The sequence below is a fragment of the Pinus tabuliformis genome, chromosome 3_1 (assembly GCF_031772625.1).
Source record: "Pinus tabuliformis cultivar Carrire ecotype Pingquan chromosome 3_1, CPIR1, whole genome shotgun sequence".
Lineage (NCBI taxonomy): Eukaryota > Viridiplantae > Streptophyta > Pinopsida > Pinales > Pinaceae > Pinus > Pinus tabuliformis.
In genome coordinates this window covers 842,396,794-842,540,972 of record NC_142301.1, presented here as the reverse complement: position 1 = coordinate 842,540,972, position 144,179 = coordinate 842,396,794, and the positions used below count along the sequence as shown (strand labels likewise).

At 39.2% G+C, this 144,179-nt stretch overlaps 1 protein-coding gene across 1 annotated transcript; it reads left to right on the top strand.

Moving 5' to 3' along the window:
- Positions 1-34,051: 34,051 nt before the first annotated feature.
- Positions 34,052-117,285, top strand: LOC149190153 (vacuolar protein sorting-associated protein 24 homolog 1-like). The gene is made up of 6 exons (XM_089412048.1): positions 34,052-34,351; positions 35,527-35,603; positions 85,668-85,770; positions 116,337-116,458; positions 116,604-116,798; positions 116,914-117,285. The coding sequence occupies exons 1-6, from the start codon at positions 34,240-34,242 to the stop codon at positions 116,992-116,994; spliced, it is 690 nt and encodes a 229-aa protein (XP_089268174.1). The 5' UTR covers positions 34,052-34,239; the 3' UTR covers positions 116,995-117,285.
- Positions 117,286-144,179: the final 26,894 nt, after the last annotated feature.

Here is a 144,179-nt window from a genome sequence, read left to right as displayed (position 1 = left end):
TCAGCTTGCCTCAATTTTTCAAACCTTTGTTTAAGATGATTTGTCAAACTGTCTTCCTTCCTTTTTGCTTTGTCCAATTGATTTTTCATGGATATGACTTCTTCATGATGTCTCATCTTGTTCTGCTGCAATTGTTCCTTAAGATTTTTTAATTCCTCATCCCTTTCTTGTATTTGATGCTTCAAATAGACAGTTTCCTTCTTTGTCTTGTCAAGATCTTGTATCTACTTCTTAAGTTCCTCATTTTCTTTATTCAATCTGCCAAGGGAAGTTGCAAGCTTTGTTTTGAGGTATGTTTCGAATTCAACTTCAGAAATTTCTTCATCATCATCTTCCTTTATGAAATTTGTGCCTTCATTTGTCTTCTTTGGTTCATCTTGATGCTCTTTTCCATCATCTTCTAGATCAAAGGCTATATTCCAGCAATCCTTTAGAGTGAAGATCTTGAAGCTTTTTCCAAATATATTTTGTTGATGAACATTTTTCCATTCTAACCTTTATATCAAAATTTCCTTCATTGATGTTGCATTATGCACTTTTGATTCTTCTTCTTCCATTGTGCTTCAAAAAACCACTGAATCCCAGACTTCAAAACCTTGAGCCATTAAAAAATTCTTCATTCTTACCTTCCATATTTCATATTTTGTTCAATTATAGATGGGAAATTTGCACAAATGATTGTCTTTTGATTTCTTGACTGAGGAAGAAACATTTTCAGAAGGTTTGGAGCATTTATTCCTTGTCTTTTCCATTTGTGTTATAATGATCTACCTTCTAGTTGTAAGGCTAAGATTGAAGGTACCGACTTTGAAACCAATTGTTGGAAATACTGAGAGGGAGGGGGGGAGTGAGTCAATATTTATTTTTACAATTATTATTTCAATCATGCTTATGGACACCTTTCATTATGCCACTAATAGAATTATGGACCTTACATTAGGGTTTTGTTCAACAATTATGTTTTAGAGTTGCCAACCAACCATTCTAGGGTTGTTATTTAAAGGGCTTCTTCAATAATGACATTAGTTAGGAATTATCATCATGCTCGGTCAAGCATAGTTAGGGTTTTCTTTTGGCACCTATAATGCCCTCGTATTGACATCAATGACAACTTTATCCAACATATTTTTCATTCACATGCATGTTGAAATTTGCAACAACAAATATTGAAAATGGCAACAAGAAGAGGCTTCTAATTTAATTTCCCCTTAATTAAATTAGAAGTAAAATGTAATTCCACATCACATGACAACTTGTACGAGTTAACTAAGTCAGGAAGACTTCGTTAGCTCAGTCAATTCGAGTTGAGGGTCAAACTAGAGGCATGTAGAGTCCTCCTTAAGTTTTATGGGGGTCTAGTTGCAGTTTATTTTGAGTTGTAATTATTTAACTTCATTATTTGAGTTAAAATCAGTTTAACTAGTTCTAACCGTTGGAGGAACTAGTGAGAGGTCAATTGGATTTAATTCACATGTAGTAATCAATCAGATAACTGATTATTCACTCATAAATAACTTATGCATGTCAGTTCTGAGGAAGGCCCAGTTGAGATTGGGGTTCAGGGACAATGTACTGTCGTTTGTATAATTTTCTAAGTTGTACAAATGGTGCATGCAATCAGTAGAAGGCCTATGATGGATTGTGCAGTTGTGGTGATGGATTTTCCAAATTAAATATGGGCTAATTCTCAGGAATTGCATAAGGAAGTAGGGGCTTGGCATGCAGCAGAATTGGCTAAGTGTTGGCTTCAGCTGGTTTGTGAAGCAGAGAGATAGATTGTACTTGTGCATGAATTGTTCGGGTTGAACAAGAATTGTATTTTCTTCTCATATCTTTTGGTTAATGGAATATAGATAGTCAGGGTTTTGAGCAGTTGCTTTCCCCATAAAAATATTAAGTTATGTGTGATTGAAATTCTTCTTTTTCTACTTAATGTTTTCATCGATCAATTTTTGCTTCTGCTGATGAGTAGAGTAGATTCAAGTCTTTTGTTTTAGAATATTACATAAGAAGTTTGAATCTACAAGTAAAAATATACATGGTATCGGAGTTCAAATCGCTATAGAATAGGAGAATAGGAGTTTGTTATGCAGGGGAAATCAAATTTGTAGTTTCATACTTCAGATCCAGCAGGGTGTCGTTCTACAGTTTGAGACTTTAGTATGCTCTTGAGGGAAACTCAAATTACATAGCTTGGAAGGACAGGATGGAAGCAGTGTTGGAAGACAACAGGTTGAAGAAATTAATAGATCATGATATCTTGAAGCCTCCAACATCTGATGCTAAAGATCTAGCTAAATGGAGAAAGTGTGTGGCAAAGGCGAGAATGATTATCCTAGAAGGAGTTTGAGATCATATTGTCTCGAATATCCATGACAAGGAAACTCCATTTGCAATGTGGAAGGCATTGACGGACCTGTTTCAAAACAACAATGACCACAGGAAGTTGGCACTGAAGGACAAGCTCAGAAAGATCAAGATGGAGAAGGGTGACTTAATTCTGAAGTACTTGACCAAGTTCACCCAATGTCAAGATGAACTTGGAAGTGTCGAGGTTACTGTTGCAAAAGACGATTTGGTGATCCTAGCACTTCTAGGACATCCCAAGAGTTGAGACAACTACCAGGACTCAGTTAATGGGAGGGAGAAGCTACCAGAGTGGGAGTGATTTTGGTCCAACTTGGTACAAGAAGAGATTCGGTGGAACACCAAAGATGGGACCTCATCCAAAGAAGTGGAAGAGGAATTTGCATTAGTCTCAAAGAAAAGAAATCCAAGGGAAAGAATTCCCAAGGCAAGGAGGGCGGCAAGAAGAAGGACTTGTCAAACATCAAGTGTTTTCACTGTCACGAGTTCGGGCACTATGCCATGAAATGCCCATAGAAGAAAGCAAGCAAGAAGGAGCCTGCAGTAGCAGCAGCAGGTGAAGCTCTAGCTTCACAATTCGAACTTGATTTCACTCTCATTGCATGCATGACCAACACTGTAATGGGAAGCATGTGGTATCTCGACAATGGTGCCTCGTTCCATATGATGGGGAATAGAGATCTCTTTAGTGACTTGGAGGAGAAAGACCTCAAGCAAAACATAGAGTTTGGAGATGATGGGAGGTATAGCGTGACTGACATCAGTACTGTTACTTTTCAAAGGGAGTCTGGCTCCCCTCTCAGACTCACATATGTGATGTATGTTCCAGGACTAAAGAAGAATCTTGTTTCTGTCGCGGTATTGGAAGACCATGGCTACGATGTGATTTTTAGCAAAGGAAAGGTTTTCCTTAAACACATCACCAGACAGGTGAAACAGATCAGTGTGCAAGTTAAGAACCTGTATGCACTTGAGGTACAAGATGCATGCAAAGCCTTGAGGAACAAGGAAAAGGTTAGAGACTTAGTGGTTGAGAGGGAGCATGAATTATCTCTCAACATGTAGCCTCAAAAAGTTGTGGAGCAACCACAATTAGAGAAGCAGAGAGGAGACTGAGTGAAGGCATCCACTAAAGTAGAGACCTCCAGTAGGGGGGGATTTCGAGCCAAGTGGGCAGAGGGAGCACATGCAACCATACCTCCAGGTGAGAGGTGGGGTGATGTGAAGCAATAGTCCCAAGAGTGCAGAAATTTGGGCAAGGTCCATTGAGATGTTTTGTCTCATGGATCATTACCTTGCTATGAGAGCCCAAATTAGTAGGATGGATCAGTGGCAGTTGATGTAGTCAGATGTCAAAGTGACAGATGAAGAGACTAACAACAGTTAGATATTGGGGAGCGCAAAGCAAAGTTGGTGTTGGGCCTCCAAAATGCCTTCAAAATGACATCCACTTTCACCTTTATTGCCACCATTTCACTCACATGTCGCAACTCCATAACCATATAACCTTTCATTAGCCACCATTTTCATAAATATATGGGTTAGGATCCTTATTTACCAAAGTTATTTATTTTATGTGTTTAAAGTGAATTTATGATTAAAAACTAGGAAATTAACATGGTTTCATGTATCTATATATGTGGATTGAGTTTCATGACATGTGTAGGTCATTTGGAAGCTTCCAAGGCACCCTTATGTGGCCTCCAATGCTCAAATTCGAATTCCCTTCAAAGGAGATTTGGATAAAGGTCAAAGAAGGATATGTGTCCTATTTGGATTGTAACTCTATGAGGTGTCTCATCATTTCCTATTTGGATTAGAACTCTATGAGATACTTAAGGGATATGTGTCTCATTATGAGCTATTTGGTTGTAACTATATGATATTTTAGTGGATCTTCATTAAATAGGGTAGCTTCTTATGTTTTTGTATAAATAGGAGAGCCTTCTCCTTTGAAAGGCATGTGTAAAGTTGGAGAAATGCTCATGTTTTTAATAGAGAATTTGGAGCTTATACTTGGAGATTTGAAGATTTAGTTTTGCTTGCATATGGAGCTTCTTCACTTGTCATCCTCATACACCTTTGGAATGGCCATCTAATGATTGTGAGATTTAATTGCTTTTCTAGATTAAAGTTCATTTGATTTCTTTGTATTAGTTTTAAAATGACTGTGTAATCTTTACTTTTCTAAAAACATTTCAATAGGGAAGATTTATGTATTTTCTAATTGGATTAAGTTTGAGGCAAGGGCTCATAGTTATTTAGTTTCCTTTTATGTTCTGTTATTTACTTTCTTAGATCAAACCATCAATTCATTGTATAATTGAATAAGGGATCAAGCCAAGAAGGTGACTTCAAATTGGGTGATTGAATGTTCAACCTATGCAATCATTGAGCTTTACTTTTTCATGTTTTTATATTTGCTTTTAAGATCCTCATTTAATTGCATTAACTGATATTCCTAAAAATCATTCTAAGAAATTGATTTAATCATATTTCAATATTGAATGGTTGAATATTTGATACATGCATTTACTGAGTTATTTTCTGCACACTTTACTTGCTTTTCTAGGACATTAGAAGTTAAAGTATAAATAGTTGCTTACACATCATCTCAAGAAGGTAACACTTCATAATTGAATGCTAGAGTAACTAAGCATACATTAGTTGTTTTTTATTTCACAGGTTAGTTGAATTTCATTTTCATTATTTGATTTCATAGATTAGATGAACTGATTTTCATTAGTTTGTAGTTAGATTGATCTAAACTGAAAGACAATTTCTAGCACATAAAGTGCACGCATGCTTCACAAGTTTATGAAACCCCCGGGTTGACAAATTAAATGACAGGCAATCACTTTGCCCCAACAGTTGGCAGCAGTGCAAAGTCAACAACAACGCAAATTTTTCAATAGACAGTGTAGTAGCTAGTAGCAGTTAGAGACTCTAGTGACAGATGCATCATATTGATTCAGTTTGGATGCTTTTTTAGTTTCAGAAGTTGCAGTAGCAACAACACTAGAGAGAAGTGTTGCATGCAGAACATTCCAAAGGTACCAGATCGAGATAGAGTTGAATTCCTTTCTTGTTGAGAGGGAGTGTTGAAATTTGCAACAAGAAATATTGAAAATGGCAACAAGAAGAGGCTTCTAATTTAATTTTCCCTTAATTAAATTAGAAGTAAATTGTAATTCCACATCACATGACAGCTTGTACAAGTTAACTAAGTCAGGAAGACTTAGTTAGCTCAGTCAATTTGAGTTGAGGGTCAAACTAGAGGCATGTAGAGTTCTCCCTAAGTTTTAAGGGGTCCAGTTGCAGTTTATTTTGAGTTGTAATTATTTAACTTAATTATTTGAGTTAAAATCAATTTAACTAGTTCTAACTGTTGGAGGAACTAGTGAGAGGTCAAGTGAATTAAATTGGATTTAATTCACATGTAGTGATCAATCAGATAACTGATAATTCACTCATAAATAACTCATGCATGTCAGTTCTAAGGAAGACCCAGTTGAGATTAGAGTTTAGGGACAATGTACTATCAGTTGTATAATTTTCTGAGTTGTACAGATGGTGCATGCAATCAGTAGAAGGCCTATGATGGATTGCGCAATTGTGGTGAGGGATTTTCCCAATTAAATATGGGCTAATTCTCTCAGGAATTGTGCAAGGAAGTAGGGGCTTGGCAAACAACAAAATTGGCTAAGTGTTGGCTTGAGCTGGTTTGTGAAGCAGAGAGATAGATTTTACTTGTGCAAGAATTATTCGGGTTGAACAAGCATTGTATTTTCTTCTCAGATCTTCTGGTTAATGCAATATAGATAGTCGAGGTTTTGAGAAGTTGCTTTCCCCATAAAAATATTGTGTTATGTGTGATTGAAATTCTTCCTTTTCTACTTTGTGTTTTCATTGATCAATTTTTGTTTTCGCTGATGAGTAGAGTAGATTCAAGTCTTTTGTTTTAGCATATTACATAAGAAATTTGAATCTACAAGTAGAATTCTACAATGCATGCACTATTAACAGTAAATCTACAGATCCAAAAATCTAATAAAAATGTAAAAATGTAGAATTTCATATTTTAAATATATTATTAGCAAATCTGTTGTGATGAACTGTTGAGTGGAATATCCATGATATTTTATGGATTAGAATGCATTATGGAAGAAACGACCCTTTTTTCCAAAATTAAGTTATTGTTGTTGAAATTGTAACTAGAGTCGGTCTTCATAATTGTCATTATACTCATGTCATTATGTATTTTACGTAAAATAAAAGAAGAAAAATCATTATCATTTTATAGCATGTTCTTCATGCTTTGTTTTAGTCAAAGAAAATGTAAAAGTGCACGTTCTTTGTGACCCTTGTAAAAGAAGAAAATTTGAATGTTTGACAGGGTCATTTTTCCCTCCAATTTGCCAAGTTGACTCACTCTTAGAGGCACATTTTCGGATGAGGCAACCATTATATATTAGCAACATTACTCCACCATTTGGCAAGCAATTCAAACTTCATATGTGGAAGAAAATTCAGATATATGTGACACGTTTCTCTATGGTACACGAGCTCCTTAAGGCACTACTTTCTCTGTGATAATTTAGGCTTCATGTGGCGCTTTCTATGTGATAATTCGGGCTTCTTGTGGCACTTTCAATGTGATAATTTGGGCTTCTTGTGGCACTTTCTCTGTGATATTTCAACCTTCTTGTGGCACTTTCTATGTGATAATTCAGGCTTCCTGTGGCACATTCCTTGTGATGATGTGAGCTTCATGTGGTACCTATCTCTATGGATATGCGAGATACTTATGGCACTACATATATGTGTATTGTGAGCTATACTCCTATGAACTGAAGTTGGTTTTACGATAGACAAATGACATCTTGTGAACAATGTTGTGGAGAGTTGGAGGGCTGACTTGGCACTTGGATTACTAGTTAGTTTGACTTGGATTTCTCTTGTTGGCTAAGATTCTCTAAGGAAAGGATTACTGGGTTTTCACCCTATGGGTTTTGCCCTGACCTTTTGCCTAATATCTGGTGTCTCTTGTCTTTTGTGCCTTGTACTTATATAATTGCTTGATGACTTGATAAATAAAGTAAATACTAAATGTAAAACATATATAAACAGTCCCAAGTAATTTTCATGTTAAGAAATTCTATCATGCATTTGAATTTCAACATGGTTCCAAAGCTAGTCATGGTCCAAGAGGAGCCTAGTTCGAGTTGGATAAAAAACAAGTTTGTATCTCTCTTAAAAGATCAGATTTAGATCGAGTTGGAGTTTTTGATCAAATTTTCAAAGAGTGTTATAAGAAATGTCTGGGCAATACTGGTATGAGTCTCTTGTTAAAGTTTTGGACATAGGGTTTAACACTTGTGTTGATATTGTCTTAAGGGCTTATTTGGAAGGTATGCAAAGGAATCAGGATAGTATTATGACAACCCCATAGTTGCAACAATAACCATAAAAGAAGCCCTATTGAAGACCTGTAGAAGCTCGTATTAACTTGATAGTTATCTGTAACATCAAATACATCTCTATGTATTGCTCAATGATCCGAGCTTCATATTTAAGCTCCTTGATGATTTGTGAGGTTTAGGCTTGTAGCATTGTTAAACAAGTTTCAAGCCTCCTCTTTCCTATGTATATTCTTGTGATAATTCCATGAAATTACGATGAGATCGAGGCTCTGTAAAAAGATCAATAATCCAAGATTTTGTGTTTAAAATCTAAATTGTGGAGGAGTGACAAGGATTTGTCATCACAAGTAAAAATTCCAAAGCATGTATCTAACCGAAGATTGAAGTAAGATCTGAAAAATCCAAGATACTATCTGAATTATGTTGGTTATGGTTTGAATTTTCTACCTCTGTGGAATTGTGATATGATCAAGCTATATCTTTGTGATCCATATAAGTGAAGTTTGAACCTCTGTAAGAACAATAACAAAGGAATTCCTTCTTCTCACATAAATGATAACATCTGATTTGAAGTCTGAGGTCTATATCTCTAAAGGAAAAGACCGAAGTCAGTGTTTAAGTTCAATCTGAAGAAGAAGTAGTTCGAACCTCTCCAAGATCTGTTGGAGGTTCTAGCTATGACATATGAGCTCTCTATATCATCCAAGTTGAGGTTTGAAGAAGACCAATAATTCAATTTGTGTATCTCTAAAGCATGATCCTAAAAGAAGTCTGAGTTTGATGTGAGCATATCTCTTTGAAGCATCCCAAGGAAGTTATAATATGACACCATACTCAAAGGCAAAAATGGAGAACAAGTAAGGTTGAAATAATACTTCTCAAGAGGTACGTATAAATTTTTGCTTTTATATTTCAAGAACTAGGCATAGATTTATGTTGTAAGTCCATTTCAATGTTCTCTTGCATCCTAAGGTGTATGCTCTTAGAAGACCTCATCAATCACATTGCTAGATCTACTATGAAGGAATCACATTTAGATATTGTTGGCATCTAATGTAGTAAGAGGGTTTGTATCCTCTCTCTTGAGGACAAAGACACAATCAAAATTATTAAGTGTTGCCATCATAAATATTAAGATACATGTATATGAAAATTAAAATTGTGTGATCATAACGATGCTTCAAGGCTTGGTAATGGCATTTATAGAATTTATAGCTAATTAGCATAAGTGTAGAACTTGCAATTTGGAAGTTGGTAGGTCTTGAGGATTTTAGCATCTAGGGTTTGTAAACCCTAACAAAAGTATGAACTAAGAAATCCCCAGGGGCAAAACCCTAGGACTAATCATTTCCGTCGGAAGAAGAAGCCCTAATGATAGAAATGACTTCATGCTAATGTGAGGAAAATGATGGCCATAATTACAATAAGTACAAGTTTAAGAGCCCCCGGATGCGGGTGATTAACTGTCCAAAGGACAATCAGGCGGCGCATCATATGGGCATCTGTCAGCTCACATACGCCACGAGTCAGATCGCTTGGGAAGGGAGATGGGCCTGCAAAACTTCTTTAATGCGGCCTTTATTGTGTTCACCCGTCGTCTCGCACGCCGCGTCCTGTCGCTCCTTAAACGCTCATAGCATACCAGCTTCAATGCATTCCGCTGTCGAGTTTTTACTTCCAGTTCTGGGCGCTTCTCTGAATCCCTCTGCAGGGGTTCACAGAACTGTTAATGTGTAGAGTTTGTATGGTTATTGGGAGGTTCTGTTGTTACTGATGAGCCCCAAAAAAGGATAATTATTTGGGCTCATTCAACCTCCTAATTTGACTTAATCCACCATTCTCATTAGTTTATTGCATGTTTTTTATTATATTTATGCTAATAGAGTGAATTTGGTTAGTCATTATGCCAACAAGTCTAATGGGTGCTTTGTGTAGCCTTTTTGGTCAACTTGGAGACAAAATTGAAGGTCTTAATGAGCACTTGGCAGCCAAATTCGTGGGAAGAACAAGAGAGAGGATTTGTAGGAAGGTGTCCCCTTCATTTATGGGCCCTTACCTTGAATTCTCCACCATCAGCTCGGAGTTCAAGGGCCACCAAATCAATCAGCACAAGGGCAGCCAAGCAAGTCAAGTAGGACTGCTGTTAACTACAAGTCTTGGGCAGCCGAGTCCCTAAAGTTTAGGAGGACTGTTGGGGTCCTCAATTTGTATAAATAAGAAGGCTTAGGGCCTCATTTTGGTTAGCTGGTAGTTAGTCATTTCATAGTCTTGTTGTAGTCATTTTGTAGTTCGATTTTTAGGCAATAGATTAGTTTTGCTGTCAGCTCATTTTCAAGTTCTCCTTGTGGACAGTTTTGATGTAACTCTTCATTTCTTGATCAATAAAGATGAATCCAGCTTTGCACCAGCTCTAAATCTCTCTTAGGAGGCTGTAGCTCTTGGGGTTGGGCCCATCTCAAGCGCCCAGTACCTCCTTTGTTTACCTTTATGTGTCTTTGCTGCATTCTTAGAGTAAAATCTGCTATTTAGATTTAAAACTTGTTGTGTTATTTAGGTTGCTTTTGATGATTAAAGTAGATTTTCATGTTCAGATTGATTTGGATAGATTAATAACATAAAGGATCCTTGGAAAAAGGGGCTCAAGCACCTCTGATCTTACCTCTCCCTCAGTGGGATCGTGAGTTGGGACAAAGGTGACCTTGCTGCCCACAAAAACACTGACTTTGCTTTGCCATGCAATCATTAGTGTTTGGTTTTCATTTGCAGAAGTTGGTTACATGTTCAGATCTTTGAATGCTTCATTGCATAGTTAATATACATGGTTTCCTTGCAAATAAAGCTGATGTCCATTCTTGTTACTGTTAGCTAGATCATATTAGGGCAGCATAACTAGATCTTTGTTTTCTTGCTTGTCTTTGTTGGTTCAGTTGGAAACACAAATTGCAGAGCACCTGTACCACTTCCCTGTCTACCCAGACTCCCTCAAACCCATCTTCTCCCTCTCCTAACTTGGTTTCTTGCCTCACGTTGCCATACTGCCCTCATAACCCTACCTTTTGTGCAACATTACTTCAGTCTTCTTGGAACAAGTCCAGCCATCCACACCTTCTCCTCAACTCCATCCTCCAAGTCCTAGACCTCTTCACACCCCTATTTCACCTCCATACTCATTCCTCCATCTTTTTCCCTCCATCCATGCTCCAAAATCCCATTTCGAAACATCCTGTAGAAGAATTACAGAACATCCTGTAGAAATCCTGAACATCCTGTAGAACCCCTGCAGACTTCCTGTAGAAGCTCATAAACACGGTTTCTTGGCAGCCAAACTTTGTGAGACTCTCTGGAAGGGTGTTAGGGACCCCTTAGACCCTCTCTGAACCTTCCCAACCTTTCCCAAGCATTTCTCCTCCTTGATCCACCTCTGCACAATCAAAAATAGTTAGAAGCACATGCATGATAATTCCAACAACTTAAACAAAAATACAAAAAGATGTTTTCTTCAGATAGAGGTAGTCTAGACACATGTATTTTACCTTCATAGAAGTAATGGCATCTCTTTTAGTAGTTTGCATGCTCTCCTTTGCGTCAGTAGGACTAGCTGGTAGAATTAGGGTTTGCTAGGGTTTGCGTTTCTTTTTGGCTTTCAGTTTCTTTTTGCAATTAGATTAGCTTCCTTCGAGTTAGCTTTCATCCATCAATTAAAAAGCTTCTTCTAAGAGCTCATAGAAGTTGGCTTAAGCTCCTAGTGGACTTGTGCCAGCTGACCAAGTGACAACTGCGGCAAGAGCTAGTACTTGTGCATACAGCACCGTTGCTTCCAAGTTTGTTACGAACTACCGGGTTGATAAAATTAAAGAAGGGAGTTCCACGAGTTGTAGCATTATTGCTACAATACTGGAGCTCACCAGTTACCCAGCTCAGAGCAAGCAAAAATGCAGCGTGAAAGAGTCAGGTTACTGAGCAGAAGAGGGGGCTCTGGTGGTCGAGCAGTCTCACAGCGTTCCTTCGACACTCTGGAACCTGAAAGGCGATGTCCTCCGGCAACGAGGAGCGGCAGAGGAAGGGGTCGTGGTAGATTTGGAGATGCAGTATGTGAACATGCTGCTCACCATACTGCACGGTATCATTTCCCTTGCTCGCTCGATAATGCTACTTTTATTATTTCCGTCTCTATTGAAAAGCTTGAAGGCAACAGTAATTTGGGAGCAGCCCAAGCTGAAGCACCTGCGGAACAGCGAATTGTAAATCCGGAGGAACATTTGCGCCCAGTCTCGGAGAATGCTTCGTCGCCGATTCTGGCAAACCCCGCTGGCCCAGGTGTGTCCATGCGTGGCGATCCCACCGGCTCGGTGGCCCCTCATTCGGACTCAGAGGACTCTCTTCGGTACGGGTGTCTGGTTGTTGAGGAGCCCTATACTACAGATGATGACTAGCCTAGCTTAATTCTGTTTTCGTTGCTATGATTTTGGCTCAGGATCCTGCATGTCAGTGCGTCGTTACTACATATATCAGCTGTTTCATGTTTCTATCCATGTTTCTGTCCGTCTCAGGGCGCTGTCTGTCAAATGTAATGGTTTTGTCACAGTTCAAAACTGTAATGTGTCGGAGGACTGTACTGATCTTATGCGTTTTTTGTAAAATGCCATCAACAGGCTGAACTCTCAAGGCCACGGCCTTGCTGTAAATTTTTTTGTATCAATAATAGAAGTAGTCATATTGAGAAAAAAAAAGTACAATTTTAAGAGGGAGTTGATTCTTTTCTTAAAAGATAAGTACTCTACATCTCCTTTCTGTGATTACTATTGTTGCTATTACCTTTGGATAGTCTTTTGTCTATACACTTTGCTTAATTATATTTTTTCTTCCATAGCCTCTCCTAATAAAGTTGGCAAGTCAATGAGAAGAGTTACCCAATCCTTAACAACCGATGTGTTGTGGCCACAACCACCACCCATTCAAAACTTGCCTTGGCAACAATTTTGGATGGGTCCCCTAGAAGTTAATCTTGCATCTCTCCGAATGATTTGTTTTACTTGAGGGATTTAGCTCTCTGGAGAGTCAAATCTTCCATTCACAAATGGTTAAAGCCCCTTAACAAATCCCTCACATATAACCTTGTTTAAGCCCTTCATTCATATGCTCATCGGGATTTATTTAACTCACAAAACCCTCCATCGCATCATTATTCCTGTCATAGCTCTTTATAGCGGAAATGCTCAAAAAACATGCGTAAAACCCCTTTTCCACCTATCGCAATTAACACTAAGACTTAGTGTTCATCGTTACCTTCCAGACCCGACGGTAGTATTAACCGTATTCTATATATTTCGGATCCGGAAGCTATATCGCTATATCGCTATCGGCGGGGTCCCGGGGGTTATACATATATGGCACACCACCATTATCGGACCCGATGGTTCTATTAAACACGATATATATATATATATATATATATATATATATATATATATATACATGTTGGGTCCAGAAGCCGCATCGCATATCGCAATCAGTAGGGTCTGGGGCCTATATATAAGGCACATCGTTATACCCCGGACTCGTCGATGATTATAAACCAGAGCGTATAACATTTTAGGTCCGGCCACGGGGTTTTCCCATACATTACTGTGTTTTCAAAAAACGTTAAGGTCGGGACTTTTCAAAGGTGAATCATACACGGCGGACCCGCCAGGACTATTAAAGGTCATATATATATATATATATCTATATATATATATATATATATATATATATATATATATATATATATATATATATATATATATATATATATATATATATATATATATATATCTCGGTTCCGCCAGCCCCACGTAGCATATCGCGATCGACGGAGCCCGGGGGTCATGCAGTTAGCAGAGGGGCGAGATCTGGACTCGGCGATGATTATATGCCCAATTACATAACATTTGAAGTCCGGCCTATGGCCGGCCACGGGTTTTGTCCATGTTTTCCCTTGTATTTTCGAAAAACGCTGGAGTCTGGGTTCTACGAAGGGGAGCCTTAGGCGCCAGACCTGAAGGAATTATGAACTCCAACATATATGCATGTCGGGTCCAGCCAACCGAAAGGCACAATCGGCATAGTCTTAAGCCCAAGCTCATGGCACGATGCGATGCGATGTGGCGGACCCGACAGGGTATGGGTTCCCGCCTATAGTTTTTCAGGTCCGGATTTTGGATGCAACCCTGTGTTTTGCGGGGACTTTCAGTGTAAATCGGATTTTCGCCTACAAGACCAAATCAATGCATAGATTAAAGACCAGGGGTTGATTCTTCCACGATTGTTGCTCTTGATGTTATAAATGCTTCATGAATGCAAAATTTGTGTTTTTTAAGCATTTTTTATCATATCTATATATGTGTAACTGATGTTGGCCATTTCTGCAGGTGAGGACCGAGAGAAGGCAAGCTAAGCCTAAGGATGGATGCATAAGCTTCAAGTTTGACTCCAAATAAAATATGCATGCACAGATCTAAAGAGTTTACCCATGCGGATATGTTTATTTGAAGATTGGGTTTTATGGCGTGGCGGTCATATGTCCAGGTGTTTCCTATATATTCTGAAAGCGAAACCGCCCCATGATTGCATCATGAAGAGATGACACACATTCATCCCCTCTAATCAATAACCATTCAGTTCTCTAGGAAACGAAGCGCTCTAATGACAGGAAACGCCCTCTACGTGTCAACGGTGACACTGATTGGCTTCCTCTGTCTATTCTGATTTGTATAGTGAAGGAAAAGAGAGGGAAGACGAAGTGTGAAAAGGAATACTGAGAGTCATTTCCAAGGGCATAAATATTCCCTTAGGAGAAGAAATTAGGGCTTTTTGTTTGAAGAAAAATAGTTATGATTTATTGTGAATAAAGAAAGACTGCTTGGTTCAATGAGGAGCCTATGTTTATATTGATTTTCCTCTTCTCTTATGTGTTTTGATCAGAAGGTTGTTGCTGGCATAAATGCAAATTTATACTTGTTTTTTTGCATACTGATAACTTACAGTTCATGGTTATGTTTGATTATTTGAATATGATTCAACATCATGGTTAGATCATGAAAGGTTGCTGATTCAAAACTCTGTTGGACACCAGTTGCAAGCTTTTCTTCCATAAAATGGAATGTGTATTCCTGTATGAATGATTGGATTGTGATTAGGATTTGATACAACCTTGTTCTTAAGTGGACCAGTAATTGATTCATTTGGACTTGGGATTTATGTATAGTGTTTAACCTCCTTTTGTTTTGCTCCTGCAGGATGGATTAGGACAATTAGGACTAGATTAGAGTAGCTAGAAGTAGTGTAGATAGGATTTAAAACATAGTGGTTAGTTGTTTTATTTTGTTGATTTAATTGAAGTCTTCTTCCCAGAAGCAATATTTCAACTCATTTAACAGTTTACGGGGTCCCTTAAAACCCGTTGGAACTAGCCAGTCCAAACGAAAGCAAGTCTAATCGAGGCTTGCGATCAGGTTAGTTCCCCTTGTTGGCATAGTGAAAATTCGCCATGTCAACAAATTGGCGCTAGAAGGAGGGCCTAAACCTCTGTCCACAGCTTTTCAAGATTTCATCTATAAGTGCCACGCATGGATTCAAAAAGATTAATGCATGGATTGTGAAGGTCGAAAAGACCCTTCCTCTCATTCAGAAAAGCCTCGTTTCGAAGAAGAGACATTATGGGAGTATCTTGTCACTCAGGAACAACCAGTCAGAAGACTTACTCAGGCTTACACTCGTTCCCTATCACAACTCCCTATCTTTCAGTCATTACCTCCAATAGCAAAAAGAAAGCCAAGGGTCTATCACATAAATGAAGAGACATCTGCAGCCCCTTCTCTTGAAGATATTGTGCTTGATTCTTTACAGAGTATCGACTCTCCTTGGGAAGAAATTCTTGAGGATTCCCCTTCTGAAGGCAATCCCTGGCCTGATTTGGAAAATCCTAATGGAAAAAACCTCCACTAGAACATCCCTATCCTTGATATGGCTAATATTCCTCAACCGGGTGGGAACCAACTCCCACCTCCGCCGGGAGCACTTCCTCCCTGGCTCACTCAGGATGTCGTAGTGATACCTGGGCAACAACATCCCTTACCCAAGAATGCAGAAAAGGTACTGCCTAAATTTGACCCTGAGCGGGGAGACACCACTGAAAACCATATCAATTCGTTTTTCTTAGCCATGCGCATGCTGGGGGTAGCTAATGAAGATATAGCTTGTCGTTATTCCCTTTTACCCTAACTAGTGCAGCTTCCACATGGTACTTTAGCTTGAGAACAGGATCAATCACTTCGTGGGCTGCCTTTCAACAGGCCTTTTTGGACAAGTATGGCGATGACAAAACCCCTGTTGCCTTAGTTCTAGAACTATCCCGTTTGAAAATGGAAACCAAGGAAAAGGTTAAGGATTTTAATATCCAGTTCAACACCTTGTTCAACAAAATCTCAGGCACCACTAGAGCTATTGAGGAGGTGCTCATGGAATTCTACATCACTGCTCTCCTTGTCCCTACTGCGATGTGGGTCAAAAGGAGTAACACACAAACCTTACAAGGTGCTATCGATGAAGCAGTAAAAGTTGAGAATGAAATGCTCAGTCTCACAGCATGCCACCATACAACCGGAGAAAAGAAAGCCTCTCAAGCATCCAAGAAAATTAATGGGAGTGATAACAAGGGGGCTGAAACCAAAGAAAGGGATACCACAGATGTAGAAGGTTTGCATCGGATCATTAAGAAGTTGACAAATACAGTTATCGATATGAAAAGGAATTCTGGAGAGAGTACAAGCGGGAGTGGAGGAGAGTATAACAACAGAAAACCTTTCAAACCTTTCTATTGTAAGAAGGCAGAAGGTGGTCATGGTCCACTTGCACTGCCTGCTCCACCTAACGAAGGGAATTTAAACACAGAAGAGCTAGCTCTTATCGGATCGCTCCTTAACCAAGAAGAACCTATAGTGGAGCTAGAGCCAGAGCAAGAAGATGAGGAAGAATACCAAGTAGAAGAGCCCTTGGAAGAAGAATATCAAATCAACGTACTGTGGGATTTCTATAAAAATGAGAATGATGATGACCAAGGAGACAGTATGGCAAAAATCCATACTAATGAAATCCACGCATGAAATAAAGGGCCACTTGCAAGTGTGATGAAGCCTGTGGATCAGATCAAGAAGGATGTCCGCCCTATGAAGGCACCTGCTCCCAAAGTTCCTGTTGAGAAGAGTAGACTTAGTGGTCAGTCCAAGAATACCCCTGTTGCGAACCATCCAGAGAAAGAAAATGCATCTCCCACTGCAACGAAGGCTACTCAAGATGGTAAACTCCCACCTAGGAATGGCAAAACTGGTATGTTTACTCTGCCCTATCCTGTTTATAACATTGATTACAATATTGTGGATGATCTTAAGAAATCTAGGGCTAATATCACATACTTTGATTTGCTGAAATTAACGCAGCAAAGAGATTTGCTCTTGAAAGCTATGAATGAGAGAAATTCCAAAACTCCCACCATCCCAAGCAGCCAAACCAAGAAGTCAGTGTCCAGACCTATCAACACCTCCATTGCAGCCCAAATGCCATTAGCTATGGAAGCCACTCTATCCAAAATGAATCGAAAACCCCAAGATGTTAGTGCAGCCATGATAGGGAGAAAATCAAAATCCATGACCCCACCTTTCCTTATCACATTTGAAATCCTCAACATGAATGTACACAATTGCCTGGTAGATTTCGGTGCCTCGTCCACTGTGATGCCTTATGCTGTTGCTAAAAGACTACATGCAATACCTAAGAAAACTGGGACTCGAATTATGCAATTGGATAGGACAAATGTGAAAGTAATTGGAGAATTGAAATATGTGTTGATTCGGATGGCTGCTAAACCACAGTACACACAAGTCATTGATATAGTGGTAGTTGATATACCCGAGGCCTATGGGATGCTGCTTAGTAGGGATTGGTTAGCAAAACTCAATGGATATTTCTCAACTAATTGGTCCCACCTCTTGCTACCTCAGAAGGGAAAGGGTGATATGCTGAGAGTTGATCGAGAAAGATACATGAAGTATGTGGTAATGGAACTAAATGGTCCCAATGAACCTGTAATGTTTACCAACTCCATCCTTGGAACTATAGTTTCAATGTTTATGCTACAGAAACCTGTTTTGGAGAATTCCATGCAGAAACAGTTGAAGAAACTTTGACATAAACACAGTTAGAAATACCCTACCATAATCCAACTGGTGAACTATCCTGTATTATAGTAGATGATAGGACTAATTTCTTAGATAGTAGTTCAATTGATGTAACATTAGATTCTATATTCTGGACACTCTATTTTGATGGCTCTAACTGCCTTGAAGGTGCAGGTGTTGGAAGTATTCTCATTGACCCACAAGGGAACCAACATTTGATGGCCAGCCGGTTGGAGTTTGCATGCACCAACAACACAACAGAATATGAAGGCTTGCTGCAGGGCCTGAAGAAAGCCATTGATATGAAGGTGAAAAATCTTAAAGTTTTTGGTGACTCACAGATAATTGTGGATCAAGTAAGGAAAAGGATACACTGTAATTCGCCACACCTGGTAAGGTACCAACATGAGGTATGGAACTTAATTGACAATTTTGATTCTTTTAATATCACATACATACCTCGAGGGCAAAACCAAGATGCTAATATGATGGCTAGTATAGCTGCTAAACTTTTGCCTAATTTTAGATTGAAGAAGAATAGATGTTATGTTGAATTGATTTCCAAACTGTTTGTGCCTGATAACATCTCAAATTGGCAGGTGTTCGAAGATGACAAGAAAATCCTTGAGTTCTTGCATTGCGAGGAGACATTCAAGAATGCAGTCATTGATGAGAAAGAACACGACAGGCTTATGAACGAGAGGGAAGATGAGGAAAAGGATCAGCCCAATGTGATTCCCAAATCAGTTGTTAAGATGGAGCACTTGTATGACTTGCATGATAAATTCAAGAAGTCGACTAACTGCAAAACGCATAGCTCATCCATGAAGTATGAAATGGTCAACCTTGGGACCAAGGAAGACCCAAAAAATGTCAATATGGGCTCTGGGTGCTCCCCACAAAAAAAGGCTGCATTCGTCAAGCTATTTAGACACTACAAGGACGTCTTCGCATGGACATATGAAGACCTAAAGACATTTGATACCAGTGTTATGCAGCATGTAATCCCTTTGGAAAAGGAGGCTAGGCCCTACCAACAAAAGCTGCGTAAGATGCATCCAAGCCTAGAACCATTGGTGAAGAAAGAATTAAACAAAATGTTGGATGCTAAAATCATTTTTCCTGTCAGACACACACGCTGGGTAGCCAATCTCATGCCAGTAAGGAAGAAAAATGGAGATATCAGGTTGTGTATCGATTTCAGAAACCTAAACAAAGCATCGCAAAAGGATAACTATCTTGTCCCCTCTATGGAACACATCCTTCAGTGCATTTCTGGGTCTGAAATGTTGTCCCTATTGGATGGGTTTTCATGATATAATCAAGTGTTGGTATCCAGTGGGGATCAACTGAAGACAACCTTCAACACTAAATGGGGCACCTACGCATATCGTAAAATGCCTTTTGGACTTATTAATGCGGGTGCCACATTCTAGAGAGCTATGGACATAGATTCCTGAGGGTTGACTAACAAATCAGTAGTGGTTTACATGGACGACATCACTTTGTATTCATATCACAGAGGGGATCATATTTATCACCTGAGACAGATTTTCGAAAGATGTCGAAGGTATGGAATATCACTGAATCCCAAGAAGAGTGTCTTTGTAGTCACAAAAGGGAAACTACTGGGTCATATCCTCTCTAAAGAAGGAATTGTTATTGATCCTGAAAGAATAGAGACCATCATGAGAATACAACCCCCTCCAAATAAGAAATCCATGCAATCTTTCTTCGGGAAGATCAATTTTGTTAGAAATTTTGTCTCGGGCTTCGTTGAAATAGTGCACCCCATGTAGCTGATGATGAAGAAAGACGTTGTGTATAAATGGAGCGATGAAGCTAGGAAATCGTTTCGACAAATCAAGGAAGCCATCGCAAAAGCTCCTACATTGGTCAGCCCTAATTTCGGTAAAGAATTCTTCTTATACACATTTGCTTCCGATCTTTCATATGCCGCAATTCTCACTCAAAAAAATGATGATGGTGATGAAGTCCCCATTTCTTACATGAGTTCAAATCTCCAAGGAGAGGAACTAAACTACCCAGACGTGGAGAAACAGGGCTATGCATTTTTCAAGGCTGTAAAACATTTCCGCCCTTCTTTACTATAGGCCAGGACCAAAGTAATCGTCCCCCATCCTGCTGTAAGAGGCCTCTTCGTGTAGAAGGAAATGGGTGAACGAAGAGGGAATTGGATAACCGCCCTTCAAGAATTCCACCTCGAGATAAAGTCAATGCAGATAGTTCGAGGGCAGGGACTTTGAAGGCTAGCAGCAGAAGCCTTGGTGGACAAAGAAGGGGCGTCCAAAGAACCAGAGACACCGAGCGTGCAATATGCACAAATGGAACTCAAGGAGGAGCTCTTATGGATTAACGAAGCGTTGATGTATGAGCTAGAAACGTCAGAAACCTTTTTGAACCTTGCGTCGTGGTACTACGACATACTTTTCTATCTAGTACGGGAATCATATCCTGAACACATGGATGCATCACAAAGGAGAGCACTCAGATTTAAATCCAATCAGTATCATTTGGCCAATAACATCTTATACAGAAAAAAAATCACAATGGAATCTGGCTGAGGTGTTTGGAAAAGGATGATGCCGACCATGTATTGAAAGAAATTCACGATGACTCAGCAGGTGGTCACTACGGCGGAGAGACCAGTGCTCACAAAATATTAAAAGCTGGGTATTATTGGCCCACAGTGTTCAAAGACTCACATACCTACACTCGCAAATGCAAGGTGTGTCAAGCCACCGCAGGACGAGAAAGAAAGCCTGTTGTTCACCTCAGGCCTGTTATGATTTATCGACCATTCCAGCAATGGTGCCTAGACGTCATAGGCGAGATCACTCCAAACTCTTCACAACAACATAAGTATATAATCACAGCGACTGACTACTTCACCAGATGGACCCAAGCCATCCTGCTTCGGAAGGTGAATGAAGATGAGGTAATATCGTTCATTGAGAAATTCATTATTAACAGGTATGGCATCCCTGACGCTCTCATATTTGATAACGCTTCTTACTTTTTGTCACTAAGATTGACTGAGTTTGCTATTGATAAATCAACCCACATAAGGTATGCAGCAAACTATTACCCCCAGGGAAACGGAGTTGTAAAGTCTTCAAATAAAAACCTTATCTACATAATCCGCAAGTTTGTCACTGACAACCAGAGGAACTGGCACAATGCCCTAACAAATGCCCTTTGGGCCGATAGGGTCAACCCTAAAGTGGCCTTAGGGAGCTCCCCATATTTCCTCGTTTATGGGCAGGAATCCATCTTGCCTCCAAACGTTACCCTTCCCTCCTTACAGCTCTCCCAAGCTTCAAGAGGAACCCCTTCAACCTTGCTTCAAGAAAGGATCAACCAATTGATGAGGCTGGAGGAATTAAGAGATAGAGCCACCATTAAATTCAAAAATCACCAAATGATTGTAAAAAGATGGTTTGATCATCATCTAGTAGGAGATAAAGACTTCCAAATAGGAGAGTTAGTCCTGAAATGGGACAAGTTAAATGAGCCAAAAGGTAAACACACGAAATTCCAACACTTATGGCTAGGCCCATTCCAAGTTGTGGAAAAAATTGGTCAAGGAACTTACAGGTTGAAAACTTTACAGGGAGAAATCGAAAACTCCCTGTTAATGGGCAACATCTGAAGAGATACTTCCAGTAGCCACCACAAGGTGGTTACCTCCTGAATAGGTTAGAATTCATTTTAGTTTCACTGTTAGTTTAGTTTCCTTTCTATATTTTCCTTTTGTTTCTTGCATAGTCTATTTTCCTGCTGTTTTGAATAATAGTCCTCGCAGCCAACTGACTTCGGCCCTCCCATCTTGTTCTTACTTTTCTCAGAGTTGCCCTCATTCACCGCCTTCAGCTTTTCCCTTCCTCATTAACCTGTTGGTGATTCCGTTGTTTGTAAATCCATCATTACCTTGCAAATCAAACAAACTTTCTATCAGCCCATGAGAACTTGAAAATCAGTTGTAGAATTCAAACCAAGCCACTCATTGGCATCTGTTGAGAACTGGGTAAGATCTGTTGATAACTTAGATATCTGGAGCATGTAGGGGCATCTTTATAAAACAAGAATGTGTAACTACAGTTGGACTAGCATGGAGGGACACCGCATTTTGAATAACTCCCACTCAGACCTAGCATATACTTGCCTATAAGGTTTATAGTCATTCTCCATTGGTCCCATCCACCACACTAAATTGTCCAATACCTATTATCCACAAGTAAACCTCCTTTCATGGGTTAAGCGCACTGTCATATACCCTGTGGCAAATCCAATTGTGCTCTAGTCCTTATGCCTGAAATTGGAAGGACTTATCTAAAAGAAAATGAAATGTCAAGTCCTTGTGCCAATCTGGAAGGACAGGTTGTTTGGGAAGCCGGTTAGAGTAAGGATTGTTGTTGGGCTCAGAGTACCGGTTGACACAGCAAGCCCAACCTTGCTTAAGCAGTTTAAAAATATGGCATGATCCATGACTGCGCCCCATTCAATCAATGAAAATATAGCACTAAAATTCTCATATAAAGTGCAAGATAAACATGTCTACATCAAGTTCGATGAGCAATAAAGAGCGAGGTACACACCTAAACAGGTATGGACAGACCAGTGATGGCCCCAAAAGGATTTTTGAAGGTGGGAAACAGGTAAAGGAAGGTAAATAAACCCCATAATACTTCCATTGGAGAATGCCTGTCAAAACCCTATTAGTAAGTAGAAGTTATTTGTCTTCATCCCACCTGAAGCAATTAATGTTGAAGTGGAACCCATGCCTTTTCATTTGTACAGTTTGCATTTCAAGTTTATCTTAACACCCTAATGTTTTATTGATCTGAGGTTTATTTGGAAACAGAGATAACTGGTTCGCCCAACGGTTCGCCATTTGTTGTGGCCACAACCACCACCCATTCAAAACTTGCCTTGGCAACAATTTTGGATGGGTCCCCTAGAAGTTAATCTTGCATCTCTCCAAATGATTTGTTTTACCTGAGGGATTTAGCTCTCTGGAGAGTCAAATATTCCATTCACAAATGGTTAAAGTCCCTTAACAAATCCCTCCCATATAACCTTGTTTAAGCCCTTCATTCATATGCTCATCTGGATTTATTTAACTCACAAAGCCCTCCATCACATCATTATTCCCGTCATAGCTCTTTATAGCGGAAATTCTCAAAAAACATGCGTAAAACCCCTTTTCCATCTATCGCAATTAACACTAAGACTTAGTGTTCACCATTACCTTCCGGACCCGACGGTAGTATTAACCGTATTCTATATATTTTGGATCTGGAAGCTATATCGCTATCAGCGGGGTCCCGGGGGTTATACATATATGGCACACCACCATTATCGAACCCAATGGTTCTATTAAACACCATATATGTATATATATATATATATATATATATATATATATATGTATATATATATATATATATATATACATATATATATATATATATATATATATATATATGTATATATATATATATATATATATATATATATATATATGTATATATATATATATATATATACATATATATATATATATATATATATATATATATATATATATGTATATATATATATATATATATACATATATATATATATATATATGTATATATATATGTATATATATATATATATGTATATATATATATATATATATATATATATATGTATATATATATATATATATATATATATGTATATATATATATATGTATATATATATATATATATATATATATATATATATATATATCGGGTCCGGAAGCCACATCGCATATCGCAATCGGCAGGGTCCGGGGCTTATATATAAGGCACATCGTTATACCCCGGACCCGCCGATGATTATAAACTAGAGCGTATAACATTTCAGGTCCGGCCTTTTGGCTGGACATGGGGTTTTCCCATACATTACTGTGTTTTCAAAAAACGTTAAGGTCGGGACCTTTCAAAGGTGAATCATACACAGTGAACCCGCCAGGACTATTAAAGGCCATATATATATATATATATATATTGGGTCCGCCAGCCCCACGTCGCATATCGCGATCGGTGGAGCCCAGGGGTCATGCAGTTAGCGGAGGGGCGAGAGCTAGACCCAGCAATGATTATATGCCCAATTACATAACATTTGAAGTCCGGCCTACAGCTGGCCACGAGTTTTGTCCATGTTTTCCCTTGTATTTTCGAATAACGCTAGAGTCTGGGTTTTACGAAGGGGAGCCTTAGGCGCCGGACCTGAAGGAATTATGAACTCCAACATATATGCATGTCAGGTCCGGCCAACCGAAAAGCACAATCAGCATGGTCTTAAGCCCAAGCTCGTGGCACGATGCGATGCGATGTGGCGGACCCAACAGGGTATAGGTTCCTGCCTATAGTTTTTCAGGTCCGGATTTTGGATGCAACCCTATGTTTTGCAGGGACTTTCAGTGTAAATTGGATTTTCGCCTACAAGACCAAATAAATGCGTAGATTAAAGACCAAGGGCCGATTCTTCCGCGATTGTTGCTCTTGATGTTATAAATGCTTCATGAATGCAAAATTTGTGTTTTTTAAGCATTTTTTATCATATCTATATATGTGTAACTAATGTTGGCCATTTCTGCAGGTGAGGACCGAGAGAAGGCAAGCTAAGCCTAAGGATGGATGCATAAGCTTCAAGTTTGACTCCAAATAAAAGATGCATGCACGGATCCGAAGAGTTTACCCATGCGGATATGTTTATTTGAAGATTGGGTTTTATGGTGTGGCGGTCATATGTCCAGGTGTTGCCTATGTATTCCGAAAGCAAAACCACCCCAGATTGCATCATGAAGAGATGACACATAGTCATCCCCTCTAATCAATAACCATTCAGTTCTCTAGGAAATGAAGTGCTCTAATGACAGGAAACGCCCTCTACGTGTCAACGGTGACACCGATTGGCTTCCTCTGTCTATTCTGATTTGTATAATGAAGGAAGAGAGAGGGAAGGCGAAGCGTGAAAAGGAAGACCAAGAGTTATTTCCAGGGGCATAAATATTCCCTCCGGAGAAGAAATTAGGGTTTTTTGTTTGAAGAAAAACAATTCTGATTTATTGTGAATAAAGAAACACTACTTGGTTCAATGAGGAACCTGTGTTTATATTGATTTTCCTCTTCTCTTATGTGTTTTGATTAGAAGGTTGTTGCTGGCATAAATGCAAATGTATACTTGTTTTTTGCATACTGATAACTTATAGTTCATGGTTATGTTTGATTATTTGAATATGATTCAACATCATGGTTAGATCATGAAAGGTTGTTGATTCAAAACTCTGTTGGACACCAATTGCAAGCTTTTCTTCCATAAAATGGAATGTGTATTCCTGTATGAATGATTGGATTGTGATTAGGATTTAATACAACCTTGTTCTTAAGTGGACCAGTAATTGATTCATTTGGACTTGGGATTTATGTATGGTGTTTAACCTCCTTTTGTTTTGCTCCTGCAGAATGGATTAGGATAATTAGGACTAGATTAGAGTAGCTAGAAGTAGTGTAGATAGGATTTAATACATAGTGGTTCGCTGTTTTATTTTGTTGATTTAATTGAAGTCTTCTTCCCAGAAGCAATCTTTCAACTCATTTAACAGTTTACAGGGTCCCTTAAAACCCGTTGGAACTAGCCAGTCCAAACAAAAGCAAGTCTAATCGGGGCTTGAGATCGGGTTAGTTCCCCTTGTTGGCATAGCGAAGCAAAGCACAAAGACTTTCCTGAAGAACACGAATGCAAAAAGAATTTGAAGTATGCAAAAATAATAACATGAAAGTAGGAAGGTTCTCCCAGTAAGAAGGAGAGGATCATGTTAAGATGATTGCCTCATTTAAAAAAGTTATCTCGTGATTTTGAAAAGAAGCCCCATTATTAAAGAAGACCTCGTACTTTGGGAAAGAAGGACTCATGAGTCCAAGGAAGAAATATTGACTTCAAAGGGAGATGGAAGCAAAATTTGACATGAAGCATATTGATTGATACACTACAATTTGGGACTTAAGGTTTGTTAGAAAAATTAGATACATCAATTGGGTTGACAATGCTGATGATGAATAGAGATACTACTAATGGTTGGGATCTAGTATGGTTTCTTGGAAGAGCATGAAGGAAGATTTTTTTGCAGTATAACAATTTGGCTTAGTAAAATGTTTGATGGACTATTTGATGGCGTGTTGAATTCAACATTAATACTTTGTAATAAGATATATGAAGATTGATAGAGAACCTGATTTTTCATGGAAGGTCGAAGCGCTTTATGATTCGAGAGTATGATGTAGATAAGAGTCGAGAAGCTACAACGGATCTCCACGGATGAACAGGTAGATGATGTAAGGAAAGTATGAATACTTTTGAGACAAGCTTGGGCTTGTGGATTACTCCTCCCAGATTGAAAGGGAGTGAGGATGGACACCTAGTTCTCTGTGTGTCATGTACTTTGGCCAGGACTAATAGTCGTAAGTCAAGTACATGAACACAAAAAGGGAGAATGGTAGATTGGATAAGCATAATGGACCAACATTCTTTAGTCATGTACTGTGACCAAGACTAACAGTCGTAAGTCAAGTATATTAACTTGATATAAGAATGGTATGGAGGACTGACATTTCCTTGTGTCAAGTATTGTGACACCGTGTTAGGAAATGGTCTTGTGGAGGACATAATTTGGTGAACCTAGGTGGAGTATGTGTGTTGGAGAGGTGGTTGTGTGGTGTCCTATTGAATTCCTCCCAACATTGTGATATGATCTAGTGGAGAGATAGAGATTACCTATCAAGGCCTTGGTAATTTGACAATGTTGGTCATGATGATGTTTATAACAATGCTTATCAATCTGGATCCTTTCTTATAAAAATATTCAACTTGAGAATATCCTGATGAGTCATTATGAATACCTCCCTAGTTAAGAGGGAGTGTTGAAATTGTAACTAGGGTCAATCTTCATAATTGTCATTGTACTTATATCAATATGTATTTTATGTAAAAACAAAAGAAGAAAAAATATTATTATTTTCTAGCATGTTCTTCATGCTCTGTTTTAGTCAAAAGAAAATGTAAAAGGGCATGTTCTTCGTGACCCTTGTAAAAGAAGAAAATTTGAATTTTTGACAGTCATTTGTCCCTCCAATTTGCCAATTTGGCCCTCCAAAGAACAAGACAACTCTTCTCTTAGAGGCACCTTTTCGGATGAGGCAACCACTATATATTAACAACATTACTCCACCATTTGGCAGACAATTCAAACTTCATTTGTGGAAGAAATTTCAGATATTTGTGGCACATTTCTATGTGGTATACGAGCTCCTTAAAGCACTACTTTCTCTATGATAATTCAGGCTTCCTATGGCACTTTCTCTATGATAATCCGGGCTTCCTATGACACTTTCTCTGTGATAATTCGAGCTTCTTGTGGCACTTTCTCTGTGAAAATTTAGGCTCCCTGTGGCACTTTCCTTGTGATGATGTGAGCTTCCTGTGGTACCTATCTCTTTTTATATGCGAACTACTTATGACACTACATCTCTGTGTATTTTGAGCTATACTCCTGCGAACTAAAGTTGGTTTGAGGACAAACAAATGACATCTTGTGAATAGTGTTGTGGAGAGTTGGAGGGTTGACTTAGCACTTGGATTACTGGTTAGTTTGACTTGGATTTCTCTTGTTGACTAAGATTCTATAAGGAAAGGATTGTTGGGTTTTCCCCTTGTGGGTTTTGCCCTAGCCTCTAGCCTAATCTCTAGTGTCTCTTGTCTTTTTGTGCATTTTACTTGTATAATTGCTTGATGACCTAATGAATAAAGTAAATACTAAATGGAAAACATACATAAATAGTCACAAGTAATTATCATGTTAAGAAATTCTATCATGCTTTTGAATTTCAGCAATTCTAAGGTGTTTGATGATTTTTGTAAAGTGAATAATACGTAAGACTATTAAATTAAAATTATGTTATGTGTATGCGGAGAAAAGTTTGTGCTCCTTGCTCCACACACTCATTCCCCTGCACACCCTTTCTCTCGCACTACAATTCAAGGTAGAAATTCCAATCTAAAGTTGTGAAGCTTTCTCATATGCGCTAGAGCTCGATTTGCAATCGAAGGGCCACACATATGAACACATACATTGTCAATTTTTATTTTGTAAAGAATCTATAAATTAAAATATTTTTTCTTGATACAAACAAAAAGTCTAAGATAATCAATCTCAATATAAATAAAAACTACGAACATATATGTTGTCAATTGTTCTTTTCCATAGTCTAAAAGATAAAATAAAAAAATTAGTGGGCACGAATAAAAAATCCAAGATATTTAACTAATCACAATATAATCAAAAAATAATTATTTGGTATATTGAAATAGGTTCACTCATTATGTGTGATTTCAATAATTTTCTGTTGGCATCATCCGATAATTAAATTGTAGGGATCTTTGATATGTGGACACTCAAACACAAACAAATTTAGAGGGCATGTTGGAAAGAGAAATTAAATTATATCTAACTTTGAATATATAAATGAAGAATTTCTCAAATGTTTTTGCATTATCTTTCCATCTTTTCTTAGTAAAGTGTGATAACCAAACATAAATAAAACAAGAGTGATAGTTGCATAACAACATATAAGATTGGAGCTCTATTTTGGTGTGTGAAGAAAGGGTGTGCGAGGAGTGTAGGAGAAAGGGTACGTGGGGGAGTTTGTGTTCCTTGCTCCGCACACGCATTCACACAACCAATTTCCTTGAAAAAAACTTTGTTAAATGTTATTGATTGAGTACGTTGCAAAAGTCTACCACTAGCAATGTCAAAACAACACACATGTGCTGGTCCCACGAAGAGGCATGTAGATGGCAACACTAAACACATAAGTGTCCATCATCTAGAATCTTTCGAAGCTTATGTGGAGGTTCGTAGAAACTGGCAAAGGTATTTGAAAGCAAGATACCAAAGATAGGAAATATAATTCCATATATAGTTATTGCAATGATCCCCATAAGAACACCGAGCTAAATACGTTGGACCTCAATGGCTAATTTTGAGCTTGTTCCCAACTGGAGTAGAGTTGTTATAATCTACAATGGAAATAGAATGATAAGTACATATTTCTACTTGTTTGTAATTTTCGAACAACTTTTTCATGACCTTGTCAAGATCATTGTCATCCAACGTTGAGATGTCTTGCGGAGAATTATGAATTTGCATTGTATGCACATTTGCAAGCAACAAAATTAAGTGCATAAACAATAAAACAATTTGAAAGCTTATACAATGAGTCAGTGTCTAATCACAATGCATAGGCTTTGAGGTGTTTCTACACATCACCGGTGTTGGGTAACGAACAATTCACATTTGTGAGATTTTGGTATTTAATTTGAAGGTGTGGGCTCATGCCAAAATTTCAGGCATAAATTTTCTTGTAGCGTGAGAACATATATGTATATTTTTTCTCACACTAAATAAACAAATGGAATCTTTTGGATCTTCACATTACCAAAGACAAAGTGTTGTAACATAAATAATCGATCTTTTGTTATATTTTCCAGAATTATTGTTATAAACAATAATCATGGATGAAACAATTCGATACAAATGTAAAGTGCAAATAATAATGAACATGCACCCTTTGGTCATAGTTTCAACTGCATTTGTTATCTTGTTCATCAGAGTGGAAATTTCTTTTGTCCTCCTCATTCTTTTCCTCGCATATCTCCTTCATCAATTCCAACGAATTGCCTCTAATATCCATCATGTGGACTATTTTTGTTACTGTAAAAGTAGTATAAATCATATGAACTAGTTCCAATGGCACTCACAACAAAGATTGGGGCTTGTGCAAAATATGAAGTACACCACAAAGAAAAAAATCACTTAGGGGGAGCTTCAGTGCTTTATAATCAATGGTTGTGTCTCACAATGGTGGGAAGGTCATGTCACTTGCCCAATAAAAACCAACCACATCGTCATGCGAAGAAAGGGTGTGTAGGGAGTGCGGGAGAAAGGGTGTGCAGAGAAAAGGTGTGTGGGGGAGTGTGGGAGAAAATGTGTGTAGGGAATGCTAATGAACATGCACCCTGTAGTCATAGTTTCAACCATATTTTGATAGCTTGTTCATCGGAGTGGAAATTTCCTTTGTCTTCCTCATTCATTTCCACACATTTTTCCTTCATTGATTCCAATGACTTACCTCCATCCACTAATTTTGCGTCTTCAACACCTATGCTATTTTTGTGACCGTAAAAGTAGTATAAAACTATCTGAACTAGTTCCAATGGCACTCCAACAAAGTTTGGTGCCTATGTAAAGTATGAAGTACACCACAAAGAAACAAATCATTTAACATGAGCTTTAGTGCTTTATAATCGATTGTTGTATCTTGCAATGATGGGAAGGTCATGTTGCTCGCCTAATAAAAACCAACCATATCAGTGTGCGGAGAGAGGGTGTGAAGGGAGTGCAGGAGAAAGGGTGTGTGGGGGAGTGTGGGAGAAAGTGCGTGCGACGGAGTGCAGGAGAAAATGTGTGGGAGAAAGTGCGTGTGAGGTAGTGCAAGAGAAAGTGTGTGTGGGGGAGTGTGGGAGAAAGTGTGTGTGGGGGAGTGCAAGAGAAAGTGTGTGTGAAGCAAGGGACATAATTTCTTCTGCACACATGAAACTATTTTAATTTAAAGGTTTACAAAAAGCGAGAGATGGAAAAGTCTTACGTATGTAAAATATACTCCACAAATTCGCAATGCAAGCCCCCATTGCCTTAATCATACTAACATATCGATAACTACCAAAAGGCAACGAGTATCTGTACTAGTAGATTGCATAAACAAGAGGTGCCACCACATATAAAATGAAGACCCCTAGCAAAAGAGACAGAGACTATGTTGCTATGCAACTATCACTCTTGTTTTATGGAAATTATCACCCAAATATAACTATGTAATTATTTTTTTAGCAGCTATCAACTTTCTAATTGTTTTGTCAAAAATATAACCACAATGGTTATGTAATTGCTTATTAGTAAGTATCATTAAATTTTCACAATATAATTGAATACTTAAATTATGCAATTTCAACAATTACAATTTACAATTTAAATAACCCTTCTAAATTTTTCTTAATTTTTGACTAAAATCTATTAAAATTATAAATTTAAATGGAAAAAAAACTCCTCATAAAAAAATATTTTATTAAATTCAAATAAAAAATATATATCGAAAATGTTTAAATATAAATTTTATTATTTCATAATATTTAATATTTGAAATAAAATTTATATTAAAATAATACTCTCTTGAATTTTAATACTACTCTAAATGTAGGTTTAATAAATTTTAATACTACTCTAAATGTAGGTTTAATAAATAGGTACTCTAAATGTTTTAGGTTTTTATTTTTCTTCCAGTTTAATAAATGGGTAGTAATTTTAATACTACTCTAAGGTTTTTATTTTTTTCCAATTTTAATAAATGGGTAGTTGAAACATTTTAGATAGTTTTTTTTTTTTTTTAATAAATGAGTAAATTAGTTTTTTACTTTTATTAATAAAAGATTAAAAAAATTATTAGAATGGTAAAGGAGAATGAAAAAAAATAAAAATTATTAGCTTAAATTTATTTTAATTCTAGATCTATCAAATGGAAGGATCAAATGTCTTGAGATAGGAGAGAACATTTTTTGTTTTTCATTCTAAAAGAGGTTTGCATCTCAAAATATTTGATCTCTTTTGGTGCTTGGTAGATCCAAAGTTAAGGTGGATCTAGGCGGGTTTAATTCCCCCTTTAAAGAGACTATATTCCAAATGACTACCATAAAACCCCTTTAAAGAGACTATATTCCAAATGACTACCATAGAACTCAAAAACCACGGCTATTTATCTTAATTACCCAGCAAAAATTAATTAAAAAAATATATAGAATTTTTATTTAAACATAGGGTTATTTTCATTTTCAAACTTTATGTTAACTACATAATAAAAATTGATAAAAAATATAAATAACATTTATTTATTTATTTTTATTTTTATTTTTATTTTTAACACAATTATTTTTATTTTATTTTTATCTAGACAAAATGTTTATAATATATGACATTACAACATCTTCTATATGCTAGACTATAAAAAGCGCCCATAAACATAAACACTGTAAAAAAAATAATTATTTAAATTTTAAATATTATATTATATATAATAAAAAACTATTTTTTTAAAAATAGATAAAAGGGATATTTATGTATAATAGTCCATCTACATCAGCCAATAGCAATAAGTGATATTGTCGCTAGTGATAGTTTGATTTTTAATTTACAATAAGTTTTATTGCTGTTTGAAAAAAAAAAGTATATAAAAAATTAGAAGCCGCAAAATACACCTTAAGAACAATACTCTTATTTACCATAATTCTAATACTCCACAAATCACCATTTTCTCAATAATTCTAAGGCGTTGTCTAACAATAATTATATAACACTATTTTGTAATTAACCAAGAAAGGAAGAAATTATTTTAATGTCCATGAGGCTAAAGGTAGCCTATGGGACACATTGCTTCTTCATTTGCTTCATGTACAAAATAAATGCTCTCAGCTTCTCGACAAACCCCTTGCTAAATAGATTATCCCAAGAGCGAGCTGCGAGCATATCTGCATAAATTTCCCTGTTGTCTTTGAAGGCCTCGCATTCTAAAATGAAATGTTTTTCTGTTTCCACTTTTCCAGAAGAACAAAAGATGCATACTCTTTCCTGGCCTTTTCCAGCGTCCTGTTTCACAACAGGGTTGATGAGAATTAGTCCTTAATTGAGCAATAAGAATTTTGGCTCTCCAAGAGATATTGAGCTCTATGTATGCTTTTGGTTGATGACCATGAGTGGGATTAATACTTCAATATAGTAATTTTTCTTTCTTCCTAGCTCCTTATCCCAAGTACACTCATGGAACTTTTCCATAACAAAATCTTTTATCTCTTTGCTGTTTATGGGACACACATTCAAGCAAATACCCCACTTACTAAACCATTTGTTATCTCGCTGCATCCAAGTTTTTTTGCTTTTGCACAATATGTCATTACAGACAACCTTAGGCCATCTACCCTCTTCCATTTGCTCATTTTTTTTTAAATACCTTATGACTTGCACCATAGCAATTGCTTCAATAGGAGCAGTGCCTATTTCACTTAACAAGATAGCATAAGGAACTGCACTTTTAATCTTAAATTTGTTTGTAATCAAATGATTCTGAATTTTCTCAATTTGTCTCCACTGCATGTCGGATGTACTGCTGGCCCATAGTTCACAACCATAGAGAAACATCGGAATCACTAGAAGTCCAAAAATAGTTTGAGTGGCTTTCCAGTCCCATAACTCTGCCTCTCTACACCTATTTTGAAAAGCATAAAATGCTTTCCAACCCCCCAAAGTTTTTTTCTTTCTACAACCATTCCAACTTAGATTTTTGTTGAAGTCAATTCCGAGGTATTTGTAATCCGCAACTTCTTCCAGAATGTTGCCTTCAAAGTAGAACTTATGCTGGTTATGTTTTCTTTTCTTTGCTGATACTGACTTGCATCCCCACACTTATACAAAAATGCTCAAGGGATCGTAAGTGCTATTGCAAACCAAGAGCCGATTTAGCAATCAGAATAAGGTCATCTGCATACAAAAGAAGCCTTATAACAAATTTGCCCAAATAGATACCCCCACCCCTTTACGAATTTAACCACTCTTCAAGCTTGTCGATATATAAATAAAAAAAAGTAAAAGACAATTGATAACCTAGCTTGACCTCAATATCGCTTCTAAAACTTTCAGAAATGACCCCGATATTATATAACGAAATTTCAATAATAATTCTTTAAAAAATAGTGGGATGAGTGATAATTTCAAATAAAACTTAAAATCAATTTAAAATAATAATAAAAAATAAACCAATAAATCTGAGAGTTAATTGTAAGTCATTGGTCGCTTCGTTCTGATCCCCATATATACCGTATAAGTATTCTTCATCAGCATCCAAGGCCCTGTCAGTCCCCACTAAGCCCGCGAATCAATACGCATTTCTTTTCCAACACTATACGACCCCTTTGCTTCAGAATTGTAATGCTATTATCCTCCCAGGAGCGGGTTCGATCCACGCAGAGTTCGGATCAGGGTCTCAGATAATTGTCTGGTATTTTTAAGAACACCACAATGGAGGCCGTCAAGGCAATCTTAAAGCCGAGGCCAACTCCACAGCAACAAATGCGCGAGTGGCAGAGACGCCTCAAACAGGAGTGTAGGAATATTGATCGCCATATTCGCGGTATCTATTCCTTTTTTCTGATTCAATTTCTCATTTTCTGGCGTTTATGCGGGAGATGAATGATATGTTTAAAATAGTAATTGTGTTTCTGGAAAGGGCTAAATGCTGTTCTAGATAATATAAATTTCTCTATAATCAATAAATTTTCTTCGTGGCAAAGGGTTAACAGCAGCCTTATGGCTGTCAAATTGGGTCAATTTTGCATAAAATTGATTGCGGATCATTGTATTTTTCCAATCAGCAAGTGCAGTTTCAAAGTCCAATTGGCATACCCTAAAGAGTGAGAAAACCATATTATCTATTTCAGGAATCAGGAATATCTAATTTGATTTCACAGTCTTCCGAGGTAAGGTGGGCTGTTTTTTTTAATTGGGTTTAACTTAGGTGGTTGGGAGAAATGCTTTTATCGTAGAACATCTATCAGCAGCCCATCTGGAATTTTATCCTAGAGGAAACATTTTTGAATTTGTTGATCCTGATGGGTTGTACCCATTTTCACATGTTTTTTTGGCTGGTCTTGTGTGTTTGTAACAATAGGAGTGTGAACTCTGAGAGCTATACAACAATTAGTTTAGGAGTGTGAACTCTGACAGCTATACTAGAATTAGTTTACTAGATGAGAATGTGATCACATGTTGAATTTATAATGAATATTTCTTATAATAATTTCAAATTATGTAAACTTCCCCAAAACATGTATATTCCTAAGTTATTTAAATATAAAAAATAACCTGCTTTCATGTTAGATGATACAATTTATCACTTCTACCTTCAGAACCTCGATGAGCATGAATTTATCATCTGATTGTTATATACATGTATATACATGTGGTTTTATTCTATTTATGGTTTTTGTTTGGTAATTGGCCCTTTGTTAACGGAGTGGGCTCTTCCTTCGGCTTAGATGACATTCTGCAAAATCCATCGTAAGAGTTGTACTTGGCCTTGTTAGTTGAGATTATGCCACATCCGTGGTTGCATATTGTTGGAATTCATGCTCAAACAGATTGCTTGAATTAGGTTTTTTTGATGGAAAGCTAAATGTTACAAGTTCAAGCCCTTGAGAAGTTGGCCTGCCTGAGTTTTTTCCGTTGATGGTTATATCTTTCTAATCGAAGATTTGCATTTCTGTCCACTTGTAGTTGATTATTTTGATGATTTGGGTTTCTTTTCAGATATTCAGCGTGAAGAAAAAAGAGTACAGAAAGAAGTCAAGGATGCAGCAAAGCGGAATGACATGACGTCGGCAAAGGTATTTAATTCTGTTTTAAAATTTAAAATTTTTTACTATTATCACCTCAAGTAGGTTTAGTGTACCCTAATATGGAAAAGGATGATTGAAATCAATCTCTTAATAGATAGGCAATTTGTGTTTAATGATGCCTCATCTCTGTTGTAGTGATAACCCCATATCCCTTTTAACCGGAAAATCTTGACATGAGGAAGATGGTGTTCTTCTCGATTAGACTTTTTTATATTTTTAGATTAAATATGTCCTACTTACATTATGTAGCAATATGATACAAAAATCAGATTACTTAAGGGTCACTTGGGAAATTAGGTCCCTCTAAGTTGTTCAGATTTAGCTGTTCTGTATGGCCTGCCTTTGTTAATTGAAATTAGAGATGGAAGGGTACCTTGCGCAAGGAGAGAGTTCTATTGAAAATGTAGCGAGCAAGGTCTTTTGGCTTGTGCCTTAGCTAGTGAAGACCTTGAATTGTTCTCGTGAGTTAGACTTCAGTTATGATGAGTTATTTCCAGTTTATTGGAATAATCATCAAGTTAGCATGCGTAGAGTTGGAGTTTCAGTTAAATAGGAGTCTTCATTAGTTTGACTAAATAACGAGGTGGCAGTTATAGTTCAGTTAGAGCGAGTTAGTCTCCAGTGTTGATTGGAGAAAGAATGAGTTTAGAACTCCAATGTTGATTGGATAAAGGATGAAAAGAACTCTAAGTTAACTCGTCAATCAAAACTCAAGTTCTAAATTTGAACTGGGCCTCCTTGCATGCTCGAATTGGGCATATAAAGAGGAGGACGAAGGCACAAGGACTTCATTATTGTTTTGTGCACAAAGCTTTGTGTGACAAGACAAAGCTCATTAACTTGTGAGAGGAGCCTTGTTTGTGGAGAGTGCAGGGATTGTTTCCTAAGAAATAGGAGGAGCAAGTGTGCAAGGATTTAGGAGTTGGTTGTGCATAGAGAAGAGGAGCTAGGGTCCTAAGAAATAGGAAATTGAAGTGCCCTAAGAAATAGGGCACAAGTGCTTTAGAAAATAAGACCTGTAGTGTGCTAGGAAATAGGGAATTTGCGCAAGGAATAAGGCTGCCAAGTGCGCATGGAAGGAGGAGCAAAATTGAGCAAGGAAGTAGGGTTTGCAGAGTAATTCAAGGAGGCAGCAGAGGATTGGTTGTGAGCTAGAGGGCTGAGATCAACTATATCGGCTGAGATTTGTGAGAGAAGTAGAACACTTTCTCAAGAGAGACATTGCTTTTTAATAGATTCAATTGCTTCTAGATGAACAATAAAATACCACATCAAGCAAGCAGGTTTTCCCTATTGGGTTTCCTGAGAAAATAGTGTGTCAATTTGTGTGCATGTGTGTTTTATCTCTGGTGTTTTATTTTGCTGGTTATGAATTGTTAAGAAATTCTATATCTTGATGGAAGTAAACTAGGTTTAGTTTTCAGTTATTCATCTAAGTAGTTGCAATTTTTCATGGAAATTTAACATGGTATCACAACAGAGATTAGTATAAAGACCAACACTAGATTGACTGGTTAGTGGACAACGCAAATCAAGTAGAAGGCTTGTGCTAGAGTTTGGAGGGCAAAGAAGTTCTTTGAATAGTAGTATGGCTTACCTCCAACACGTAGCTTCTAGATGTAAGAAGCATATAGGTGCAAGGAAGAAGAATTTGTACCTGCTATAGGTTGAGGTAGGCACAACCTTGAGCAACAAGGTAGGGAGTGCACAAAGTAGAGACATTAGGGGGAGGAGAGTAGAGCTCTGAGGGAGTCCTTAGAGCAAGAGCAAGTTAGAGCTCTCAAGAAGGAGCCTAAGCCAGTATCACAGTTTGAGTCTCGGCTAGTTGGTAAGTGGGTCGTCCGGCAAGATGATGAGGAGAAGAGACTAGGGCAAGTTGGTAAGTGGATCATCTAGCAAGATGATGAGGAGAAGAGACTAGGGCGAGTGGACGTGGTCACTCAGTCAGTGACTCCTAGTACAGGGAGAGTTCGAGCCAAGTGGGTAGACGAGTTGTTGAGGGGAGATTAGGAGAGAGTTGGATCTCCCAGTACCACATTTAGGTAGAGTAAATAACCACAAAGATACACAGGGTACATGGCACTTATGACTGAGGTGATAGACTCAGTTTGTAGGAGCATGGTTGGAAGGAACATGTCTTTAGATCAAATTCTGCAGTAGGAAGCAAGGAAGTTTTCTAATTCAGAGGGAGCAGTTGTAGTAGCGGATAATGTGGTAGTATTGAAGGCAAATCTAGGTGGAAGAGGTTCTTCCAGAAGTACCTTCCTCGCTAAGAGGGAGTGTTGAAAATGTAGCGAGCAAGGTCTTTTGGCTTGTGCCTTAGCCAGTGAAGAACTCAAATTCTCATCATGAGTTATGTTGAGAATTGTAGCCATGGGTGATATTTCCATCAATGAAAATAAAAGGAAGAAAAAGAAAATTAAATTTGAATTTATTGCACCCACAAGTGTCAAGCTGGATTCCTTCTTGGATCTAGTTGGCTAGGCCCCTTTGAGGCACCTTTTTGACCCCCTCTTGATGACTATATATATGAGACACTTGCTCCTCATTTGGGCACTCGATTTTGCTCAATAGATCTTTGTTCTAGCAAAGGAAGAAGAGTGTTTGGAGGTCGAATTTCTGAGGAACACTTGGCACTTGTGGGAGGACACTCTACTGGTCAGATCTTTCCTGTTACTTTGTTTTGATTGATGTACTTGATGAAATGAATACTCTCTCTTAAGGAAAGCTTTCTGGGTTTTCTCCCTGGTGGGGTTTTGTTGTGACCTTAGGCCTAATTTATGGTTTTTTGTCTTTTGTTACTACCATGATTTACTACTGCTCTTTCATGCTTAATATTTTCTCATGTATAATTGCTTGATGATGTAAAATGTTATATATTGCTTATAATTATTTGAAGTTGTTATTTGTTTAAAAAAATGTTCTAGCATTGCCCTAGTAAATTCAACATGAGATCATAGCTGGGGGGGCATTGAAGAGCAACATTGATCATCCTCCACCAATGCCAATTCGGATGACTCATAATAAGTATATCGCTGTGATCCAATGTGAAGGTGAACAAGAATGAAGAGACCGATTCTTTTCTGATGCAAAATGTGAAGTTCTGTGAAGATAAAGTCTGAATTTCTGTGGTTGTGTCGTGATCAGTCCAAATTTTTTGTGGCATTAAAAGAGGCTAAAGTTTTGCTCCTGTGAAATCTTGTCTGAGTTCTGTTGATGAGTGAAACTAGGCCAATACCTAGTACTATTCCTGAGATCTAAAGTCACTATTGATGACAAACTAGGCTGAGACCTAGTGACAACTCATTCTATTTCACATTTTCTGTGGATACCTCTTGACTAGGTTGAGGTATTAAACTTGTCTTTGTGGTGTGTTCAGAAGGACCGAAACTCCACTTTGTATACCTTAGCTAAGTCTGTGTTGGAAAATCCTATTTCTGAAGTCGATCCGAATTATGTAATGCAAGATCACTGTGGGAGGATCCAAGGCCGAGATCCTAGTGAGGCTGTCATCATTGATCTGAAGTCCTGAGGTTAGTCCTTGCTCGTGGCTAGAGTATTGATCTGATAACCTTGACCAAGATTTGAAGCTTGAAGGAAGGAGTTCCTTATCCGAGTTTTCCTGTGGTAAGAGGTCTGAGTTTGTGCATGAAGTTGTCTGAATTGTTGACTACATCAGATATCTGAATCTATTCTTATTGTTATAAGTTCTGGTCCTAGTTGGTGACTGATACCTTGTGTGATCTTAGTGTGACCTTGTGCATGAGATATTAGGTCAAGACCTAGTGGGCACTGTTAAGGATTGAAAGAACTAGCAAACTCTTGTTATGATTTTCATTTCATGGAAGGTTTTTAGGCTGAGTCCTAGAACACTACAAGACTACTCAAATTCTTATCTACTGTGGCACTAAAGTTGAGACTGTAACTGTTGTTGGATACTGAAGCTGACCAGAAGTTCTTGACTATGATGCTTGACCTATTCTGATCTGAGGTTTGAGCTTCTGGGATTTTGAAGTATGGATATATTGCAACTCTTATTGCATTAAGAATTTGTATAGATAAAGGAAGTCTGTCACATTGGAATCACAAGTTGTGTTTATACTTCATGATCAACATCATTCATTCTACAATAATGCTGTGCTTCCTTGGTATCATTCATATCTTGACCAATTACAGATTATGATAGAAAACATTGAAGAAAAATTCTTGGAAAGCTGAATAAAAGACTTTGTCAATAGAGGAAGAACCTAGGACGAGACCTAGTTGCCTAGTCTGAAACCTCTATTCCGAGCTTGATCAGGCCTGTGGAAGCTGAGATTTATCACTTGTCCAGTAGTCATTACTGTCAGTCCTCTGATGTGAAGACCGAGCATGGGAGAAGGACTAAGGCATACTCATCTGAGTTTATAATACGAAGTAAGTGAAGTTTTGATGATAACAAAGGAATTAAGGTCACTTTATTTCTGCATATCATCATATGAAGAAGAAGGCATACCATTTGAGGCTTGTATTTCTAGTGTTGGCTTTGCCTCCATATCTCTGTGACATTGATGAGAAGAAGGAAACTTGTTTCCATACAAGGAAACTGAGGATTGGAGCCGTTAGGAATGAGACTTATTATTTAAATTTCTCTGAAGTTCAAAAATTGCCTTCATATCTATGTTATGAAGTCAAGATATGAGCCATCTCTGAGCTATATTCTCATGATCGAGACTCAGTAAAGAACCTAATCATTCTTTGAGAACTTTGAGAGATATTATGTCATGGACTGATATATCTACTAAATCTTTTGGATGCACTGCAAGGAGCTGACCAAAGGAATGAGGAAGAGGCTTATGTTTCAAGCTGTAAAGATATTTGAAGAACTATGGATGGTCAATACTAAGATTGAACCAAATATGGGAACTGAATTCTCTCAAAAGTATATCTGATGTCAAGACTCTATTGTGGAGGAAGGATTGGTCCACAGATTTGATGAACATTGAGGTTCCACAGATTTGATAAAAATTGAGGTTGTATTAACCCTTGATAATCTTAGATCTTAATGAAAGACTTCTATATGTTATTGTAGACATAAATATGAATAATCCTCAAGGTTTGAGATGTAAGTAAATAATAAATGACCTATTCGGAAAGAAGAACATCACTGGCAAGAGTCTCGACTTCAATGAAGAGAAAGGCCAAGTCCCTGTGTTATTTCTATGGAAGGACAAAAGTTGCAAGATATTTAAGTCTGCCACAGTAAGCTAGCTACAAGTCTGAGACACATAATCATAAAGTCTTTAAAAGACATTGAGAAATGGTCAAAGTTGGAAGTCTGGTATATATCTTAAAATGAGAAGCCTTCACATAGGTGTGTAAAGCTGAATGTTGAAACTATCATCTGTTGTCGTGGAATTTGATGAAGTCATGTCTTCTAAAAAAAATTGTTTGAAGTCTTTACTATTACAAAAAGGGCCATATCCCCTCAGAATAAAGATCAAAGATCATTGATGCCATCTATTCCTATTTGAGATATTAAAAGACTGAAAGTCTTGGATTGTTTTGAAAACCCTAGCAAGGGTTTGATAAGTAAAACCCAAGGGTTCAAGGAAAAAAACCCTAGGACTGTTGGATACAAGAATGAATGTCTAGGGTTGGTACACTCTAGACCAATCTTGAAGAATTATCAATTTGCAAACTCTAGGGGTTGGATATAAAAGCATAGGGCTTAGGAATTAATTGCTTCCGCTTAAAAAGAAACCCTAGCTCCTAGAAGATTTGACATTTTGATGATTGGATGCAAGAAATCTAAAGATTAAGAAGGAGCTCAAAAGATAAGTATCTTGTATTTTTGAATGATGTGGACAAGGTCGATAAGGATTTCTTGTCGATGATATGGACTCCTTGATGTTGTGAATTCCTTGATGATGTGGACTTCCTGATGATGATAATATGGACGAGATTAACTCCTTGATGAGTTGAACGAAAGGGAGTTGACATATTCTCTAGAGATAAGTACTTTCTTGATTATTTTTGATATTATTCTTTTAATTATTATTAGTCTCTTGTATTTGTATATTTTGCTTGGATGGATTCGTTTTTCCTTTGCCTCCTAGTGAGGATTGTAGGTACATAATGAAGATTTCCAGGGCCGTGGCAACAAATGAAGAAGGATGGAAGAACAAAGACAAGAAGACCTATGATTGGATGAGCTTTTGGACTCAGAGGGAGCAGATAAGATTAACCTGATTGAAGCTTTGTTTTAATCTATGGAGAAAATAAGTTTGTTGTGACTTCCAAGATGAAGATGGCTGTAAGTTTTTGAAAACGTTGTTGATCTGGATTTGCTAAAGATGATATTACTATGTGCTGTTGATATGTTTCTTACAAAAGTTAAGGAGTCCTTAGTAAGGATCTCTATGCCCAGTGTAAGAGGGAGTTGAATGATGAATCGTGAAAGTGTGACATCCTTGTTGAAGATTTGGCATGATTTGAAGAAGCTGAAAGACTCTGTTGACTTGATGAATCCTTTTGTTTGACTCGTTGAATTATCTAATGCATGAATTTGTTGACTCGAAAAATGGAAGAGCACTTCTGAGTGTTGTGGTAGCCTGGATGGCATGGATGTTTCTGTTGCATAGCTGATTTGTGAAGCAATTGAAGTTGTTTGTTGGCTTGTGTAATCTGGTACTGGAATCAATCATGGACTAAGGTATGTCTTTGGTGATGATATGAGACTACATGGGTATACAGATGCAGATTGGGTGTTACAGAAAGAAAGAGCACATCAGGGTGTTTCTTTAACCCGAGATCTGCCATGATTTTTTTTGGATGAGCAGGAAGTAGAGATCTGTTGCTCTCAGTACAGGCTAGGCAGAGTATATTGCAACTAGTATGGCTGGTCGTGAGGCTGTGTGGTTGCAGAAGCTCCTTGCAAAGTTGTTTGATCAGGTGCCAAATACAAATGTAATATACTGTGACAATCAAAGTTGGAAATGTAGCTAATTTGTGACGCTGGTTGTTGATGTTTGCTTCTATAAGAAGCCACTTATTGTCTGCTGGATTCGACCGTGGTTGCTGATATTTTCTTTTGTGAGAAGCCGCTTGTTATCTATTGGATTGTTTTCTTTTATGAGAAGCCCCATTTGAAGCTGAATGAATAGCTAGATGTTGTTGTCTGCTGGAATGTTTGATAAAATGTTGAAGTTTGCCATGGCTACTTTTCTGTTGATGAGTTGGTTGTTGATGATTATGTGAATGGTTGAGAATCCCTCCTTAAGAGGGAACACAACAAGTTAAGAACACATTGATTATATGCTCATCCCCTAGTGTTTTGACTAGCCATGCACTTGGTGGTGGGGGTTGGGGGGGCTGAGTAGAGTAGTTCTTGGGTGTGAGCGTACTCCTTGGAGCCATGGACTTAGCTGAGTATATACCTCAATATGCATCCTACCTGCAAGTCACCTTTGTGTCATTATTGACCAAGGGCCATATTGAGATGGTTAATCTTGTTGGGATTGCCACCCATTTGGCCAGTGGGTGAGGAGACTTAGGTGTGTGTGATCTTTACCAAGGTTGGACGCGACTGCCATGGACTTGGTTGTGGTAAATTGATCTCCCCTAAGTGTTGGATGCAGGTGTTCTACCACTTGATTGTTGAGGATCAAGCTGGGTGAGAATCAGTCAGTGGACATAAGGCGTGTGTGATCTTTACCAAGGTCATATATCATTGGCATGGACTTGGTTGTGGTAAATCGATCTCCTGTATCGTTGGTTGTGGATCAATCTTCTTCTATGGATTGAGACATCATTGTTAAGCTAATATGCGATCTATGGTGCAGCGAAAAATTCCTCCATAGCTGAGAGGGAGTGTTGAAATTGAATTGTGATGTTATCTGCTTTCCTTAAGATGAGACATGTACATATGAGAGAGAATAAAAATACCTCCTTGGCTAAGAGGGAGTGTTGAAAATGGTAGCCATGGTCGATATTTCCATCAATGAAAATAAAAGGAAGAAAAAGAAAATTAAATTTGAATTTATTGCACCCACAAGTGTCAAGTCGCCTTCTCTCTTTGATCAAGTCGGCTAAGCCCCTTTGAGGCACCTATTCGACCCCCTCTTGATGACTATATGTTGATTTGGGGTAGCATCGAATGTGCTCTAGCCATGTAAATTGGTGAAGAGGCTAAAGCACATGAGATCTCCAAGACCCAGAAATGGTTTGGGCAGATTCTAACCGGTTTGGGAGATATTAAAATAATTAATATTTTTAATGGAGTTCCCAAGTCTAAACTTAGGAAAAATAAAATATTAATGGGTATTAATATAAAACTGGGTTAGAAGATTCCAAAAGTCATGGATCAAGCCAAATCTAATCTTAGCCGTTGATTAGAGATTTAATCTCGGCTGTTGATGGACCAACGAGAAAAGTATAAGAGGAGGCTTGAGGGTCAGTTGGAGAATACACCAGAGTGATCAGTCATTTGATTTTCTAGAGCGGGGTTTGCTAAGAGAAATCGAATAAGTGATTAGCAGTGAGGGGCAATGAATACATAGCAAAGAGGCAGAGTTAGTACCAGAAAGACAATGCAGAGCTTGGAGAGGTTGACGCAGAGGTAGCTGGGTGCTACACAGAGGCAGCTGGGAGCTGCGCAGAGCCAAGAGAGGCTAGCGTGGGTGACGTAGAGGGTCTAAGGGCTGATGCAGAGGCTTTAGTAGTTGCGCAGAGGCTAGCAGAGCTGACGCAGGGCCAAGAGGTAGTGCTGGGAGGATTTTCGTGGGGCAGACTGGGTGCTGGTGAGCCGGGAAGGGTGACGCAGTCCCTATCAGAGTGACGCAGAGCAGTGGAAGCTGCAATTGTTGCTGTGGGATTGTTCATCCGATGATTAATCAGCCGAAATATCTGTCTCCGAGGAGAGGTACTACTGTCGAGGGCATTCTCTGTTGGGTGAGCCATTTCTGGCACCCTAGTTGTATTCTGAAAACTGCATAATAATAAAACCCTCTGAATAGTTGCACCGGTTTTCCCGCATTGGGTTTTTCTGGGGACATTGGTCCAAAAATAATGGTGTCACTTGTGTGCTTGTTTTCTTTCAGTTGATGATTTGTAGATGTTGATACTGTACTTGTGTTTATTTTCAGTATTTACATGGTAAATAACTTGTTAAGTAATTAAACAAGTAGGAAGAAATAAACCAGATAGTACAGGAAGAATTTCTAACGGGTTAAACTTAGAAATTCCAACATGGTATTAGAGCATAGTTGCAGATCACAGGAAAGCTGAAGGCACCAGCTGAAGCAGAGCATTTGCAGCAGAAACAACTGTCTCGAGTGACAGAAGCTGTTCCTAGCAGAAAGCAGCAGAGAAGGGTTGACGCAGAGTGACTGCGTCATCAGTTCGAGCCAAAAAGAGGGTCAGCGCAAAGGCAGAGAGAAGCAGATTTGACCTACGCATTGCTCGATCATCTTTCTCAACCAGGAAGGATCGACGCTATGGCCAGGAGGAGCAGATTCATCCAACGTCGGGATTGCACAGAGCCTAGAGGCTCAGTTCTTCAGCTGTTGGGGCGTAGGAAGTTGTGGGCAAGTTGCGGGAGCAAAGTTGGTGGGGTACTGTGGGCAGAACAGTATCTAATAGGGCAAGACCAAGTAGAGGAAGTTGTTGCTAAGGCAAATTTCTAGCCAAGGAATCCGGATTAGTGTTGCAGTTGCATAGACGATCGGAGAGGGGAAACTTGATGGTTGGCAGAAGGATTTCTAGGAGGGAAATCGGGACTCAGGGGGAGTCCAGAAGAGAACTTCCAGACGGGAAGTAAAGAGACTCGAAGGAGTCGAGCCGAGAACTTCTAGACGAGAAGTAGAGAGACTCAGCAAGAGTAAAAAAGAGAACTTCTAGACGGGAAGTAGAGAGACTCAGAGGAGTCGAACCAAGAACTTCTAGACGGGAAGTAGAGAGACTCAACAGGAGTCGAACCGAGAACTTCCAGGCAGGAAGTAGAGATACTCGGACGAGTCGACAAAGAAGAGCAGAGAGATGGTCGTGATTGGGCTGAGGGATCAGGATAGGCTCGACGAGGCGTCCAACTTTGTGGTTTGGAAGGCCAGTATCTTGTCCATTCTAGACAGACATCGCATCAAGGCCTTCACCTTGAAGGATGATGATTGTGCCATGAGTGCTCGTGTGCCACTTGAGAAGAAGTGGGGAGACATCGTGCTGTAGTCAGACGGACTACAGGCAATGAGGGGCAGGATCCTTGAGGTACCCAACCTCTTGGATTATACCTTGCTACGGGAGCCCCGAAGAGGAGTAGCAGGATTGCCGAATGTCGGTATAGACGGATGCAGATGGAGCGACAGAGAGTGCTATTGTGCAGGAGTCCCGGGACAACGTGAGGCAACAGGCTGCAATAGTGCGAGAGGCATAGGAGTGTTGCACGAGTGCAGGATGGCACAGAGAGGTGTGCAACGGCGCGCGATGCAAGGAGTTGTTACAACAATGCAGAGGTCAATAGAGGGAGCACTTGTTAGTGGCAGAGGGAGCTTCAGTGTCGGGAGTGTTTCTAGCCTGACAGGGATGTCAGATGTTGGGTGGATCAGTTACTTACTTCTCAGTAGTTGAGTTGCAGTGCAGTAGCATGATGCAACATGATGAGAGGGGATGCAGTGCTGGGAGGATGGACCAGCAGCAGTATGGATGCAGAGGGAGTTGCCATGCAGATGCAGTAGTGGTAGTGGTAGGGCCATGTGTAGCAGTGCAGAGGATGTTGGGTGGGTAGGCCTAGCATCAGCACAGGGACCGGTGCCGGATGATCAGGGTAATGCTCAATGAGGAGTATTACTAGAGCACAGTCCTCGCTAAGAGGGAGTGTTGATTTGGGGTAGCATCAGATGTGCTCTAGCCATGAAAATTGGTGGAGAGGCTAAAGCACATGAGATTTCCAAGACCCAGAAATGGATTGGGCAGATTCCCAAATTAATATTTTTAATGGAGTTCCTAAGTCTAAACTTAGGAAAGATAAAATATTAATGGGTATTAATATAAAACTGGGTTAGAAGGTTCCAAAAGTCATGGATCAAGCCAAATCTAATCTTAGCCGTTGATTAGAGATTTAATCTCGGCCGTTGATGGACCAATGAGAAAAGCATAAGAGGAGGCTTGAGGGTCAGTTGGAGAATACACTAGAGTGATCAGTCATTTGATTTTCTAGAGTGGGGTTTGCTAAGAGAAATCAAATAAGTGATTAGCAATGAGGGGCAGTGAATACATAGCAGAGAGGCAGAGTTAGTACCAGAAAGATAGTGTAGAGCTCGGAGAGGTTGACGCAGAGGTAGCTGGGTGCTACATAGAGGCAGCTGGGAGCTGTGCGGAGCCAGGAGAGGTCAGCGTGGGAGACGCAGAGGGTCTAAGGGTTGACGTAGGGCCAAGAGGCAGTGCTAGGAGGAGTTTCGTGGGGCAGACTGGGTGCTGGTGAGCCGGGAAGGGTGACACAGTCCCTATCAAAGTGACGCAGAGCAGTGGAAGCTGCAATTGTTGCTGTGGGATCGTTCATTTGGTGATTAATCAACGAAAATATTTGTCTCCGAGGAGAGGTACTACTGTCGAGGGCATTCTCTGTTGGGTGAGCCATTTCTGGCACCCTAGTTGTATTTTGAAAACTGCATAATAATAAAACCCTCTGAATAGCTGCACCGGTTTTCCCGCATTGGGTTTTTTCGGGGACATTGGTCCAAAAATAACGGTGTCACTTGTGTGCTTGTTTTCTTTCAGTTGATGATCTGTAGATGTTGATACTGTACTTGTGTTTATTTTCAGTATTTACATGGTAAATAACTTGTTAAGTAATTAAACAAGTAGGAAGAAATAAACCAGATAGTACAGGAAGAATTTCTAATGGGTTAAACTTAGAAATTCCAACACTATATATTGGAGACACTTGCTCCTTATTTGGGCACTCGATTTTGCTTAAGAGATCTTTATTCTAGCAAAGTAAGAAGAGGCTTTGGAGGTCAAATTTTTGAGGAACACTTGGCACTTGTGGGAGGACACTTTATTGGTCATATTTTTCTTGTTACTCTATTTTTTGATTGATGTACCTGATAAACTGAATATTCTCTCTTAGGGAAAGCTTTTTGGGTTTCCCCCCTGGTGGGGTTTTGCCTTGGCCTCAGGCATAATTTCTGGTGTCTCTTGTCTTTTGTTACTACTGTGATTTACTACTGCTCTTTCATGCTTAATATTTTTTTATGTATAATTGCTTGATGATGTAAAATGTTATATATTGCTAATAATTATTTGAAGCTATTATTTGTTTAAGAAAATGTTATAGCATTGCCTATTAAATTCAACAAGTTAGACTTCAGTTAGGATGAGTTATTTCTAGTTTACTGGAATAATCATCAAGTTAGCATGTGTAGAGTTGGAGCTTTAGTTAAATAGGAGTCTTCATCAATTTGACTATAGAACGAGGTGGTAGTTACAGTTCAGTTAGAGCGAGTTAGTCTCCAATGTTGATTGGAGAGAGAACGAGTTTAGAACTCCAGTGTTGATTGGAGAAAGGACGAGAAGAACTCTTAGTTAACTTGTCATTTAGAACTCAAGCTCTAAAATTGAATTGGGCCTCCTTGCATGCTCGAATTGGGCCTATAAAGAGGAGGACAAAGGCACAAGGTATTCTTTTGTGCACAAAGGTTTGTGTGCCAAGACAGAGCTCACAAGTTTGTGAGAGGAGCCTTGTTTGTGTAGAGTGCATGAATTGTTTCCTAAGAAATAAGAGGAACAAGTGCACAAGGATTTAGGAGTGGGTTGTGTGCAGAGAAGAGGAGCCAGGGTCCTAAGAAATAGGAGGTTGAAGTGTGCTAAGAAATAGGGCACAAGTGCGCTAGAAAATGGGACTTGAAGTGTGCTGGGAAATAGGGAATCTGCGCAAGGAATAAGGATGCCAAATGCGCAAGGAAGGAGGAGCAGAATTGGGCAAGGAAGCAGGGTTTGCAGAGCAAGTCAATGAGGCAAGTTGCAACAGAGGATTGGTTGCGAGCTAGAGGGACGAGATCAACTATTACATCTAAGATTTGTGAGAGAAGCATAACACTTCTCAAGAGAGATAGATTGCTTTGCAATGGATTTAATTGCTCCAAGACAATCAATAAAATTCCACATCAAGCAAGCATGTTTTCCTTGTTGGGCTACCTGAGAAAAGTAGTGTGTCAATTTGTGTGCATGTGTTTTTTATCTCCAATGTTTTATTCTGTAGCTTATGAATTGTTAAGAAACTTTGTATTTTGGTGAAAGTAAACTATGTTCAATTGTTAGCTATTCATTTAAGTAGTTGCAGAGTTTCATGGAAATTTAACAAGTTCAACCTGTACAGTTGGTAGAGCTGCCAAGAGAGAGGTTGAATTGGTTTAGGGTGTGTGGAATATTGTGTCGAGGAACAAAGAGTAAGAGTGGATTTTTTCCCAAGTGATTTGTAATTAATCACTGAGATTTTTTTGAGCAAATTAATAAAAACACAAATTAGCAGGTTTTCCCCAGTTGGGGTTTCCTGGGTATTTTTGGTGTTTTGTTAATTGTATGCTTGTGTCTTTATGAATTTATTTTCCGTTGCAAATTTGTTAGAATACTCAGTATATTTGATCAGTGAATTTCACAGTTCAGTTTCTAGTTCTTGCATCTCAGAACACTGTTCAAATTAGCTGCTAGGTATTATAAAACTAACATGGTATCAGAGCTACAGACTGATTGAAGACCAAAAAGTAGTATATTTTCCTCAAAAGCAAGTGACAGTTACAATGCAGGGTGTGCAGCTTCTATAAGAGCGTAGTCTTTTCTTTAGTAGGCTTGCACACGGGTGTTCCTGAGCAGTTTGAGTTAGAGCATGGCATACTTGGGTCTGAGATTTGAGGACAACCTTGATGGGGCCTCAAATTTCTGCTCTTGGAAGGAGAGGATTGGTATATTATTGGAGGAGTAGGGAGATTGGGAATTTGCAGAGAGTTAATCAACCGCACCAACATATCCTCAACAACTAGCCCAACATAATAAGGACGCAAAGGTCAGAATAATAATCCTTGAAGGAGTCAAGGATCATATCATACCTCACCTTTCCAGTAAGAAGACAACTTAGGCGATGTGGACAACTCTCTTAGGGTTGTACCAGGGTTTGAGTGAGGCTAGGAAGATGGTACTCCGAGACAAGCTCATAAATCTCAAGATGAATAAGTTAGTCTCTGATTTCTTACCTGACCAGATTCACCCAAGTGAAGGATGAGTTAGTTGGGGTTGGGGAGACACTTTCAGACAGAGATGTTAGTTTTGCATTATTGGGCTTTCCCAAGTCATGGGAAAACTTTGTTGGACATTGGGTTCAACGCTTCCCGTGTGTTTTGCGACATGGACTAACCACCTCTCGTGGATCCTAACTCTAGTGATTGTAGCAAAGACTACTGCAGGTTTTGGTCTAACAACAATCATGATTCCAACAAGTGGTATCAGAGCGACAGGTCTTGAGTTCAAAACTACCCTGGCTCGCGCTAGGGGGGAGATTGTTGGACATTGGGTTCAATGCTCCTTGTGTGTTTTGCGACATGGACTAATTGCCTCTCGTGGATCCAAACTTAGGCGATTGTATGCATGCGGGATTTGGTCTAATGCCATGTTGTATTTCCACGATCTTGGGTCTAGGATAGTCTTAAAATCTCTAACGCTACCAAACCAAAAATTGCAATGATACTACTTTGCACAACGGAATATAAACAACAGTAAATCTACTAGTTCACAAAATATAGACAACTTTTTACAAATTTCAACCCAACTTTGTTATATTAATCAACATATAATACAATAGTCTAAGGATCCTGTACCAAGGATAATGGCCCTCATATATCCACTAGTACAAGAATACAAACTGGGGCTTAATGTCAATTCATCGACAACCAATCTGCCCTCAACAAGATACTTAGACCATTTGGTTGTCACATGGTCTCTCATCTCTTCTCGGTCGTACCCTATACTTGCCCGGTCCTGTGGCTCCCGATCTGCAGCTCCTGCCTCTATCAATGCCCCAAGTACATCTGGCCATTGAACCTCGACTATCGATCTGCTCACTAGTTGATAGTTCGTCCACCAATGCATCAACACATTGAGACTTTTGTCAAGTTGTTCAAATCCCCGTTTGTGAACAATTCTCAATCTGCCCACTGTTGCTTCTCAGCTACTCAGGGACTTCAACCCACTATGGCCTTCCTACGCAGCTCCAATGAAGACCAACATAGGGCATAGAGGGCTACCACCTATCACTGCAAGATGTCCATCTCCCACAATGAACACGGGCTAGGAGGACTACCCCTCTAGCAACAACCTAGGTCCATGAAGATGGTGCACATCGGGCTCCAACTTGTACACTATCACGCTCTCCTCCAACAGATCATAAATGCCCAATCATGTTCACACTCAGTCCACTCTCACGCTGCCCTCCAACAGACCACGAATGACCAATCCTCGCTATAACATCTGCTCCTAGTTAGGGCATCCAAACATCTAGGAGAACCTTACACATGGCTGCTAACAGACTCCTCAACTTGTCCTCTCCTAGCACACTACATCCTCTGGCAACCAATCATCAATCAAGATGACATCTGCAACTTCTTGTTGCTGCCACCTTGCCTTGGGATCTATGCATACTGTTGTAGCTTCCTGTTACTAGTTAGGGCATCCACCATTCTATTATGCCCCTCCAAAATTGCTACAACATACCTCTAATCACTGTGTTTCCCTTGTACAATCACTTGTCACCCTTCGCTGCCCTTCAAGCCCTTCCTTGACACTATTATAGGCCTTGGAACACTACACAAGGCACCCTACAACAGTATGCTTGCTACAGCAAGGAGAACGAGTTCCTTTCCAAGGGTTACACCCTCTGTCCACCTGCGTTGACTTCTTTAGAGGTTGTCCCTGGGTTAGAGACCCTTACTAGGCCTCTGGAACCTCTTAACAAACCTCCACACACAACTGTACCTCCATCTATTCCTGCGGCCCAGAACAGAGTACAAACATACCACAAAACAACACAAAACAGACCCCAAACTCACCTTAATCAAGCGGTTGCCTCCTGCTCAGAATTCAGACTTGTAAGGACACAATATGCCACACAAATCTAGCTCAGATTTGTCCCTAAGACAACAGTTGTCCTCTTGAAGCTTTTGGCATGCTGTTGATGTGAAACTCACCCAAAAACAATCCCTCACAACTTCGTCCTCCTCCTCCTAGAGCTTGTTTGCCTCAAACAAGTATTTCACATGAAAGGATGCACTTGGATGAGTGAAAATGACCTCTCCATTCACTTCTATTTATACAAAACTCATGTGGCATTAACACATAACTTGTGGCACTCTAACTCATCAAGCCGACCTCCATTAGGTGCCACATTAACCCACAATTACATTAGAAAATTCATATCTCAAGTTCTAGACCTCGGATTTGAGTGATTTTCGATGCTCCCGGTTACTCTTGGGATCCTCTATCACCTCAAATCACACATGTCCAAAAATAATCACGAATTCACACCCACCAACTTGGGTGCAAAAGCCACAAGCTTGGGTTTTATGCCCACAAGTGCTTTTGTGGCGCTCTAATCGCCAAACTCTCGATCCTCAAGGTTTGGAGTACCTCCCAAGCTACAAAAATCAACATGACAATCGTGATACCAACAAACGTCATTGATGTAGTGAGTGGCAGAGGAAAGCTTCCAGATTGGGAGCGACTATGGAGTGATTGTGTGCAAGAGGAGATCTAGAAGCAAGCAAAATCTGGGTCTCATACGAAGACTGAGGAAGAAGAAAACTTTGCCCTAGGTGGCAAAGGGGGCAAGGCTAAGGGCAAGAAAAAGCTAGGAGGGGCAGAGTCCAGTTCAAGAGGCAGGAAGAAAGATCTTAGTAAAGTGAAGTGCTTCTCTTGTCATCAGTTTGGGCACTATTCCACCAAGTGTCTAAGCAAGAAGAAAGAGTCCAAGAAGGAGGAGTTTTCGCTCATAGCTTGCATGGCAAGCTCAGTGGCCAACAATGTATGCTATATTGATAATGGAGCATCCTTTCATATGACCGAGAACAAGGGTTACTTCAGCAATTAATATAGAAGGATATGTAGTTTCATATAGGGATGGGAGATGATGGTAAGTACCTAGCGCATGGCATGGGTATAGTAAAGTTTGAGGAGTTTGGAAAACCTCTCCACCTTAGAGATGTCATTTATGTCCCAGGGTTGAAGAAAACCGGTTTTAGTCTCAACCATGGAGAGCAAAGGGTTTGGTCATCTTTAGCAGAGGGAAGGCCCTCATCAACCATCTTAACTCAGGAACAGTTAAACAGATTGGAGTTAGGGTGAAGAACCTCTACAGGCTATAGTTTGAGTAGAAGCGGCCTTGAGCAACAAAGAGATTAGTGCCCATAGATGTGAACTTGGGGAGCTTTGGCATAGGCGTATGGGTCACTTACACCATGGTGCATTGAAGATTTCGAGGCAGATTGCCATAAGGATACCACAATACAGTGTCGATTAGCATGACGTGTGTAAGGGTTGCACACTTGGCAAGTATGCCAAGACTTTTTTTTCCAGCAGAGATAGTAGGGCCAAGAGCATCTTGGAGCTGGTATATTCAGATGTATGCAGATCATTTTCCTCTCCATCCCTAGTGAGATACATATATTATGTCACCTTTATTGATGACCACCCGCGATAGACATGGGTCTTCTTCATGAAGAAGAAAGATCAAGTCTTCTTGAAGTTTGTGGAGTTCAAGGCCTTGGAGGAGAACTAGACTAGTAGGAGGATCAAGGTGCTGAGGTCAGATAAAATGCTTTTAGAGGCTTGTGTGCGAAGGAGGGCATCAAGAGAGAGCTCACCACACCTCATAACCCTTAGAGAATGGGGTGGCTAAGTGCAAGAACTGGAGCATTGTTGGAGCCTCCAGGGCTATGTTTCATGACCAAGGGTTACTCGTGTTTCTTTGAGTAGAGGCATTTAACACTGTAGTCTCTTTGTAGAACAGGGGTCCACGCAGGGTGTTAGGTAGAGTCACACTAGAGGAGGCTCTCACTTTTGGATTTTGGCAGTCTTGTTTACTGCCATGTGTCTTTAGATAGCTGGAAGAAGCTAGAGCCCGCCACAAAGAAGGGTATTTTCATGGGCTACAATGAGACATCTATGGCGTTCAGGGTGTATATTCCAGCACTCAAGAAGACGATTAAGCGTGATGTGAAGTTCGAGAAAGGAAGGGCTCTCAGGGAGTCCTTGGAGTGTGAACATGGTACAACACAAGAGGAGGAGTAGCAGGCTCCCAAGTAGGAGGCTTAGTCAGCGGCTCAGACTTCACCACAACGAAGTGTTGGACAGGCCGAGTAGTATGCAGATGAAAATAAAGCATAGGTATAGGATGAGAGCGCAGAGCGAGTGGACCCCACTCGGTCAGTGGCTCCCAATACCAGGAGAGTTTGAGCCAGGTGGGCAGACAAGTTGATTAGGGAGGATTAGGAGAGAGTTGGACCTCCCAATACCACATTCAGACAAAGTAAACAACTACAAAGATATATGGGGTACATGGCACTTATGATTGAGGTGATACACTCAGAACCTTCTTGTTACAAGGAGGCAAATTCTCAGCATGTTTGGCATGATGCTATGGTGGGAGAGTACTCTTCCATCATGCAGAATGATGTCTAGGAGATAGTGCTAAGATTGGATGGCAACTTAGTTGTTGGATCACGTTGGGTGTACAAGATCAAGCATGCAACTGATGGGAGTGTGGAGAAGTGTAAGGCTAGATTTGTGGCCAAAGGGTTCTCTCAAGTTGAAGGAATTGACTATGATGAGACATTTGCACCAGTGGCTCGATATTTGTCCATTAGGACTATTTTGGCGGTTGTAGCACAGATGCGGGGAGATCCACCAGATGGACGTGAAGACAACCTTCCATAACAAAGTTGTTGAGGAAGAGATATATGTTGAGCAGCCTAAGGGAGTTGAGACTTTTAGCAGAGGCACGCATGTTTGCAGGTTGAGGAAAGCTCTTTATGGGCTCAGGCAGGCACTGAGGGCATGGTATGCTCGGATAAACATCTACCTTCTCGGATTGGGCTTCACCAAGAGTGAAGCTGACCCTAACTTGTACTATATTGTGGTTGAGGGCCAGCCTCTCATTCTTGTGTTGTACGTTGATGATTTGATATTGACAGGGGATAAGGAGCTCATCTGTGACTGCAAGAGAGATCTTGCAGAGGAGTTTGAGATGAAAGATATAGGGTAATTGCACCGTTTCCTTGCGCTGGAGGTATGGCAGTGTGATGGACAAATATTCTTGGGACAAGGCATATACATGCAGGAGGTTCTCAAGAGGTTCCACTTGCAGGATAGTAGGCCCATGACCATGCCTCTAGTCACAAACTAGAGGAAGGTAGATGCTACCAGAGGTGAGCGAGTGGATGCCACTCTATATAGGCAGCTCATAGGGTTGTTGATGTATCTTGTGAACACACAACTAGACATTTGCTTTGTAGTTAACCAATTGAACTAGTTCATGGTTGAGCTGACTAGAGTGCATTGGGTTGTTGCCAAGACGTGTTGAAGTATCTTAGGGGCATAGTAGATTATGGATTGTTGTACAGGTAGGTTGATGGAGTGAATCTTATGGGATTCACAGATGCAGATTGGGCTAGGGGTTTAACAGACAAGAAGAGCACTTTAGGTTGTGCTTTCAATGTTGGGTCAATAGTTGTTTCCTAGTTTAGCAAGAAGCAGAGATCAGTGGCACCTAGCTCAACTGAGGCTGAGTACATGGCTGCCAGCTTGTAGCTCATTGGGTCATTGATGTATCTTGTGAACACACGACTAGACATTTGCTTTGTAGTTAACCGGTTGAGCTAGTTCGTGGTTGAGCTGACCATAGTGCATTGGGTCGCTCCCAAGCAAGTGTTGAGGTATCTCAAGGGCATAGTAGATTATGGATTGTTGTGCAAGTAGGTTGATGGAGTGAGTCTTCTAGGATTCACATATGAAGATTCGACAGGGGGTTTAGTAGGCAGGAAGAGCACTTCAGGTTGTGCTTTCAGTGTTGGGTCAACAATTGTTTCCTGGTTTTTTAGGAAGCAAAGATTAGTGGCACTAAGCTCAGCCGAGACTAAGTACATGGCTACCATCTTGGTAGCTTGCAAGGCTGTTTGGTTGAGGAAGCTACTTGTTGGGTTGTTTGGTCAGAGGTTGGAGTCAATAGTGATAAACTGTGATAATCAGAGCTGCATCAAGCTTTATGAAAATCCAGTGTTTCGTGACCGCTCCAAACACATTGAGATCAGGTACCACCATATCAGAGATTGTGTTTAGAGGGGTAAAGTTAGACCTTAGTATGCACCCACAAAGGAGTAGACAACAGATATCTTGACCAAGGCATTGACAAGGGGCAATTTTGTCTACTTCAGAGATAAATTGGGTGTTGTACATAACACCTTCCTCTCTAAGAGGGAGTGTTAATTGAAGTTAGATATGGAAGGGTTTTGCTAAATTTAGCAGTGCACTATATTTGGCAGAAGAACCCACATGTGAAGCTAAGTTGTTGTCTTACTTTCTCTTAGTGTTGACTTAGGAAAATTCTCTAATTTTCCAATAGTCGAAAATAGTAAATTGAACTGAGCATGCATGGAGATTTTGTCTCAGTTTGACTTCATTCAATGAGGCAATTTGAATCGAGTTCAAAAGGCTAGTTCGCTTGAGTTCTAGATGTCAGTTAGATTTGAGTTCAGTGAGGCAGTTCGACTTGGGTTCAAGGAGCCAGTTCGCTTGAGTTGAAGATCAGTTCGATCCTATAAAGAGAAGAGCACAAACTTGGTGAATACATCATTATGCACTAGCGAGAATTTGTATTTTGAGTGCAGGAAAATAGTTCCAGATCAATGTGTGAGGTCGGGAAGAGCGAATCACTTAAGGAGGCCGAGATACCTTGCGCAAGGAAGCGGTTCAACTTGTACAGTTGGTACAATTGCGCAAGAGAGGCCGAATTGGTCTAAGGTGTATGGGATATTGTGTTGAGGAATAGAGAGTAAGAAGGGAATCCCAAGTGATTTGTAATTAATTACTGGGAATTTTCTTAGTAGATCAGTAAAAAACAAATTAGCAGGTTTCCCCAGTGGGGGTTTCCTAGGTATTTTAAGTGTTTTGCTAATTGCATGCTTGTGTCTTTGTGATTTTTTTTTTCACTACAAATTCGTTAGAATACTCTATATATTTGATTAGTGAATTTCGCAATTCAGTTTTTAGTTCTTGCTTCTCAGAATACTGTTCAAATCAGTTGTTGGGTATTAGAAAATTAACAACCTTGATGGGAAAGTAGGCCATTTTAAGACGCCAAAGTACAACCATGTTTATACAACCATATACTGATTGATACCTATTACTGTCCGTAGACAGAGACTAGCCAACAAAACAAACAAAACCATGAGCCCGGGTTGCCCAATGCTCAACCTTCATTCTCAAAACTCCTATTGTGATGGCTCCAAACCAAAGCATAATAACAAACTAAAACACATAATCTAAAAGAAATTCAAAGAGTGGAACCTTTTCGAAGAGGAACTAGGCTACCTTCTTCCTTGATTGAGGGTGGGCGGGCTTTGGAGTGTCTGTGAGGCTAGATGATGGTGGTAGAAAATCTTCCCTCCCATTCACCATTGCCCAACTTTCCTCTTATAGTAATGAAGAGCAATGTTGCACGAAGTGGGGACGTTTTTTGGAAGCGGAACCGCGGAAGCGTCATTTCCCAAAAATCTAAGAAGCAAAGCGTCCACTATATATGTATTATATTTTCTTGCATTTATATTCAAAAAAGCATCCAAAATACCAAATTAGTTGTAGAAGACATGGAAAGATGCATATTTTTACATAAATCAAGATAGAAATGGCATCCATAGTACATCAATGATTAATTATTCGGGCATCAACCATCTAGATTTTAGCAATTACAAACATACATCAAATTTTTAAGCATATCATAAAGCATAAAGCATTTAGAAGATAAAATCATCAAACATTCAAGTAACTTATCTAGCAAGTTGTTGTCATCATGAGTCATGTCCAAAATTCAAATAATATGTTTACAAAATAAGCCACATGGCCACCACCAAGACTCAAGTACGCACTGAACTAGGAAGAGTAAGACAAAAAAATTTAAATTCACAACAAGACTACAAGTCTAATCTATGACAAAAGTAGTAAACTGTGAATATATCTAGATTTACTAATCTCTCCTTCCACCACGAACAATATGTGAGCCTCCACGTAGTGGCAATGAAGAAGATGGTGACAATGAAGAGGATGGTGGCTTTGGAAGTTGTGGCAGCGGAACTGACGTAGATGAATTCCCTGTTGTTGGTGTTGAAGCATGGAACCTGGGAACCATAGGACCAGATGGGGATGGCATATCAACTCGATCATCATCATCCTGGATAAGAGCATCTGCCAATTGCTTTAATTACAACACTCCATCCTCCAAATTGGGCACCTTTGGATTTTGTCCCAAACCTTAAGGTGTTTATTAGTCTTTGCATCATCACAATAATGGGACAACAATCACAAGTTGTAGTGAACATAAACCAAGCTCTCTGCCCAGTCTAAATTTAACTTATTCCTTTTAACACTGTGGATGAAAGAATAAGAGCTCCAACACCTCTCTGCAGAAGAAATGTTTACCACCTGTGATAACACTTGCAATGCCAAAGTTTGTAGAAGTGGAATAGCACCTCCATGCATGTTCCACTACTCAAGAGAAGATAAAGTCTCTCGATCTCTAATTGCATGCATGCTCCTAAATGGACCAATGCTAAGCGTATAGTTGCTCAAATGTTTCCGTAGCATAGCAGACTCTAATGATTTCATACAACTAGATAGAACCTCTGGATCTAGGTGTGGTTTTCTCCTGCTCCCCCCAGGATTGGTGTTGAAATCCATGATGGATGATAATATTTAGGTGTTAGAACATATGCTAAGGCATGCAATGGAATGTTTAGCATGTCCCATCGTTTTTGTTAAATTATGGTATGTTCTATGCGTATAGCAGTTTACTTATTTTTCTTCTTATTAGCCACAGATTAGCAATCACATATACATTAAGTAAAGTGCAGATAGAACATTAAATGATCAACAGAAAACAAGCCAAGACAAGAGACACAAGATGTGGCAGCTAGCCAGGGACAAACCCCAATGCGGGAAAACCCTTTGATCAAATCTTCATTTATCTTCAATAGTTCAATAGAGAGAAATAGTACAAAATCTGAATTCTGTAATTTTATATCAGCAGCAGCAAACCCTAGATCAGCAAAGTCAAACTTGGTCAAACTAGCTGAAATTGACCTCTAAAATACTTGGTCAATTTCCGGTCAACTTGTCCTCGAACAGCCTGAAAAAACAACCCTTGAACAGCACCAAAAGTTCAGTCAATTTGCATATTTCTGAAGTCAACTTGCAGCCCTAAACTAGGGCAGTCAACATCGGTCAAACCAGAGGTCAGATCACCTCGATTTTCGTGCCAAAAATTGCGGCCTGCCTAGGAGAGGCAACCACACCCAATCCGCACTTCTGGAAGGTCAACGCTGGTCAAAGAGATGACCTGCTGCCCTAGCGTCCTTCTTTCTGTGTCTTCCTTGCCCTAGGACGTCTTCCTTTCAGCCACACGTGTGTGAGAGAGAGAGGCTCCTTTTATGCGTAGGAGAGAGAGAGAGAGAAGATGAGTGAATTGAATTGTCCAAATGAGGAGAATGCTCCTTGTATTTATATGCAAACGTTGAGGTTGAATAGACATCACTGTTGGGCTTTTGAGCCTACATAAGTTTGTTGGCCGACCTTGACAATTTGTCCATAATCAAAATAAATTCATATCTCCATAAATACTTATCGGAATCGGATGATCTTTAGATCAATCCTACACCTCTCGATGAGAGGAATCTAGGAAAAATATCAGAAGCCATAAATAAGGTGATCCACATGGAGTTTGGCCCTAGTTTCCAATTTTAACACTCCCTCTCAACTAGGGAGAACTTCATCTGCAATCCGTCAGACCGTCGTTGCTATCCATCCATCAAATGCACTGTCCTGTATAGCTTGACCCCACTCTTCTCTGCTCTGCTCTGCTCGAACTATGAAGAAGAAGAAATGATCGAGGATGTATCATACCATCCTCCACTGACTCGAAGTCAGTCTCAGAGTGTGAACCACTCTCACTGATCCCAGATTAGTATCATTGATCCCAGATCAATGGAGGTCATCCTAGCATAGGGAGTACGGTAGATATAGCGATGCGTCCATCGATAGTATTACTATGTTCCCTATCCTCATTTCCCTGCTCATTGATCAGATGAGAGGTACTTCTCATGAGTCCCAGACTGCATGGGTAGGATGCCTTGAGAGGAGAACTAATCATCATGTCCACTGGAGAACGAATCGTCCTGTCCAATGGATGCCACGGAGAACTAATCATCCTGGCCTACAGGAGAACTAATCATCCTGCTCCATAGTCGCCACAGAGAACAAATCATCGTGGCGCACAAGAGAACTAATCATCCTGTTCCACAGTTGCCACGGGGTGTCACAGGGGAAGGTTGAACCTTTACCTTGTACATAGTGCACCACCAGGGGATGGTGAGTCGCCCTGTGGTCACATGTCGCTCTAAGAAGTACCCTGTGCCCCCTTGGAGCTCCCAGAGCTCGATACATCATACTTGACCCTCATAAGAGGGTCTCTGAACGACACCAAGTCGTTCTCAGAAAGTCGGGAATTTGACCTTTCCTAGGGGCTTTGTCAAAATGTCGGCGACCTGGTCATCTGTACCGATATGTTGGAGCCTTATTGCTCCTCGCTGCACCATATCTCGAATATAGTGGTACTTGATATCTATATGCTTGGAGCAATCATGAAATATGAGATTCTTTGTTAAACGAATCCCGCTCTGGTTGTCACACAGAATCACGGTGGTATCCAATGTAAATCCAAATAGCTCATTGAAGAGCTTTCACAACCAGACTGCCTCACAGGAGGCCATGCTAGCAGCAATGTACTTTGCCTCGGCGGTGCTCAAAGCCATCGACTTTTGCTTCCTGCTCATCCAGGGTATCGAGGCAGATCCCAAAGAGACAACACCTGAAAGTGATCTTTCGGTCCACCACACTGCCTGCCCAATCAACATCAATATACCCAAGTAGTCTCACATCTCTGGCAGTGTATCTCAACCCATGAGTGATTATGCCACGAAGATATCTCAACAAATTCTTGGCACCAATCCAATGTGAGTGGTGAGGCTCAACCATATGTTGACTCAATGTGTTGATTGCAAAGCATATATCCGGACGGGAGTTCACCAAGAACATTAATGCTTCGACGAGTTGACGATACTCGGTAGCATTTCGTAAAACAGGTCCGGCAACACTACTGCTTAACTTTTTGAAGTCAAGCTCCATCATCGGGGTAGTTACGGGCTTGCAGTCCACCATGTCGAATCTCTCCAATACCTTCACCACATATTTTCCTTGAGATAGGAAAATCTCCCCTGGTTGCTGCCAGACTTCCAGTCCTAGGAAATAGTGCATAAGTTCTAGGTCTTTCATTTTGAACTCAGAAGCCAGCTCCCTCTTACATTTGTGAATGAGAGGGTCTGCACCTGTTAGAAAGAGGTCGTCAACATATAGCACCAGTATGAGAGGCTTGTTATCTTAAAGTAAAGGTTAGGGTCGGTTTCACTCCTAGTGAATCCCAGCTTCATCAAGTAGCTATTGATCCTCTCATACCATGCTCGGGGTGCTTGCTTTAGCCCATAGAGGGCCTTCTTCAACCTGCACACATGAGATTCTCGATCATAAATCTCAAATCCTTCGGGTTGCTCCACATAGACCTCCTCTTTGATCGAACCATGTAAGAACACAGTCTTGATCAAGCGGATGGTGGTATATTGGGCAATAGGTGCAAATATCTCATCATAGTCTATACTTTCCTTCTGGGAGAAGCCACGAGCGACAAAACGAGCCTTATACTTTTCCGCACTTCCATCAACTGCATGCTTTATCTTGTAAAGCCATTTTGAAGTGACCATTGCTTTGTCCTGGGGTCTGGGGACCACATCCCAAACATCGTTTTTCATAATGGACTCATATTCCTCGGTCATAGCATCCTTCCATACTTGATGCTTGACGACATCTGTGAATGACGAAGGTTCATTTTGGATGATCGTGCTCATGATGGTCAGGTATCCCTGATACCTGTTCGGCTTCTTATTTTCACGGAAGGTTCCTTGGGGTGCAATGTGTCCTTCAGCATCATCAAGTGTTCCCCTAAGCCATGAAGGCCTCTTCCTAAAAGAGGAAGGCTCTTGCAGAGGAGGATCAATAGGATCCATAGGTTCCTCCACATCAAGCATCGTCTCATCTTCTTTTTCTTTCGGTTCCCCAGTGTCAGCTTCTTTAGATCTCCTTAAAGTAGGAAGATTGTCTACCTTGCTAAGAGCCATATCTTAGTCAAAGGTGACATCATGACTAATCTCGACTTCCCTTTGACTAGCTACATAGGTTCTATAGCCCTTAGTATTTTCGCTATAGCCCACGAAGATTCCTTTCTTTCCAGATGCACCCAATTTATTCATTTTTTCTTTAGGCACATGAAAATATACAAGGCTTCCAAAAATTCTAAAATGAGATACGTCAGGTTTCTTACTGGTGAACATTTCTTCGGGAGTCTTGGAACCCAATGCTTGATGAGGGAATCGGTTTTGTACATATACGACGGTATTTGCAGCTTCGGCCCATAGAAACTTTGGAAGTCTTTAATCATGGAGCATAACACGGCCAACTTCCACAATTGACGATTCTTCCTTTCCGCCACACCATTCTGTTCAAGAGTGTATGGTGTAGTAGTCTCCCTCTTAATGCCAGCCTCTTTGCAAAATTCATGAAACTCATTGGATTCATATTCAGTCCCATTATCAGTCCTTAATATCTTGATCTTCTTTTTGGTTTGATTCTCGATCAAGGCTTTGAAGTGCCGAAACCAGGAGAACACTTCATCCTTCTTTTTCAAGAAGTATATCCAAGTTTTGCGAGAATAATCATCTGTAAAAGTGAGGTAATATAAATATCCTCCCAAGGAGTTCACAGGCATCATACCGGATATGTCTGAGTGAACCAACTGTAATATATCGGAGGTCTTGCTTTGGCTTGAGGGGAATGGTCCCCTTTTGAGCTTCCCTTCGGCACATCTTGGACATACACCTTCTTGCTCTAATCTGAACTCGGGCATCTCGGTCACCATTTTTCTTACATCGAGTAGAGCTTTATAATGAAGGTGAGCAAACCTCCGATGCCATAGTTTGGACTCAAGAGATGTGTCACAAGACATGACACCTAGCGGACTTCTACTGACCTGATATAATGAATCAACTCAAAACCCAAGAGTAAAAGCATCTTTAAAGTTCTTTTTCCATACATGTACCTTGCCATTGCTGAAGACCACCTTGTAGACTTTGTCTTCCATTGTCGAAATGGACACTAGGTTCTTTTTGAGATCAGGTACATATAATACATCTTGTAAGTGGATGGTATTTTACCCTGATTCAATTGAAGAGTGACATTTCCTATGCCATTCATGGGATATTTTGAATTATCTCCAAGAACAATTTCCAGGTTGGTTTCCTTCTCTATCAGATTATAGCGAGCTTCTTTGTAACCAGTGAAGTGCCTTGAGGCACCACTATCAATAAGCCAATTTCCCAGCGAGTCCAGGGCAGCAGTGGTAGATAGAGCTGCTGGTAGTTAATATTCATCTTGCTTATTGTTAACAGTGTTAGATTCATACTTGGAATTTCTTGCCTTCTTGAATGGTTGTTCTCTTCCTTGATTTCTGCACTCCTTTTATCTCTGCCATTTGACCTGCCATTCCTTTGATTGCCTTGAGAGGGATTTTGATCATCGTCTCGGTGTGAGTCCCTTTTATCAGGGCACTCCCTTGCATAGTGACCCGTTTTATTGCAATTGTAACATCGTCCTTTTCTTCCACCCTTTGGTCTAGCCTTTCCTTTGGATTTAGCCCCGTAATTGTTTCTTCTTTTAGTATGAAAAGAAAAGGCAGAGGGATGACCTTTAAGTATGGGCATTTCTTGCTCTTCCATCCTCGTTTCTTCTTGAATGTATCTGGCCATTAATTCCTCAAATCCAAGAGTTGTGAGTGTCATTTTCCTGTCAGGAATTACTTCCCCAATAGATAGGAGATCGTTCTTGATCTCGGTGATCCTTAAGAAATATGCTTGCATACTCTCATCTTTGCCCTTTTTAATTTCCTTCAGCTTATTTCTAAGAAACAAGACTTGATTTGCATCATTAACTTTAAATAAACTCACCAGTCTATTGTAGATTTCCTTGGAGGTGTTCAGCTCGGAAACATAGGCCACCAAGCGCTTGTCGATAGAGTCCCGAATGATCTTCCTTGCTTTGACTTCTCCCTTGGTCCATTTGTTCCTAGCAGCAGCGGATGCATTTGATGGAGGCTCAACAATCCCGCCTCTCACATGGTCCAACACTTCCTGCTCTTCTAATGTTAGATCGAGAGACATCTTCCATCCGTGATAGTCAGACTTCTCACGGAGTTTGTCTTCAGCAGGGAAGTGTGTTGAGGACCCCATGATTTCTTTTTAAGATAGCCTTGCCAACCTTCTCTTCGGTGATTGCTCGTGCTGTTGCTCTTGCTTGGGCTTTGTCTTCACCTCAGCTCCGATACCATGTTAAATTATGGTATGTTCTATGCTTAGAGCGGTTTACTTATTTTTCTTCTTATTAGCCACAGATTAACAATCGCATATACATTAAGTAAAGTGCGGATAGAACATTAAATGATCAACAGAAAACAAGCCAAGACAAGAGACGCAAGATGTGGCGGCTAGCGAGGGACAAACCCCAATGCGGGGAAACCCTTTGATCAAATCTTTTTTTATCTTCAATAGTTTAGCAGAGAGAAATAGTACAAAATCTGAATTTTGTAATTTTATATCAGCAGCAGCAAACCCTAGATTAACAAAGTCAAACTTGGTCAAACTAGCTAAAATTGACCTCTAAAATACTTGGTCAATTTCCGGTCAACTTGTCCTCGAATAGCCCGAAGAAACAGCGCTTGAACAACTCCAAAAGTTCAGTCAATTTGCAGATTTCTGAAGTCAACTTGCAGCCCTAAACTAGGGCAGCCAACATCGGTCAAACTAGAGGTCAGATCACCTCGATTTTCGTGCCAAAAATTGCGGCCTGCCTAGGAGAGGCAACCACACCCAATCCGCAATTCTAGAAGGTCAACACTTGGTCAACGTTGGTCAAAGAGATGACTTGTTGCCCTAGCGTCCTTTCTGCGTCTTCCTTGCCCTAGGACGTCATCCTTTCAGCCACACACGTGAGAGAGAGAGAGAGAGGCTCCTTTTATGCGTAGGAGAGAGAGAGAGAGAGAAGATGAGTGAATTGAATTGTCCAAATGAGGAGAATGCTCCTTGTATTTATATGCAAACGTTGAGGTTGAATAGACATGACTGTTGGGCTTTTGAGCCTACATAAGTTTGTTGGCCGACCTCGACAATTTGTCCATAATCAAAATAAATTCGTATCTCCAAAAATACTTATTGGAATCGGATGATCTTTAGATCAATCCTACACCTCTCGATGAGAGGAATCTAGGAAAAATATCAGAAGCCATAAATAAGGTGATCCACATGGAGTTTGGTCCTAGTTGCCAATTTTAACATTTTTCCACCTCTACACGAATATAATTGTATAAGGTGATATCTCTAGGCTCAATTATGTCTTTAATTTGCCCCAACATGTTATCCATCTTGTTCATATACCTCCCCAATTATTGGTCGATCTAAATCTGCTAACTTGATCATGTAATAAATTGGTTTGGTGAATTGCAAATCATATTTAATCTGTGACCAGAAGTAACTGTCAAGAATAGTGTCCTTGGATACATTAGCACCATCTCTATCAGTGTTAATGTCATCCCATGATTTAGAGGTCACAATATTATTTAAAGCTTGTCTCACCTTCATGGGCTGCCTAAAGGTGAGGAAATAACTTGCAAATCTTGTTTTTGCAAGTTTAAGCAACTACAACTTGGAGTAAGTGCCATAAAAGTAGTTTACCCTTGTATGCCCTGTGATAAATTTAATGAATTGCTTCCCTCTCTTGTAAAGCTCATTAATCCATCCACATTCTTTATGCTTTACAATATCATGCATCAAAAGGTTCAATGTGTGCACCAAGCATTCGGACCAAAGGGTGTGTGGATGAGTACACACAATAATTGTTCCTCTTGCCTTACAATTTGCTGCATTATCAGTGATCACTTGAACCACATTATTAGGACCAACATCTTTGATTGATTTCAATAGGAGATCTGCAATGTTTTGGGAAGTTGCACTAATGGAGGAGGAGTCATGACTTGCAATAAACACCGCACCACTAGCAGAGACATCAAGAACATTTGTCAAATGTTGGTTTCTAACATTTGTCCACCCATCTGATACAATGGATACCCCACAATCCACCCACTCATTTGTAAAATGTGTCAAAGCTCTTTGAACCTTTTCTTTTTCTCTTTCTAATAACACAGTTTTAGCTTTCTCATAGTTGGGGCTCTTGTATCCTTTTGGGGCTTCATTGATGCCCTTAACCATATCATGCCAATAGGGAGAGCAAAGCACATTGAATGGTACACCGCAAGCACAAAGAAATCGGACTATTCATCCCTTCCAGCAACATTCAGGAAATCCCCTATTGTTCTACTTTCAAAGGTTGCAAAAATACCATGAGGAGATGATCTACCAAATCTAGAGGTTGCACTTGATTCATAATGAGTTTTTTGTTTCTTGTTTTTTCTGTTGTGCAATGTCCCCTATTTGGATGTATTTTCTTCTTTGTTCCATTGAAACCTTAGGGCAAATTGCTATCCCCACTGCACCCTTTTTCTCATCACTGTCCATCACCCGAAAAAGATGATTCCTCAAATGGGTATATGAACCACTATATGGTTTTCCTCCATGACAACCAAGAGGGCACAAAAACTTGTAGCTTCCACCACGTTTTCCCCCTTCAAGTTTGAGCACATAATTCCACAAGGGTGTTAATACAACTTTCCCCTCTTGCATTTCAGTGTCCTCTTCATCCCCTTCCTTTTCAAACCCTTCCTCCTCATCATACATTGGGTGACTCATATGGGGACCACTATCCTCTTGTTCTTCTTCCCTTCTATTCCTACCCCCCTTTACCATCATGAAAACATAAAGTGGAATGATATATAGAAGCCAAAAGAACACCATTTTGGAATATGAATATAGATGGACAACCTGTAATGAAATGAGCAAGAAGAAAGAATGGGAAAGAGTAGGAGAGGGAGGAGAAAAATACAAACAACAATAACAGAAAAATGAGGGAGTTAGGGGTTTACACTTACTTCTTTAGCTCTTGTAGATGGAAGCCCTTCTTTACTCCTCCAAGCTCTCCTCAAGCCTCTCTTCTCCTCTCTTCTCTAAGTTCTACAAAGATGTAAGAGTGAGGAAAAGAGGGGGAAATGAGTTTTATCCCCATTTATTCTATCCCTAACTCACCTTAAAACCACCCCAACTCAAGTTAAAGCCACAAAAAAAGAGTCGGCCTTCGCTGAACCACCCGTTGGCCCTTGGATCCATTGTGGATCTGAGGTGGATCCCTGTCCGTAATTGCGGATTAGGCCATGGCGGTTCTGAATTTGCAGGAACTAGCCCATTTCGGCGGAACCGTGGATTCGCTGGGGGATCCCCCACGGATTCGTACGGGATGCGGTTCCCCCCTTGCAACCTTGGGTGGGTGGTAGGGAAAGAGGATAGTGCAACACTGATGGAGAGTCCAAAGACCCCTTCGATGAAGCCTCAAATTTGCCATTGAAGAGAGACTAGTGTCACCTCAATGTTGCTAGCTCCTTTCATTCTAGTGCCATCACTTGTGGCACATGGCTTTTGTATGCTAGTACATCTTAGCCATTAAGAGGAAACGAGTTTCCCTTGTACGAGAATTGCTTGGGTTGCTGTTGAACACCCATCATTGGGTTTCAATTAGTAGTCTCTCCGAATCCATTGACTCCCAAAGTTTTTGGACGACCACATCACTGTCGTCCATTATTGCGTTCCCCTTACCGAACACTGATACAGGAACTTGTTACGTGCGCTTTCCATATCTTGTTCCACTATGGTTACATGTTGCTGACCGAAATCTCAACCGCGATATCCCCCTCAAGATGTTTCTTGGGGTTTTTCCCCTTGTTTTGTCCCTTGTGTTTCAGAGCCATGGCTTCGAATTCTCTCCTCCACCTTGTGAAATGAGAACATCCTTCCTCTCAAGACACAAGTGTGTGGGAAATTGTAGGCTAAGTTGGGGAATTGAGGGAAACAAAATTCGTTGAATACATGGCACCAATGGACTATTAATTGCTCACGCACCTCCCACTTGACATTCTACCTCATCATATTGTGGTTTGGGGAGCATACCTTCTGACAATAATAGATAGAGCTTTGTTCGTCACTTGTAAAATGCTCAACTTTCACATTGCATGTACTTGGCATCTTGTTGCCGTCCTTCCCCTTTCCTCGGGCCATCCTTTCATTTATCTTGCATTTCGCTTGTCCAAAGATCGAGCCTTTGCTTGTGTTCCCACCATTATGCTCATTCATGGTGACGTTAATTGCAGAGGATGGCACCATATTGAAAGGTTAATGACTTCACTCTGCTTTGGCTTTTCAACTCTGTCTTTTCCTCTCCATTTTTGTGTTTTCCTCCATGCCGACACTCATATTTTTCTTGGGAGCTTCTGTAGTAGACTTGTTGCTAATAATCTTAGTTTCAAAGTGGACATTACAATTAATGTTGTTTTGGAATTATTACATGCCAAATATAAAATTCTTACCCTTTGTTGCTTATAGAATGTTGATTACACCAACTATAATCTAGGACAAGTTGAATAGGAAATGAAATGCTAACTCTAATTTGTCTACTTGGTTGGTCATAATCAATAGGATTTCGCAAGCTCCAATCAAACCCAAAGAGGCTTCCTTTGACTGCCTAGTTTCTTATTTTTTAGCATTGGCCCATGGACCTTGGCTAGCCAAACTGGCATTATGCCCCCCATCTATCCTTTATATAATAAAGGGGGGACATCTCTCGACACAATAGAAGGGTGAGATTTCGGGTCTCTTCTCAGCGTTCCCCTCAGAGAGAGCAACAGATACCATTGAGACCTGTTTGACGATGTTGAACCATACATCAGTTTGCAAGTTCTTAGAGCACCAGAGGGACTAGCTCTAGACAGTTCTAGAGCACAGCGCTCGTGACACGTCCGACTACCTCCCAGTCCCATAGGAGTAGCTAGAGACATATTCAGAGTTTCTTCCTTTCAACCTCAGATGCTAGGAGTATCCCTTGCTCATACATCCTCCCCATGATCATACAATTGGATCCACTGTTGGCCTTAGTGGACTTCAACATCGAACCTATACCCAGTTTGCCTCCCTCTCCATCAGTCATTACACATGAGCCTCTAACATCTCTAGTTCTATTGCCAGACCTTACCATCTCTTTCACTCATTCCTTTTTAGCAGGGCATTATTATTTTGTATCATGCCATAGACCAATGTTATCAGAACCTAACCGATCATCGAACCAAAAAACCTTGTGGATCGGGAATTGGTCAGATTCAGAAAAAAACTAGTTTACCAAAAACACATAAAATATTCATATTTTAAAGAAAAAACAGATATATTCATGTGCATCCATATGAATCCAAACCATTTATACACAAATATGCAAAATTTCTCATTTATATAGCAAGTAATAGTGCATATAACCAAAATAACACTTAGTGCAAAACATCACTGAACCAAAAATGTTACAGACATCAAGAAGCAGGCTCTAAAAGGCCTTTATAGTCCAAAATAACATGATAGATCATAGTATTATGCTACAACCTACAATACTACAAGCTACAACTACAACAAATCAATGATCAAATCATTAATCATCATCCGATTGTTGATCATACTCCTCATGCTCATTTGAAGAATGAGTAGCATCCAAGTCTGCAAGGGGATTATGGCTTGATTCCCCTGGCCCTGAAGTTGCCACTGGTGCTTCTGATATATCTGCCTCTGCATCCTGTGGAGCTGGGTCCAAGTCCAACCAAGAAAGGTCTTCATTATCAAATTCTAGTGCTTGAATCTCCACAACCCATTTTGATGTTGGATCAAAGTCACCCAAGACAATGTTGCTTGATTTAGGGGTTTTATTCAGTGAGTGGTTGCGCCTCAACGTTAGGTTGTATTGGAAAAAAAGCCATGTCATTTAACCGCTTTTGCTTCAAATGGTTCCTCTTCTTAGTGTGTATACGCTCAAACACTTTCCAATTCCGTTCACACCCTGAAGCTCAAAATTCAAATTGAAAATTTTTGCAATTGAGGGCATTCACTACCAAATTGTTGCCACCAATAGGCTGCAAAATGGGTGGAAGGAAAAAAAGTATTAGCAAATGAATTTGAAAGTTGAAACTTGGACTCAACAATTGTAAAATTCAAATTGAAATGAGTAAATTATTAATATACAAATTTGCAAATTTTGACAGTTCTTACCCGGGGGACTCTTTGCTCTGTTTCTTACAGCTATAGAAATTCCAAAGGTACCAATACTCTCATTGAATTCAAGAGCTTGTTATGAATTTGAAATTGAGTCTTGGAATCTGGGACCATGTGCTTAATGCATTTATACAATCCCCCTAAAACCTCCCCATCAACCTCAAAATTTGTAGTGTAATGGTACCTTCAAAATTCAGAAAACAAAAACATATTCATCAAGTCAACAAAACTAAAAGTTAAAAGTTAAAACTTATAACTTATAAGCAATGAGCATTGAAATCCAAAATTACATACCTTGGATTTAAGTAGTAGCCGACTGCATGTAAAGGTCTATGGAGTTGTTTGTTCCATATTTCATCAACGATTCTCCATAGAGGAATGTACTTTTGTCTTTTATCCCCGTATGCTTCCTTTACTCCTTGCCCTGATCCATAGGCTCATAAACAAAACCCATGGCAGGTTTATCATTATTCACCATCCACAAAACTCTGACAAGAGGCTCATAAAATAACACAATCTCTTTTGCTTTGACCAATTTTTTTTATCAAATACTTGGTCAACCATCTGTTTCCCTTCAACCTTTTTGCTCCACTGAGATGAATTCCATTCATCACATGAAAACATCTTCCTCAAGTTCGATTTTTGTTGAACAAGGGATTGCAACGAAAGGAAGTTGGTTGCAAATCGTGTGATGACTGTTCGAACAAACTCTTTACCCCCTATGTGCTTTCTCATAAGGTTCAAAACCCATGAGTGGTTGTAGATGTACCTGGTTATGGATTTTGCATCTTCCACACACTTCTTCACCCACTCAATTTTGCCAATATCCTCAAGCATGAGGTCTAAACAATGGGTTGCACATGGAGACCACCAAATGGTGGGGTGTTTTTCCTCCAACATCTTTCCCACTGCAACATAGTTAGAGGCATTATCTGTGATAACTTGTACAACATTTTCAACCCCTACTTCCATAACTACTTCATCCAAAAGATGAAATAGTAATTATGCATCCTTCACATGATTAGATGCGTCAATAGATTTGAGAAACATAGTACCTTTTGAACAAACAATTAAGAAATTTAGTATGGTGCGAGATCTACCATCAGCCCATCCATCAGACATAATTGTGCATCTTGTTTTGGTCCATGATTGCTTGAACTCTGTAAGGTACTCTTGTATTCTTTGGACCTCATTTTGTAAAAGTGGCTCCCTGATATCATGAAAGCTAGGGCCTTTGAAGCTTGCTCCACATGAAGCTATAACATCAATCATGGGTTGATAATATGCAGAATTAGTATTATTAAAATGTATGTCTGCATCATACCACCATCTAGCAATGCATTCATATGCAACCTCCTTCTCTATCTTCTTCCATTTAGCATCAAGGGTTGGTTGAGAACCAGGGGTGGTGTGAGTTACAAAGGAGTCAATACATTTACGAGCTGCTGTCCTCTTCAAGTTAAAAGCACTTGAACTACCCTCTCCAACTCTAGCAGGGAAACTAGAAGAATCTTCAAAACTGGGCACATATTCTTCAAAATGAGGGTCACCAAGTATGGCATCACCCTTTTGAATTTTGCCTATATATTTTTTAATTCTTTTGTTTTCCCCTTTTCTTCATTGTAGGCTTCAATTAAATGATCATTAGAAACATTTTTACAAGGTTTTACTTTCCCTCTCTAATGTGCTAGGTGTTCTTTAATTCTATGGTTCCCCCCACCCTTAACTTTTTTTCTACAATAGTTGCAGACTTTTATCCCTTGTTCGTTTAAATGGTAGTGAACCCACGGTGGATCATTCTTGGTTTTGGTGGCCATGAGGAAGAAATGAAAGATTTGCATAGAAAACCTTAAGGTTTCTAGAATTCTATGGCATTTTTTTTAGAGAAAAATAAAAGAAGAGTAGAGGCAATGAAATACCTGGAAAAGCTCTGTAAATTTTGAGAAGAGAAGCAGTTGCTGTCCTCTTCAAGTTAAAAGCACTTGAACTACCCTCTCCAATTCTAGCAGGGAAATTAGAAGAATCTTCAAAACTAGGCACATATTCTTCAAAATGAGGGTCACCAAGTATGGCATCACCCTTTTGAATTTTGCCTATATATTTTTTAATTCTTTTGTTTTCCCCTTTTCTTCATTGTAGGCTTCAATTAAACGATCATTAGAAACATTTTTACAAGGTTTTACTTTCCCTCTCTAATGTGCTAGGTGTTCTTTAATTCTATGGTTCCCCCCACCCTTAACTTTTTTTCTACAATAGTTGCAGACTTTTATCCCTTGTTCGTTTAAATGGTAGTGAACCTACGATGGATCATTCTTGGTTTTGGTGGCCATGAGGAAGAGATGAAAGATTTGCATAGAAAACCCTAAGGTTTCTAGAATTCTATGGCATTTTTTTAGAGAAAAATAAAAGAAGAGTAGAGGCAATGAAATACCTGGAAAAGCTCTGTAAATTTTAAGAAGAGAAGCAGCTGCAACCAATCTGAAAATAAACCTTCAATTAGCTCCAAAATCTCCTTTAGAAATTTGCCAACGAAATCCCTCAAAATAACCTTGCAAATTTCAATAATTGTTGAGAAAAAAGAAGAAGAAAATAATGACCACAATTTTTTTTCCAACAAAAAATTACAAATTTGAATTTTGCATAAAAACACTAAGGTTTTAAAATTTTTAGGGAAAAAAATAGATTTTTGAAGAAAAATAGAACATTAATGGTTGAAAAAAATACCTTGAATTTCCCTCTTAATTTTCTAAAGAAAATTAGCTCCAAAATCCTCCAAAATCAGCTTTGGAGCAGTCCCAACAAATCTAGATAAAAAATGGGGTTTTTAATCTTTTTGAGAGAAAAAATTTGATTTTTGGAGAAAAATGGAACAAAAAAAAGGGCAAAAATTTCCTTGATTTACCCTCTAAATTTTTTGGAGAAAATCAACTCCAAAATCCTTTGAAATCAGCTATGTAGCAGCCCAAAAAAATATAAAAAAAATTCTTCCACTAGCTCCAAAAACCACTGAAGAAAACCCAAAGATCTCTGGGAAAAAAATCTTTGAAGTCGCTGAAAATCTGCCAACAACTCTCCAAGACTCCAATCAACTCTTCTGTTAGAATTGGCAACTAGGGCCAACTTCCACCTTAGGACAACTAATATGATGGAGATGATTATTCCATTGGATTCCTCTTTCGGAGAGGTAGAATTTTGATATAAAGATCATCTCATTTTGACAAGCAGAAATGGAATTATGAATTTATTTCTCTTATGAACAAATTGTCAAGGTTGGCCATTGTAAAATGTAGGCTCATGAAGCCCAATAGATGGGTCTCCTCATCCTCAATGAATTGTATAAATAGAGGTGGCCTTTTCCTCATTTGGACATCATCTCATCACATCATCTTCTCTCTTGGTTCGTACAACTTGGAGGTATCTCTCTCTCTCTGCTTTGCATGTGTGGCAGAAGGCCGAGTTCTTCTGGGTCAAGCAGGCCGAATTTCAGAAGCGTTGACCAGTGTTGACCATGTTTTTTGGGCTAGGAAATCGATTTTGGGAGGCTGCATTTATTGGTACAGAAATCGAGATATTTGGGACAGTTTTACCAGTGTTGACTGTAGAAACTTGCAACAATATTTTCTCTCTCCTTTGACTAGTTTTGATCGAAGAATTTGGGTTGACCTTTGACTCTCCTAGAAGGCTGAATTGGACTGCTATTTGGAGGATGTTTTGGGGCAACTTTGACCACCATTGACTTTTTGGTTAGGGCTGATTTGATAGATCTATTTTGGGCTTGTATTTATGATATTTTTACTCTTTTATTTTTTTATTTTTATTTTTCTGCTGAACCATTGAAGAATAATAAGAAGATTTGATCAAAGGGTTTCCCCACATTGGGGTTTGTCCCTGGCATCCGCCACATCTTGTGTCCTCTTGTCTTGGCTTGTTTTCTGCATATGATTTTATGTTCTATTTGCATTTACTGTCAATGTTTATAAGTTAATGTGATTGCTACTGGATATAATTGGAATTTGTCATTGGGTTGCTAAAGGAACATTGAAGTAAATTGTCTTAAGCATAGAACATACCATTGTTATCTAAAATTAACATGGTATTAGAGCTGAGGTGAAGACAAAGCCCAAGCAAGAGTGAAGCAAAGCAATCACTAAGGGAAGCTGTTGGACAAGGACTTGGAACTAGTCCCAATGACGACTACATCTTTCTTCAAATCCAAGGACAAGCTTAAGGACAAGTCCGACTATCATGCATGGAAGATGACTTTGGATTTGACTTTGGAAGAGAATGATGCCATGGACTATGTCAAAGGAAGAATAACAGAGCCTCCTTCAAATGCATCCATTGCTGCTCAAACCAAGTACAAGAAAGGTGAGGTAAAAGCTAAGAAGATTATTGTTGATTCTATTCATAAGCCTTTGGTTGCATATATTTATGATTTGGAAACATCTAAGGAGATGTATGAAAGGCTGGTTGGGATGTTCAAAGTGAACAATGCAAATCAAATTCTCTTTCTCAAGAACAAGTTGAAAGATATCAAGATGGATAGAGGAGAATCGATCCAATCCTACTTCAGGGGGATCACCGAGATCAAGAATGATCTCTTATCTATTGGAGAAGTCATTGGTGACAAGGAGCCCACTCTTATTGCACTTGGAGGCCTTGCAAGAGGATGGGTTGTGTTCAACACTACCATACTCAACAATGATAGGATTCTGGGATTTGAAGAACTATTGGCCAGATGCACTCAAGAAGAAATAAGGATGATGGAAAGAGGCAAGACCTCAAATAGAAATAATCCTACTGCCTTCCCCGCTCATTCTAGAAGAAGGAATTATGCTGGTCCTAGGAATTAAGGACAAGGGTTCAAGTAGGGGTTCAAGGAAGGAAGAAAAGGAAGGTGTTTCAATTGTAACAAGTTTGGCCACTTCTCTAGAGAGTGTCCTGACATGAAGGATACTCCCAGAGATGATGACAACAATAATAACAACAACTTCAAGGGCAATGGCAATCGAAGGAACAACAAGTTCAATAATAAAGGGAATAAAAATGCTCCTGCCGCTTGAAATGGAGGTGGTCGTCCTCCCAAGAAGTTGAGAAACTCCAGGTAAAGCAAAATGAATTTTATCTTATTTCTGCCCTCTCCACCGCCTCTCCTCCGAATACATTGGACCATTGATTGATTAATAGTGGTGCCTCAAGGCACTTCACTGGGTACAAAGAAGCTCTCTCAAACTTGGTTGAAAAGAAGACAAATATGGAGGTTATACCTGTGGATAATGCCACTTATCTCGCAAAAGGAATTGGGACCGTTACTCTTCATTTAAATCAAGTTCAAACTCTTCATATACAAGAAGTGCTATATGTACTTGACTTGAAAAAGCACTTGGTTTCTATTTCTGCAATGGAAGACAAAGGTTTTAAGGTGTCATTCATTGATGGGAAGGTTCGTCTTTGGCAAAGGAATCCAAGAGATGCATTTGCTCTAAGATTCAGGGTAGAAAGTGTCTATTAGGTTGGAGGAAGTCCATTGGGAGAAATGATTTGTGACACCTCTCTTCAATCCGAATTATGGCACCGAAGATTTACTCACCTTCATTTCAAAGCCTTACTCGATCCAATGTAAGGAAGATGGTCACAGGGATGCCCTAATTCAACTTAAATTATGAAGGTGTTTGTCAGGGATGTGAAGCTGGAAAACATACAAGGGGACCATTCCCCTCAAGTGAAACTCAAACCACTGATATTCTTCAATTGGTCCATTCTTATCTATCAGGTATGTTGCCTGTGACATCTTTGGGTGGATATTTGTACTATTCTATTTTTGTGGATGACTTCTCTCGCAAGACATGGATCTATTTCTTAAAGAAGAAGAATGAAGTATTTACATGGTTCCTCTCCTTCAAAGCCTTGGTCGAGAATCAAGCAGGGAAGAAGATCAAAATATCGAGAAGCGATAATGGGACCAAATATGAGTCTAATGAATTCAAAGACTATTGTAGCGAAGCTAACATTAAGAGGGAGACTACCACCGCATATACTCTTGAACAAAATGGTGTTGTCGAAAGGAAGAATTGTACTATCATTGAAGCCACACAGGCTATGCTTCATGATCAAGGTCTTTCGAAGTTCTTATGGGGAGACGTTGCCAATACCATGTGTATGTCCAAAACCGATGCCCACATCAAGCTTTGGACTTCAAGACACCCGTAGAAGTATTCATCGGTAAGAAACCTGATGTTTCTCATTTTAGAATTTTTGGTTGTCCCGTATATTTTCATGTGCCGAAAGAGAAAAGAAACAAACTAGATGCATTTGGGAAGAAAGGAACATTCATGGGCTACAATGAAACTTCGAAGGCATATAGAATCTATGTGCCTGGTCAAAGGGAAGTGGAATTAAGTCATGATGTCACTTTCGATGAAGATTTTGCACTTAGAAAGATTCAAGATCTTCCTATTCCTAGGAAGGCCAATGATGATGTTGATGCAGAAAAGCAGGATGAATCTTTGTTCGATGAACTGATGCCCGATGTTGAAGGTTTGATGGATCCCATTGATCCACCTCCTAGTGAGCCCTCTACTACAAGAAAGAGGCCTTTGTGGCTTAAAAATACTCTTGAAGATGCCGAGAAACACATTGCACCGAGGAGGACATTTCGTGAAAGCAAGAAAGGAAATAGTTGTGAAGGGTACCTAGCAGCCATGAGTACCATTGTACAATCTGAGCCTTGTACATTCGAAGAAGTCGTGAAGCATCAAGTTTGGAAGGATGCAATGAACGAAGAGTATGAATCAGTCATGAAGAATGATGTCTGGTTGTGGTTCCTAGACCCAAGGATAAGTCTGTGGTCACTTCGAAATGGCTCTACAAGATCAAACATGGAGCTGATGGGAGTGTTGAGAAATTCAAGGCCAGATTTGTAGCTTGAGGCTTCTCTCAAAAGGAAGGAGTAGACTATGATGAGATATTTGCACCATTTACTCGATATATCAAAATCTGTTCGATCATAGCTCTTGCTACCTCGCAAGGATGGAACCTTCATTAGATGGATGTCAAAATTGCCTTCTTGCATGGTTCACTTAAGGAGGAATTATATGTGGAACAACCCAAGGGGTTTGAGGTTCAAGATCGTGAGACACATGTATGCAGGTTGAAGAAATCCCTCTATGGGTTGAAGCAAGCCCCTAGGGCTTGGTATGAGAGGATCGATAGCTATCTTATGAAGTTGGGATTTACGAGAAGTGATGCTGACCCGAACCTTTACTTCAAGGTTGAAAAGGACAAACCTCTCATTCTGGTCCTTTATGTGGATGATCTCTTTCTGACAGGTGATGATCCTCTCATTCATCAATGCAAGAGGGAGTTGGCGTCTGAGTTCGAGATGAAGTACCTAGGACTGATGCATTATTTCCTAGGGTTGGAGGTCTAGCAAAAGCCAGGTGAGATTTTCCTTTCTTAGGGAAAATATATTGTGAAGCTACTTGAGAGATGTGGGATGGTGGACTGCAAGTCTGTGACTACTCCAATGGAACTCAACTTTAAAAAGTTATGTGGAAGTGCTGCCGGGCCCGAATTGGCAAACCCTGCCGAGTATCATCAACTTGTGGGGGCAATGATGTTCTTGGTCAACTCCCGTCCTGACATATGATTTGCTGTGAACACGTTGATTCAATATATGGTCGAGCCTCATCACATTCATTGGATCGATGCCAAGAATCTCTTGAGATATCTCCGGGGCATAATCCACTATGGACTGAGATACACTACCGGGGATTTGAGACTACATGGATATACAGATGTTAACTGGGCTGGCAGTGTGGTGGATCGTAAGAGCATGTCTGGGTGTTGCTTCTATATCTTGCATGAGTAGGAAGCAGAAATTGGTTACACTAAGCACCGTCGAGGCCGAATACATTGCTGCGAGTATGGTCTGTTGTGAAGCAGTTTGGTTGAGGAAGCTCTTCAGTGAGCTGTTTGAGCACGTGCTAGATACCACCGTGATCTTTTGCGACAGTCAGAGTGGGATTTGTCTATCAGAGAATTCCGTGTTCCACGACCGCTCCAAGCACATTGATATCAGGTACCACTTTATTCGAGATATGGTACAACGGGGAGCAATTAGGCTCCAACACATCAGGACAGATGAGTAGGTTGCAGATATTCTCACAAAGCCTCTCGGGAAGGTCAAATTCTTAACATTTCGAGAGAGACATGGACTCATGGAACGACCCTCTTATGAGGGTCCCGTATGAGTTGAACATAGAGCTCTGGGAGCTCCTAGGGGCGTGGGGTACTTCTTGGAGCTAGCTATGAGCGACCATAAGGTGAGTGGTTCACCTTCCCCTAGTGGTGCGCTGGATACAGGGTGAGTGGTTCACCTTCCCCTGTGATACCCCATTATGGTTGACGTGTGTAGGGTGAGTGGTTCACCTTCCCCTACTCGGACACATGTATGTAGGGTGAGTGGTTCACCTTCCCCTACAATTGACATATGCATAGGATGAGTGGTTCACCTTCTCCTATGGCATATGAGCAGGATGAGTGGTTCACCTTCTCCTGCTGTTGCCCCGACACACATCCTACCCATAGAGTCCGAGACTCATGGGAAGTACCTCTCATCTGGCCAATGAGTTGGGAAAAGCTGGTTAGGGACCATAACACTACCGATGGATGCATCGTGTATTGCTGTACTCCCTATGACTAGGATGCATGGTGTTCAACAACTTGATCTGGGATCAAGGACTGACTTTAGTCAGTGGAGAGTGGTATGATACACTCTCGATCACTTCTTCATTATTACTTCATGGTTCAGCAGAGCAGAGCAGGGCATTGATGGCAACGATGGTTCAAGATGACAGGTTGGCATGATGATGGATTGGCAGGTGGAATTCTCCCTAGTTGAGAGGGAGTGTTAAAATTGGAAACTAGGGCCAACTTCCACCTTAGGACAACTCATATGATGGAGATGATTATTGCATTGGATTCCTCTTTCGGAGAGGTACAATTTTGATATAATGATCATCTCATTCTGACAAGCAGAAATGGAATTATGAATTTATTTCTCTTATGGACAAATTGTCAAGGTCGGCCACAGTGAAATGTAGGCTCATGAAGCCCAATAGATGGGTCTCTTCACCCTCAACGAATTGTATAAATAGAGGTGACCTCATTTGGACATCATCTCATCACATCATCTTCTCTCTCTTGGTTCGTACAACTTGGGGGCATCTATCTCTTTCTTTGCATGTGTGGCTGATCTCTCTCTCTCTCTGCCCCCCTCTCTCTCTCCTTCGCACATGTGGCAGAAGGCCGAGTTCTTTTGGGTCAAACAGGCTGAATTTCAGAAGCGTTGACCAGGGGTGATTTGACCAGCGTTGACCACAGTTTTTGGGCCATAAATTCAATTTTTGGAGGCCGCATTTATTGGCACATAAATCGAGAATTTTGGGACAATTTTACCAGTGTTGACTGCAGAAAATTGCAACAATATTTTCTCTCTCCTTTGACTAGGTTTGACTGAAGAATTTGGGTTGACTTTGACTCTCTTGGAAGGCCGAATTGGACTGTTGTTTGGAGGATGTTTTGGGGCAGCTTTGACCGTCGTTGACTTTCTGATTAGGGTTGATTTGATAGATCTGTTTTGGGCTTGTATTTATGATATTTGTACTCTCTCTCTGCGGAACTATTGAAGAATAATAAGAAGATTTGATCAAAGGGTTTCCCCACATTAGGGTTTGTCCTTGGCATCTGCCATATCTTGTGTCTTCTTGTCTTGGCTTATTTTCTGCATATGATTTTATGTTCTATCTGCATTTACTATCAATGTTTATAAGTTAATGTGATCTTTGTCTTAAAAAATAGCTGAGCCGACTCTGAAATGGCCGAGCCAGTCTGAGCGAACCCTCGGCCGATTCGGCTCGGTGAAAAAATTGGTCTGACAGTCGGTTTGTTACTGAACCTGCCAAGTAGGTCGCCTACTCGGCCGGTTTGGTAACAAACCGGTTGGCTCGGCCGACCCCGAGAAAACTCTGTCAGTTTAGCTAGTCACACTGACGCATGACCAATTTGGCTTTTTTTTGGGGGGGGGGAAATAGACCCCTCACTGCATTCTAATTGGGTTTTAGGTTTGTTTGAGGTCCATTTACCTCTCCCAAGCCTATAAAAGCTACCCAACCCCCTCACATTTCCTCACAACTATCTCATTGCATTTGTGTGAGAATTTGTGAGGAGTTTGTGAAGAGTTGTGGAGTTTGTTTTTGGAGCAGCAGTGAGGAGTCTTGGGCAATCATTGGAGCAGTAGTGAGGAGCTTCTTGGGTAGCCAATGGAGCAGCATTGAGGAGTTGGTTTGCTGGAGTAGCATTGAGGAGTTGGTATGTTGGAGCAGCATTGAGGAGGTAGTTTGTGCCTAGAGGTATTTTTTCTTCTTCTTCCAAAATCTGTTTTTGCTTTTTTTTCGTTGTGCAAATCTGGAAATTGAAAAGAGTCTTTTTTGTAAAAGAAATGAACATTGAAGCAATGCTATTTTTTTGTTTTCATTTTTAGATTTTTTCCTTTCATTTCCAAGTCCAAAAATGGCTCCTAGAGTGAAAGATGTTGCTTGGGCATATGCTGAAATGATTGATAATCAAATGCATTGCAAATTTTGTCATAAAAAAATTAAGGAGGGTGGAGGGGGCATTCATAGGTTGAAACAACACTTGGTTGGTATTAGAGGCCAAATTACTCCATGTGAAGCACCATCAAAACTAATTGGGGAGATTAGGAAGGAGTTGCTAAATAACTTTGAGAAGTTTGAGCAAGAAAAATCTAGGAATAAAGAAATAAAGGTTGAAATTGGGAGGAAGAGGAGTGTACAACAAATGATGGCTGCCACCCCCAATTTTGATTATGAGGGCCCTTCATCTATCCCTTGAACTAATGCATCCAACCCCTTTCACTATGTTCCTCCCTCTTTGGAGTCTATGCAAGAAAATGGTAAGGGTAAAATGAAAAAGAGGGGTGATATCAAAAGTTATTTCACACCCTCCTCTCCATCATATGCACATGGTCCTCAAGCTAGTAAATGTCATATGCAACCCACTTTAGATGACCATTGGAAGAAAGAATTGAGAGAGACTGACTGTGACTACATAGCTAGATGGTATTATGATCTTGATATCCCCTTCAATGCTTCTCGTTCTCCATATTATGAACCTACGTTTGATGCCATATTTGCTGCTAGAAAGGGCTTCAAAGACCCTACTTTACATGAGTTAAGGGGATCTCTTTTACGAAAAGAAGTTTCCTCCATTGATGAATATTTGAAATATTTCAAAAGCTCATGGGCAAAAACAGGATGTACCACCATGTCAGATGGATGGACTGATCAAAGGAATCGTACCATCATAAACTTTCTTATCTTTTGCTTTTATCTTTTGCCCACGGGGAACCATGTTTCTAAAATCAGTGGATGCATCTAATAGGGTGAAAGATGCACACTTGTTTCAACTTTTGGATGAGGTTGTTGAAGAGGTGGGGGTGGGTAATGTTGTTCAAATCATCACAGATAAGGCCTCTAACTATGTTTTTGCTGGTAAAATGTTAGAGGAAAAACACAAAACAATCTTTTCGACCCCATGTGCTGCACATTGCATAGACCTCATGCTTGAGGATACTGGAAAAATAGATTGGGTCAAGAACACTGTAGAGCATGCCAAAAGCATAACAAAATATATCTACAACCACTCATGGATTTTGAGCCTGATGAGGAAAGACACAGGGGGCAAGGATATTATTAGGCCCGCTATCACTAGATTTGCAACTCATTTTTTGACATTGCAATCTATGCTTTCCCAACATAGAAACTTGTAAAGGGTGTTTTCCAGTGATGAATGGAATGAATGCCAATGGTCTCGCAAACAACATGGCAAAGATGTGAAAAAGAAAGTTAATGAAGAAATATTTTGGAAAAAGGCAGCAGAGATTGTGAAGGTTGCTGAGCCACTGGTTAAGGTGTTGTGGTTGGTGGATGGGGAAAGATTGGCTATGGGCTTCATTTATGAGGCTATGGATCAAGCAAAGGAGAAAATAAAGGCAGTATACAAGGATAGAGTGGCTAAGTATGGGCCCATTTGGGAAATCACTGATGAAAGATGGAACTATCAACTCCATCGCTCTATACATGCAACTGGGTATTTTCTGAACCCAAGGTATCATTATAAAGCTCTGGAGGCAGACACTTTGACTAGGGAGGTTAGAGATGTGTTGATTGACTGCATTGACCGCATGATCCCCAAGGAGACTGATTAGCTAGAGATACAGCGATAGATCACTTGTTTCAATAGAGCCACAAATACCTTTGGCAAGAACCTAGCAAGGATTGCAAGGGAAGCAGGTGAGCCAGGTAAACAAAAATTTCAATTTTCTAATTCTTATTTTGTTAAATTGTTTATAATTTGAAAGTTGGATATAATTTGTTGAGTTAACTTATTACACTACTATGTTTTTTTGCAGCGCAATAGTGGGAGGCTTCTGGTAGCCATTGTCCTCAATTGCAAAAGTTTGCAATCCGTATTTTGAGTCAAACTTGCAGTGCTACTAGGTGTGAGTGCAATTGGTCTGTCTTTGAGAGGATTCACACGAAGAAGAGAAACCGTTTTGAACAAAAATAGTTAAATGATCTAGTCTATGTCCAATACAACCTCTGACTAAGACGCAACCAATTGTTGAACAAAAGACTTGATACGGATCCCATTGTGTTGGAAGATATTGATCCAACATCAGATTGGGTAGTGGAGAGTCATCCAACAGAGTTTGATTCTGATGAGGATATTGGTATTTGTTTGGATTTACATATGGAGGCATTAGTTGAACATAATGTTTTGTTGAATGCAAATCCACTTGTACTAGGCCCAGCCCCAAGTCCTCTAGTTGCAGGCACTTCGTCTACTAAGCCACGACAAAATCGCATATCTCGTCTATCTCAGCGTGCAATTGATGCGCCTGCTAGTGCTACTACTTCTACAATTGCAGTTGGAGATGGTGGTGAGGAGGAGAAGGAGCCATGGGTTTCCCTATCTGACTCTGATTCAGAGTCTGAGCCAGATGATGTTGGCTTCTCTAGGACTAACCAGTAGTATTGGTGACTAGTGATGTTTTACAGTTTACTTTTGTTGTAGAGGCCATTTAGAGCCTCCTTGGTTATGTGTTTTTGTTTTGATCTCTATATCATATATGTATTGGATAGTGCACTGGGTGCCATTTTGATATAATGGATATATTCATGAGCCTAATTTGATCATGTGTTGTCTTCTCTCTTTATTCTAATGCTTTGTGTTTGGAAACATAAATGAAAATCTTTAAAATTATGTTTTTTCATAAAAAATTAAATATTTAATGTATTTTTTACAGCGACCGAGTCATTGGAATCAAACCGGTTGAGTCGATACCGAGTCAGAGTTGGAGTTGGAGCCGACCCTCTGCTGTTTCCGAACCCGAGTCCGTTTTTTAAAACATTGAATGAGATTGCTATTGGATATAATTGGAATTTGTCATTGGGCTGCTAAAGGAACATTGAAGTAAATTGTCTTAGGCATAAGAACATACCATTGTTATCTAAAATTAACATCTTCAAATCTGCAAAAAATCTCCCTTAGAACAACCCTGCAAAAAACTCTCCGAATTCTCCTCACCGAACTCAGCTCAAGAATTGCAAGAGACTCGAATGAATAGTGTGAGTGAAATAGAGGGGGTGGGGGTGTTTAAATAGCTTTGGCGGGGAGGGGGCGGGTTGAGTAGCGTTAGAAACTAGGAAAAAAATAATAATAAAAAAATTAAAAAAATGGTTTTTTTTTTTCTTTGTTTATGCCCAGGCGTGCGGCTGCGGGCCTTGCGGACTGGCGGAACTGGTCTAGACCAGCCGGTTTGGTGACAAAACCGGCCGATTTGGTACCGGCCGGTTCGGTGACAAAACCGGCTGATTTGGTACTGGCCAGTTCGGTGACAAAACTGGCCGATTTGGTACCAGCCGGTTTGGTGACAAAACCGGCCGATTCAGTACCGAACTGGTCTTTTCCGGTTCAGACTGGTTTTGCCTCCAAACCGGTCAGACCAGCTGGTTATGATAACATTGCTGTAGACTATTGAGTTTTTTGTATTATACCATGGTCTCTTATATATGTGTTGTGGCAGGACTACCACTAGTTTCTTTCTCTCTATATGTTATTTTTAGCATATTTTAAGAGATGCACTTGCATTTCCACATTGTAGTCATACTAACTGTGCTCTTCTTCAGTCCCATTGACCTACTTTTGTGGTCATCAATTGGACATTAATAAATTTACATTTTCCTTACATTTACTGTTCTCTTTTGGTCCAAATAGTGCTTGATGGTGGAGCTGCAAACCTCTAAGTAAGTTTTCCCCACTAATAGTTCAAATGTCATTTTAGCAGATGAATACAGATTTTTCTTCAATTTCCAGGCTACATTCTAACCTTTTCTTATACATGGTGGTTATTAAATTCAGAAGCTTTTTCATATGTCCAGTATTGTATTTTCATGTCCAATTATGCTGTGGAGATCCAAAACTAGGCTGAGAAGGTGGCCACTGAACCAGCAGACTTGCACAAAGTTATTTTTCATTGGGGTATACTGTAATAGGATTCCACAATAGTCAGAGAGAATTAGAGCCAGTCTCTTCATAGCCCACATCATAGGCTGTATATTGAAGCCCACTCAGAAGCTCCAATCACCTTCAGAGGCAGGGATGGATTGGCATGAGTTTTACCAAGACAACGAGCTCAACATGACTACCAGCTGTATTCTTGGCCACTCAAGTGTCTGGTCGCCTAGATTAGAAGATGGAGGTCAATGGATGGGATTTTTTGCTCAAGGCACCCAATAAACTTGGCTGCACTCAAGATGATGAGAAAAAAGATCGTCTGGGTAGTGGGTAGTCTGATAGGGCAGGGGCCAAAAGCTTTGTAGGTGTGTCCCCAGTTTTTTATGGTGCATGCTTGTGTTTCAAATCTTTAGATTCTCTATTACTGTGACATTATAGCTTTAATTTTTGCAATTATGATTTTATTGTCTATATGAGTAATCGTTTGCCTGGCTTCATTTTTATTGACATCACATGGCATCCAATGCTATAGATTTGGTATTGATCTTGTGAGGTGTGTTTGCACTGAATGCTGGCTGATGTACTGCTTTCCATCATTTTTGATGTATCTTGGGTTGAACCTCCAGTAACAATTCTTGTTATATTTCTCTCTATTACAATTTCTAAATTTAATGATATCATGTTTGTGACCAAAGAACATCAGCAAGGTTGCTAGTACTCGAAACAAGCTTTGCTTTTATCTTTGATGAGTTAAAATTTTCTTGGGCAGAATTTGGCAAAAGAAATTGTAAGATCGAGGCAAGCTGTCCAGCGCCTTTATGAGAACAGGGCACAGCTGAATTCGATATCTATGCACCTTGGAGAAAGTGTTGGTAATTTTTTCTTTACCACTCGTTGTCAGATCATCTTGCATGCAGTTTAATCTCTGTTCTGTTATTGAATTTGCAGTTGTTTCTCACTACCTTTATCTGACAATAGCCATTTTTTACTATATAGCAAGCAGTTGCAAGCTAAATATGATATTAACTAATTTGCAGTTGCTGTTTTTATTTTCCTTTTTAAAATAGTTGTATACTAAGTTAACGCTATCAGGATACATCTATGGGTCGTCCCAGAAACAAGGGGGTCTCGTAAATCTCAGATTTGATGTCTGGCTAGGTCATGACCTAAAATTAGATTATATATATATATATATATAATATGTCAATTTTAGAAGATCCGGAGAGTATACAACTTGATAGGGGTAATGACATATACAGTATACTAAATATATGTAAAAAAAATCTATGCAAAACAAATGCCATGGAGATTAGAAAATACTAACTCAATAGTTTGGATTCTGTTAATATAAAGATGCCAGTACAAAATGAGTGGCTTATCAACGTTACAAATTATCAGTCACTCCACAAACTGATATATTATCAAACAGATGTTCACCTTCAGAACAGCGTAATTTAACAGCAGTTTACATTTTCCAATTAGAAATTTCTTCACCGTGGTCAGCCCACCCTCCAGCAAAGTGTAAAAAAATCCAGCTAAAGATGAAAATTATGAAAACCCTGTTCAGAAAACAAAAATTCCTGATGGCCTGGGTTCCACATCATATACAAGTGTGTTCCATTTGGGTTTTGGTCCTGATGGCCTGTCTATATTTGTGGTATCCGTTTCACTTTCCACTACCACATTACTTTTATCTAGTGGGATTTTACATTTCTTTGGCTGTTTTTGAAAATGAATTCTTCCTTATCGAAACATCTGGTTCTTCTCGTTGCATATATTCAAGATCTTCCAAGCAATGCCCAATAAGCTTTTCTAGGTAATCTAAGGACTTCAAATGTTTTATGAGGAGTGATCTCATAGCACTCTGTTCTTACTGCTATCAATTTACCTATGGTCTTGCAAATAATGTGATTGGCCACCCTTATAGGGATCTTATCATCTTTCTTGGTTTTAGAGGTGGTTTTCTGAATACCTCTTCCCGACAGAGATTAGAGATGATGCTCATCTCTGCTTGTGTCTACTACTGCATCAAAATTTCTCTTGCCCATTGTTAATGTAGGTACCTGTAAGCCTTTATGAAAGAATGTATTGTTTTTGCATATATTTGTTCTATTGTGAATTTATGATCACTATGTTCATCTTCATTGGCATTTAGTAGGGGTTCAAGGAATCCATATACCATTTTCACGGAATGCTTGTCTTAAGCAAGACTTGGCCCCTTTACTTTTAAGTTTTCTGTGCCTTGAGTTTCTATCACTTAGGTCAAGGCTTGTATCTTTTTGAGGCCTCTTCCTTGCCAGTGAATTGGAACCCCACCCAGGTATATGCTGTAGCGATCTCGATTCTCTACTTCATCCCCTACTTCATTCCCTGTAGATATGAAATGGAAGTATAATTGTTCTTAGAAGTACTGAAGATCATAACCTTAGTCTTGTTAATGTTTACAATGATAAGTCTATGTTTACCATTTTCACGGAATGCTTGTCTTGAGCAAGACTTGGCCCCTTTACTTTTAAGTTTTCTGTCCCTTGAGTTTCTATCACTTAGGTCAAGGCTTGTATCTTTTTGAGGCCTCTTCCTTGCCAGTGAATTGGAACCCCACACAGGTATATGCTGTAGCGATCTCGATTCTCTAGTTCATCCCCTACTTCATCCCCTGTAGATATGAAATGGAAGTATAATTGTTCTTAGAAGTACTGAAGATCATAACCTTAGTCTTGTTAATGTTTACAATGATAAGTCTATGTTTGGTATTGAAGATCATAACCTTAGTCTTGTTAGGGTTCACTGTCATAATCTATTTTTGGTATTGAAGATTGTAACCTTAGTCTTGTTAAGGTTCAATGTGATAAGTCTATGTTTAAGATCAAGGATCATAACCTTCGTCTTTTTCAGGTTCACTGCCATTAATCTATGTTTGCAAAAAGCTACAGACAACATCCAAGGTCCAACTGCCTCTGAAGGCTTTGAGAAGAGATTTGGTTCTTTATGTGGGAATTGTGCCTTCAATACTATCACCTTATTTCTATCCACCAAAGTTAGAAATTTATGCAGTGATCTGTGCTATATTAGATGTATTCAGACATGGAAACTCCTTTTCTTTTTTAAATAAAATACTTCCTTTGATTATTAGCATACAAATATGTACAAGGAAAGCTATACAAAAGCAATGGGCTGCATTAAACAACCACCACGAGCTAAAGGCCTAAAAGACATGTCCCATCTCTGTCTCTCCCTCTCTATTTTAGTATTTTGTGTGTCTTCTAAAATCAAACAAAATCTCACCATTGAAAGGATGGGTGTTAATACATGTAAGTTTATGAAAGAACAATTCGATAGGCTGAACCATGCTTGAATAGGAGAAGTTGGAAGACTGTAAGATTAGGCAAATATGGAGAACATCATTAAGAAAGCCTCCTCCATGGGAAATAAGTTTATTAAAAAGAAAAGTAAGGATTTGTAATTTTCACAAGTCGGAATGATGATTAAATGTAAATGGGCATGCGACAGAATTTAATAGGTAAAGTTTTTCTTTCATATTTTACAAACAATTGGGATAATGGATGGGGGTATCATCTAATTATATTTTAACAATAAGGAGTTAATCTTAAAGAAAACCACACATCTTTTAAGGAAGAATTAACATTTGTTTGCCTCTCTGAATGAAGTGAGGTTTTGTAGTGAGCTAGGGTAATTTGTCCTAGGTTTTCCCACACAGTCAGGTTTTATACAGCAATTTTCTCGTAACACTTCACGAGGTAACAGCTTTAATATCAAACATCCACAGTCCACACTTTATAAAATTTAATGAACGATACCATCCAAACCAAACAGTTACAACCAGATAACTCAATATATATATATATATATCTATATATATATAACATTAAACAGTATACCACTGTCCTGCCAAGCAATTATAGACTAATTGCAATTGCTGTCAAATAATTTAATCCAGTCTGTGACAGAATTACTAATTAAAGTCCCAAGTCTGGAGTTCAACAGAGAATTTTAGCGTCTACAACAGATAAAAAAACAGTCTGCGGTATGAACTCAGTGTTCTTGCTTGCTTCTAATATTCTGTTCTGTCAGCTCACGGCATGGTTAGGGTTTATTTGTAGTTTAGAACTCACGTGTTTTCCTAGGCTCCGGACAAGAGGTCTGTGCATCGGGGTCCCCCTTTGTTCTTAGCGGGAATCTCAGCATCCACAGTGAGGGTTTTTTTTTCTTAAATTTCGTTCGTATGGGCTTTTAAGATATGCCCCAGCCCTTTCGCATCACCCAGACGGAACCTCAATAGACCATTCTTTTGGTTAGCCCCATGGAAAACACAACGTCAGCTACAGAATGCACTTGCACAGGAGTCCCCCAATTTCAGACTAAACAAATATTGTAATCGAGTTGTCACTGAGAGCCGCTAATCTCAGAAGCTCAGGTTTGGCTGCTTTACAGTGGTTTATTCCAGAATTGTGCGATGTTGTTCTTTCTTCAATAGTAACCTCCTGTACCACGCAGTCAGAGATTTTCCATTTCCTCCAAGAGATACTCCCGTATCCACACGATGATCAATTCCACAAGATCGCTGTCTTAGATGGAGTCTTTATGCCGGACAGAGATCATTTGCTGCCTTAGGTAGAGTCCCTTCTACCAAACAGAGTCTTGCTGTCAAAAAAGATCGATCATCACAGGATCCTGCTGCCAAACTAAAGATCAAACATCACAGACTTGCTGCACCCAAACAGAGATTTACCATCACAGAACCTCGCTGCCAACAGAAATTATCATCACAGAATTTCGCTCCCAAAAAACAGAGATCAATCCTCAAAGAACTCTGTGCCCTCAGATGAGCATTTTCTTTGCCAAAAACAGAAGTCAACTCCACAGAATTTCGATGCCAAACAAGGATCAAGGCATCATAGAATTCGCTGCACAAACAAAGATTGTCACAACAGAACATGTGCCCACAGAGATTGATTATCACAGAGCCTGCTGCCCTTCTAGAGAGTTTCCCTGTGCCAGAACCTAAGAAGAAAAATAGAAAATGTGTCAACTAGGGTGGAATCTTTCACCACCAAAATTGACAAGGAGAAAGGGGTCTTAAAACTCTCAGAGCTAATGCTCAAGAAACAAATGAGATAATCCACATTGATGCTTCAAAATGATTTCATCCCTCTCATAATTATAGATTTCCTAGAGGGGCTCTTCTGTTTGAAATGATTGAGTAATCTTCACTCCAAGCCCCAATTTTGGGTTTCTTAGCTCAACTGCCCCAAAACTTGCCCAACAGTGGAAATTTTTGGGGTTTTCCCCTTTGTTCAGGACTATGGCCTACAGGGATTGATAGGCTACTTCATCTCTTAGGTAATTAATTTGCTGGGGACATTACAGTACCCCCTTCCTGACATTGCTTGTCCTCAAGCAATGACAAATCCTGCTGGTGCCCACTTTGTCCCTAGCCCTTTTTATCCACCGGGTTGCTCTCAAAAATTGCATTTACTGCAAGACGAAGAATCTTCAATTTTGCACTCCATCAAAACAGGTTGTTGCACTTCATCAAAAAAACTTGGCTCCTCTTCTAGAATACCTCCCAGATATGGAATTCCATTGTCCCATATCCAAAGTACTTGTTGGTGACCATGTACAGCTCGGAAATAAAAGGTACTTGCAGTAAATAGAAGCCAATCAAGGACAATTTTCTCATTTGACCACTGGGACAATGCAGCACAACGCTGCATCTCCTTCTTTGCTGCCATACACTGCCATCCAAGAGCCTGGTATTTACATACCAACAGGACAGGTGTCACTGCATTAAGGCATTCTATGACATTAAGTGTTGGATCACAATGCTGATCTCTGTAATCATTTAGTGTTCTCTGTAGTAGCTTTTCCCCATCTGCTATAGAACTGACATAATTCCCCTTGGAGATAGTGGGAATGGAATCAATGTGTGTATATACGTTTAATATTGTACCGCATTGTAAACCTTTGACCATGTTTGGAGCGAATTGACCTCTTCCTTCAGATGCACTATGATATAAATTAAAGAAAGCAACCGGGTCAACTTGAATCGTTTTATAGTTGTTACGATCTGTACCACAGAGTTTGAAGAGTGCAAAAGATCCTCCCATATTTGTCTTATTCAGCATTGGTTTGTTCTCTATATTGTCCTTTATCTTGCCGATATTCATCTTACCATTTAGAGCAATAAACTTTGCTAGCTCTTTACCTTGAACAAGACGTCCCTGTACGGGTCTGTTTTTCTAGGAAACAACTATTGAGTTCATCAGTTGAGCTTCTGTTGTTTTATTATCCTGTGTATTCTTCTGCCCTAGCCCTAAGCATAGGAAATGATCCTCTTGTTGGTCTCCCCCTGTATGGCATGTATATAAAATGATATAGCAGTCTCGACTATAGAATTTTCCAACTTCCCTTTTTGAAACAGGAACCTTAGTATGGTTGTTTACCAGCTTTCTTCTAGCAAAGGTGGATCTTCATCTTTCCCTGGAGTTACCTTCAAGATGCCTTTCATATCGACTTCTTGCTTCTTAAATAAGCAAGCAACCTTTCCTTTCCCTTCCTTTTAGTTAGCACTTCCAGGATCATGTGGCCAGGATTCAGAATTAATCTTAAAGGACAGGTTCTCAAACCGTCGAATGACTCTTGTATACTTGGGTCTTTTCTGGCTCGAGATGAATTCCTCTGCAGCTAAACTTGCTGTTTTGCTATCTTTCAATTGAGTTACTAGACCAACCCAAATATACCTCTTTGATCCACAGTCAAGTAAATAGCATTTATTTAACTCCATCATTCCCGTAGATAAGGAACCTTCAATGCTCTTAAGTTTTCCATCAATAACAATGTAAAATATTCCAAAAATTGGCTTCAACTGTAGATCATCTTCATTCTTACACTTACCAATTGGAACAAAACCACCGAAGAAGGCCCAAAACTCCCTCAAGTCAACTTCTGATCCGAGCTTTTCATCCTTAATCATTGTAACTTCACATTTTCCTTCATGACACTTATATTTGATGTACTGGACCACATCCAAGGCTTTTGCCCTTTCTTGAATATTAGATGTTGCCTCATTGAACTGGAAAATCTTTGGCTCAGTATCAACTATCAAGTATAAAAACATCACCATGGTTCAGCAAAGAACAAGAAAAAGGGACATGCTTCATAAGTACAACCCACCTACCTTTACATAAGTTTAGACTTGGATGAAGCTTTGGGGTGTCTGTCTTTGTATCTCCAGAAGCCATAGATCCTTCCAAAGGTATAAAGCATGGCTGGAAATATGACAAAAATTTAACTGTCTCCTGCCTGTGCAATTCCCTATATTGCGCTGTACATCCTCCCAGTGCTGTATCCAGCTTAATAGACTTTATTGAGACTGCTCCAGTGCCATTCTACTTCCTAGCTGGTGTCATAGCCAATCCAGAAGTGTATGTCATAGTGACGAGTCCCACTTATTGTTGGACTTGTCTGCAAAATTATGTAAGAAATTCTGGAATAAAGTTTCCCATGTTCAGATTTTGGCACAACAATGAGAGGCAAAACACGCTGTATCTCTATCCCAGCTTTCTGACTAACTCTTTGAAATACAGGACCTGCATTTTTCATAGACAACTATTGCTGGTTTCTTTAATTTCTGCTTCCATTGAGGTGAAAAACATATTTCTTGCTTCATCTTCAAGGCTTATTCAGGTTTAGAATAGTCCTTTTGTAAAGAATCTTCACTTTCCAGATAGAGGTGTCTGGTATCAACGCTGGTAATCCACTCCTTCCCGCATCTTATATTGGATTATTCGTATGAGAAAGCCATTCGTTGGTTGTAAAACTGAAAACTAGGACCTCTGATTGCCTTATGATATTCCAACTTATCTATTTCTTCATCTGATAAAATATCGTATGGTTCCATACTTGGATCACGTTCATAATCACGATGTGCTCTGTCCATTCCCAATTCAGCAAGATCTTCATGACCAGGAGGATCATTGTTATCTATACCTGAACTCTCCTTGTGGCTGTTGTTAATATTGTTGAAATCAGTCGAGTCTCACTAGCACAATTGGTTGAGGACGGGCCTCATTAGCAAGGCGACCCAGGATCAAACCTCACGGAGGTTGTTGTGCCCATGCTAGGGGGAGGAGACATGCTAAAATCCAGTCAGCTTAGGGTTGGTGTGGCCCAGGCTGGGTGCGATCCCTGAGTGACTTTGACGGCTTAGATGCCCCTGGGTCGTGGTTTCTCAAGCCACAGGTCAAGCCTGGAGGAACACAGACAACTTGACAAAGAAAAAAAATATTGTTAAAATCAATCCCGACAGTTTGTCCATTTGTGTCTATTGCCATATTTGTACCATTTTCATAATCAAGAATTTTCCCCAAATTCAGGTCATATTCATAATCAAGGTGTACACTAGCCGTGGCAATTGAAGTTGGTATTCCATCTTCCAATTGACGATTGGACAATCCATCACAGTCACTATCTTCATTTCTTTCGAATAATCTTGATTGATTGCTTACTTCCTCTTTAGGGGGGATACAACCATGTCCATGCTTTTGTCTTTGCTTCAACTTTTCTTACAACCCCGTCCTTCATGCTCGGGCCTATGATCAACATTGTTTGATTTGTTTTTCTTGCCACTATTCTAGAAATCATCCCAACTTTTCTTTCATATATTCTAGGGTGTTTTGTTATATTCTTCTAGTGTTATCTTCCATTCTTGAATCCTATTGATATTTTTTGCTTGCTGCTCTTCCATCTTCCTCAAAATCTCTGCGTGTTGCTTGTCCAACTTTCTCCAAGATTCTGCATACCTATGCCAAAAATCCACTTATGGTGGTTCCAGTTTTAAATACCATCCAGGCTGGTGAGATCTCTGCTCTGATACCAATATAGTGAGCTAGGGTAATTTTTCCCAGGTTTTCTAAATTCCCAAACAGTCAAGTGTTATACAAAAATTTTCTCTTAACACTTCGCAAGGTAACAACTTTAATATCAAACATACACAATCCACAATTTATAAGATTTAATGAACAATACTGTCCGAACCAAACAATTACAACAAAATAACACACACTCTCTCTCTCTCTATATATATATATATATCATTGTAACAATTAAACAATATACCACAGTCCCGCCAATCAATTATAGACTAATTGAAATTGTCATCAAATTATTTAATCCAGTTCGACACCGAATTACTAATTAAAGTCCCAAGTCTAGACTTAAACAGAGAATTTTAGTGTACAACAGAAAAAAAACAGTTTATGATATGAACTTAGTGTCCTCACTTGCTTCTAATATTCTGTTTTGTCAGCTCACGACAGGGTTAGGGTTTATTTCTAGTTTAGAACTCACACATTTTCCCAGTAGTCTCTGGACAAGAGTTCTATCGCTCCAAGCCCAGGTGTCGGGGTACCCCTTTATCCTTAGCGGGAATCTCAACATCCACAATGAGGTTTTTTGTTTTGTTTTGTTTATAAGAGGGTTAAATTTCATTCATATGGGCTTTTAAGATATGCCCTAGCCCTTTCGCATCACCCAAACGGAACCTCAACAGACCATTCTTTTGGAAAGTCAGTTCTTGGTTAGCCCCACGGAAACACAAACTCAGCTACAGAACGCCCTTGCCAAGGAGTCCTCCAATTTCAGACTTCACAAATCTTGTAATCGAGTTGTCACTAAGAGCCGCTAATCTCAGAAGCTCGGATTTCGCTGTTTTACAGTGGTTTATTCTAGAATTGTGCGATGTTGTTCTTTCTTCAATAGTAACCTCCTGTGCCATGCAGTCAAAGATTTTTTGCTGTCCTCCAAGAGATACCCCCGTATCCACACGATGATCAATTCCACAAACTCACTATCTTAGATGGAGTATTTATGCCAGACAAAGATCATTTGCTGCCTTAGGTAGAGTCCCTTGTACCAAACATAGTCTTGTTGTCAAACATAGATCAATCGTCACAGGATCCTTCTGCCAAGCTAAAGATCAAACATCACAGATTCGTTGCCCCCAAACAAAGATATACCATCACAGATCCTCGCTGTCAACAGAAATCAATCATCACAGAATTTCGCTCCCAAAAACCAGAGATGAATCCTCAAAGAACTCGCTGCCTAAGACGAGCATTTTCTGTGCCAAAAACATAAGTCAACTCCATAGAATTTCGATGCCAAACAAGGATCAAGGCATCATAGAATTCGTTGCCCAAACAAAGATTGTCACCACAGAACTTGTGCCCACAGAGATTGATTATCAGAGAGCCTGCTGCCCTTCTAGAGAGTTTCTTTGTGCGAGAACCTAAAAATAGAAAATGTGTCAACTAGGGTGAAATCTTTCACCACCGAAATTGACAAGGAGAAATGGGTCTTAAAATCCTCAGAGCTAATGCTCAAGAAACAAATTAGATGATCCACAATGATTCAATTGAAGAGTTGAGGCTTCTGTGATCCATAACAAGTTTATGATAGATTTTTCGGCGAAAATCACATGAGAAACCATTTGTCGACGCGTTTCGAACCAACATTTCCTGACGATGAACCACACTGGTTGGTTCGAAACGCGTCGACAAATGGTTTCTCATGTGATTTTCGCCGAAAAATCTATCATAAACTAGATCCACAATGATGTTTCAAAATGATTTCATGCCTCTCATATTTATAGATTTCCTAGAGGGGCTATTTTTAAAATGACTGAGTAATCTTTACTCCAAGCCCCAATTTTGGGTTTCTTTGCTCAGCTGCCCCAAAACTTGCCCAACAGTAGGAATTTTTGGGGTTTCCCCCTTTATTCAAAACTATAGCCTACAGGGATCAATAGGCTAATTCGTCTCTTAGGTAATTAATTTGTTGGGGACATTACAAGTTTTGTTGGAAGGAAGACAACAATTTTGTTGGGAGGAGAGCAACAACACAATGGTAGACTATAATTTATGCACACATACAATCTATGAGAGAGAGAGAGAGAGAGACGATCATATGTTATTCCATATTAAAATGAGATACAAAGCTCATAAGCTATGTTCCACCAAGTTTCTGGGATGAGGGAGTGTGGGAGAGGAGAGATGTGCAAGGGGGACGTGTGGGATTACACCCCAAATTTTAGGAAAATCCAAGGGGGACGGGGGGACGTTGAGGTCTCTGGTATAGGGGTCCCCGTCTCTAAAATTATAAAATATAAAAGTAATAATGATAAAATCCCAACAATAACAATTCATCCTATGAAAATTCATCGTTTTTACAATTCAATGAAAATGCTATAAACCTACCAAACCTGAAATCTTGAAAATTGTTAAGTCTGTTGAATTTTGAATGGTATATGAAATTCTACTTTTTGGATATGAAGTTTGATGAGGTTGGAACTACTCTCAAACATCTTAAAACAATAAATGGTGATGTTAAAAAAAGTAAAATGATATTCTATCCTTTTACTTTTTAAGAATTTAATGTTACCATTGATTATCAAGGTCCTAGACTTCTCAAATCCCCTTTTTATCCCATCTTCATAAGTTGTTAGACCAATATTTTAAAAACGGGAACCAGTGACCGGATCGGTCCACCTAATGAACCAGGTTTTGAAACGGAATCGGTCAAACCGAGATTGGATAGGTCCAAAAGAACCAGTTTTAAATAAATACATTAAATAATTAATTTTTAATGAAAAAACTAATTTTGAGATCTAAAACCATGATTCGAAGCCAATAGAGACAAAATATGCAAATATTGCTCATTTATATACAATGTAAAGGTGAATATATCAAAATGGCAACGAGTGCAATACATATCATCGACAAAATACATAAGAAATGGCGCTCTAAATGGCCTCTAGAGTGCAAAAACAAAGCCTACAAATTATGGGGCCATTGGCCTACTACAAGTCTACATATATGATAATAGTGATCAACATTATCACTTGAAAATTTTCATGAGTCATCATGATCAAACTCAGTTGGTTGAGTCTCGACTCCCAAACTTTGCAACTTCTTGAGTCACAAACTGCTCTATTGGTTCAATGACTTGAGTCTCAAACTTCTAAATGTATTCGGCCCTAATATGCCCTATTGAGTCATTTGGTGCTTCACATGGCTTTACATGGCCTCCTATCCTAGCCAAGTGTTAATATCCCCTCCAATAGATTTTTGGCAATATTTGCAGATCATTTTGCCATCAATCATATCACAATGAGCCCATGCAGTATCCTTGGCTTTCGGAGGCATGATGACTACTACTTAGCTCAAACTCTCTGTTGTTCCGCTATTCTAGCAAAAACTTAACACTCTCCAAGCTCCCAATCAAACTCACAAAAACTCCAAATGAGATGTGTAAGGAAAATGAGGGGGTTGAGCTCTTTTTAAAGGCTTGGAGAGGGTGTTTTTGGACGGAAAGAACCCTGATTTTCCCTCCAAAACACCCTACAAACTTGGAAAACTGCACTGCGTGGGTCCTTCGTGGCCTTGGCAGCTAACCGGACGGTTTGACCACAAACCGACTGGTGTCATCCTAAACCGGCCGGTTAGCACTGGTTTTTCCCTCTTTCGGGCGAAATGAAGGGTCAAACTGTGTTTTTATGTTGGTTTGACCTGGTGGGCTAGCTAACCGGTCGGTTTGACCAGTTATCAGTTCAAACTGACCGGTTTTTAAAACACTGTGTTAGACAAGTTTTTTTTGGGGGGGCGGGTCGCTCAAACATCTCTCTTGTGGGGAAATGTGTCCCCCCACATTGGGGAAACGTTTCCTCATGTCTCCCTTTTGAGTTTCCTCATAGGGAAATGTGTGCCCCCACATTGGGGAAACGTTTCCTCATGTCTCCCTTTTGAGTTTCCTCATAGGGAAATGTTTGCCAAGTGTGCGAGATGCGTTTTCCTAGAAGGGAGACATTTGAGCATCTCCCCTCCCCCAAAAGGGGGACACTTGCCCCTCACCCTCCCTAAAAAAATTGTCTAACAATTGATGAAGATAGGAAAAAAAGGATAGATCTTTGAGGAGCCTAGGACCTTGGTAATCAATGGTAACATTAAATTCCCTAGGAGTCTCCCACTCCCCAGAGTGTGGAAAACGTGGGAGGTGTGCTCCCAATCTTGGGTGAGATGTCCCAGTGGATCATTGTTCATAAGTTCATTTCTCTTTAACCGTAAATTTTCCTTCTTGTATTAAGTTGAAGCAGTAAATAGTATTGTTTGCTTGTTAAATAGGAATGTAGTGCAAGATATTACCCTTAAAGAGGCTTGATTGGGAAAGAAATCACAAGTCATTTGAGAGCACACGGGGGGTTGCTCAAACGTCTCCCTTGTGGGGAAATGTGCCCCCCCACATTGGGGAAATGTTTCCTCATGTGTCCCTTTGAGTTTCCTCATAGGGAAATGTTTTCCAAGTGTGGGGGATGCGTTTCCCTAGAAGGGAGCCATTTGAGCATCTCCCCTCCCCCAAAAGGGGGACACTTGCCCCCCACCCTCCCTAAAAAAATTGTCTAACAACTGATGAAGATAGGAAAAAAAGGATAGATCTTTGAGGAGCCTAGGACCTTGGTAATCAATGGTAACATTAAATTCCCTAGGAGTCTCCCACTCCCCAGAGTGTGGAAAACGTTGGAGGTGTGCTCCCAATCTTGGGGGAGATGTCCCAGTGGATCATTGTTCATAAGTTCATTTCTCTTTAACCGTAAATTTTTCTTCTTGTTCTAAATATTAAGTTGAAGCAATAAATATTATTTTTTACTTGTTAAATAGGAATGCAGTGCAAGATGTTACCCCTAAAGAGGCTTGACTGGGAAAGAAATCACAAGTCATTTGAGAGATTTTGGTTTGCAATATCAGATGAGAAGAGGGTAAATTAAATCCAAAACGCAAGAAGTTGTTAGTGATCACTGAGAGGCTTACAAGTTGTTGGATGTTCAAACTAAAAAGGTAACTATAGTAAGGTGGTCGTGTGGATGGAAAATCATCTTTATTTCAGTCTTATTCAGATCTAAAACCCAATGATTATTGCTGCCTTCAGGTCGAAAAAATGGCCAAGTTGCAAGTGGAACAAGTGTATGCCAATTTTCCAACACTGGGAGTTGGTGTGCTAGGAGCAAAGTAATGATTTGACAGAGGGATTTGGTGTGCTAGGAGCAAAGTAATGATTTGACATAGGAAGTTGGTGTGCAAGGAACAAATGAAGATGATGAGGTTGAATTTGCTCCAAAAGAAGCAAGAACATGGATGGTTTAGAGGAGAGAATGGCAAAGCATAGGTTAAAATGGTGCTACACCACTTTGACTAAGTGGGACCCATTGGGCTTCCTCAACATAGAGAGAAAAAGATGTGCAGTTTGAGCATGTTAATTTGGTTTCAATGTTTTCTATCTTAAATTCATGTGAACTCCAGAATTAGGATGAAGCAATAGGTAGTGGGGAAAAGGAGAAGGGCACAAATGCTATATATGATGCACTTATAAAAATATTGCTAAGTCGTTGGTAGAGTTTCCTCCAAATTGAATGAAAAAAACATTTGTTGCAAATAGGTTTACAAGATAAAATACAAAGATGATGATCCATTAGATGAGTACAAGGGCAAGGTTGGTTGCAAAGAGATTTGCAGAGCAAGAAGACCTAGGGTAGGAGGAAACTTTCACCCCCATAGTAAAGGTTCTCACAATTACGTGATATCTAGCCGTGGTTGCTCAATTTGGCTAGAAATTGCAACAAATGGGCATAAGGAGCGCCTTCCTTGATGGAGATTTGGAGAAGTACACATATATTAGTGACTAGGGTTTTAAGTTGCAACTTGCAAGAAAGGGCATCTGGTGTGCTAAATGGTGAAGGCTCTTTACAAATTGAAGCAACATCAAAGGGCATGGCATATCAAAATGAACAAACATGTTACATGATCTAGATTCAAAACAACCTTTTTTGATCCAAATCTATATGTCAAAAGTATAGGGGATGATTTGGTGATTTGGGTGATGTATATGAACAAAATAATTATCACAGGTAGTGGCATCAAAAAAATTCAAGCAATAACATTGATTTGCTTACAACACAAATAAAAAAGCTTAAGAGTGATAAGAAGTCACTAAAAGACAAGTTAGAATAACTTATTCAAGAAGAAGCATCAAAATCTTTAGATGTGCAAATTCAAGTTGAAGAAAAGGGAACAAACACTCATCTAGATAATATCACAATTCAGAAAGATCCCAATCCAATTGAAGTGAAGACGTACTCAAATGTTACAGTTCAAATGACGAAAATTTCAAGTGAAGATCCAACAATTAACCAATCAATTTTTGTACCTAAAGTAAATTAGATATCTCAACCAATCTGCATATCCTTACCACTCAAAACAGAAACAAGTGACTTATGTTCCCAAGAACGTCAATGTCGCCATAATCCAATCATATGATAACAATTCATCCCAAGTTTCCAGGTTTCGCAAGATTCCACGGAAAATTAATCTGGGATGGTTAGATCATTTCACAGTACGACGAGTCTATACCACTCTTAGAAGTTTCATATCGTCTTGTATCGTTGAAGATGTCATTTCTGAGAATTGAGAAAGACGAGAAGACATTACGAGACAAAAAAATATATCAAGCATTGCCATCAAGAAGCCTTGAGGACAAAACTTTTCTAAAGGGGAAGACAATGTTATGAATATAAATAATTAATAGTTAATAATAATTAGCATACTGAAGAGGCATGCCCCAAAGGACATGACTGTTCATGAAAGGGTACCTACCTAGGTATATAAGCGGAACCTCATTCATAATCTATCATCTCATATCTTTTGTACATTCAACATTTACATATATATTAATATTTAATCTACTATGGATATTTACATATTCTAGATATTCTGAATATTCCGCTGCATATATGAACCTTGTAAATTACACATTCCTTCCTTTTGCAAAGGAAACTTTGTGTAGTTTTTCAGCCAAACAAGTTGTACACATATCTTTCTTTTCTTGGATTGTTGGCAATCCATGAAAAAAAAGATATCTTGAACATATTCAATAGAGAAAGATCACTAAAAATTAATGTTCATAACTCTGATGCCATAACAAATATAGCTGGTATTGATATTGATCACTAAAGCATGTGATTCTACCACATTGTCCTCCACAAATCCGTAAAATCCATGTACTATAAACCCAGATGTAATCATCTTACCATTCCTTTTATCTTTCAGAAAACATTTATGAGCTCTAAATAACACATCCAAATGTGGATCCTACCTCATTATTTCATCGTTTGTAGGATATTTTTATTCAAACCTAGTATGTAAAGGACATTCTGAAAGATAAATGTCTTTCCAGCGAACAATTTGATCTGAACATTCCCACAACCTTCAATTAAATGCCCTTTTCCATCATCAAATCTTCATAGATTGTGTGTTTGATTTGTCTTCAGCAAAGGTAACAATCCAACTCCTCTTGTTCATCATACTTTTAGAAGCTCCAAAATAATTAAAAAAACAAACAGACTTACCTCTTCCTTGATAAGGAACAACAAATGCATACAATTCTTCTTCTTATGCCCTGCTATGTTAGCACGCATTTTGCTATGCTGACCTATATTGTGTTCTAAATTCCACAACTTCTTTCTGTAATCTTTTTTAAATGTCCCAACTTACCATGGTAATAACACCTTAAATTTTTGAAAATAGTCTTACCATTGGTAGTTGTGTTGCCTGCACCACGCATCCTCCATCCTATCATTGTTTACCTTTACCTTTCTGTTTGGCAGCAAAAGCGCTTTTAGAAGCTTTGCTACCTCTTCTGAACTGCTTCTTCTGGCACTTGTTCTGCAACAACTGACTTGAGAACCTATCAAAATTTATCTTTTAATAGTTTTGGAAGTTAAGATTTAACATCTCAACAATGTGTTCAAAGAACCAGACAATTTCGTTAAAGCGACAACCAACATATTGTTAATTTTTAGGGCTAGATTGTATTTTGCTGTAGATAATTACATTTATAAACTTTTTCAACATTTTCACATTACATTCACCCCATAACATCATATCATCATTAGCAATTATGTAGAGAGAAAAATAACATCAACAAAGCAGTGAAATAGTAAAGAATAGAAAAAGAAAAGCATGCTCAATAGAGACACTAGGATTTAGGTCAAAGACCAGGGGAAAACCCCACAAGAGGGAAAACCCAACCAAATTCTTCTTCTATTAGATATTCATCAAATGTTCAGCTGAGATACAAAGTACAATAAGAATGAGATACAACAATCACATTAGGCCTCCTAGAGCCAACCCAAATCAGTTCACAACAGGGTTGCGGGGGAGCGCCCCCCCCTCCCTCCCACTCCCAATTCACGCTCCTAGCGGGAGCGGCTCCAGAGCACCTCGAGCGCGTTCCCTAAAAAAAAACGCTCCCTACTTTTTCGTGAGCGTTTAGCCTTTTTTGCAGTAATGTTCCAAATGCAATTTTTTTTCAAAGAAACAAATAAGTTTTGAGTGGAGCAGCTTAATGATCAAGCCTATGGCCTTAGTATTGATATGCGATTCATGGTATCCTTTTACTTAAATTTTTAACATTACCATGAAATGACTCGGGATGTTTGAGAGTGGTTCCGACCTCATTGGATTTCATATGGAGAGTAGAACTTTAGATTTCATTCAAAATCCAGCAGAGTTACCAGTTTTTCAGGATTTCAGGATTGGGGGATTGCAATGTTTCCATTGAATTTTGTCATGTATTAGGGTATAGAACTCGTATTTAATCAAAAGCAGCAATCCCTCTATGTACCTTGATGTTAGTGACATTGGTTGTTGAACTCCTCTATCATGAACCTCCTAAAAATGTACGCATCACTCAAACAAAATCTTGACTTGACATGCTATGCTTTTTCTATCTTACGTTAATACTTAGAGGGTGATATTAATGACAAAGATCCCTATACATATACAGAGGTAATGACAAAGATACCTCTGGATCTTAATGCTTAGAGGGTGATATTAATGACAAAGATCCTTATTTTCCAACAAGACTAAAAATTAGACATTTCTCGTGGTGGCAAGAGGCCCAAGCATAAGCAATAGATAATAGATTTACTTGTCTTTTCTAGTTTCTAGTAGTTTTTATAACTATTGACTCTTTCATATTTATTATGATATTTTTTTTAAACAATATATGACAATTTAAGTTTAAAGTTGGCAATTAAAACTCATTAGTAATGAATTATGAATATGATGCTTCATGAAAGTTGTTTCATTCCATTTCATTTCATGTTAGATATTATTTGTTGTAATGGTTACACTTAGCTTACAAGTACAACTTTGGTGATCAATGATAATAAATGTTATATATTGGATTTTGAAAGCTTGAAACTTTAAGATTGATGAATCATGAGACTCAATATGTTGTATGTTACTATGTTACTAACTTGTGGACGTGGTTGATAAAGATTATAACTTCTAGATGATTGTTGTTATACAGTTTTTTTGGGTTTTTTATATCTAATTCATCATTTTACATGTTTTTGTTGACATATATGTATCAAAATATAAAAAATATATATATTATATAAAAAACGCTCCAGGATTCACTCCCAAACCGGGAGTTTCTAAAAATGTCGCTCTCGCACCCATTTTCGCTCCTGCTCCCAAGTAACAATAGTTCACAACTTTGTTTGTGAACTAAATGATCTTTTCTCTGATAATCAAACAAGTCCAAGAGAGCTGCTATCATATCACTGTCTCATATCCATATCACTGTCATCATATCCATGTCACTGTCATCATATATTTCACTGTCATCATATATCATAATAGAAAAGTCACTGGCATCATGGAGTAAGGTCACTGTTTCATATGTATTATAAGAGAGATTACTGTCACACGTATCATTGACATTGCCATATAAGAGGTCACTGTCACTGTCAATCATCCACAGTGTCGCTGTCACAGCCAGACCAGGTTACTGTCTAGATCATTGCCATCCATTCACTGCTATACCAAAGTTACTGCCACATTAAAGTTCATTGTCATATACATTTAAGGTCATCAAGGCTATCACTCTTGTCAAGAGTACTGTAGACATACTGTCATCAGGATGTCATATAGGTCACTGCCATCATCCTCCATTGTCATAGGCACAGATGTCATGGTAACAAAAGTCATTGAACAAGGGTTATAAACAGGGATCACAATGATTCATTTCGCTGTACGGTCAAGTCATCATTCTTAAGGATCACAAGTACTATTGTTCTGAAGTTGTAGGAACAGTCCTCATCATCAATGCGAATTACAAAGACATATTACGAGTCACATAAAAATATCAATGCAAACTTAGAGATAATAATATTTGCCACAAAACTATAATACCAACCACCAATAATGTGAGTATCATAACATTGCAAGCCACTGTAATTAATTCGAGCCACAATATAAGTAAGCCAGAGCAACTGTGAATTAATGCGAGCCGTGAGATTGTGTATCAAAGGGCCATGACAAAAGCGAACCACAAAGATATAGAACTGACCCACTGTTGTATAATGTGAGCTACAACAAATGTGAGCCACTGTACGAGCCACTTTAATGAATATGAGTCACTTACGTATACGGGCCATAGTAATAGAAGAGTGATCCACTATAATGAGGATCGAGACAGAACTATCATGCGAACCATAGTAATGGAAGAACAATTCAATGTAATGAGGATCAATCTAGAACTTTCATGCAAGCCATAGTAATAGAAGAGTGATTCACGGTGATGAGGATCGAGCCAGAACTGTTATGCGAGCCATAGTAATAGAAGAGCAATTCACTGTGATGAGGATCGAGCCAGAACTGTCATGCGAGTGATAGTAATAGAAGAGCGATTCACTATGATGAGGATTGAGCCAGAATTGTCATGCGAGCCATAGTAATAGAAAAGCAATTCATTGTGATGAGGATCGAGCCAGAACTTTCATGTGAGCTATAGGATAACGTATGCGATCACATCAAACAATGCGAGCCTCAGATGGGTGAGCCACGGTAGTCACTAGTGTAGGTGTGATCCACTGTTGAATATAATACGAGGCATCGAAAACACAAAGTGAGCGACCACAAAATTTATGCAATCCCCAGAATAATGTGAGCCTCTGATATTCGTTTTCCAAAAATGCCTTAGGAAGTGCGAGCCATTTCTTCACCAATAATATTCAAAAAGCAAAATGATAGGTAATGATGTTTGAACGAACGTTTGAGAAGTCCTTAATTTATACAATGTTCAGGTGCAATGAAAACCCAAATTCAATTGCTTCTTAAATATATTTTCCAAATAATTTCTTTCCCAAATTGTTATCAAATTAATAACAATAATATTTCCCTTTTATACAAATGAATTTTCCTTTTGACCAAATATAAATCCTCTTTAGGGCACGATGGGCTTTCCTTTGGGGCAGGAGGGTTTCTCATGGGAAATTTGTCCCATAGCTGCCCTGACTTTCAACACATATCTTCGTCATTAACCCTCTTCCAATAGCAATTGGGCTCTAATGTTCTTTAATTTCAGCAAATGGTCTGAAACGAATCTCCTTCATCTACCTTCATAGAGAAACAAATTCTCAAGGTAAAGAGCCTTACCTTTGTGTGAAGTACTATACAGACCCATCAAAATCCACCGCAGACATTGCATTGGGAGCAACATCCTGTATCTAGTGAAGCATATTGTTTGTAATAGATAACTTGATCAACATCACATCCTCTCAGTTTTTGGAATATTCATTTTGTTTCTCCTCATCATTTGGATCTCCCGTTACCTCACATGTCATAATCAATAACTCTTTATATTCAAAGATTGCTATCATCCTCTGTTTCCATGCATTATTGTTATTCCCATTGAATTTCTGGGAGTTTGAAAACATATAAAAGAATCAAACTCCACAAACCAATATATATATATATATATATATATATATCGGAAGTTTCAATCCAAAACAACGAAAAGTATTTTTTTAATATACTTTTAAGGTTAGAAATGTGAAATTTTTTGAATCTTTACAAACAGAAATCCTACTGCAATCACTAGTTTAGCATCTCCTACTTGTTATTACATTCAACAAGTTATTTAATTTATAAATAGTGATGAAAAACACTACTGCAGTCTACACTGACATACAGATCATAAACTGAAGCAATATATGAGACAAAAGCACAAGGGACACCATTATTTTTGGACAACATGTCCCTAGAAAAACCCAATTCGGGAAAACTGGTGCAACAGATAGAGGGTTTGTATTATTAAGAAAGCAAAATCTAAGTACAACATGTTGCCTCTCACATCGGCTAACCTTTCAGAGAAATCTTGGCAGCAAGAATTACATACGAGGGTTTACCTCATTCCTCAAGTCATAGTTGATCCAATGAGTGATCTAGCTCCTCCCGGCAAACACTATGAAGTCCCTATGCAATTATTGCATGGGCCAGCGTCTTGCCTCTAGAAAATTGTGTCGCCCCTCCTGCTGGATCGATTTGCTGGATGAAGGCTGCTATTCAGTTCCCCCGGCTCAGAACCTTGCTTCTCCAGCAAAATCTCGGACTTTTGACGAATACTCTGCACTGCCACTGCAAGAGACCCTCCTAGCCTGCGTCAACTCTGTGTGAGCCCCTCCTGGGCTGCATAGGCCTCTGCGTTGCCTCTCTGCCACGTACTCTTTGGCTTGGAACTCCTTTCCAATCCAAATCTCTGCTTCTGCCCCTCTCACTGCAACTCAGATCACTTGTTCGATTTTCTCAGCAAACCTCGCCCCAGAAAAATCGAACTGACTGATCACTTGGTGTGTCTCCAACTGACCCTCAAGCCTCCTCTTATACTTTTCCTGTTGATGAATCAACGACCGAGATTAAGTCTCTAATCAACGGCTAAGATTAAATTAGACTTGATCCTCGTCTCTTAGAAGATTCTCACCCATATTTTCATTAATACTTATTAATATTTTTATTTCCTAAGTTTAAAATTAGGAACCCCATTAAAAATATTAATTATTTTAATAAAATACAATCTAGGTACGATTTCACCAAACAATTTTTGGGTCTTGGAGATCTCATGTGTTCTAGCCCCTCCACAAAATTTTGGAGCTAGAGCACATCTGATGCTACCCAAAATCAACACTCCCTCTTAGCGAGGAATGTGCTCTAGCAATACTTCCCAGTAGAAGTATCACACTGATCCACTGCATCGGTCCTTTGCGCTGTTGATGCTTGGCCTGCTGCCCCTCATCCACTGCGCTGCTGCAACCTGTACTGTTGCCCATGACATTGCCATTGTCACTGCTACATCTATATTGCAGCTCCCTCTCAATATGCTGCATTATGCCGCCCATAGCATTGCCACTGTTAACTGCTGCATTGCAACTCAGTTGTTGAGAAGTAAACCACTGAAAAGTCACCCAAAAGCTGACATGTTGGTCAGTCTGGATGCCCGGTGATGATGAAGCTACCTTTGTTGCTAATCTATGTTGAACCTCTGATGCTACTGCGCTGTTGTTGTATCTGCTATGTGCCTCCTACACTGCTGCAACACTCTACTGTACTGCTTCAGACTTTGGCACTCTAGCTCTACCACTGTCGCTCCATCATTCCTCTTACCAACCGACTCCTGTCATTTTGCTACTGCCATTAAGGGCTCCCGTAGCGGTATGTGATCCAAGAGTTTGGGCACCTCAAGGATCCTGTCCCTTTTTGTGTAGTCCTCCCGACTACGACTCAATGTTGCCCCACCTCTTCTCTAGAGGTGCATGAGCACTCATTGCGCAATTGTCATCCTTGCCTTCTCCGTCAACTTTCGTTGGAGCAGCCTTTGTATTAGACTTCTCTTCCTTGCCCTTCTTCCGAGGACACTGTGTGGCGAAATGTCCCAGTTTCCCACACTTGAAGCATCTGACTTTGATTATATCCTTTTTCTTCCTCTTTTGCTGCCCTTGTTGTCCCGATGATGCGAGAGTTGCATCCTCCTCCTCCTCCTCCTTCTTGGCTCTGACTCCTTTGCCACTACTTCCTGCCTTTGTTAACTGTTTGATCTCTTCCTGTCGAAGAGCTACCCACATTTCCTCCCAACTAGGAAGAGAAGCCCTGCCCAAAATGCTCTGGACAAAGGTCTCCCAGTCTTCAGTGACTACATTCAGGGTAGTCCTAACCATGAACTCAGGATCTGGTGTAGACCCCACGGAAGTCAGCTGGTCTCGAATCCCTTGCAACCTAAGAAGGAAGGGATTGATTTCTTCTCCCTTCTGCATCTGATACTGTCTCAACTGGTTCTCAAGCAACATCTTCCGTTGAACGAAAGTTCCCTCATACAAGGTGGTCAAGGCCTCCCACATCTCCCTTGTTGTGTCCTTTTCAACAATATGTGGGACCACATGATCCTTGACCCTGTCCAAAATCATGCACTTTGCCTTCGCTTGAGCCTCCTCGTATTTCTTGAGAGGATCAACATCGACCGAAACAACAACCACTTTCAAGGCATAATCCTTGATGCGATTCTTGTCCAAGACTGCTAGGATCCTGGCCTTCCAGATGACAAAGTTGGATGCTCCATCCAATCTGTCCTGATCCCTTAGTCCATTAACTGCCATCTCTGCTCAAACAAGTATAAAACAGGTTCTCTTCTCCCTCTCTCGCTGCTGCCCCAACAAGACTCAAATCTGGATTTCTTTGGTGCTAGAAATCCTCTAAGGAACAAGTTCCTTCTAGACTCCCTCTGAGTCTTGATTTCCTTCATGGAAATCCTCTCGCCAAATAATGTCGAATCACCCCTTCTCCAATCCTCCTTTGCTGCTGCTCAGCAACCTGGACCTAGATTTCTTTGGCAAGAAATCCGTTAAGGCAGTGACTCCCTCTACCTCGGTTTCGTCTCCACAAACACTGTTATGCAACAACAACAATAGCGTCCCACCAGCACCACAGATCGAATCTGCACTGCTCCTACTGCCCCGAAAACTGACTGATATGAGCCCCTCAGGCTTTGCGCTGGCCCAGAGAGCTGACGCAGTCATTGCGTGAGCTCCTCTCAGCTACTACGTCTCCTCCTCTTGGCTCACAAAGCTGACGTAAGCACTGCGTGAGCTTTTGCATCACTCCTTCAACTGCTCCTCTGGTTTTGAAACAACATTGCCTCTTGGGACAGCTGCCTCTCTGCAACAGATTTGCTGGATCTCCCGGCTGATGGCTTCAGTGTCCTATGATCTGCAATCGCTCTGATACCATGTGAAAATTTCTGAATCTTTACAAACAGAAATCCTACTGCAGTCACTGGTTTAGCATCTCCTACTTGTTATTACATTCAACAAGTTATTTAATTTATAAACAATGATGAAAAGCACTACTGTAGACTACACTGACATATAGATCATAAACTGAAACAATATATGAGACAAACACACAAGGGACACCGTTATTTTTGGACAACACGTCCCAGAAAAACCCAATGCGGGAAAATCGGTGCTGCAGATAGAGAGTTCGTATTATTAAGCAAGCAGAATTTGAGTACAACATGTTGCCTCTCACACCGGCTAACCTTTCAGAGAAATCTTGGCATCAAGAAATACATACAAGGGTTTACCTCGTTCCTCAAGTCACAACTGATCCAATGAGCGATCTAGCTCCTCCTGGCAAACACTACGAAGTCCCTACGCAATCACTGCGTGGGTCAATGCCTTGCCTCTAGAAAACTGCATCACTCCTTTTGCTGGATCGATTTGTTGGATGAACACTGTTGTTTAGTCGTCCTGGCTCAGAACCTTGCCTCCCCAACAAAATCTTAGACTTCTGACGAATACTTTGCATTGCCACTCCAAGAGACCCTCTTGGCCTGCATTAGTTCTGCGTGAGCCCCTCCTGGGCTGCGTAGGCCTCTGCGCTGCCTCTTTGATGCTACTGCTGCCTCTCTGCCACGCACTCTTTGGCTTAGAACTCCTTTCCAATTCAAATCTCTGCTTCTGCCCCTCACTGCAACTCAAATCATTTGTTCGATTTTCTCAGCAAACCTCGCCCCCAAAAAACCGAACTAATTGATCACCTGGTGTGTCTCCAACTGACCCTCAAGCCTCCTCTTATATTTTTCCTGTTGATGAATCAACGATCGATATTAAGTCTCTAATCAACGGCTAAAATTAAATAAGACTTGATCCTCGTCTCTTAGAAGCTTCTCATCCATATTTTCATTAATACTTGTTAATATTTTTATTTTCCTAATTTTAGACTTAGGAACCCCATTAAAAATATGAATTATTTTAATAAAATACAATCCAGGTGGAATTTCATCAAACGATTTTTGGGTCTTGGAGATCTCATGTGTTCTAGCCCTTTCACAAAATTTCGGAGCTAGAGCACATCTGATGCTACCCAAAATCAACAATAGCAATAATATTTCCCTTTTATCCGAATGAATTTTCCTTTCGACCAATAGAAATCCTCTTTAGGGCACGATGAGTTTCCTTTGGGGCAGTAGGGTTTCTCATGGGAAATTTGTCCCATAGCTGCCCCAACTTTCAACACATATCTTCGTCTTTAACCCTCTTCCAATAGCAACTGGGCTCTAATGTTCTTCAATTTCAGCAAATGGTCTGAAACGAATCTCCTTCATCTACCTTCATAGAGAAACAAATTCTCAAGGTAAAGAGCCTTACCTTTGTGAAGTACTATATAGACCCATCAAACTGCACTGCAGACATTGCATTGCGAGCAACACCCTGTTTGTAACTGATAACTTGATCAACATCACATCCTCTCAGTTTTTGGAATATTCTTTTTGTTTCTTCTCATCATTTGGATCTCTTGTTACCTCACATCTAATAATCAATAACTATTTATATTCAAAGATTGCTATCATCCTCTGCTTCCATGCATTATTGTTATTCCCATTGAATTTCTGGGAGTTCGAAAGCATAACATTGTAATAGGTATAGACTTGCCATTGTTTAAAAGAATCAAACTCCACAAACCAATCAATATATATATATATATATATATATATATATATATATATAATCAGAACTCTCAATTCCAAACAACGAAAAGTATTTTTTTAATATACTTTTAAGGTCATAAATTACCTCCTCGCTTCTTGTAAATTCTTCGTTGCCTATATCTCTTGTCCAATAATGAATTTGTTGTTTAAGATCTATCCATTTGTCTCCACAGTATAGCTTCCCGTCATTCACCTGTGCAGCGTATCATTGGTGCAATCATGTGCCTTCCACGTCTTTTTCTTGTTGATGTTCTATACTCTGCCATTACTGTTTGCCACCCAAAATGGTTTTCCGATTGCGTCATATTTGAGCAAGAAGATGCTCATTGTTTGATGTCCTCCCATGAGTAATTCAGAATCCCTGAGTGCTCGTGAATGATACCTTTCAATGTGTAAAATACCAATGTGCAAAATTTCACTATCCTATGACTTTTGTTTGTGACTTGCTTGACTATTGTCTCACAAAGCCTTGGACAAAAAGTTAAATTAAATTTTTCCAAGTTTAGAAATTAGGCTAATTAATTTTATTTTTTCCTCTAACCTATTGTCTCTCTTTTTGGCCTTCGTGTGTCATTTTTCAGCCTCATTTGGTCTGTTGATTTTCTATAACGTTTCATCTGTCATCTTGTTGTGTGTCTTGCAATGTCCTATTGCCTGCTGTGTGGTCATGACTCGTGTCTGGTTGCAATCAAACAACTGGATGTGTTTGTGCCCCTCATCGCCATCCAATCCTTGTCTGCCAGTTGTACATGGTTCCCATCCAATTCACATTTGGAGTGATTGTTTTATGCTTCTTGTATGGCTTATGTTAGTTTGTGTCAATGTTATCAAAACTGAACCAATCATCGAACTAGAAAACCTTGTGGACCGGGAACCAGACCGAAACCGGGAAAAATCCGGTTTACCAAAAACACATAAAATATTCATATTTTAAAGAAAAAACAGATATACTCATGTGCATCCATATGATTCCAAACCATTTATACACATATGCAAAAGTTCTCATTTATATAGCAAGTAATAGTGCATATAACCAAAATAGCACTTAGTGCAAAACCTCGATGAACCAAAAATGTTATAAACATCAAGAAGGAGGTTCTAAAAGGCCTTTATAGTCCAAAATAACATGATAGATCATATTATTATACTACAACCTACAATACTACAAGCTACAACTACAACAAATCAATGATCAAATCATCAATCATCATCAGAATCATCATCTGATCCCTGATCATCCTCCTCATCCTCATTTGAAGAATGAGTAGCATCCAAGTTTGCAATGAGATTATGGCTTGATTCCCCTAGCCTTGAAGCTGCCACTTGTGCTTTTGATCTATCTGCCTCTGCATCTTGTGGAGGTGGGTCCAAGTCCAACCAAGAAAGGTCTTCATTGTCAAATGTTGGCGCTTGACTCTCCACAACCCATTCTGATTTTGGATCAAAGTCACCCAAGACAATGTTGCTTGATTCAAGGGTTTTATTCAACAATTGGTTGTGCCTCAACCTAAGGTTGTACTGAACAAAAACCATGTCATTTAACCGCTTTTGCTCCAAACGATTCCTCTTCTTAGTGTGTATACGCTCAAACACACTCTCCAACAACTCTCTAAGACTCCAATCAACTCTTCAAATCTGCAAAAAATCTCCCTTAGAACAACCTTACAAAAAACTCTCTGAATTCTCCTCACCGAACTCAGCTCAAGAATTGCAAGAGACTCGAATGAATAGTGTGAATGAAATAGAGGGGGTGGGGGTGTTTAAATAACTTTGGGGGGGGAGTGGGGGAGGTAGAGTAGCATGGCTGGGCGGTTGCGGACCTTGTGAACTGGTGGAACCGATCTCCGAACTGGTTCGGTACTGAATTGGTCTTTTCTGGTTCGGACCGGTTTTGCCCCCAAACTGGTCGGACCGACCGGTTTCGTCGAAACCGGTTCAGTTCTGATAACACTGGTTTGTGTAGCATCTTATTGGTGTTCTAGTCTCATATGATGCTAAGAGGCTAAGGAACATTACATCTCGAAAACCCAGAAAATGTATCGCGAGATAAGCTTGAGAAACACCTTAATTAAATTAATTTTCCATAATTAAATTATTCCCAAGTCTAACTTAGGAAAAGTGGTAAATTAAAGTTAATTAATTAAGGATGTTCGAGATTGCTCTAGAGGCTTCTATTGATGAAGTCTAATTGATCTTAGCTGTCGATGGAGATTAAATCGTGGTCATTGAAGACTCAACAAGAGATTATAAGAGTAGGTCGAAGGGCTTGGAGATAGTATTAGAGAGATCACCGTTATTGACTTGAGAGGTAGATCAAGCTTCCTAGTTTGCAGTCTTCAGCAAGGGCGTAGTTCGAGCCAGAGGGAGAGCATCGGAAAGAGGGAGCAACAGATAATTTGGGAGCAGGATTCCAGAGAGTTTCCCAGTAATTTTCCAATGCCGAAGTGGCAGGAAAAGAGGGCCGAATTCATCTGCAGGAAGGTTGTACCAGTTGGTACAAATTCTCAAGTGCATAAATCTGGGCAATAGATCGTTTTCCAATTGTCATGAATCAGTTCTAGAAGGAAGAACAAGTTTGTCTAGTCTGAGTGCAGGATCACCAAAGGGGTGCAAGATCAGTTAGCTGGAGATCCAGTTAGCCAATGTGCATTTCCTGCAACCAGTGATCAGAGCAGAAGGGAGTGTGAATTATTGGAGGAGGCCGAGTTGGGTTTTGCAGTGGAAGCAATGAGTTTCCGGGTTGATCTCTGCCAATTGGGGTAGTGGAGAAAATTTTCCAGAGATTTGCCACTGTTTGGCAAGCAGATCGTTGTACTCTCTAATTTTTCTGAAGAATAACAAAATAAACCTTCATTTGCTGCACCGGTTTTCTCTTTGGAGTTTTCCAGGGACATTTAGTCCAAAAATATTGGTGTCAATTTTATTGTGTGTGTGCATCTATTTCTCAGTTCTTATTTTATTTCTGCAGCATACTTTAATTGGTGAAGAATTGCGGTGTGGTTTATTTGATATTTGTTGTAATAATAATTATAGAAGACAAATAAACTGTTAAGTTCGGAGAATAATACTCAGTTACTGCAGTTCAAGGAATTTTCACAGCTTATGACCTGGTTTGTAAGCCCACTGTTAAAAATAAGCTGCGTTCGTCGTTGCTGTCCACGCCATTACATTAAACAAAAGAATTTAATACTACAATTTCGTGAAGGTTATAATTACGGAAACTTCTAAAATGTTTAATCCCCTATTGTTGTATTTATTACAATTTACAACCTCCCATCAATTTGGTATTCTTCTGTGAGCCATAATTTTTTGGTTACAATCTCCTGTCCATGTGCCCATAGTGCCTTTGCTATTCATTGTGACTTCATAGATGCAGTAAAACTGGCCTTCGATACTCTTAGATACCAATGAACCTTGACTGTAATACCATATAAGATTATCCACATACAAAATGTATGTTCATTTTGCCACGCACATACACACAGAATCACAGTATCCCATATGAAAATGAGCTGCATACTTCACAAGTCTTAAGAGAGATGAACCGTGATGATGACCAACATAACGTAACAAAATAACTTGTGTTTAAATCGCTTCATTAACCCTTATGTTAACTAATCATTAAGTATTACTAACTCAAAATTACTAAGCTATATACGTAGAAGTACATTATGAATATGACCATTACAATGCATACATTATAGCATCACCAACGAGAATGACATTGCATTTCCTAATATCAGGACGCTTCTCTTCTTCTTGAAGTTCATCGGAGATTTTTTGTTCAAGAGAATCATGTTATTAATATTAGGATTTTTAACTAAGTCGTACTTTGTACCCAGTTCCAAGGGATTATTATTATTATTATTTTATTTTATTTTATTGAATTGTTAGTGCATGATGAATCTCGTCAAACTTGGCGAGCTTATAAGCCGGGTCTCTATGCCTGTCTGGGGTTGAACGTAGGTCATTTGGTGAGGTTGTAGATATTCTAAGTACAAATTAACAATATGAAAGACCAATAATCTTCTTTAATGATTATAATTGAATGTTTTCTGCAAAGAATCAGATGGAATTCCATCGGGTTGATCTTTGTCTATTCTTGATAAGTGCAATTTCACATTCAATTACATGTTAAATATTTCATTATGTTTGGAAGCTTTTTGTTCAAGAGAATTGTGTTATTAATATTAGGATTTGAAGCTAAGTTGTACTTTGTGTCCAGTTCCAAGGGATTAGTATTGTTATTTTATTTTATTGAATTGTTAGTGCATGATTAATCTCGTCAATCTTGGCCAGCTTATAACCCAGGTCTCTTTGCCTGTCTGGACTCTAGGGTTGAACCTATATGTCATTTGGTGAGGTTGTTGATGTTCTAAGCTCAAAATAACAAAAATGAAAGACCGATAATCTTCCTTAATGATTTTAATCGAATGTTTTCTGCAAAGAATCAGATGGAATTCCATAGGGTCGATCTTTGTCTATTCTTGATAAGTGCAATTTCACTTTCATTTACATGTTAAATATTTCATTATGTTTGAAAATAGGTCCAATTTATTTATTTTGTGACCTTGCAACCTTGGCAAAGTGATTTGTTATATAGTCTTCGCAACAAAATAGGCATTCGGTATGCCAGTGTTTCATTTTTAAGCTTTAAGTGTACTCCTTTGTATAGATATCAACTTTATTTCTTTTGGCGATAATACACTACTTATTAATGAGTTTTGTGCTACGTGTCCTTTATAGTATAGATAAACAAAATCATATCATAGGCTAGTAAGGTGTTCAATTATTAATCTGTTAATGAAATGCTCTGAAATTTTGGAAATATACCTACTCTGAATTTTTGCCACAAGTGATCTGAGTGTGGTAGACAAGTTTCTAGCAGAGAGAGAAAAACAGTGCATGATATGCAATTCGAATGAGGACACTGGCCTTGTGTCTTTGGACTTCAACAGAATACCCTGCATGAATATCTTAGTCAATTAGTAAGATAACACAAGTTTATAGATTCTCACTCTAGACCCAGTAGAGGGAGGTGTAAAAGAGCTAACGCTGTTGTTTATCAATACTTATTCTTAACAACTACAAAATCTTTAATTTATTCGCTTATAAAATTGGATGCTACAAGAAATATTTGGTTTGGGGACCACCTTTACATGTAGTAGGAAAAATCTGTGATTTTTATTTTTTGATATCTATTATCTATTTGTAATTTGTAGAAGCTGAACGTTTTCATAATGTAAGAGTGGTTGTTTTCTTCATTTATTTATGCTGAATACTGGATAAGGCATTTTAATTTGTCTATGTCCGCTTTTTTGGTTAATAATTATGACAAAATAAAAAATCACGCCAGATTTCGCGTTGTAATTAACCTTGGAAATTATCATAAATATTTAGTGTTATTGAAGGTAGTTTGATCTTCAAAATGTCAATTTTTGATACAGCCAGTATTAGAATTGACTTTCTATTTATCATCCAGCAACTGCTCGGGCTGTTGGACACTTGTCAAAAAGTACTGAGGTGATGAAGCTCGTGAATGGCCTCATGAAGGCTCCAGAAGTGGCTGCCACAATGCAAGAATTCACCACAGAGATGACCAAGGTTTTTAACTATCTCCATTCACTAAACATGATATTTACCTTATCCCATTGCCGTGTTATCTGGTAAATTTCATAATTGATATGGAGACAATTTACTATGGATTAACATTGCAATCTTTGACTTTATTCTTTGTATGATTTTGCAGGCAGGAGTCATTGAGGAGGTGGTGAATGATTCCCTGGATTCTGCACTTGACTCTGAGGATATTGAAGAAGAAACTGAAGAGGAAGTTGACAAAGTATTAACTGAAATTGCTGGGGAGACAGCGGCACAGCTACCTGCAGCCGCAAGAAGAGAGAAGATTAAGCAACCTGCTCAGAAGGAAAAACAGAAGGAAGAGGTAGATCATTTTCATCTTTAATTTTTCTATCTGAAGCTATAAGCATCTTTGAGTCAATGTGACCTTCACATTTATTATTATTACAAGAATGGATAAGAACATTTATTGGTTACAGGAACAACCTGTTGCTGAGGGCGTTGATGATGAACAAGAACTGGAAGAGATAAGGGCACGACTTGCAAATGTTCGAGGATAAATAAAGACCATTTTTATGTGGAAACAGAAAAAAGGTTATGCCCGTGTTTAAATATCTTGTAACTGTTTGTAGTATATCCCACGCATCTACAGTTTGCAACATTATGGTATGCACAGATATCCATTTTACTGGCTGATGAAAAAGCCACTAAGCAGAACAAGATAACATAGAAGAGCCGTTGGGTTACTATTGTCCATAAGTCCAATTTAATATGCCAGCAATTAGCATTCCCTTCTGATGTTCAGGATATTGTTGGATCACAGTATAATCACTCGCTTTATCTTCTTGCTTCATGATATTGTTGGATATAAGTCATGTATTGTATAACCACCCACTTTATCTTTTCATTAAGACATCCACGAGCAACACCATTTATCGATTTAATTTGTATGTTAGCTTCCAAATGACATGCATTTAAAATGCTAATCCAACTGTGTTATCAGAGGAAACATCAACGACTACATGTTAAAAATTTGATGGATCAATATCTGTAGGTATTTGGAATAGCAACATTTTAGGATTAATTATTACGCTTAATATTATGGGCTTGGACCCCTTTAAATGGATATCTGAGTATTTGAACACATTCAGCAATGATTTCTTCTGATATCTCAGTATTTGAAAAAAATCATTCAGAGCAGCTTATATACGCTGTGTTATGTGAACTGTGGTCTGCACAAACTAACTAAAATGCCATTTAACTGCATTTTTTGTTGTTGTTAATTTTTTGTGTGTAGGTTTTGGTGTTATTTTGGGGGATAATAAATCTTTTCATGTAATGATTATGAGCTAGTGCTGGTTGTAAAATATGCAAATTAGATGCACAAATAAGGAAGGTGATGATTAAATTTTTGCATGTAACGACTAAGCTAGTGCTGATTGTGAAATATGCAAATTAGAATCACAAATAAGGATGGCGGTGTATAAGATTGTGAATCATGTGAAATCCATATCAAGTTAGTTTTTCCGAAACGAGGAAAACATTGTCATCAATGTATTTGATAATTACAATGTACATCAAAATAGTTTTTAATGAAATAATGAAAGCAGGCACAATTGATGGGTGGGAAATAATTAATTAGGCACTTCATGATTTTGTTTCGTGATGAAGTAAAAAAAATGTGGCTATTCGTGAGCATGAGTTTGTTTTGTGATGAAGTCATTTAAATGGGCTAAATTGTTTCCTATCTAATTATGTTTTTATAGGAAATAGTAGTAGTTAAAGGGACATATGTATTTGAGACCATATACATATAGATGTCATCCTTTGATTTAATTATAATATATTTTTTATTTTAACAAAACAAGCAAAGGATTTCTATTGCTTCAAATTGGCCATGGTAATGTAGCTATTACAGCATAGACATTATTCGAAATTTGGGGCCTAGTGCAAATACATATTTTTACATTGTTTTTTTGAAGTCTCCATTAACCCAAAATTTTGAAGTTTTTTGTTAACTTTTTTATTGTATGCATATAAAAACATGCAAAATTAAACAACATTTATAAAAGAACATACTTAAAAGCTAATGGGATGAACCATCTTCTCTCTTGGTTTCTTCCTGTTGACTTCCTATTGAGGAGACTCAATGACATTGAGATATGTTAGCATTTGCGCTGATGTAGGCTGCTCATGATTAGAGAAGCATGGTTCAATTGGTTATCCCAAACTTTTTGTTTTTCTTTCAGTGCAATTAAAAGGGAAAGAGCCACTGTTCAAAATGTTCCTTACAAACAACCACCAATTCCTGTAAGCGCCTTTTTCTGTTCTGCCAATTCGGTGGTATAACAAACTGGGATCCATCACAAATCACACGAGTCTCCACTTTTAGAAATGATGGCCCTCATTTGTAAAATAATGTCGAGCATGTTGGACCACAACCAACCTCGTACAAGCATTCACCTAGACTGCCATTGCCTCCGCTGTTCTTCAATTCGACATCATGTGAGCATACATCCTTCGCACGTCAACCAAAGCACTTTTTCTCGTTATGTTTGTGTACGCAGTTGGGAGCAAGAGGCCTCTTGGCTAATTTTCCTTAGTTCAAAAGTTTTTCCTTTGCATGCAACAGAGGGGAGAGGCTGCCATTTGACACTATCCAATTTGGGGACCATTCCCTCTTATAATATTTTCGTTATTCATGGGATAATATATATTATATTGGTGTTTTCCTTCTTCATTCTATGAGGGATAAACCAACTCCCTCATTGGCTAACGAATCAACTAGGTGATTATGTTGCCCGAAAATGTGATATGTTTCATGTTTTTCAAATCTTGATAGAATCCACCATACTTATTTGATAAGTGATAATAGCCTTCAGGTGTATGTCTTTTGGAGATTATTACTTCATTTAACTCTGAATGACTATTTGAGTCTCCCAAAATAGTTAGGCTTTCTATCCCTTGCTCTTTTGCTAACATCAATTCTTGATATAAAGCATAAGCTTCTTCCTAATTGTTTGATCTCTGCTTGAGTCTCTAGGAGAAGGTTAATTTTATGTTTTCATTAGGGCACAAGATAACCCCTCATGCTCCTATGACCCTTTAATTGTTTTATATTTAATGATGTTTTTTAATAGTATTCTTTTCAAAGGAAGATGAAATGGTAGAAAAAATAATGTAGGGCACTATGATTATCATATAAATTTAGTATCTTTTATATGAGCTATATTTATTTAGTAGTGTTGGTGGTCATATAACACAATATGACTAATTCAAATTTGTTGAAAGCTTGCTTTGCATGTGTGTTTTTGAAAAATTTAAATGCATATAGTGATGTTTTTAGATCAATATGACTGTGAAACAATAACAAATACAATAAGTTCAATTGCAAAAATGAATCAAAGTTAGGGTTAATGTTTGTAGCTTAGGTAGGTACTTTTGTACAAGTCTCAAGTGTTTGGATGTGGAAGTCACCTAATTACTTTTTAACCTAAGCCATAATTTTAATTATTAAAGTAATTTTTTTTTGTGAGAAAAAAAGTGAGTTTATTCTATGAAATGTAAATGTTAGTTGCATTAGTGAATTAGATAAATGTTAACTATTGATCTCAAATGAAGTTGAGATTTAATTTCAATCGTCAATTGCTTGGGAGATTAATATTATAGATTTAGTCACAACTCATATAAAATGAAGGTTGGGCTAAGGAAGAAGACATATTATTGAGCACAAGACACAATGAGATAAGTGAGGATATAAGTGCTTGGGTGAGTACATTATTCGAAGTGTGCAACAACCAAAATAAGACAACAACAATGTGTGGCAGTGAGGGAAATCATCCAAGTGTAGAGGTCGTGGCTATACAAGGGTAGATTGAGTTGGTTGAGGCATAGATGGGGTTGTGCAATAGGCCAAGGTGTAGATTTTATTAGCAATGTGGTCATATAATAGGTTGGAGAGGTCATATAGGTTGTACGAGTCACATCAACAAGCAACAAGTGGTTTGTGGGTGATTTTGAAAGCTTTGGGAGGGCCATACAACTTGTACAAGTGCCCAATTTATTCGTAGAATTTTGTTGTAGCTAAATTGTTTCTAAGTTGACTATATTCCTGGTAAGGGAGCCCTTGTATGTCTGCAAATTTATTAAATGAAAGATAAATTTTGAAGGACAAATATTTTTTGTGAAAATTGGTTGTTTTGTCTCCTTTGTTTTATTTATTTATTTGCAAGTTAAAATCCTAGTGGTACTTTTTATTTAGTAAAGATGAAATTTAAATTTGAAAATCAACAAAAGAATTTACTAAATAATTATTCATTTATTGATATTAAAAAAATTAACATGGTATTAAAACATCTCTAAACATGAGAGGTTGATTTCTTAATTTGTAAAGCTGAAAGACACATGGAAATTTATTTGTTCAGATCTAGAAATGGCAACAACTAATCTTAGGTTTGAAGGTAGGTTGGATGGCATTTCAAATTGCCTATCCTAGAAGGCAAGGGTTACCTTACTATTGAAAGAGAATGGACCTTTCAGAGATTGTTAATAAAGAGATTCAACCACCAACATATCCAATATTGTTTGTAGCCTATGAAATGGATCACTATGAACACTGTAAAGGATCACTTGATCCCTCAATTGGCAGGAAAAAAACCAACTAGGGGAATGTTCAAGGCTCTAGTGGATTTATTCTAGAGCAATAATGTGAACTGAAAGATGATTTTAACGAACAAGTTAAGATCCATCTAGATGTCAAGATTGGACAATATCACTATCTACTTCATGAAGATCACCTAGATACTTGATCAATTTACAACCATTAGGGAGAAAGTGGAGGACACAAAATTAGTGAGTGTGGCACTGAATGGGTTCACCATGTTAGAATTTTGGGTAGCTCGAAAGGTATTTCTGAGAGAAGGATACACACTAAAAGTAGTTGGTAGGGCAGTTTACCCAAAGTTAGGGTTTTGGACCTAAAACAATGGGTTTGGTACCCAAAGAAATTAATAGTTTATTCTAATGGCTCTAAAGGCTAAAACCCTAAGATCTAGAGGTTTCCTAAGTGACTCAACAAAAAAATATAAAGAGAGGCCAAAGGGAGAGGCCTAAACACATAAGAGAGATGTGACTTATCCTGTGCAAGGTGTGCCCTAATGGAGGGTCAAGTTTTGCTTATGGAGGCCAAGATTACCCTTAAGAGAAGACCACAACTAGTTCTATGAGGCTGAGTCAAAGTTCAACTTAGGAGCATGAGAGTTGAGCCCTGAGAGGGCTGAAGATTAGGTCAAGTTTGGTTTAGGGCTTGATCAAGGCCAATGAAGAAGATCGTGCCATGCTGTTGTAGCCTTTTAAGGAGGCCAAATGCCTCAACTAGTGTGAATAGAAATGCTGAGGAGGGATGAGGGAAAATTAGAGGGTTTCCATGAATGGAATTGTGCTAAATCATAACAACTCATCTTGTGAGAGTATAAGCCAAGAGGGAAGCCACATATCTAAAGTGGAAAAGTATCGGCCCCAAAGAAGGAGGCTGAAGTTACTCCTCCAAAATCTGATCTCTTGGAAGGTGCAAAAGAGGCTAATGTTAAGGGTTCTTGAGGTTGTCGAGTTCTGTCTAAGGTTGTGGACGAGGAGAAATAGGGCGGTTGGTTTAGATCTGTCTTATGTGAGGGCCGAAGCCCTATACTTATGTGGAGGCAGGCCAAAAGGCCTCAAATGACTGGAAGAGGGCCAAAAAGACCTTATATGACAAGATAGAGAAGGGTTGAAGTTGTTTGAAGCTAGGCCGCAGGGAAGAAAGAGGGCTAGGAGGCCTCTTGTTAGGATATTCCGACACATAGGATATAGTTAAGTTCAACTTGGTCTAGTATAGAGTTAGGTTAGAGTTAGGTAAAGTGTGTTTCTTTACCGTTGTACATTTTGTAACTTACAATCCGACGGTCACGATATGTAGTGATCCGACGGTTCACTCTCACCTCGGTATTACCGACACTTGATCCGTGGCTTGACACCCGATTGGTCCATGAGTTCTATTTAAAGCGCATGGAGGGTCATTGTTCGGGTAATCCGTGCATGAGAGAAGCTTATGTAAATTTTCATTCTTTGATTAATAAATTGTCTGTACCCACGTTGGGACAGGCCGTGGACTGTTTCCCTCCTTGCACTCTGAGGGTTTTAACCACGTCAAAAATACTGGTGTATTGATTTGAGATCTGGTTGTGAGCGGTGTCCTCTTGGTATTCTTTCTGAGGAACTTACCCTGTAAATTCCTACATGGTATCGGAGCTATTTGAGGTCCGCGTCCGTTGGTGATCCAAATCTGAAGCCGGTAGAACTGCATGCGGCTGTCGTTTCCTAGATCTGCTGTTTCTGACTGCTTTCGGGCCGAGAGGACTGCTCTGTTGCGTTCGGAGCATCTGTTTCAGTGAGGAACCCCTTTCGTTTCACGCGAAAAGGTTTCCGGTAGCCCTAGCTGCGTCATTTTTCAGATCGGGAGGTATACAGTGTTTTTTTTTGCAGTTTACTGTCATTTTCTCTCTGCTTATTTCGGTTTCGGTTTATTTAGCCTTTTTTTTCCGGATCTATACCTTTCATTTCTGCGTATGCTCTTTGCCCTGCGACTCTGTGCGATCTGGGCAAATCAGAAACAGAAAGAAAGGATTTTTCTCATGCGTATGCTCTTTTCCCTGCACCTTAGTGTGATCTCGGAAAATCAGAAACATTGAGAAAAATATTTAGTTTTTCGGCTAAAAGCTAACTTTGAGATTTTTTTTAAATTTCTAGTTCTTTGGCTAAAGCTAACTTCGAGCCGTAAGGTTCGTTTTTCTTTGGATATTCGTGTTGGGTTTTGTGTTTTGTGTTTTGTAGGGGAAAAGAGTCTTCCCAAGGCAAGCACGCAAATCGAGGCCCCCCCTCTCTCTCTCTCTCTCTCTCTCTCTCTCTCTCTCTCAAATATTTTGTATAGATCAATTGGTTCAAAGACCTTTTAAGAGAGTAGAGGTCTTGGGTTCAAGTCTCCATTTTGTGGGGGCGGATTTTTTCATTCCCGCACATTCGCGCACTTTGCCGGCATCGTCAACAATTTTTTTTCAAAAAGCCATAACTTCTTCATCCGGAAGCCTTTTTCAGAGCCGTTTTTTTTAAAACCGCCTATTTTTTCGAGATCTATCCATTGGACCACTTACTTTCAGCATCTTCAGCTTCAGTTGTTTTTCAAAAAATGGAAAGTCCATGCCAAGTCATTCTTGACAGCACTAACTACTTCCAATGGGTAGCCTACATGGGAGATTTACTTAGAAGTAAAGGTCTCTTCAGAATAGCCACAGACCAAGAGAAGAAACCCAAAGATGAAGACAAGGCCGAAAAATGGGAAAATCGACAAGATCAAGCACGTGGTTTGATAGGAATGTCTGTTTCTCCTGATCTTAGATTCCACATTGCAGAAATTGAAACTCCTCATGAAGCATTAGAAAAACTTGCTAAAGTTTTTGGGATTAAAAATGAAATTAGAGCCCATCAACTTGAAATGAGTTGCTTACTTTGGATCCTAATAATTTTTCTTGCATTGAAGATTTCTTGTCCAAATTCAAGACCCTTAGATATCTCTTGGAAGGTGTTAAAGTTAAGAAAGAAGATGGTAACCTTATTTATTCCATCCTTACTAAGTTGGGACCAGCCTACTCTGTATTTGTTTCCACTTTCCATTCTACCAGGGAAGCTTTCATTTGTCAAGGCAAAGACTACAAGCCCCCTTCCTTTGACTCCTTTTGTGATTCCTTAATAAGAGAACAAGAAAAACTCTTACACCTTGGTCTTCTTAATCTTGGAAACTCTTCCTCGAAAGCGTTAGCCGCCCAGCAGCAACCAAATTCAAAGAATCCTAAGAAGTCTTATCCTCAAAGGAATGGTCCTAAACCAACTCAGCCTCAAGATGAAAGATCATTTCAGCAATATGACAAGACCAATAAAAACAAATGGAAGAAGACTGACAGACATTGTAACTTTTGTAATCGAGATGGCCACTTAGAATCTAAATGCTTTAAGAAGATGGAAGCCTTGGAAGCCGCAATGAAGAAACATAACATCCATCTGGAGCCCACTTCAACTTCAACTTCCGGAACGGCATTTTCTGCATGTCATCGTCAATCATCTCAGTCTGGTTATGCATTAAATGTATCTTCTTCTTCTTCTCATTCTCATGAGTGGCTCATTGATTCTGGAGCCTCTTGTCACATGGCCAAAAACCAAGCCATGTTTTCTTCTTTAAATGATTGTAACACCAAAAATATATATGTTGGTGATGATAGATCTCTTAATGTTGTAGGGACTGGAACTGTTCATCTAGACAATGGTCAGTTCAATGATGTATTATGTGTTCCAAACTTATCCTGCAACCTTCTATCTGTCTATCAGATAACTCATTCAGGTGAAGGTAAAATTGTTGAATTTTCACCTCATGATGTTGTAATCAAGGATCTAAAAGATCCTAAACAGATTCTAGCTACTGGTCTTGCTGATGATTCCAAAAGGTTGTATAAGTTTCACAACTTTGGGTCATCCCATCTTCCCTCAGTATTTGTTGCTCATAATGATGAAGTGAGCAAACTTTGGCATGAGCGGTATGGTCACTTAAACTATCGCTCCCTTCAGCATCTATGTAAAGAAAACATGGTGACAGGTCTTCCTATGGTATCTTGCAAAGATGGTGTTTGTTCCGGATGTGTACTCGGAAAACATCATCGGGACAGTTTTGACAAACGTGCCTCTTGGCACGCCTCAGCCCCTTTACAGCTTGTGCACAGTGATTTATGTGGTCCTCTTCCTGTTGCTTCATTCTCTGGCTGCAAGTACTTCTTAACTTTCATTGATGATTTCTCCAGACGCACTTGGGTATACTTCTTAAAACTCAAGAGCGAAGTATTTACCACCTTTTTGGCCTTCAAAGCATTCGTTGAAAAACAATCTGGACATCAAATTCTTAAGCTAAGAACTGATAATGGTGGAGAATATGTTAAAAATGCATTCATCAACTTTTGCACCGAAAATGGAATTCAAATGCAACATACTGTTCCATACACTCCACAACAAAATGGTGTAGCTGAAAGGAAAAATCGCACCTTAAAGGAAATGGCTAATTGTATGCTGCAATCTAAAGGACTCAGTCTTAGTTTTTGGGCCGAAGCAATTAATTGTGCAAATTATATAATCAATCGCACTCCTACTAAGGTTCTAGAGAATATCACTCCAGAAGAAGCTTGGAGTTCCATTAAACCAGATGTAAGTCACTTTCGTGTGTTTGGAAGTGAAGCATGGGCCCATATTCCAGATGAAAAGCATAAAGCCTTAGAACCTAAGAGTGAGAAATGTACTTTTGTTGGATATTCTGAAGATGTAAAAGGCTATAGACTTATTCCATTTAAGTCCAAAAATGTTATCATTAGAAGAGATGTAAAATTTGATGAAAATAAATCGGCCTGCGAGCCTAGTCCGGCGGATGTGCCACCTCTTCCTATCTCTTCTATCTTTGAAAACATTTCTTCTTCTGATGATGAAAGCGAGGATGATAATCCTTCCCCACCTTCTCAGGATCCTCAACTTCCAAGATGGGTCCGTGCTACTCGGGATGCAGCAGGTGATCTTGCCGGTGATCCTACAGATCAGCGACGTACACGTTCTCAGTTTGAAAGAGCCTCTTCTTTACTGGCTCAAGCTCCAGTAAATCATGATCCTGACACTTTTGCAGAAGCTTCAGGCCATCCACATTGGGAAACAGCTATGAATGAAGAATATCATTCATTGATGACAAATGATACATGGGATCTTGTTCCTCTACCAAAGGGACGCAAACTTGTTAGATGCAAATGGGTTTACAGAACCAAGTATGGACCAGATGGGAAAGTTGATAAACATAAAGCTCGTCTAGTTGCTAAGGGCTTTTCACAGGTTGAAGGCATTGACTACACTGAAACCTTCTCTCCAGTTGCCAAAATGAACTCTATCCGCCTTGTTCTTTCCCTTGCTGCCTCTTTAAAATGGGAAGTCCATCAAATGGATGTTAAATCTGCCTTCTTGCATGGTGACTTGCAGGAAGAAATCTATATGGAACAACCCATTGGCTTCATACAAACAGACTCCAGCCTCGTTTGTCGACTTAAGAAATCCCTTTATGGCCTCAAGCAAGCTCCTCGAGCTTGGTATGCCAAAATGGATAGCTTTCTTTTAGAATCTGGCTTTTCTAGGTGTCATTCTGACAATACTGTCTACACCAAGAAAGTGGGCAACTCTCATCATCCTTGTTCTTTATGTTGATGATCTTATTCTTACTGGTAGTGATCCCAACCTTATAAACCATGTGAAGTCCAGCCTTAAAAAGAAATTTGAAATGACAGACTTAGGACACTTACACTATTTTCTCGGTCTTCAAGTCTTGCAATCCCAAGAGGGTATTTTTCTTTCCCAGTCCAAGTATGCTTGTGATATTCTTCGTCATTTTCACATGGAAGACTGTAAGCCAGCCACTTCTCCCTTTCAGTCTGGAGTCAAACTTTCAGTCTCTTGTACTTCTCCTGAAGTTGATGCTACCTTATACCGTCAACTTGTCGGAAAACTCTTGTATTTAACCCATACTCGTCCTGATCTTTCCTTTGCTGTTGGCCTTGTTGCTCGTTTTATGCAAAACCCCCGTGAAAGTCATTGGAAAGCAGCTAAAAGAATACTTCGTTATGTTCGAGGTACAATACAGCTTGGGATTCATTACAGTGCCAAAGCAGCTCCTCTGTTAGTTGGTTTCACTGATTCTGATTGGGCTGGTGACCTTGATGATCGGAAGTCTACTGCCGGTTATGTCTTCACTCTTGGTTCAGGACCTATTACATGGGCTTGTAAGAAACAGGCTGCCATTTCTCTTTCATCAGCAGAAGCAGAGTATCGTGGTGCCGTGGAAGCTAGTAAGGAAGCCTTGTGGCTTTGTCAGATCCTATCAGAGTTTGGCTTTGAGCAGCAGCATCCAACCACACTTTGGTGTGATAATCAAAGTGCCATTCAGCTATGCAAAGATCCAGTCCAGCATTAGCGCAGCAAACACATTGAACTACACATGCACTTCATCAGAAAGCTCATTCATGACCATGTTCTTGAAGTGCAATATTGTCCAACAGATGATCAGGTTGCAGACATCTTCACAAAGGCTCTCACAGAGGCGAAGTTCACTAAACTTCGATATATGCTTGGAGTTCAGGAAGTTGTCACTAAGGGGGGATAGGCTCTAGTGCCTCCTTCCTTCTCCTATTGTGTCATATTTGTAAATCCTTCAATCCTATCCCAAGTTGTTCTTAAGGGGGGATGTTAGGATATTCCGACACATAGGATATAGTTAAGTTCAACTTGGTCTAGTATAGAGTTAGGTTAGAGTTAGGTAAAGTGTGTTTCTTTACCGTTGTACATTTTGTAACTTACAATCCGACGGTCACGATATGTAGTGATCCGACGGTTCACTCTCACCTCGGTATTACCGACACTTGATCCGTGGCTTGACACCCGATTGGTCCATGAGTTCTATTTAAAGCGCATGGAGGGTCATTGTTCGGGTAATCCGTGCATGAGAGAAGCTTATGTAAATTTTCATTCTTTGATTAATAAATTGTCTGTACCCACGTTGGGACAGGCCGTGGACTGTTTCCCTCCTTGCACTCTGAGGGTTTTAACCACGTCAAAAATACTGGTGTATTGATTTGAGATCTGGTTGTGAGCGGTGTCCTCTTGGTATTCTTTCTGAGGAACTTACCCTGTAAATTCCTACACCTCTGGGACTTAGAGAAGAGCGCTGAGGCACTATAGGCCTAAGAAGAGGCTAGTGTAGGGCTGTAAGGGCTATTGTTCTGAAGAATTTGAGTTGGTGAGTGTGTTATCTGATGTCTATTCAAGAAAGGAGCCTTGAACAAGGGTAGAAGGCTAATGTGCAGTGAGTTTGAAGGACAAAATTTACTGTGTAGATGAAGTATTTTAGAGTTGATATATGTAGAGATTTGAAGGACCGCATTCTCTGTGATATTTTTGGCAAAGGACAACCAACTACATCTAGGAAAATAGGAAAGAAAGGGCTGCAAGAAAGGGATTGCTACAAGAAGTATGTCAAGATTTTGTTCTCTGATGTGATGGGCAAATTGAGGATCTAATGGGTTTGACCTCAAGCCCTAATATTTTGTATACTATGTATATTAGTTGTACTAGTGATAAAAGGGCCACAATCCCTAGTACGGGAGCCCATGATTCTTTTACTGACTGATTAATAAATAATTGAGCTTTGGGCTTAAAATATCTGGTACTTTATTGATTTCATTGCTATAGATTTCTATTGTGCAAAGTATTGTTTGTTGGGGTTCCTAGTTTGTTTATGTGCTTTGTTTTCTGGACAAATCCCTTCTGTGGACAAAAGCAATCTCCATAGTTTCAGTGGTTTAACCTAGAAACAACCAAACAAACTACACTATCTTTCCCTAGAGATATTTGAAATATAAGAAGAAGACCTACCTGATGTTTAGTGCAAGCTTTCTTCTTCTCTTCACCTGCTCACTCCAACTCCAACTTTAACTCCCGAAAGTAGAACCTGCAAATTAGCCAAGACAAGCAAAGAGATCGAGATATACAACATAATATATTCAAATAACTCTAAATAAGAGATCAAGGAACCTTATTCTACACATGTATAATCAAAGACATGATGTATGGGAAAAACAATGCATTTTGTATTAATGATAACAAAGAGATTACAACCCTTGTTGAGGCCTTGATGTTGCAAATCTCTCCCAACCTTCTCGTCCTTTCTTTGCCACAATGATAAAGCCTTCAATCTCACAAATGCATAAGGATGGATTATGGACCTCCAAACTCAAACTAACAACATAAGGGAAGAATCAGAGTCTCCAAAAGCCAACCCAGACTCTATAATAGGTACTGCTTTTATAGGGAAAATGAGGAAGTTTTAGATCCACCATACTAGGGCTAGATCCACTTTGAAAGGAGGTAAGTTCCATGAGATAAGGGATAAAGCCTCATTAGTAGGAATTCAAGATCATATTCAAAACAGAAAATGGATGAATCAACTCCTGAAGCTTCTAGAGAAGGAAGCTTCAAAATTCTATTTTATTTTTCCTCATTTCCAGGTGTCATTGCACTTTTAGTAAAGGAAACCTGCATTGAGTAGGGAAAGTGGCATGTATGCAGTGTGCGCCATCGCATGTTGTCACTAAGCTAAGTGCGATGGAATCTTAAATTAGGGTTTTGAGCCAATGTAATATAGGATTCTTATAACTTTTGGGAACATTTTTGCTTTTGGCTTTGTAGGGGATTGATGCAAAGTGTAACGAATGGCGAGAGATCCGGGTTTGGGGCCTTTTGACTAAGTGTGACAAAATGGTCTGTAACATGCATGGTTAGCCATAGACTAGATCTAGGGCCCATGAAAAATCAACATGGTATCAGAGCCACTTTGAAGGTAGTTGGATCAGAGCGTGCATAAGAACCAACTTAAGAGGGAGCTGTGAAACTAATAAACTTGGAGCAGGTGGTTCAACAAAGAAGTTGCCTTGGCATGGGCAAGATAACTTTGTGTGGATGGTAGGTTGATCGTGAGATTATATCTTTGTTGGGTTGCAGAGTTTCACATTTGGTAGAGTAGCTATGTGCACATGAGCTATTTGACACAGGAAGATGAGGACTCATGCAGAGTTGAGTTGGGGCAGTTTAGAATGGATTAGACCCAATGTTTCACTGCAACTCAGAATTGACTTTGCAAGAAGAACACAAGATCAATAACAACACTTTCTAGGAGGGAAAGCAGAGCGAGCCAGTGAAGGTTGTGTAGACTCAAAGGGAGTCTAGCTTCAAAGGGAGACTACGAAGGATTTTCATCTACCCTATGGAAGTGTGAATATTCTTGTTCTAACAAGATAGAGGAGTTTTCATCCCATGCAAGGACAATCATGGACCATGTAAGAACTTCATGGTGGTGTAAGGAAAAGTCATGCTATGTGCGAGGATAGTCATGCACCATGCAAGTCAAATCTTGATCAAGTAGGAAAGAAGATGTGGCACATGCGAGGACAAATATGGCTACACAAGGAAAGTCATGACTCATGCAAGGACGACCATGGGTATGCAAGGAAAGTCATGGAGTTGGAAGTGTGAAGGAAATACTTTCCTCACTAAGAGGGAGTGTTAGAATTTTGGGTAGCTCAAAAGGTATTTCTGAGAGAAGGATACCCACCAAAAGTAGTTGGTTGGGAAATTTACCCAAAGTTGGGGTTTTGGACCAATAGCAGTGGGCCTGGGATCTAAAAAATTAATAGTTTATTCTAATGGGTTGAGAAGCTAAAACCATAAGATATATAGGTTTCCTAAGTGACCCAAAATAAAAATATAAAGAGAGGCCAAAGGGAGAGGCCTAGACACATAAGAGAGATGTGAATTCTCTTGTGCAAGGTGTGACCTAGTGGAGGGACGATTTCTGCTTTTGGAGGTCGAGATTAACCTTGAGAGAAGACCGCAACTAGTTCTATGAGGTCGAGTCAAAGATCAACTAAAGGAACATGAGAGCCAAGTCCTTGGAGGGTTGAAGATCACGCTAATTTTGGTTTAGGCCCTGATCAAGGCCAATGAAGAAGATCATGCCATGCTGTTGTAACCTCCGAAGGAGGTCGAATGCCTCAGCCTGTGTGAACATAAATGTTGAAGAGGCCCAAGGGAAAATTAGAGGGTTTCCATGAATGGTAACAATGCTAAATCATAACAACTCATCTTGTGAGAGCATAAGCCAAGAGGGAAGTTACAGATCTGAAGTGGAAGGGCATCTGCCCTAGAGAAGAAGGCCAAAGTTACTCCTCCAAAGTATAATTTGCTAAAAGGTGCAAAAGAGGTTGATGTTAAGGGTTTTTGAGTTTGCTGAGTTCTGTTTGAGGTCCTGGATGAGGAAAAACATGGCCGCTAGTTCATATCTGTCTTGTGTGATGGCTGAAGCCCTAGACTTCTGTGGAGGTAGGTCGAAAGGCCTCAGGTGACTAGAAGTGTTGAAAAGGCTTCAACTGACAATACAAAGAAGGGCCATAGTTGTTTGAAGCTAGGCCATAGGAAGGAAAGAGGACAAAGAGGCCTTTGGGACCTGTAGAAGAGGGCCAAGGCACTACAGGCCTAAGAATAGGCCAATGTAGCGCTACAAGGGTTATTGTTATGAAGAATTTGAGTTGTTGAGTGTGTTATCTAAAGTCTGTTCAAGAAAGGAGTCTTGAACAACATGGGGAAAGGGATAATATGCAATGAGTTTGAAGGACAAAATTTATTGTGTGTAGCTGAAGTATTTTAGAGCTGATATATATAGAGATTTGAAGGATCACATTCTCTATGAGCAGTCGGGTATGCATAGACATTAAAGAAGCAATTTCTCTACGAGATTTGTGGCAAAGGACAACCAACTACATCTAGAACAAGAGGATAGAAAGGACTACAAGCGAGGGACTGCTACAACAAGTCAAGAGTTTGTTCTTTGATGTGATGGGAAAATTGAGGATTTAATGAATATGACCTCAAGCCCTAATTTTTTATATACTATGTATACTAGTTGTACTAGTGATTTGAAGGGCCATGATCCCTAGTATGGGAGCTCCATGATTATTTTATTGATGGATTGATAAAAAAATCGAGCTTTGGGCTCAAAAGATCTATGTAGTTTTTTTATTTTACTATTGCAGATTTTCGTTGTGCAAAGTATTGTGTATTGGGATTCCTAGTGTGTTTATGTGCTTGGTTAGGCATACACCAGATCTAGGGCCCATGAAAAATCAACACACCAAGTCATGGGGACCATTTTTTAAGGGGATTTGTGCTTGGGAGCACCTTCCCAACTAGGAATTTTTGATAATTACATCTAGGAAGAGGCTTGAGAGGAATCTAAGCAAAGAGGTGGAGAAGAGAACCTTGTTTGGGCCAGTTAGGGCAAGAATGGCAAAGAAAAGGGTTATGGAAAAAAGGGTAAGGGTGAGGAGTCAACATCACAAATCTGCAAGAAGAAATACTTGAGTTAAATCAAGTGCTTCATTTGCCACAATAATGGGTATTATGCATCACAATGTCCAAAGATGAAGAAAGGGAAATGGAAGTCACATCAGATAGTAGCATCAATAGAGGTACAAATTGATGAGTTTGTAGTCAAGTCGAGAGTTGGTCTCTTGTTTATCTACCAACACCACTACCAGGAGTACTTGGTATTTGGACAATGGTATACCATGCCACATGACAACAACACGAGAGCTCTTCAATAATTTCATAGAGAAAGACTCAAATTGACATGTGGAGCTTGGAAAAAATGCCCGTTATGTAGTGAGGGGTGTTTGAACTATCATGTTCCAACTCAAGTCTGAAGTTTTATTGGAGGCTAAGGAGGTGCTATATGTGCCACGGTTACGAAAGAACTCTCTCAGTGTAAACAATGGAGGACATTGGATTTGTAGTGATCTTTTAGAAGGTACGAGTAATCATATGTCCAGAGCAAGCTAGTCTTGACACAAGGGTCATTGGGATTAGAGAGGGAAGTGTTTATAGGTTATAGGTGAAGCCAATATAGGCCTTGGTACACAATAGTGAAAACTTGCATGAGTTTTGGCACAAGAGGATGTGACATTTGCATTATAGGGCGTTGATGGTTCCAAGGGAGATTGTCATTGGTCTTTTAGAGTTCAACATTAAGCAATGCATATGCAGAGTGTGTGCGCATGGAAAGAATGCCAAGGCTTCGTTTCCAAGTAGCAAGAGTATGTTCAAGGTGATCTTGGATCTTGTTCATTCAGATGCATGGACCGATGTCAATGGTATCACTGCAAGGGTCACTACATTATGTCACATTCATAGATGACTATTCCAAGAAACCCTGGATCTTCTTCATGAAGATGAAGGATGATGTCTTTTGTTGATTTCGAGAGTTAAAAAGCCTAGGTGGAGAACCAAATAGAGAGGAGGAAGAGTACACCTCCAATAACTTCAACTATTTCTGCAAGAGGCAGGGATCAAGAGGGAGATGATGTTCTTGTACAATCCTTAGCAAGATGGGGTCGCTGAGAGAAAAAGCCGATCCATCATAGGAGTTTCCAAGGCAATGATTCATGACTAGGATTTGCCTATATTTCATTGGTCCAAGGCATGCATTATGACAATTTATGTTCAGAATAGAAGCCCTCACATGACCTTGGAGGATAAGACTTTTGAGGAAGCATTCACAGGGGTGAAGCAAGAGAGACGACACTTTTGCATCTTTGGTTGTTTGATGTACATCTATGTTCTTATGGACAAGAAGATGAAGCTACAACCCACAGGAGAGAAGGGCATATTTGTGGGGTATAGTGAGACTTCAAAGGCATATAGGAATTTCATTCCAAAGAGGGTTAGTAGGGATATGAAGATCAAGCAACTCGCATCAAGAAAGTCCCATGAGCCACTTCTAGTAATAGGCTAGAAGAAATACCTAGCATCTAGGAATTCTCATGAACAAATTCTAGTGACCGACGATGAAGAGCAAGAGGCTCCGAAGAATGAAACGATCATCAGCGACTTTCAATTTAGGGAGTCACATCAAGTGAGGAGGAGGAGTTAGCAACACCTCTTACCATTTTGTCAGAAGACCTCGATGGTTTAAGCAGGCATTGAGGGATGCTTAAGAGCTTGTGGGGGCTCTTTGGAGCACATTCAGAGTGAGTAGACCTCCAAGGAAGTTCCGAAACTACGTGGCACTTATAAGCATTCTTGATTTTGAACCTTCCAGATTCGAGGAGACATTAGAGCGACAGGTTTGGAGGGATGACATGATGGACGAGTATAATTCCAGTTAATTTGTTAATTTCCTCATCGGGAGGATGCAAGCTTCCCAGGGATGTTCGATTCTGATTATTTCCTTTCGTTCAATGGCGAGGCTGCTACTAATTTGCAAGAGGCAACTAGAAAAGGTTTCGCCTCACCGCCGGAACAATTCAGAGTTGTGTGGAGGGGAATGGAATGGGAGTTTTCGGCCATTCATTAATGTAGTGTCATTACTTGCGATGGAAGGAGTAATTGAGTTGAGGGTACTTTCATGAGGGTGAAATTCGCGTAGAATATGGAGACTGGAGAGAGTGTGGCCATGAAATTTCTCGAGAAAGGTACCACACTTAGGAATAGAATGGTGGACTAGGTAATTCTTTCTACTCTCTATTTTTTCAGGACAAAATGATTGACCAAATTTTATTTGCTGTACAGTTCTCAACAATTGGTTCTTTGCATTCATTTATATATTTGTGCGGTTGATAGTTTGCATATTCTTTTGGAAATGCCGCTTAACTTATAGCTGTTCTTTGGTTCTTTGAATCCATTTTGTATAGTTGTTCAGTTGATAGTTTGCACTTTTTTGAGAAGTGTTGCTTATAGCAACTTACAGCTATTCTTCTGTTCTTAGAATCCATTTTTTATGTTTGTTCGGTTGGTAGTTTGCATTTTTCCTTGGAAATGCTGCTTATAATAACTAGTTGTTCTTCGGTTAAGCTGTTGAACGATTGGGGGGATTTTGTTGCAATCAAAATCATCCAGAATTTGCACCAAGCCTCATCTTCATCCGCTTGGTTGGGGGTTGTTTGATCCTGCTTCTCTGCATTTTTGAGTCCATGGGTGTGAGCTCCAGCTCTAAGCACCACACCCATTGTTTGAATAACCTCAAAATTTTCCAATATTGGTTGGGTTATATTTCATATATGACTATATTTCTGGATATTTGCATTTCGGAAACACATATACGAACAAGAAAAGTGGGCAGGGTTCCAAATTAACTCTGGCATACTGGGCCATGTGAAAGCAGTGTGTTTGAAAGGAGTAAGTTCCACTCGAAAATTTGCTATGTTAAACTATGGTTGGGATTCCATCCATGGAGGATACAACTAACATTCGGTAAAAGTTTACTTCTCTTTTAGATATGCTTTCAGAATTGATAATCAGATGAAGAAGTGAGGGAAGGAATCTGTCGGTAAAGCTACGTGCAATCATGTTTATAGGAATCTTGCCAAGCATGTGGGAATTTTAATGAATATAAAGCTAACTCCCAGTCAACCTTTTATTTTTCCAATCCCCCTATAGTACTTGCGCTGTAATTATACGCAACTCCAATAATAAAGGCCATGTATCTTCCAAAGCCTTCACTTTCTTAATTAGCATAGCTTTGATTCTTTAAACATACACTAAAAAAGCCTCTTCCCACTGCAATTATACCTCCTGCGTTGTGTTGCCATATCAGCTCGCAATCAATTGGATAAAGATTCCACAGGTTGTTAATACACCTCTTGAAAACAAGTTCTCAGAGGGACGTTGCAAGAGGCCTTGCATCCTTCCAGCATGTCTGTCAAATTCTGGACTTAATCCCGTAAAGTTTGCGCTTATTTGATCAAAATGTTCAAACCCTAGCCTCTTCATCCGCATTTGGCATTTAAATTAATGGAGATGGAAAATAGCTCCACGGTTCGATGAATTATTGTATTTTAGTGCCGTGAATTTTATAGCATAGTACTATGACGAGAAAATGCTCATACTCAAAGTGGTAAGGCCACTCCATGGGTTTATCTTGCTCATACTCAAAGTGGTAAGGCCACTCCATGGGTTTATCTTGCTCATACTCAAAGTGGTAAGGCCGCTCCAGGGTTTATCTGGTTCAATAGAGTTCAATAGAGAGGCTCACTCTACAGCGTCATTAAAGTTTGAAATTTTGCTCATATGAGATAAATAAAAAATTTAAAAATTAAATAATTATACAAAATTTTTAAATAATGTAAGCTCAATTTTTTTTTACGCTAATAAATTGGATTCCTCTCTACTCTTGTTGAAATTTTGCTCATATTAGATAAATAAAAAATTTAAAAATTATATAATTATACAAAATATTTAAATAATGTAACCTCATAAAAATTTTTGCACACTAATAAATTGGATTCCTCTCTTCTCATGTTAGATCCATATTTAAGATGGATCTATGCTAGTTATATTCATGAGAAAATATAATATTTCATTTTTTCCTTTACACATTATCAAAAATTCAAATTTTCATGAAAATTTTGTCACACCCAATTTTGTCAAGATTAACCTACTAGTGAAAAAGATATTTATAATTATAGAAATCAAATTGTTTTGTAATGTAATGTCCCTTCATAATAAATAATAATAATAATAATAAATAGTAACTAATATAATATAATATTAAAATACAAGAAAATAAATAATAAATAATAAATAGTAATAGTAAATAAATAATAAATAATAATAAAATAATAAGTAACAATACTAAAGCTCTAAATAAATATAAATAGAAATAAAACAAGAAAGCAGTAAAAATCAGTAAAGCTATTAAAAAGTAAAAACAAAAGAATAAAACAAGAAAGCAATAAAGTTGCTTGTTGATACACAGAGTGTGTGCATGTGGTTCCCCTTCCAATGTTTCCTCTATTTAGTAGATGGTGAGGAAGATGTGAGCATTCCATCATCCATTCTTTGGAAGAATAGTGTTAGGAGACAAAGGATACCCTGGCAGTGGTACATTGATTGAGGGTTCGGGGGTGGCCAGTTGTATCAATATTTTGTGCAATTGAGCCTATGGTTGGGTGGAGAGTCGTCCCTAAGACTTTGTTGTAGTTAGCAGAATCCAATTAGTGTTCAACTAGCGTTCCACATGTAAGTTGTCTCTCCTCGCATTTCTTTTGAAATTTAATGTTAACTAGTTGATTATAAATCGATTGATTAATCTAGTTAATTACGTATTGTTATTTTGGGGCTGTTACACGTAATTCACTAACACTAATGCATCTCTTGGATTCTAACAAAGTTTGAAGTGGGCTACCCATATTTTTTTTTTAGAGTTGAGCTGACCGCTTGTCTGAGGGAGTTTTTTCCTCACATACTGCCAACATCTTTACATTGAAGGTGCTCCTTTTTAAAACTGTTCAAGGCCAACTTTCATCTACCATTTTGTTTTGCAAACAATTGTTATTACTTGGAAATAATGAAGAATGTGGTTCTAAGTGGTTTAGATTTTGTTTTTATTTAGGTGTTGGATCTTATTTTTTAGGAGTCTGTTTGATCTCTCTAACGAAAATGTAATCACATAAATATGTGTAATCTTGTTTGATTAATTAATGAATGTATAGCAGCGCTCCTTGGCAGTCTCTAGGTGCAACTCGTCTCACTTGTGAGTTGTGCGGTTCATTTTTAAATTTCGTCTTCCATATTTTTTAATTTGGTATCGGAGCACAAGGCTCGTCTTGGGTTTGTGATAAGGATTGGTGAAGTTGCGGATCATCCTTGGAGAATATGTTTGTGAGAGTGAGAAGACCCTTTCCAATAGTGAGCGAGAGTGTGTAGGCCAGTGTTGAAGGAGGGCTAGAGTTGAAGGCAAGACATATTAGTTTGGTGCATTGGATTGTGCGCATTCTGTGAAGCGTTTGTAGAAGAGCCGAGAGCGGACCTACGCACCCTCGGTCAATGATACAATGCGTAAATTTGGAAGTCTGCGCAACCTATATTAAGGAAAAGTGAGCAAATTTGCACAACCTCTATTAAAGAAAAGTGAATTTGTGTAACTTCTATTAAAGAAAAGTGAGTAGATATGTGCAACCTCTATTAAGGAAAAGTGAGTAGATCTGTGTAGCCTCTATTAGGGAAAAGTGCACAGATCCCTATTAACTTAAGAAATTTTGCTCCTATGCTTGTGTCTGTGGTAAGATTGCGCAGATACATTTGTGCGGAATTTAAAGATTGGTTAAGCTTCAATTGTTTTTGTTTGAAGTTGCTGAGCCTCCCTCTAAATTTAATTTGAGTGGAGCATGGAGCCCCAACCTGGCCATTGTTGGAGCCGTGGATCTGTTGATCATGACAATTTTGAAAAGGGATTTGTGGAGCCACTGGTGGTGCTCGTGAAGTGTGGAGAAAGAAGTAGGGTGTTGTTGGAAATTGGGATTTTTGTCAATATGACTAATACACTTGCAAAGACCTACTTGAATGAAGCTAATAAATTGGAGGATCCAATTATGTTAATTGGAAGTTCAAGTTGTAGACTCTAATGGAAGGATATGGTGTATGGATGATCTCAAAGGGAGAAGAAGCAAAACCTAGTGTTGTTGGAGCTGCGACAATTGCATTGATCCAAGATTGGGAGAAGCGGGGGAATAAAGTTGAGGTACTATTAGGAATGCCTGTGAAAGATAATACAATTCCTCACATTCGTGATTGTAATACTTCTAATGAAACTTGGACTACACTTAAGGATCTGTATGAGACCAAAAATACAAATCATGTCCTCTTCTTGAAAAGTAAGCTCCTTTATATTAAAATGGAAGAAAATGAATCTGTTAGTGCTTTTGTTTCAAGAATCAAAGATTTGAAAGATAAGTTGGGAGACATAGGAGAATCAGTACCTAGTACTAATCTTGTGACAATCACTTTAAATGGAATGTCAGAAAACTATCAGATGTTTATTACAGGTCTTGCAACAAGGGAGAAAGCTCCCACATTTGAGGAATTGATAGGCATACTGACGCATGAAGAAGAGAGGCGCATGAATTTGAAGTCTCAAAATCGATACTTAGCACTTGTGGCAAAGAATAAATTCTTCAAAGGAAAACATGGAGAGGGAAGTAAAGGTGGAAGTCCATTTCAAAGAAGACCATCTCCAAAGCCAAATCAAGGTATGTCACCTGAAATGATTCTCAAATTAAATATTTTTATGTGGTAGAAGTGGGCATCTTTTCAGAGATAGTTACAAGAATAAAAGTGATGAAGCGAGGCATAAACACAAAAAACACTCGAGACATTTTGCAAGAGAAGTCCCAAATTATGATCTTAAGAATCTTAAGTTGTTTGTGTCTAATGTTGCATTGCTTGCTGAAACCGATGATGTTGATGCATGGTTTGTTGATTCTGGATCTTCAATCCACATGACATGCAATAAGGATTGGTATGAGAATTTCAAGGAAATAAGCAATGGTGGAAACATTTATCTTGGAGATGATCGTGATGAAAAAATGTAGCAAGAAATTCTCAATTATATTTTGCCTATACTTAAATTGGGAAAATTTGAAATTCCACATTAACAGATAGTTTGGATGGGTTAACTGAGGTGATATGGCTGTTGTCACTCAATTAGCTTAGTTAATTCGAGTTAGGAGCATGAAGTTCAGTTGTATATAGTGAGTCCTAAATTTTAGGAGCCTAGGTTGAGTTAATTTCAGTTGTAATCAGTTAAACTAGTTCTAACTATTAATAGAAGTAGTTGGTGGTAAGTTAAGTAGTGGGCCATTAGTCTAACTCATAGATCATCTAGTTGATTGATCAATCAACTAATAATTAGCTCATGCATGCAAATAATTCAAGTTGCCTAGTTGTGGTGGAGTTTCCAAGGCAGTTAACCAACATTGTAAACTAATTGAGTGTACAAGTGTTGCATGAGGCTAGGTGGACCATCCTTGGGAATTGCGCAATGGATTAGAGGAATTTCCTATTTAATAAGAGCTCAATTACTCAAGAATTGCCTAAGGAAATAAGGGCTCAAGCAGAGGCAAAAATTGACTAAGTCTAGGTCAGAGCCTCTGAGTGTGCATAGAGATAGGTTATTCACTTGCATGTTGTGCTCAGTTGAGCAAAGAAATTGTAATACATCTCTATTCATCAGATTAATGCAAGCATGCATTGGGGTTTTTAACAGATTGCTTTCCCCTGGAAAAATATTGTGTGCATGTGTTATTTCTCATTGCATGTTTGTGATTGATGTTCTAAATTATGAATTGAATTTCGCGGAGCACTAGAGTAGGTTTGTGTCTTGTGATTTTGATTAAAACTTCATGAGCAGTTTCAAATCTACATCATAATTTCTACATGGTATCAGAGCAAGAATCAAATTATAGTAGGAATTTCGAAGTTGTTCTCAGGAGGATCGATTTTGTAGTTCAGTGTAGCAAGATCTCTTCAGAGTTGGGAAGATGACCTTGAACAGGCTGAGACTAGAGTATGCCTTGGAAGACAACTCTAATTTCATTGCATGGAAGGATCACATGGAGGTGATGTTGGATGACAACAAATTGTTGGAATATGTCAATGAAAACATTCCAAAACCAGGATCATCTGATGCTCATAACCTAGCTCAATGGAAGAAAGATGTATATAGAGCTAGGAGGATCATCCTGGAGGGTGTGAGAGACCACATAGTCTCGAAATTACATGGCAAAGAGACTCCCTTTTCTATGTGGAAGACCCTCAATGAGCTATTCATAACTAACAATAATGGTAGGAAACTTGATCTGATGAACAAATTGAGGATTGAAGACAAAGGGTATGAAGTAGTCTTCAGAGATGGGAAGACCTTACTCAAGCATCTTTCTTCATGTCAAATCAAGAAATTTGGTGCCAGGATCGAGAGCCTCTACACATTAGAGGAATATGCATGCACGACCTTGAGGAGAAAGGCAAGGATTAGAGATGTTGTGGTTGAGAGAGAGCCTCAACTAGTTGGTAGTTGGGTTGACCGCGATGATGATGAGGACCAACCAAAGACCTCTAGTAGGAGGAGAGTTCGAGCTAAGTGGGTAGAGGTAGTACATGCAACCATACCTCCAGGGGTGAGGTGGGGCGATGTAGAGCCCTAGTCCTAGAATTGCAGAGATTTGGGCATGGTCCATTGAGGTGTTCTCCTCATGGATCATTACCTTGCTACAGGGGCCCATAATATTCAGTAGTAAGAGGATCAATGTTAGTCATATACTGAGGAGTGTTGAAAATAGAGTAGAAGGCTCAGTAGCAGAGTCAACAACATCACAATTTTCCCAGTAAACAATTGTAGACACCGTTGATTCAATGTTATTTTTGTTTTGTTTTTTTTTGGGTGCTTCTTAGTTGCATATGTTGCATTAGAAACAACAACAATGAGAGGTGTTGCATGAAGTACATTCCATAGGTGCATGATAGGGGTGGTTTATAATCCCTTTCTTGTTGAGAGGGAGTGTTGAAAAAAATTAGCAATAAATTCTCAATTTGATTTTGCCTTAATTAAAATGGGAAAATTCGAAATTCCACATCAACAGACAGCTTGGATGAGTTAACTGAGGTGACATGACTGTTGTCACTCAGTTATCTTAGTTCATTCGAGTTAGGGGAATGAATTTTAGTTGTATGTAGTGATTCCTAAATTTTAGGAGCCTAGGTTGAGTTAATTTCAGTTGTAATCAGTTAAACTAGTTCTAACTATTAATAGAACTAGTTGGTGGCCATTTAAGTAGTGCGACATCAGTCTAACTCAAAGATCATCTAGTTAACTGATCAATAAGCTAATAATTAGCTCATGCATGCAAAGAATTCGAGTTTCCCAATTTTGGTGGAGTTTCCAAGGCAGTTAACCAACAATTGTAAACTAGTTGAGTGTATAGGTGTTGCATGAGGTTGGGTGGGCCATCCTTGTGAATAGCGCAATGAATTAGAGGAATTTCCTAATTAATAGAAACTCAATTACTCAGGAATTGTGCAAGAAAATAGGGGCTCAAGAAAAGGGATTAATTGACTAAGTTTAGGTCAAAGCCTATGAGTGTGCATAGAGATAGGTTATTCACTTGTAGGTTGTGCTTCGTTGAGCAAAGAATTTGTAATACATCTCTATTCATCATATTAATGCAGTCAAGAATTGGGGTTTTTAGCAGATTGCTTTCCCCTAGAAAAATATTGTGTGCATGTGTGTTATTTCTCATGGCATGTTTGTGATTGATGTTCTAAATTGTGAATTGAATTTTGTAGAGCAATAGAGTAGGTTTGTGTCTTGTGATTTTGATTAAAACTTCATGAGTAGATGCCAATCTACATCATAATTTAAGATCAAGGGATATGGACATATTCCAGTGAGTCTACCAAATGGAAATGTCAGACGCATTCACAATGTTATGTATGTGCCTGGGATTAAGAAAAATTTGATCTCTGTGTCCACAATCACATATCATAATCTTAAGGTTGAATTATTCAAAACACATTGCATAGTAAAGGAATTGTTGGATCACTGCAAACCGATTGCTTCAGGAGTCAGAGTTGGAGGCATGTACAAACTTGATGTCACCAACAAGAGTCATCAAGCATTGACTTCTACAACTGTTTCAACTGAAAGTCTTTGGCACTAGAGGTATGGTCACATCAATTTTCATGACTTGTTATTGCGATAGAAACAAAGAATGGTTGAAAGACTCCCTATATTGAATAATGAATATGTTGCTTGTGACAGCCATGCTTTAGGAAAAATGCACTGCGATGAATTCCCTTCTAATCTTGATAGGAGAAGAAGAGTTGTATTAGAACTTGTGCATTCTAATGTTTGTGGATCCATGCAAATTGGATTTCTAGGAGGTGCTTATTATTTTCAGTTGTTTATTGATGATTGAACAAAGTATACTTAATAGGTGTACTTCCTTAGGAAAAAGAGTGATGTTTTTTAGTATTTCAAAGCATTCAAAACCATGGTAGAGAAGGAAATAGGAAAGTTCATAAAAATCCTCCATTCAGATCAAGGGGGAGAATACAGGTTGGGGAACTTCTTCAGTTACTGCAAGGATCATGGAATAGTGCAATAGTTTACAGTGCCCTACACTCCACAGCAAAACGATGTTGTAGAAAGGAAAAACAGAACATTGGTGGAGTTTTCTCGGAGTAGGATTAAAGGTAAGAATCTTTCAAATGATTTTTGGGCAAAGGCCATTAGCATTGATTTTTATTTAAAGAACAGAAGTCCAACAAGGTATCTTGATCTCAAGACTCCATTCGAAGCCTTGTTTGGTTTTAAACGACAGTTTATCATTTGAGGGTATTTGGGTGTAAGAACTTTGCACATATTCCAAAGGAGAACAGAAAGAAACTTGATGCTAAAGCTACCAAATTCATATTTGTAGGATACTGTTCATAATTTACTACATATAAAATGGTTGATCCATCTACTCACAAAGTATTTGCGAGTAGAGATGTAATTTTCCATGAGCAGGTAGATGAAGGCAACGAGAACAACATATATGAAATGTGGCACATACTGCCTGAAGTTGAAGATATTACAAAAGAAGCTGAAGACAGAGAGCAACATAAGTTTGAGAAAGAATTCAGTGATATGGACACCACCAGTAGTTAGAGTTCCTCGGAGGTGGAGAAGGACCTTCAGAGAATAGAGATGTAGACAACAAAGTGCCAATGAGATCTACTCGTCAGATTCACCCACCTGAAAGGTATAAGGACTATGCCTTGATGAGTAGTGTTTTAAATGTCATAGAACCTATTGTAGCTTACTCTGTCATTTTAGTTTTTAATATTATTCAAAATCCAAAAAAATGAAATATCATGTTTAAGTTTTGAAAAATCAAAAGAAGGTTTGAAATTTTTAAATATTAGTTCAAATTGCACTATCGATGGCATTTAAGACATTATGAAAGTGGGCCCGATTCATTTTCTAAAGCCTAAGCGTTTATGTGAAGCACGATTAAATATCGACAAAGGAGGCGGGTAAAGTGCTCTGCGGGGGAACAACGAGTGCAGGTTATAATTCATGGCTCAACCCCCGCAGTTGACCCTGACGTCAGCACGGTTGATGGAGATCGACGACCCGTGATCGCTGCGGGGGTTTAACTTTGATCAACATCCCGTACACCCCCTACCCCGTGGCGGGCCACCCATCAACGTTTCGCTCCACCTC

What these genes read in the sequence shown, in the direction of transcription:
- LOC149190153 (XM_089412048.1), top strand. Translation starts at nt 34,240, where the DNA reads ATGGAGGCCGTCAAGGCAATCTTAAAGCCGAGGCCAACTCCACAGCAA. An exon ending in ATGACATGACGTCGGCAAAG is followed by an intron (nt 35,604 to 85,667) that starts GTATTTAATTCT and finishes TTTCTTGGGCAG; the next exon opens with AATTTGGCAAAAGAAATTGT. An exon ending in AGGAAAAACAGAAGGAAGAG is followed by an intron (nt 116,799 to 116,913) that starts GTAGATCATTTT and finishes TATTGGTTACAG; the next exon opens with GAACAACCTGTTGCTGAGGG.